This window comes from Hordeum vulgare, chromosome 3H (genome assembly GCF_904849725.1).
Source record: "Hordeum vulgare subsp. vulgare chromosome 3H, MorexV3_pseudomolecules_assembly, whole genome shotgun sequence".
Classification (NCBI taxonomy): Eukaryota; Viridiplantae; Streptophyta; class Magnoliopsida; order Poales; family Poaceae; genus Hordeum; species Hordeum vulgare.
Genome location: NC_058520.1, coordinates 379,176,897 through 379,321,075, shown reverse-complemented (window position 1 = coordinate 379,321,075; position 144,179 = coordinate 379,176,897).

Sequence of the window (144,179 nt, the reverse complement as noted above, 5' to 3'; positions counted from 1 at the left end):
TTCGTTTCCGGACCATTCCGGAAACCCTCGTGACGTTCGTTATCTCATCCGGGACTCTGAACAACATTCTATAACCACACATATAACTCAACTATACTAAAACATCATCGAACCTTAAGTGTGCACACCTTGCGGGTTTGAGAACTATGTAGACATGACCTGAGACACTCCTCGATCAATATCCAATAGCGGGACCTCGATGCCCATATTGGATCCTACATGTTCTCCGAAGATCTTATCGGTTGAACCTTAGTGCCAAGGATTCATATAATCCCGTATGTTATTCCCTTTCTCCTTCGGTATGTTACTTGCCCGAGATTCGGTCGTCGGTATCCGCATACCTATTTCAATCTTGTTACCGGAAAGTCTCTTTACTCGTTCTGTAATACAAGATCCCGTGACTTACACTTAGTCACATTGCTTGCAAGGCTTGTGTGTGATGTTGTATTACCGAGTGAGCCCCGAGATACATCTTCGTCACACGGAGTGACAAATCCCAGTCTTGATCCATACTAACTCAACGGACACCTTGGGAGATGCTTGTAGAACACCTTTATAGTCACCCAGTTACGTTGTGACGTTTGATACACACAAGGTATTCCTTCGGTGCGAGTGAGTTATATGATCTCATGGTCATAGGAATAAATACTTGACACGCAGAAAACAATAGCAACAAAATGACACAATCGCATGCTACGTTCATAGTTTGGGTCTAGTCCATCACATGATTTTCCTAATGATGTGATCCAGTGATCAAGTGACAACACTTGCATATAGTCAGAAAACCTTGACTATCCTTGATCAACTGGCTAACCAACTAGTGGCTTGCTAGGGACATTGTTTTGTCTATGTATCCGCACATGTATCTATGTTTTCATTTCAATACAATTATAACATGGATAATAAACGATTATCTTGAAATAGGAAATATAATAATAACTATTTTATCATTGCCTCTAGGGCATATTTCCAACAGTCTCCCACTTGCACTAGAGTCAATAATCTAGTCCTCACATCGCCATGCGATTTACATTGTAATAAATCTAACACCCATAGAAATCTGGTGTTGATCATGTTTCACCCGTGGAAGAGGTTTAGTCAGCGGATCTGCTACATTCAGATCTGCTACTATTTACGTCCTCTCCTTCGACGTAGTCGCGGATGAGGTTGAAGCGTCGTTTGATGTGCCTGGTCTTCTTGTGAAACCTCGGTTCCTTTGCTAAAGCAATGGAACTAGTGTTGTCACAGTACAGAGTTATGCGATTTAGTGCACTCGGCACAACTCCAAGATCCGTCATGAACTGCTTCATCCAGACACCCTCCTTAGCTGCCTCCGAGGCAGCCATGTACTCCGCTTCACATGTAGAATCTTCTACGACGCTTTGCTTAGAGCTGCACCAACTTACCACACCCCCATTAAGAATAAATACGTATCCGGTTTGAGACTTAGAATCATCCGAATCAGTGTCAAAGCTTGCGTCAATGTAACCCTTTACGACGAGCTCTTCGTCACCTCCATAAACGAGAAACATTTCCTTAGTCCTTTTCAGGTACTTCAGAATATTCTTGACCGCCGTCTAGTGATCCACTCCTGGATTAGTTTAAAACCTGCCTTCCATACTTATGGCCAAGCTGACGTCTGGTCTAGTGCACAACATTGCATACATGATAGAACCTATGGCTGAAGCATAGGGGACGGAACTCATTTGTTCTCTATCTTCCGCAGTTGCTGGGCACTGAGTCTTACTCAATTTTATACCTTTTAACACTCGCAAGAATCCCTTCTTGGACTGTTCCATTTTGAACTTCTTCAAAACTTTATCAAGGTATGTGCTTTGTGAAAGTCCTATCAAGCGTCTCGATCTATCCCTATAGATCTTAATGCCTAGAATGTAAGCAGCTTCTCCTAGGTCCTTCATAGAGAAACTTTTATTCAAGTAATCCTTTACGCTCTCCAAAAACTCCACGTTGTTTCCAATCAACAATATGTCATCCACATATAATATTAGAAACACCATAGAGCTCCCACTCAGTTTCTTGTAAATACAAGATTCTCCAACCACTTGTATAAACTCAAATGCTTTGATCACCTCATGAAAGCGCTTATTCCAACTCTGAGATGCTTGCACCAGTCCATAAATGGATCGCTCGAGCTTGCATACTTTGTTAGCATTCTTTGGATCGACAAAACCTTCGCGTTGCATCATATACAACTCTTCCTTAAGAAAACCGTTAAGGAACGCCGTTTTGACATCCATCTTTGAGATTTCATAATCGAAAAATGCAGCTATTGCTAACATGATTCGGACGGACTTAAGCATCGCTACCGGTGAGAATGTCTCATCGTAGTCAACTCCTTGAACTTGTGAAAAACCCTTTGCCACAAGTCGAGCTTTATAAACGGTCACATTACCGTCCCCGTCTGTCTTCTTCTTAAAGATCCGTTTGTTCTGAATAGCCTTGCGGACTTTAGGTAATACTTCCAAAGTCCACATTTTGTTTTCATACATAGATCCTATCTCGGACTTCATGGCCTCCGGCCATTTGTTGGAACCCGGGCCCACCATTGCCTCTTCATTATTCGCAGGTTCATTGTTGTCTAACAACATGATTGATAAGACAGGATTACCGTACCACTCAGGAGTAGTACGTGATCTTGTCGACCTGCAAGGTCCGATAGGAACTTGATCCTAAGTTTCATGATCATCATCATTAACTTCCTCCTCAATCGGCGCCGCTTCGATAGATGTTTCCCCTTGCCCTGCGCCACCATCTAGAGGGATTAGAGGTTTGACAACCTCATCAAGTTCTATCTTCCTCCCACTCAATTCTTTTGAGAGAAACTCCTTCTCAAGAAAAGCTCCGTTCTTAGCAACAAACAATTTGCCCTCAGATTTGAGATAGAAGGTGTACCCAACTGTCTCCTTTGGGTAACCTATGAAGACGCACTTTTCTTCTTTGGGTTCCAGCTTTTCAGGCTGAAGCTTTTTGACATAAGCATCACATCCCCAAACTTTAAGAAACAACAAATTTGGTCTTTTGCCATACCACAACTCGTATGGTGTCATCTCAACGGATTTTGATGGTGCCCTATTTAAAGTGAATGCGGCTGTCTCTAATGCATAACCCCAAAACGATAACGGCAAATGGGTAAGAGACATCATAGATCGCACCATTTCTAACAAAGTACGATTATGACATTCGGACACACCATTACGCTGTGGTGTTCCAGGCGGTGTCAACTATGAAACAATTCCACATTGTATTAAGTGAGCACCAAACTCGAAACTCAGATACTCACCCCCATTATCAGAACGTAGGAACTTGATTTTGTTTTTACGATGATTTTCAACTTCACTCTGAAATTGCTTGAATTTCTTAAACGTTTCAGACTTGTGCATCATCAAGTAGATATATCCATACCTACTCAAATCGTCACTGAAGGTGAGAAAATAATGATATCCTCCACGTGCCTCCACACTCATCGGACCGCACACATCGGTATGTATGATTTCCAACAAGTCACTTGCACGCTCCATTGTTCCGGAGAATGGAGTCTTAGTAATCTTGCCCATGAGGCATGGTTCGCACGTGTCAAGTGATTCAAAATCAAGTGACTCCAAAAAGCCCATCGAAATGGAGTTTCTTCATGCGCTTTACACCAATATGACCTAAGCGGCAGTGCCACAAAAACATGGCACTATCATTGTTAACTCTACATCTTTTGGTCTCAATGTTTTGTATATGTGTATCATTGCTATCAAAATTCAATATGAACAATCCTCTCACATTGGGTGCATGACCATAAAAGATATTACTCATAGAAATAGAACAACAATTATTCTCTGACTTAAATGAGTAACCATCTCGCAATAAACAAAATCCAGATATAATGTTCATGCTTAACGCATGCACTAAATAACAATTAATTAAGTTCATAACTAATCCTGATGGTAACTGAAGTGAGACTGTGCCGACGGCGATTGCATCAACCTTGGAACCATTTCCCACGCGCATCATCACTTCATCCTTCGCCAGCCTTCGTTTATTCCGTAGTTCCTGCTTCGAGTTGCAAATATGAGCAACAGCACCGGTATCGAATACCCATGCACTACTACGAGAGTTGGTTTAGTACACATCAATAACATGTATATCAAATATACCTGATTTTTTCCTTGGCCACCTTCTTATCAGCCAAATACTTGGGGCAGTTGCGCTTCCAGTGAGCCAGTCCCTTGCAATAATAACACTCTGTTTCAGGCTTAGGTCCAGCATTGGGTTTCTTCGTTGGATTGGCAATAGGCTTGTCGCTCTTCTTGGAGTTACCCTTCTTGCCTTTGACGTTCTCTTGAAACCAGTGGTCTTATTGACCATCAACACTTGATGCTCTTTCCGGAGTTCTAACTCTGTGGCTTTCAGCATCGCGAATAACTTGCCGGGTGACTTGTTCATCCCTTGCATGTTATAGTTCAACACAAAGCTCTTATAGCTAGGTGGTAGTGATTGAAGAATTATGTTAGTGATATCCTCTTGTGGGAGTTCAATCCCCAGCCCAGCTAGACAGTTTGAGTACCCAGACATTTTGAGCACATGTTCACTAACAAACGAATTCTCCTTCATCTTGCAAGCATATAATTTATTGGAGGTCTCATACCTCTCAATCCGGGCGTTCTTTTGAAAGATAAACTTCAACTCCTGGAACATCTCATATGCTCCATGGCGCTCAAAGCGACGTTGAAGTCCCGGATCTAAGCCATACAAGACTGCACATTAAACTACTGAGTAGTCCTCCTTACATGTTAACCAAGCGTTTAAAACATCTTGCCTAGATGTAGCGGGTGGTTCATCACCTAGCGCGGCATTAAGGACATAATCCTTCTTCCCAGCTTGCAGGAGCAACTTTAGATTACAAGCCGAGTCTACAAAGTTGCTTCCATTATCTTTCAACTTATCTTTCTCTAGGAACATATTAAAATTCAGGGTTGCTACTGCGTGAGCCATTGACCTACAACACAAATATTGCAAAGTGGACTTAGACAATGTTTAAGATAATTAGAGTTTAACTAATCAAATTACTCATAAAATCCCACTCAAAAAGTATATCTCTCTAGTCATTTGAGTGGTACATGATCCAAATTCACTAACTCAAGTCCGGTCATCACGTGAGTTGAGAATAGTTTCAGTGGTCAGCATCTCTATGCTAATCATATCAACTATACGATTCATGCTCGACCTTTCGGTCTCATGTGTTCCAAGGCCATGTCTGCACATGCTAGGCTCGTCAAGTTTAACCCGTGTGTTCTGCGTGTGCAACTGTTTTGCACCCGTTGTATCTGAACGTTGAGTCCATCACACCCGATCATCACGCGGTGTCTCGAAACAACGAACTTTCGCAAGGTGCGCAGTCGGGGAGAACACAATTTCATCTTGAAATTTTAGTGAGAGATCACCTTATAATGTTACCGTCGTTCTAAGCAAAATAAGGTGCATAAAAGGATTAACATCACATGCAATTCATAAGTGACATGATATGGCCATCATCTTGTGCTTCTTGATCTCCCTGACCAAAGCACCGGCATGATCTTCTTGTCACCGGCTCCACACCATGATATCCATCATCATGATCTCCATCATCGTGCCACCATCGGGGTTGTCGTGCTATCTATGCTATTACTACTAAACCTACAACCTAGCAATATAGTAAACACATCTGCAAACACAAACGTTAGTTTAAAGACAACCCTATGGCTCCTCCCGGTTGCTGTAGCATCGATGTGCAAGTCGATATTAACTATTACAACATGATCATCTCATACATCCAATATATCACATCACGTCATTGGCCATATCATATCACAAGCATACCCTACAAAAACAAGTTAGACGTCCTCTAATTTGTTGTTGCATGTTTTACATGGCTGCTATGGGTATCTAGTATGATCGCATCTTACTTATGAAAAAACTACAACGGAGATGTGCAAATTGCTATTTAACCTCTCTCCAAGGACCACCTCGGTCAAAACCAATTCAACTAAAGTTGAAGAAACTGACACCCGCCAGTCATCTTTATGCAACGAGTGGCATGTCAGTCGATGAAACCAGTCTCTCGTAAGCGTACGAGTAATGTCGGTCTGGGCCGCTTCAATCCAACAATACCGCCGAATGGAGAAAGTACTAAGGTGGGCAGCAAATCGAACATAAAAATCCAAAAAACCTTTTGTGTTCTACTCGAGATAACATCTACGCATGAAACTAGCTCATGTTGCCACTGTTGGGGAACGTTGCATGGGAAACAAAAAATTTCCTACGCACTCGAAGACCTATCATGGTGATGTCCATCTACGAGAGAAGATTAGATCTATGTACCCTTGTAGATCGCTAAGCGGGAAGCGTTAAGAAACGCGGTTGATGTAGTGGTACAGCTTCGTGATTCAAATCACTGTCGTCCCACGGTCCGTCCCACGATCCGTTCCGATCTAGCGCCGAATGGGGCACCTCCGCGTTCAGCACACGTACAACTCGATGACGATCTCGCAAGAGAGACATAGAAGTAGATGAGTTCTCCGGCAGCGTGACGGTGCTCTGGTGGTGGTGATGATCTACTCCTGCAGGGCTCCGCCCGAGCTCTGCAGAAATCCGATCTAGAGGTTAAACTACGTGGTATAGGTTTGAGTTGCACGTGCCAAAGTTTTATCTCAAAAACCCTAAAACCACCAATATATATAGGAGGAGGGGAGGGGATAGCCTTGGGTCTCAAGGATCCCCTTGGTGCACTGGCCGAAGTGGAGAGAAGGACTCCTACTCCAATTCGGTTCGGGGAAGGAGGAGTCCTCCTCTCCCTTCCCACCCCCCTCTTTCCTTTTTTTCCTCTTTCCTTTGGTGTTTTTCCATTTGTGGCGCCATGGCCCTATTGGGCTGGCCTCACCATCCCACTAAGTGCTGGTGCGCCACCCTAGGGTCACTGGGCTAACTCCCGGGTGGGTGGGCCCCACCCGATTAACACCGGAAACCCATTCGTCACTCCTCGTACACTGCCGGAAATGCCCAAAACATTCCGGTAACCAAATGAAACCATCCTATATATCAATCTTCGTTTCCGAACCATTCCCGAAACCCTCGTGACGTCCGTGATGTCATCCGGGACTCTAAACAACATTAGGTAAACACACATATAACTCAACTATACTAAAACATCATCGAACCTTAAGTGTGCACACCCTGCGGGTTCAAGAACTATGTAGACATGACCCGAGACACTCCTCGATCAATATCCAATAGCGGGACCTGGATGCCCATATTGGATCCTACATATTCTTCGAAGATCTTATCGGTTGAACCTTAGTGCCAAGGATTCATATAATCCCGTATGTCATTCCCTTTGTCCTTAGGTATGTTACTTTCCCGAGATTCGATCATCGGTATCCGCATACATATTTCGATCTCGTTACCGGCAAGTCTCTTTACTCGTTCTTTAATACTAGATCCCGTGACTTACACTTAGTCACATTGCTTGCAAGGCTTTTGTGTGATGTTGTATTACCGAGTGGGCCTCGAGATACCTCTTCATCACACGGAGTGACAAATCCCAGTCTTGATCCATACTAACTCAACGGACACCTTCGGAGATACCTGTAGAGCACCTTTATAGTCATCCAGTTACGCTGCGATGTTTGATAGACACAAGGTATTCCTCCGGTGCTAGTGAGTTATATGATCTCATGGTCATATGAATAAATACCTGACACGCAGAAAACAATAGCAACAAAATGACACGATCACATGCTACGTTCATAGTTTGGGTTAGTCCATCACATGATTCTCCTAATGATGTGATCCAGTTATCAAGTGACTACACTTTCATATAGTCAGAAAACCTTGACTATCCTTGATCAACTGGCTAGCCAACTAGAGGCTTGCTAGGGACATTGTTTTGTCTATGTATCCACACATGTATCTATGTTTTCATTTCAATACAATTATAGCATGGATAATAGACAATTATCTTGAAACAGGAAATATAATAATAACTATTTTATCATTGCCTCTAGGGCATATTTCCAACAGGAAGCTGTGGTGGAATGGAAAAGGCCGCTTCTTCGTGGACCCTTAGTGGGTGGAGCCCTCCGTGGACTCTCGCAGCCGTTACCCTCTGTGGGTTGAAGTCTCCACTAACATGGATGTACGATAGCGCCACCTATCGGAACCATGCCAAAAATCACCATGTCAACCTCATGCATTTGATATCCCGACCTTACTCCTTTACTTTACCCTTGCATGTTTTACTTTCCGCTGCTACACTCTTAGAACTGCATGTGTAGGATGTACTTGACTTGCCTTAACTGCCAAAACTGCCCCTCATCTAAAATTGGGGAAATGCTAAATTTTTATCTTGTCAAGTGGTCTAATCACCCCCCTCTAGACATACTTTCGATCCTACAAGTGGTATCAGAGCTTTGGTCTCCGTTGCATTGGTTTCACAACCTAGGAGAGTATGGTGTCTAGTGATGGAAATTATCACCGTAGAGGTCTATACTTCGTTGTCACTAATTTTTCTAGTTGGAAGCATAAGATGAATATGCATATTCTTGGATTTAATCCTCACGTTTGGGTTGTTATTCGTGTTGGTGTGCAAGGTGATTTCTTTGGAGAAGGGCATGAATCGGATCGTGATGCAACAGCCGGTGAACTAAAGATGTTGCAACTCAATGCAGAAGCCCGCGACACCATCTTCAACTGTCTACGCCCCGAAGAATTCAACAAAACTAGCTGCCTTGAGGATGCAAAAGAAATTTGGGATACTTTGATCGATAAGCACGAAGGTACTGACTATGTCAAAGAATCTAAGTTGGATGTGCTTCAAAGTCAGCTTGACAAGTTCAAGATGAAGGATGGTGAAGGTGTCGCTGAAATGTACTCTAGGCTAGCTCTCATCACCAATGAGATTGCGTGCTTAGGAAGCAAAAAGATGACCAACAAATTCATCATCAAGAAGATACTTAGATCTCTTGATGGAAAGTATGACACCGTGTGGACATTGATCCAAATGATGCCAAACTATAAAGATCTCAGGCCAACTGAAGTCATTGGTAGGATTGTTGCTCATGAGATGTCAGTCAAGGTCAAAGATGAGTTGCACAACAAGTCAAGCGGTGCTTACAAAGCTTCATGCGATGCCCCTGCTACTTTAAATGACAATGTTGTCACTAATGAAGAGCTAAGCCTCATGGTCAGAATATTTAACAAGTTCTACAAGAGTAGAGGCAAAGAGAGAAGCTCAAGCTCAAGACACGATGAGAAGCGTTCGTCCAGTCGTGATCGAAACTGCTACAACTGTGGGAAGCCGAGACACTACTCCAATGAGTGCTCAGCTCCCTACAAATGAAGAGAAGAGTCACCTCGAAGACGAAGCTCAAGAGACGAGTCACCTCACAGGGAGATAAGGAGTAGAGAAGATCATTATGAACGAAGACACTCACGGAGAGGGAAGGAATCGGAGAAGAAGGACAAATACACCAAGAGCAACTCAAGAATAAGACATCAAGCTCATGTTGGTGAATGGGTCTCTCGCTCCAAGTTTCACAACCAATCCGAGAGAAGCTACCACTCCAACTCCGACTATAGTCAAGATGAAGCTCTTGCCAGCATTGCACTTGTTTCCTCCAACTCCTATGACCTATTTGATTCACCAAATGAAGGAGTCGTAAACTGCTTCATGGCTAAAGTCCCCAAGGTATCACACCCCGAGTATCTTGATTTCAATAGTGATGAATATGACTTGTTAGGAGAAGATGACTTGCTCTTTGATAAAACTAGTGATTGCACTAAAAATGAACTTACTAATTACCATGCTAGTCAAGAGATATTGAATGATGGTGATAAGAAAGAGATTGAACGACTAACTAAAGAATTAAACACTCTTAAGTTAGCTCATGAAACTAATCTACAATATCATAGAGATCTTGCAAGAACTCATGAGAAGCTACGCTTCGAGAAGCTCAATTTGGAGCAAGAGTATGAATTCCTAAAAGCTATCAATGATGATCTTAGAAAGAAGAGTTCTTCTTATCTAGACAAACGATTACTCTTGTCTACTTTTGTTCCACAAGTTAAATGTAAGAACACTAGTAACAAAGGGAAGAAAGTTTATTCATCTAGTAAAAACCATGCTAAAGCTAAATCTAATGATGTTGTTGCTAGTAGTTCTCTTGATTCCACTAATGATTCTCTTAGCCAAGTTACACTTGAGCAAGAAAACAATTTATTAAAAGGGATTATAGAGAGATGTGTCTTCAAAAGTCTTGCCGGAAGTAAGAAATTTGAGGAAATTGTGCGCAAGCAAGGATGACATCGGAAGAAACAAGGTGTTGGGTATTTCAACGTCAACGGAGATGATTGGGAAGAAGGTCCATATCCCATTCCTAAATTTGTTCCTCGAGAGGAGAAGTATGATTCTACTCCTCCCAAGGGAACAAGCTCACAAGATGACCTTCTACCACAAGACCATAAGGGGAAGGGAAAGGTTCAAGAAGACATTGACTTATTTTCAGAGGAACCTCAAGTCAAGGTCAAGTGGATTCCCAAGGACACTTCTAGCACTACCTCATCTAGTGCTACCACAACTCCAAGGATCCCCATCAAGTTGATGTTGATTCCCAAGAGGAGCAACTAGAAAGTTCTTGAGGTGTGACTTCGCCAATGAAATTCACTCACATTCATTTTGGCAAGAACTATTTGCAATCAACCTCAACCATATGCACTAGTTCAAGGAGTCACACATTCCCTCAAAGGTAAGCAATGAACAAGGTAATTAATGCATCTTTGGACATCATCCAATTTGTGTTTCACTCCATGTCCATAAATATTCTTGCATATGTTCCTCATGCTTTGGGACTAACCCATGTAGGTGAGAAGAGTAAGAAAAAACAAGGACTGCTCCCAACTCACGATGATCTTCATCAACATCGAGCATCCACCACTACTTCACCTACTTGAAGTCTTCTATGACAAAACCAAAGGTTAGTTTGTCCCTCTTTGGGGGGATGTCATATCAAGGGGGAGCTTTACTCTAAATCTTGAGTATAAGCATCTCCTAAGGATATGAACACATTAATGCATATGTAAAAGTGGTAACCCCACTTGTGCTTAACAATGAGTATGACCTATGATCAATTATTCTTACTTGGCTCCTATGTCAATATACTCATATATAGATGACTTTGTCATCGCCCAAGTGCTTGATAGATGCTAGAATGTTTGTGCATGTTCACCATATTTTATCTATCATTTTATTGTGTGCGCATGTTGGTCTGCATATTCTTTCTCATTCGTTGACATCCAATTGTTGTTATTTGGATCTTGATTTATCTTCTGCCAATTGGATGTACAAGAAGGCCTAGGACCCTCCTCGAGCTATCTATGCATTCTCATCTCAAGTTCTATTCGTGCCGCATCACAAAACTTGAACAATCACTTGTCGATCCTTGCGTGTGAAGGAGCACTCATAGTTCCGTATCGTTAAAGGCTGCCTTCCAAACCTCTTTGTGAATCTCGGTGAAACCAACTCCACAAACTCGGTTCCACCAAATTTCCAAAGTTGCTCTGTGTTTTTAATCTCGATACCACCGAAATCACCAACTTGGTTACACTAGGTTTCCCTGTCAACTGACAGCAGAGGAACTCGGTGACACCGATTTTGTAATCTCGGTGACACCGACAGCCACGAGTATAAAGTCTTGCAGACCAGAGTTTTCAAATTCACTCTTCAAACGCTTCGTTCCTAAACCCTAAGCTGTCGCCAATGGACCCCTGGTCAATGCCTTTGCTTCCCAGAGCACCTTCGCCATTGGGATTCGCCGCCGTCGACAGAATCTTCACCGCCGTCGCCGCCATAGTCAGACCCCCACCAAGTTAGTGTATGGATCCGTTTTTCTCTTGCACTCGCTCGATCAATCTCATGTGCACTAGAAATTATATCTATATGCCATCGTGTCCAAACCCCTCCTTCCACCACAAGTTCCCATAGAGTTAGCAAACGAGAAATTTTTAGGTTTAGCCGTCCGCAGAACTCATCTTGGTGAGACCGAGTCGCAAATGTCGGTTCCACCGGTTGTGGATATAGCGTTCTTGAGAATGAACTCGGTGAGACCGAGTTATCACTTTCAGTTCCACTGAAGTGATGACCAAGTTTCTGCGAAGAAATTCATTTTTCTCGGTGACTCTGAAAGTTCAAAAATGGTGCTACCGAAATGTGATCTGTAGAAAGTCAAAACTAAGGATTTCTTTGTTCATTTTTAAAAAAAACTTCTATATTTTGTGATGCTCAACCCTTCTACTCCTGTATATATGCTTCACAAGTCTGCTTGTGTGCTGGTCTGCTGGTTGCTTGTTTTGTCTGTCAGGATGTCAGGATCTGATGATAGCCAGAATGATTACAAAGTAAACAGTGTTGAGATGGACTTAGGCACAAGTGCCGAGAAGACAACTTCTGACCCAAGTTCTCCTAACTCCCATGGCTTGCGCAAAGCAACCACTAGGCAGAGAAAGAAGCTTGTGTGAGATGAAGAGGAATTGGATTTTGCGCTAGAGGAAACTTCAGCTCCTCCAAAGGCTCCAAGGAAGAGTGTCAGAAAGGAGTATGATAATCCTACTGATCTTAGAGCAGCTCGTTCTGCAAGGAAAAGTACATCACTTTCCATTGAACATCCTCCTAAGAAGGCAGGTGCAAAGAGATCCAGGAAGAGGGTGATTCATGTTGTTGGAAGACCTACTTCCATTTATGAGACCCAGAAGATGCTGTTGGAGAACATGAGATCCCAACTTACACCCCTCCTCCTCCTAGTAAGAAGAAGAAGCTCAAGGTTGATGCCATGCCCAAGAAGTCTGCTTCTAGGCCTCCTTCTAAGGCTGAGAAGATTGTAGCTCATAAAAATACTACGAAGGACGGTCTTGCAGCTGCCAAGGAGAAAGGCCATGCTTCCAGAGCCTTTGTTGTCGAGGAAGAAGATGAGAATGCACTCATTCTCAGAAAGCTCCGACCAAATCTACCACTTCATAATGATGCTCATCGAGTAGTTGAAGACACGAGGAAGAGGAAAATGCAGGTTTGAGAAAATGGAGAGCTGCAGATCCATATGTCATAAGGAGAAGGACTGCTGTTGATCCAAGGTTTCACACCAAGGAACAACAAGATTTCTATGAGATTGTCTTGTATGACAATCGTCCAGCTGTTAGTGACATGAGATATGTTGTCTGGGCTTACATCAAAGCCAATGAATATTTATTTCCCGTCTGAAAGACAACTTCAAGTCTATGGATAATGAAGATTTTGTTGGAAAAGAGATGACCCCATGGAACGATGAATTGATCTTGCAATTCTACTTGATTGTTCATTTCTATGGAGATGGTTCTATTGTCTGGATGACTAATGGACACAAATATGAGTCAACAATTGATGAGTGGGCCACTATAATTTTTCCCTTAAGAAGAAATAGAGTGATGTTGATGTGTATTCTGAAGCAAAGAAGAGTCACAACTCTATGACCAACATGTACAAGCCAATTCCTCACAAATATTTGGCAACTCACAATACGGGCTCTGTGTGCTTCTTGCAAGCAGTAATACCCACCACTAACACCATTCTGAGACACACCTTCATGCCTAAATCAGGTGATGGTATGATGATCACAGGTCACTCCATCAACTTGCGGCACCTTTTGGACACTCACACCAGATTCTGAGTGACGGACTTGATAGTAGAGACTATCCGGAGGACTGCTGGTGATCAGAAAATATCATGTGGATATGCATCGTACATTCATATGCTTATCCATGCCAAGCTAGGCAAGCATGTATATCTCCTTGATCGTCCCCATTTACCACTTCAGCAAGAATTTGAAGACAATGAAGTGGTGATGGATGACAATGACCGTAGCTCAGCTATAGCCAGAATGGCAGCACAGGCGGCAGAAGCTATGGCTGCTAGGAATGTGCCACCACCAGTTCCACAGCTCAGAACTCAAGCTGAGGAAATGGAATTTCTAGTTAGCTCTGTCCAAGGTATGGAGAAGAACATCGTGGAGATTCTGAAAAATCAGAAAAGCCTAGAGCGGGTCGTGGAAACTAAATTCCATGACATGTATGTGAAGGTTACAGAATTGACCACTATAGTCAAACAACTTCAATATGTAGTTGACTCAATGCAAATTCCACGCTGAGATAATGATGATGATGATGAAGAGTCGCCTCCTCGCACTACTACTCAGTTCAACACCAGGCCTAGGTCAGCTCTTGTACCTGATCCGGAGATAAGACATACTTCATCAGCTCAAGCATTTGCACCTGCACATTTAGTTCGAGCTCCACTCAATCACCTCCACTATCCACTCCTCCAACTCTAGGACATTCAATAGAAGACTTCGTGGATGCTCTCCCGTCGACTCCATCACCAGCTGTCCAGAGAGACGATTAGCTCTATACTTTTGAACTATTTGGTAGCTTGTTGCCAAAGGGGGAGAAATGTATAGATCATAGGGCTTCGAGCGAGAGAGAGCTTTTGACTTTATTTTCTCTCATTTGGTTTTAGAAACTTTGATCTTTTGGATGACTTTATCCAGTTCCTGTGTTTGATCATACGCTTTATCTTGTTTGATGATAAACTATTATCTCTTAGCTATCCATGTGATGATCATTCACTTATCTTGTTGGTGTCATGTGCATTACTATTCATTCTTATCTTGTTTGCGCAACCCCAAGATGTATGTGACATGGAAGAGTGACTCATGATCCTAATTGATTATGCATTTGCATTCAAACGGAAATTTTAAATAATGCACAAATTTAGGGGGAGCTCTTGCTTTTCACGTACTTCTCAAAGCGTCGATGCTAATCATTGGTTATATCTTTTGTCTAAGCTTTGATCTATATATTGTCATCAATTGCAAAAAAGGGGGAGATTGAAAACATAATTGGTCCCTTGGTTGGTTTTGATAATTGATCACAACATATGCATCATTGGACTAATATGTTTATCCAAGTATATTTCAGAAAAATTCAAAAGATGCTTTGGCTAAAGGCTTATATGGAGATGCCCCTTTGATGCAAGAAATGAATAGGATTGGCTCAAGCTTCAAGCTAGAAGACTCTTCATTTTACATTTGTGAGAAATCACTTTTGAGTCCATAGGAAAGCCAATAGTATTAAAAGGGGGTGAGGTAGTAAAATGATCTGGTTGCTCAAATTCTCTAAGTTAGCCACCAAAATACTCACTCATTTTCCGCACATAACCATTCTGTCCAAAACCACACACTCAAAATCGGTGCCACCAACTTTTCCATTTCGGCCTCATCGAGTTTGATCTTTGACAGAACCCTAGCCATGCGCATCAAATCGGTGCATCCGAAACAATATCGGTGCTACCGAGTTTGGGTGACCAACTTTTTGTTGCCTCGGTACAAAAAATCGGAATTTCTGAATTTGAGTATCGGTGTCACCGAGTTTGCTCATCTGACTATTAGTCACTCTTTCGGTACCACCGAATTGTGTATATCGGTCTCACCGAGATTCAAAAGTTTTTGCCTTTAGTACAAGTCGGTACCACTGAGTTTATGACTTCGGTGTCACCGAGTTTGCAACTTTAGGTGTAACGGTTGGATTTTGTGTGCTGCCTTTATATACCCCTTCACCCACCTCTCATTCATGGGAGAAGCACTCAGAACACGCACTTCATTGCCACATTTATTTTTCTGAGAGAGAGCCACCTACTCATTTGTTGAGACCAAGATAATCCAATCCAATCATTTGAAACTTGATCTTTAGCCTCCCAAGTTGCTTTCCACAAAATCAATCCCTCCTACCCATGCCTATTATGTGAGAGAGTGATTTTGTGTTGAAGAGACTGTATTTAGAAGCACAAGAGCAAGTAGTTCATTGTTCTACCACATATATTACCTTTTGGACGGTCGTGCCTCCTAGATTGGTTAGGTATCGCTTGGGAGCCACCTACTTCGTGTTGTGGAGTTGAACCAAGATGTTTGTAAGGTCAAGGAGATCGCCTACTTCGTGAAGATCTACCATGAGTAAGGCTAGTCCTTCGTGGACGGAAGCCGTGATGGAATAGACAAGACTGCTTCTTTGTGGACCCTTCGTGGGTGGAGCCCTGTGTGGACTCTCGCAGCCGTTACCATCCATGGGTTGAAGTGTCCACTAACATGGACGTACGATAGCACCACCTATCGGAACCATGCCAAAAAAGCAGCGTCAACCTCATGCGTTTGATCTCCCTACCTTACTCCTTTACTTTACACTTGCATGTTTTACTTTTTGCTGCTACAATCTTAGAACTGTATGTGTAGGGTGTACTTGACTTGCCTTAACCGCGAAAAATGTCCCTCACCTGAAATCAGGAAAAGGCTAAATTTTTTATCCTGTCAAGTAGTCTAATCACCCCCCTCTAGCCATACAGTCTCGGTGAAGGTTGGGGGCGAATTCCTCATGAACTCCGACAGAGTGGAACGACATTGCCGTTCATGCCTTCCTACTGGTTGTTCACAAGGACTTCGGCCATGTGTGGGATAGCAGCAGTGTTGGCTTGGCATTCCTCCCGGAGAAGTTAGAGAAATTGAGCTATGGTCATGTTCTCCAGTGGAGGTGGTGGCGGGGGAGTGTCGCCTCATGGCTCCTCTTGGTGATCTCCATCCCGTGCAGGCCCATTACACGTATGGTTTCATATGAACCATTACACGAACCATGGTTTCATATGAACCATTACACGAACTCGACTTTGCATGAGGGATACATGACTTATGCTACCATAGGGGTTTTCGGACTCAAGGGGTAGAGTGCTCGGTCTTGTAATCATGCTCCTTTGGGTCTTCCTCCTAATCATCTCCCATACAGGCATCGTCTATGGTCGAGGGGGTCGGAGAACGAGGAGGTCCATTCCGGTGACGTTTCGCCAGTTGGTCAGCGTAGATTGCACGAAACTCCTTTGCACTCGTGCGCCATCATTGAGATGCTCCCAGAGTTGGGGCACCTCTGGCTGGGGTACTTCTCCTATGTAAGCGATAGCTGGCCGTCCGGCTTGGGCTCCATCCTTCTTGATCATGTGTGGTTTCGTCTTAGCTAGTCGGAGTAGCTCACGATTGTGGTGAAGTTACTTGTGGAGCTTCATGGACTCCTTAATCAGGTTGTGAGCCATACTGTCGGCCAAAAGGCCAAAGTAGGTCTAGAATCTAAGTGGTGTTCCATCCTCCTTGGATGGGATCAACGTCCAACTTTCACCAATATCATCCTTCCTGAAAGGAAAGTGGCGAGTAACCGACTCATCAGCCATCTTAGAGATGATGTCTCGAAGGTGGATGAGTGCCTTCCGTGCAGCCGTCTTGACTATGATCACCGAGGTCTCCATTTGTGGTCCTTCGAAGAACCAACTTGTCCGGGAGTTATTTGACTTCATGACCACATCAACGTTGTACTCCTTCGTGGTGGCATTGACCCAGTGCTCGTGGCAGAGGAAAACAGACGATTGTCGGATCTCGCACTTCTCCAAGCTCTCCTCTAGGAGTAGGGGAAAGCCATATGCTAGGAGGTCTTCAGTTATGATGGCCGTCTACAAAGGTTTGAAAGGGAGGTGTGCCAGTAAGGTTTTGAAGTAGAGTAGAAGAAGTAAGAAGTGGAGAAACTCCTAATTATAGGTTCTAGGTATAGTTTTGCAAGGGGTTATATCCTAACTAACTACATGCTAACTAAGGCTTCCTACAGTTAGGATGGCTCTAATACCATCTTTATGGGGACCCCGACTCATGAGTTGTGATCACCGAATGCACGTGTACACTGATCCTAGAGAACAATGCTCACTGAACACACATAAGCTGAATAACAAGAGGCTTACATCCAGACATACCGTTTGATACAAATAAAGACCATCAAGGTCAAGTCTTACATCGATAGGGCCATGAAGGCCAAATACAAAACACAAACTAGGAGCGGAAATCTTGAATGAAAGCGTGAACCCATGCCATCTGCCTTAACTCTACATGCATTCTGACTAGGAAGCGTCCTAGTTCGCATGTTCGTCTCCAACAATTTCTTCGTCAAACTCTTGCTCTTCCATGCGTGACCAATGAAATAACCAGTGGCAAGCCAATGAGTACTTTGAATGTACTCGCAAGCAACCCATGTTTGGAACAAGGCAATAACAATGCATGATATAGCTGTTGGGGAACGTTGCATGGGAAACAAAAATTTCCTATGCACACGAAGACCTATCATGGTGATGATCATCTATGAGAGGGACATCGGATCCACATACCCTTCTAGATCGCTAAGCGGAAGCGTTTAATAAATGCGTTTGATGTAGTGGTACGTCTTCATGATCCGTCCCACGAACCGTCTCATGATCCGTCCCGATCAAGTGCCGAACGGACAGCACCTCCGCGTTCCGCACACGTACAGCTCGATAACGATCTCCACCTTCTTGATCTAGAAAGAGAGACGGGGATGTAGATGAGTTCCCCGGCAGCTTGACGGAGCTCCGGTGGTGGTGGTGATCTATTCCTGTAGGGCTACGCCCGAGCTCCGTAGAAAACCGATCTAGAGGAAGAACTACGATCTAGAGGAGAGGGCCGCACATGGCAAAGTTGTGTTTCAAAAAGCCCTAAACCTCTATTATATATAGGAGGAGAGAGGGAGGAGGCTTGGCCTCCAAGGGAAGCCTCTAGGGCTTCGGCCGAACCAAGGAGGAGGATTCCACCTCCCTTGTGGGAGGTGGAATCCTATTAGGACACTTTCCTAATTGGAAACTCATTCCACCTTTTGATATTTTTGCCTTGTTTCTTTATTCCAGCCACATGGGCCTCTAGGAGAGGCTTTTCCCAGCCCACCAAGGGTTGGTCTGCCTCCTCACACAGCCCATGAACCCTTTTGGGTTGTCACACCCCTCCCGGCAGTCCCGGTACACTACCAATTAGCCCGAAACTTTTCCGGTGACCAAAACAGGATTTCGTATATATCAATCTTTACCTCCAGACCATTCAGGAGCTCCTTGTGACGTCCTGGATCTCATCCGGGACTCTGAACAACCTTCGGTCACCAACACATATAACTCAACTATACGGAAACGTCACCGAACCTTAAGTGTGCAGACCATGCGGGTTCGAGAACTATGCAGACATGACCTGAGACACTCTCCGGTCCATAAAAAATAGCGGAACCTGGATGTCCATATTGGCTCCCACATATTCTATGAAGATCTCTCTTGGTTGAACCTCCATGTCAAGGATTCAGTTAATCTCGTATGTTGTTCCCTTTGTCCTTCGGTATGTTACTTGCCCGAGATTCGATCGTCGGTATCCCCATACCTAATTCAATCTCGTTACCGACAAGTCTCTTTACTCGTTTCGTAATACAAGATCCCATAACTAACTCCTTAGTAACATTGCTTGCAAGGCTTGTTGTGATGTTGTATTACCGAGTGGGCTCTGAGATACCTCTCCGTCACATGGAGTGACAAATCCCAGTCTTGATCCATGCCAACCCAACACACACCTTTGGAGATACCTGCAGAGCACCTTTATAGTCACCCAGTTACGTTGCGATGTTTGATAACCCACAAGGTATTCCTCTGGTGTTTGGGAGTTGCATGATCTCATGGTCATAGGAACAGATACATTGACATGCAGAAAAGAGTAGCAATAAACTGACACGATCATATGCTATGTTTATAGTTTGGGTCTTCTCCATCACATCATTCTGCTAATGATGTGATCACGTTATCAAGTGACAACACTTGCCTATGGCCAGGAAACCATGGCCATCTTTGATCAATGAGCTAGTCAACTAGAGGCTCACTAGGGACAGTGTGTTGTCTTTGTATCCACACATGTATCTGAGTTTCCAATCAATACAATTATAGCATGGATAATAAACGATTATCATGAACAAGGAAAATATAATAATAACCTATTTATTATTGCCTCTAGGGCATATTTCCAATAGTCTCCCACTTGCACTACAGTCAATAATCTAGTTCACATCACTGTGTGATTGTAATGAATCTAACACCCATGGGGTTTGACCATATCTTGCTTGTGAGAGAGGTTTGAGTCAATGGGTCTGAACTTTTTTAGATCCGTGTGTGCTTTACAAATCTCTATGTCATCCTATAGATGCTGCTACCATGCACCATTTGGAACTATTCCAAATGACTGCTCCACTATACGAATCCGGTTTACTACTCATAGTTATTCGGATTAGTGTCAAAGCTTGCATCGACGTAACCCTTTACGACGAACTCTTTAATCACCTCCATAATTGAGAAAAAAAATCCTTATTCCACTAGTTACTAAGGATAACTTTGACCGCTGTTGAGTGATTCAATCATGGATCACTCTTTGTACCCCTTGACAGACTCGTGGCAAGGCACACATCAGGTGCGGTACACAACATGACATACTTTAAAGCCTACGACTAAGGCATAGGGGAGGACCTTCATCCTTTCTCTTTCTTCTGCCATGGTCAGGTTTGGAGTCTTGCTCAAATTCACACCTTACAACACATCCAAAAACTCCTTCTTTGCTGATCTATTTTGAACTCCTTCGAAAACTTGTCGAGGCATGCATTTCACTGAAAGTTCTATTTAGCGTTTTGATCTATCTCTATAGATCTTGATGCTCAATGTTCAAGTAGCTCTATCCAGGTTTTCCTTTGAAAAAACCCTTTCAAACAACCCTTTATGCTTTCCAGAAATTCTACATTACTTCCGATCAACAATATGTCAACCACATATACTTATCATAAATTCTATAGTGCTCCACTCACTTCTTTGGAAATACAAGTTTCTCATAAACCTTGTATAAACCCAAAAGCTTTGATCATCTCATGAAAGCGTATATTCCAACTCTGAGATGCTTTTACCAGTCCATAGAAGGATCACTGGAGCTTGCATACTTGTTAGCATCCTTAGGGTCGACAAAACCTTCTGGTTGTATCACATACAACCTTTCCTCAAGGAAACTGTCGAGGAAACAATGTTTTGACATCCATCTGCAAGATGCAACAACTTCTAACATAATTCAAATAGCCTTTTAGCATCGCTACGAGTGAGAGAGTCTCATCGTAGTCAACTCCTCGAACTTGTTGGAAACCTCTTTGCAACAAGTCAAGCTTTCTTAAATGGTGACTTTCACCATCATTGTCTGTCTTCTTTTAAAGATTCATCTATACTTAACAGTCTTACGACTATCAAATAGTTCTTTCAAAGTCCACACTTTGTTTTCATACATGGATCCTCTCTCGGATTTTATGGCCTCCAGCCATTTGTCAGAATCCGGGCCCACCATCGCTTCTCCATAGCTCGTAGGTTCATTGTTGTTCAACAACATGACCTCCAAGACAGGGTTACCGTACCATGCTGGAGCAGTACGTGACCTTGCTGACCTACGAGTTTTGTAGTAACTTGATCCGAAGCTTCACGATTACTATCATTAGCTTCCACTTCAATTGGTGTAGGCGCCATAGGAACAACTTCATGTGCCCTACTACACACTGGTTGAAGTGATGGTTCAATAACCTCATCAAGTTCCACCACCCTCCCACTCAATTCTTTCGAGAGAAACTTTTCCTCGAGAAAGGACCCGTTTCTAGAAACAAACACTTTGCTTTCGGATCTGAGATAGGAGGTATACCCAACTGTTTTGGTGTCCTATGAAGATGCATTTATCCGCTTTGGGTTCGAGCTCATCATGCTGAAACTTTTCCACATAAGCATCGCAGCCCCAAACTTTTAAGAAACGACATATTAGGTTTTTCAAACCATAGTTCATATGGTGGCATCTCAACGGAAATCCGTGGTGCCCTATTTAAAGTGAATGCGGTTGTCTCTAATCCATAACCCATAAACGATAGTGGTAATTCGATAAGAGACATCATAGTATGCACCATATCAAATATGGCGCGTCTATGACGTTCGGACACACCATCACACTATGGTGTTCTAGGTGGCATGAGATGTGAAACAATTTTCACGTTTGTCTTAATTGTGTACCAAACTCGCAACTCAGATGTTCATCTCTATGATCATATCTAGACATGTTACCCTCTTGTCACGACGATCTTCAACTTCACTCTGAAACTACTTTAACCTTCCAATAATTCAGACGTGTGTTTCATCAAGCAAATACACTAGTATCTACTCAAATCATCTGTGAAGTAAGAACATAACGATATCCATTGCGTGCCTCAACACTCATTGGACTGCATACATCCAAATGCATTACTCCCAATAAGTTACATTCTAGTCCCATCACTGGAAAACGAGGCCTTCAGTCTTCTTGCCCATGTGGTATGATTTGCATGTCTCAAGTGATTCGAAATCAAGTGAGTCCAAACGATCCATCTGCATGGAGTTTCTTCATGCGTTTATACCAATAGGTATGGTTTGCAAACCTCAAACGTTTCAAAAATGAGTGAGTACAAAGATCCATCAACATAGAGCTTCTTCATGCATTTTATACGAACATGACTCAAGCGGCAGTGCCACAAGTAAGTGGTACTATCATTACTATTTTGTATCTTTTGGCATCAATATTTATGAACATGTGTAGCACTATGATCAAGATTCAATAAACCATTGAAGGTATTCATTCATGCAAATAGAATAACCATTATTCTCTTTAAATGAATAATCGTATTGCAATAAACACGATCTAATCATGTTCATGCTCAATGAAAACACCAAATAACAATTATTTAGGTTTAACACTGATCCTGATGGTAGAGGGAGCGTGCGATGTTTGTTCATATCAATCTTGGAACCACTTCCAACACATATCGTGACCTCACCTTTAGCTAGTCTTCGTTTATTCCGCAACTTTTATTTTGAGTTACTAACACTTAGCAATCGAACCGGTATCTAATACCCTTGTGCTACTAGGAGTACTAGTAAAGTACATATCAATATCATGTATATCAAATATTCTTCTGTCGTCTTTGCCAGTTTTCTCATGTACCAAGTATCTAGGGTAGCTCCTCTTCAGTGACTATTCCCCTCATTATAGAAGCACTTAGTCTCGGGTTTGGGTTCAACCTTGGGTCTCTTCACTAGAGCAACAACTAGTTTGTCGTTTCATGAACCATCCCTTCTTGCCCTTCTTGAAACTAGTGGTTTTGGTAACCATCAACAACTGATGCTCCTTTTTGATTTCTACTTTCACGGTGTCAAACATCGCGAATAGCTCAAGGATCATCATATCTATCCCTGACATATTATAGTTGATCAAGAAACTCTAGTAGCTTGGTGGAAGTGACTTTGGAGAACCATCACTATCTTATCTGGAAGATTAACTCCCACTCGATTCAAGCGATTGTAGCACTCAGACAATCTGAGCACATGCTCAACGATTGAGTTTTTCTCCTTTACTTTGTAGACAAAGAATCTTCTCTTGGAACATCTCAATTTCTTCTCTTGGAACATCTCATATGTTCCATGATGTTCAAAACATCTTTGGTACCTCAATTCTAAGCCGTTAAGCATTACGCACTGAACTATCACGTAGTCATAAAAACGTGTATGTCAGACGTTCGCAACATCTACGGACGACGCTTGAGGTTCAGCACAACGAGTGGTGCATTAAGGACATAAGCCTTCTGTGCAGCAATGAGGACAATCCTCAGTCTACGGACCCAGTCCGCCTAATTGCTACTATCATCTTTCAACTAAATTTTTCTAGTAACATATCTAAAAATAGTAGAGCTACAACGCAAGCTACAACATAATTTGCAAAGACCTTTTGACTATGTTCATGATAATTGAGTTTAGCTAATCATATTACTAATAATTCCCACTCAAAATAGACATCCCTCTAGTCATTTGAGTGGCGCATGATCCAAATCCACTAACTCAAGTCCGATCATCACGTGAGTTGAGTTTAGCTTCAATGGTGAACATGTCCATGTTGATCATATCAACTATATGATTCAGGATCAACCTTTCGGTCTCTTGTGTTCCGAGGCCATGTGTGTACATGCTAGGCTCGTCAAGTTTAACCTGAGTGTTCCGCGTGTGCAACTGTTTTGCACCCGTTGTATGTGAACACTGAGTCTATCACACCCGATCATCACGTGGTGTCTCGAAACGACGAACTGTCGCAACAGTGCATAGTGGGGGAGAACACAATTTTATCTTGAAATTTTAGTGAGGGATCACCTTATAATGCTACCGTCGTACTAAGCAAAATAAGGTGCTTAAAAGGATTAACATCACATGCAAATCATAAGTGACATGATATGGCCATGATTTGGTGCTTCTTGATCTCCATCACCAAAGCACCGACATGATCTTCATCGTCACTAGCACCGCACCTAATCTCCATCATTGTGCTGCCATCGAGGTTGTCGTGCTATCTATGCTATTACTACTAAAGCTACTACCTAGCAATATAGTAAACGCATCTGCAAGCACAAACATTAGTTTAAAGACAACCCTATGGCTCCTGTCGGTTGCCGTAGCATCGACATGCAAGTTGATATTTAACTATTGCAACATGATCATCTCATACATCCAATATATAATATCTTGTCTTTGACCATATCACATCAGATGCACACCCTGCAAAAACAAGTTAGACGACCTCTAATTTGTTGTTGCATGTTTTACGTGGCTGCTATGGGTATCTAGCATAGTTTTAAATAGCCCGCTATAGCCTTGCTATAGCCTTTTCAGCAGGGTGCCGCTAAGTGGTATCATGTACAAATGAGCCGCTATAGCCTGCTGGATAGCTGATTTAGTGGCCCGTCGCTATTTTTCATAGCCCGCTATTTAAAACATTGGTATCTAGTATGATCGCATCTTACTTACGCAAATCCACAACGGTGATATGCAAATTTCTATTTAACCTTCTCCAAGGACCGCTTCGGTCCAATCCGATTCAACTAAAGTTGAAGAAATAGACACCCGCCAGTCATATTTATGCAACAAGTTGCATGTCTGTCGATGAAACCAGTCTCTCATAAGCGTACGAGTAAGGTTGGTCTGGGCCACTTCAATCCAACAATACCGCCGAATCAATAAAAGACTAAGGAGGGCAGCAAATTGAACATCAACGCCCACAAACTCTTTTGTGTTCTACTCGAGATATCATCGACACATGAACCTAGCTCATGATGCCACTTTTGGGGAACGTTGCATGGGAAACAAAAATTTCCTACGCACACGAAGACCTATCATGGTGATAATCATCTACAAGAGGGAGATCGGATCCACATACCCTTGTAGATCGCTAAGCAGAAGCGTTTAATAAACGCGGTTGATGTATTGGTATGTCTTCACGATCCGTCCCATGAACCGTCTCATGATCCGTCCCACGATCTGTCCCGATCAAGTGCCGAACGGATGACACCTCCGTGTTCCGCACACGTACAACTCGATGACGATCTCCGCCTTCTTGATCCAGCAAGAGAGACGGGGATGTAAATGAGTTCCTTGGCAGGGTGACGGCACTCCGCTGGTGGTGGTGATCTATGCCTGCAGGGCTCCGCCCGAGCTCCGCAGAAAACTGATCTAGAGGAAGAACTATGATCTAGAGGAGAGGGCAGCACATGGCGAAGTTTTGTCTCAAAAATCCCTAAACCTCTAGTATATATAGGAGGAGAGAGGGAGGAGACTTGGCCTCCAAGGCAAGCCCCTAGGGCTTCGGCCGAACCAAGGAGGAGGATTCCATCTCCCTTGTGGGAGGTGGAATCTTATTAGGATACTTTCCTACTTGGAAACTCTTTCGACCTTTTGATCTTTTTGCCTTGTTTCTTTATTCCAGCCACATGGGCCTTTAATGGAGGCCTTGGCAAGCCCACCAAGGGCTGGTCTACCTCCTCTCACAGCCCATGAATCCTTTTGGGTCGTCACACCCCTCCCGGTGGTCTCCGGTACCCTCCCGGCACTCCCGGTACACTATCGATGAGCCCGAAACTTTTCCAGTGACCAAAACAGGACTTCCTATATATCAATCTTTACCTCGGGACCATTTCGGAGCTCCTCGTGACGTCCTGGATCTCATCCGGGACTCCGAATAACCTTCGGTCACCAACACATATAAATCAACTATACCAAAACGTCACCAAACCCAGTCACACGGAGATACCTGTCCGTCACACGGAGTGACAAATCCCAGTCTTGATCCATGCCAACCCAACAGACACCTTTGGAGATACCTATATAGCACCTTTATAGCCACCCAGTTACGTTATGAAGTTTGATAACCCACAAGGTATTCCTCCGGTGTCCGGGAGTTGCATGACCTCATGGTCATAGGAACAGATACATTGACATGTAGAAAAAAGTAGCAATAAACTGACACGATCATATGCTATGTTTATAGTTTGGGTCTTGTCCATCACATCATTCTCCTAATGATGTGATCACATTATCAAGTGACAACACTTGCCTATGGCCAGGAAACCTTGACCATCTTTGATCAACGAGCTAGTCAACTAGAGGCTCAATAGGGACAATGTGTTGTCTATGTATCCACACATGTATTTGAGTTTCCAATCAATACAATTCTAGCATGGATAATAAACAATTATCATGAACAAGGAAATATAATAATAACCAATTTATTATTGCCTCTAGGTCATATTTCTAACAATAGCACTAATAGGTAAGTTAGAGAAAGCTAATTTTAATTGCAATGACATGATCAATATCGCATGAAGGAATGCATTATGAGGGGCCGTATGAACAACTTACAAATATCAATATAACAGGGGTGAACATCTCATTTTCGAACATCTTGTCAAGTCTTCCAACTTGGCTCAAATACCATTTTTCTCACACACACGCCAAGTTTTGTGAAAACATGTGGACATAGTCTAAGAAGGACCACCAATTATCCCTGAATATGGACATGGCTATTCGAATAGATTTACACACTGCAGAGGTTGCTTACTTTACCTACAAGACTCGGGGAACTTCCATGTCAATCCATGACTCGCGGTATTTCTCATACCCGAGGTAAGTACTTGAACAATGCCTTTCCCATGACGATACAAACAAAAAGTCCACTCATTGGTGACGTCCCTCGTGATGTACATCACAAGTATCATCCACGAGGGCACACAACAGTGTGCCCGGTGTCTATAAAAACATTCCATGGTCGTCCTTTCTTGGAATGACCCCATCTCGAGAGTGATCACGTCACTCCCGCCACTAGTAATGCGGGCTCTCTGCTAGTACCAACCATAGTAATCAACAAAGCCCCGCCCCACAAGGGGTATCGTGGTTGCGCTTGTAAGGTTGGGACAGTCACCACATCTTAAAGCAAATCCGTTTTTGAGAAAACACACACACCTGCCTCGGTACCCCACTTCTTCCTCAAGTGGTTACCTATCTCACACCATCTCCTTTGGGCATTAGTGGCACCCGACGTGGTTTTCGAAAGGTATTTCAAAACACCGTTGTTTCCAACACATGCATAATCCCATCCCATTTTCTTAGCAACTACATAACAACCTATACACTTCCCATCCACACAACTCTAAGCACAAGTAAAGTCATGTCATGCAAGTATCAATGAGCAAGTAATGGAGGCAACCCATAAAGGTGGTTACCATAGCCATCATGATTCAATGCAACAAAGTAAGTGCTATATGCCATGCGAAAAGGTTTTCAAGTCATGGACAAGGAGCTGCTTCCCGAGCTCAACAAAGTTTTCGGGATCTTCAAAGTCTTCTGGTCCAACTCCTTCATCAGCAACACAAACTATCGTCACAATTATAACACGAAGAATAAGTTAATGGAAAAAACAGAGAAATTAAAGTCTTCCACAAAAATGGCACACCATTTTTGCAAAATAGTAGGGTGAATATAAGTTTTGTAAAAATTAGAAGATTTTGGTTTTGTAGTGCAAAAACATTTTAACAGATGGTTAAAATAATTCAAACAAGGTATTAAACAAAATACCGTATAAAACTTTTTGTAAAAATTCCATAAGTGATACTATTAAATAGTGTGGAATATTTAATTTTTTTAGAAATTGGAATCATTAAATTTGGGCTTATTTTGCAACCCGAGGGATTTTTGCAAAACTGCTAGAAAAATAAAAAGGGAAAAGGCACTATGCCCCTTGGGCGAAATTAGCCTAGCCGAGCCAAGCCCAACCAGCGAGCCGGCCCAGGCGAGCCAGGCACGCGCCTGCATGGGTTCAAATCTGACAGGCGGGACCCTAGTGCAAGCGAGAGAGCTAGGGAGCGGTCAAGAGGGGAGGATGATAGGTGAAGCCCACGTGTCATCTCCTTCCTCGCGACATGGTGGGGGCGGTTCTCACCGATGGCAGAGGAGGGCACGACGAGGCATGGGAGTTGTGGGGATGGGCTTAGGGTCGAGTCGCAGGTTGAGGGGAGGTGGAGATGGATGGGGAGGTGCAGCTGCTCGCCGACGACAAGGAACATGAGTGAGGAAGCTTCAGGAGAAGTCCATCGGGGCTGTTTCTCGTTGTGAACAAGGCGGTGAGGAGGGGGAAAGGGTCAGAAACACCCTATGGCTCCACATCAAAGAAGAACGAGGGCTGAGGGGATCTTTACCATGTGAACGCCGGTGACCCAAGGAGGCAAGCTTCTGCTTGATCCTGAGCATTGCAGCTCCAAATCAAAGGGAACAGATGCGGGAGTGCCATTGGGAGTGTGAGAAGGCGAGGAATGGAGAGGGGGGCTTGGGGCTGGCTTATATAGCCTAGTCGGGGTCCAGCGCACGTTGGTACGCCGGTGAGGATGCAGCCCACTCCAGAGGGCAGAAGGGCAAGCGGGAGTGAGTCGAAGGTGTTCCTAGGGTTGGTCCACGACATGAGGGAGTGAGAGAAGAGGTGGGGGAGCTCGCGCGTGTGGTGCTGCGTGTTCACCGAACCGGTTACGCTCGGCAGACGCTGGAGGGGATAGAAGGAGGAGGAGAGATCAGGGGGACAAGGACGCTGCATGTCCCAAACATCGAGGCGAGTCTGCAAGCGAGAGGGGGGAGCTCGAGGTTGTTGGGAGCATCAGAATGGGTGCAGCTATAGTGCGGGAGCGCACTGTAGCATTTTCCAGAGCGTGATCATTGCATGCTATGGCATGCTACACAAGTTATGGGCATGTCCCTTTTGTCCACTAGCTGCTGGTGCATGTGGAGATGCCCTTTGGATGCCTTGGAGCTAGATAGAGTAGAGGTAAGAATGAGGGGGAGGTAAAATGGATTCTGACTTGCTGTCCAGCGGGGTAGAAATGGGGTTTTCATCCTCCTCCATGATTGTGCCTTGGCCCAAAATTCTTACTCGGGGTAGAAGATGACTGGTAGGGGTTGTGGTTAAAAGATGGCTTGAAGGAGAATGGAGAATGGGGTGAAAATGTAGCTTTTACCAAATCACCAGAAGGTGTTTGATGTTGTTTTGAGCAAGGAAACTTTACCCTCTTACTGTGAGACTTAACATGATTGAATGGTGGGTAAAAACAAGGGTGATCACAAGGTTTGAGTCTGTTTGAGCAAAGTTGACAATGTAAACATGAAAACACCCTAGAAATGGACATAATCTGATTTCTGTAGATCTAACCATGCAAAACCTTTCCTCCTAATGCACAACTTATTATGGATGCATTATTTGGTGATTACATGGTTTAGGAATCCAATGGGGGAATGTTTGCAATGTAGAGTTGCTTAAATTTGATTCTTGGTAGAGAGGGTTTTGGAATATTTTGGTGAACCAAATCAACTTGTATTAGGATGAAACTTGGCCAAATCATCATAGATACCATGTGTGACTTGCTAGAATGTTCTTATAATTTATTGAGAATATTTCTTATAGAAATATATCAAAATCTTGAAATAGGTAGAAAGGGTTTCGTCCAGTATTTTGAATATGACCATGTGTTAAAAGTCTTATATATGGAAAATATATGTCCACTGAGTTTCCCTAAATTCTCTCAAATATTTTGAAAGCATTAAAATATTTTTTCCCTATAAAAGACCATTTGTGGACTTAGAAAAAGGTATTTAACTAAAATATAAAAATAATTTTTCAAATAATTATTTGGTGGTTTTGGGAAGTATTATTTATGGTAGGTTCCAAATAAAGTCTTTGTGCAAAATAATCCACCCAATTTGTGGACTTGTAGTACAAACCTCACTTCAAGGGTTTTGGAAAAACCTAAATTGAATAAATGCTTTTTGGACAAAATAATTTTTTGTAAAAATATCTTTCGGTCCTATACACATGACATGGTCACTGGGCAAAGATTTTGATCAAGAATATGAGTCTTGAAAGAAGGATAATTTTTGCAAATAGAAACACAATTAAGGAAGCAAGCAAATATCAATCAATTCGGGATTCACAAGCACACCCAAAAGTTTTAACTAGTAAAATTTATAAAATTCATTGCATAACAAAGTGGTACAAACAAAGGGTGTGACACACACACACTTTCTCTCTCTCTTGATATTTTATACAATGATCATCACATCTTCGCTTTGATCTATCCGATGTAATTCTTTTGTGCGGTGTGTTTGTTGGGATCCAATGAATTGTGGGTTTATGTTCAGAGTATTCATGATAAAAGATTTGAGTCTTCTTTGAATTCTATATTTGATTTTTATTTGCATGATTATATAGCTTCATAAATCTCTTTGATCTATTGATTTGGTTTGGCCAACTAGATTAATGGCTATAAAAGAAAGAGCTTGTTGGGAGACAACCCAATAGTTATCATTTAATTTTGTTTGTGTGTGATAACATGATTATTGCCTCTATAATCATTGTATTTTCATGCTCTAATTAGTGTTTGTGCTAAGTAAAGCCTTTGGGATGACTTGCATGATAAGTAGAATTAATGTAGTGCAAAACAACAACTTTAGCGTCCACTTCAGAATTCTCTGATTTTACTGGAACATCTTTTTGATCTGAATTTTTTACACAGTATTGTTATAGAAATTCCTCAGGTTGTACTAATGTTTCAGAATTTTTCAAGTTATATAAGTATGGTAGTTAATTATATCATTACAGACTCTTCTGTTTTAGACATATTCTGTATTTTGCTTGCATGCTTTGCTTGTTTTGATGATGCTAAAATATTAATCAATATATAATAGTACCTAAAGTATTTTATATGTTTATTATACTATCGGATCTCACGAAGTTTCTGTTGAGTTTTGTGTGCTGAAAAATCAAAGAAAGCTAATAAAGTCTTGCAATAAGTATGTGAGTTCTTTATGACTAATTTTAATCCATGGATATACGCACTATCACCTCCACATATTTGTTAGCCTCCTTAGTACCATGCATTGCCCATTCTCACCTCAAGGATGAGTGCAACCTTCGCCGATGCATCCAAACCCCGTGACATGATATGCTCTGTTGCACATAAGGCTCAGTATATCTTCCTCAAAACAGGCACCATACCTACCTACCATGTCATTTCCATAGCCATTCCGAGATATATTGCCATGCAACTTTCACCGCCACATTATATGACTAGTACTTTCACTGTCATGTTGCATTGCATGATCATATAATCTAACATAGTATTTGTGGCAAAGCCACCGTTCATTTGATACATGTTATGCTTGATCATCGCACATCCTGGTACATTGCCAGAGGCATTCATATAGATTCATACTATAGTTTCTCATATTGAGTTGTAAGTAAATAAAAGTGTGATGATCATCGTTATTAGGGCACTGTATCAGTGAGGAAAGGATGATGGATAAGATGATACCCCCAAAAGTCGGGATGAGACTCGGACAAAAAATGAAAGAAAAAAAAGGCGAGAAAGAAAAAAAAGAAAAAAAGAAAAAAGAGAAAAAAGAAATAAATGAAAAAAAAGAAATAAATGAGAGAAAATAAAGAAGGGACGGTGCTACTATCTCTTTTTCCACACTTGTGCCTCAAAGTGGCACCATGTTCATAACATAGAGAGTCTCTTGTTTTGTCACTTCCATATGATAGTGGGAATTTTTAATTATAGAACCTGGCTTGTATATTTTTATGATGGGTTTCCTCAAATTTCCCAAGTCTTCATGAGCAAGCAAGTTGGATGCATACCAACTTATCTTCAATTGAGATTTCATACACATATAGCTCTAGTGCATCCGTTGCATGACAATCCCTACTCCTCGCATCGATATCGATTGGTGTGCATCTCCATAGTCCATTGATATGCCTTGTTGATGCAAGACTTTTTTCTCCACTTTCTCCCCTTTGAAACTTACCACCATATCCATAGTTCACGCTCATATATTACATGAGTAATAAAAAGCTGAAGTGCGTTAAAAAGTATGATCCAGTTGCCCGACTTGACACCCTCGTGCTTAACATTTGTATTATGTAGTTCACCATAGACCTACGGGTCCATAGCTAGTAAATAGATGGCTTCTTCTCTCTCTTGGATCTTCAATACAAAGTTCTCCATGATCTTCATGGAGATCTATCCGATGTAATCTTCTTTTGCGGTGTGTTTGTCGAGATCCGATGAATTGTGGATTTATGATCAGATTATCTATGAATCTTATTTGAGTTTCTTCTGATCTCTCTTATGCATGATTTCATATCCTTGTAATTCTCTTCGAGTTGTGGGTTTTGTCTGGCCAACTATATCTATGATTCCTGCAATGGGAGAAGTGCTTGGTTTTGGGTTCATACCGTACGGTGACCTCACCCAGTGACAGAAGGGGTAGCGAAGCACGCATCGTGTTGTTGCCATCAAGGGTAAAAAGATGGGGTTTTCATCATTGGTTTGAGATTATCGCTCTACATCATGTCATCTTGCTTAAGGCGTTACTCTGTTCGTCATGAACTCAATACACTAGATGCATGTTGGATAGCGGTCGATGTGTGGAGTAATAGGAGTAGATGCAGAAAGCATCGGTCTACTTGTCTCGAACGTGATGCCTATATGTCTGATCATTGCCTTAGATATCGGCATGACTTTGTGCGGTTCTATCAATTGCTCGACAGTAATTTCTTTACCCACCGTGATATTTTCTATTTTGAGAGAAGCCTCTGGTGAACACTATGCCCCCGGGTCTACTCCACACCATATTTTCAGCCTTACACTTTTTACTTCGTTGCACTTTCTGCCTTCAGATCTCACTTTGCAAACAATCTTGAAGGGATTGACAACCCCTTTGAAGCGTTGGGTGCAAGCTTGTTTGTCTTTATGCAGGTACTCTGGACTTGACGAGACCCTCCTTCTGGATCGATACCTTGGTTCTCAAACTGAGGGAAATACTTACTGCTCCTGTGTTGCATCACCCTTTCCTCTTCAAGGGAAAAACCAATGCAAGCCCAGTATCCGTCAACGTGTCAATTTTTGGCGCTGTTGTTTGAGAAGTAGCAGAAGGATCTCTGGCGCCGTTGCCGGGGAAGGACTTTTGTTGCCGGAGCAGAAGGATTTCTGGTGCCGTTGCCGGGGAGGAAGATCAAGTCAAGAACTCATCCAAGTAGGTGTCGCAAACTCATCTCTTGCATTTACTTTGTTTGCCAGTTGCCTCTCGTTTTCCTCTCCCCCACTTCACCAATTTGCCTTTCTTGTTTGCCTTTTTTTCGTTCGCCTTTTCGTTCGCCCTTTTTTCTCGCTTGCCTTCTGTTTGCTTGTGTGCCCGCTTGCTTGCTTGCCGAAGTCACCATCAATGAAAACACCAAACTTTGTGACTTCTCGAATACTAATAATAATGATTTTATTAGTACTCCGATTGCTCCCGCCACTAGTGCGGAGTTATACGAAATAAATGCCGCTTTGCTGAATCTTTTTATGAAAGAGCAATTCTCTGGCCTTCCTAGTAAAGATGCCGCATCCCATCTCATAACTTCATTGAGCTTTGCAATTTACAAAAGAAGAAAGATGTGGATAATGACGTGATTAAATTGAAGCTTGTTCCTTTCTCGTTGCGAGATCGCGCAAAAACTTGGTTTTCTTCTTTGCCCAAAAATAGTATGGATTCTTGGGATAAGTGCAAAGATGCTTATATATCCAAGTATTTTCCGACGGCTAAGATCATCTCTCTCCGGAATGATATCATGAATTTCAAGCAACTTGGACGATTATTCAAATCTATTACGCTCATGGCTTGAGCCTTTGGATGATTATTCAAATCTTTTACGCTGGCTTGAATTTCTCTTCTAGAAATATCTTGGACTCCGCCTCAGGTGGAACGTTCATGGAAATCACGTTAGGAGAAGCCACAAAGCTCTTAGACAACATCATGATTAACTACTCTTAGTGGCACACTGAAAGGTCACCTACTAGTAAGAAGGTACATGCTATAGAGGAAATTAACTTGTTGAGTGCTAAGATGGACGAGTTAATGAATTTGGTTGCTAGTAGAAGTGCTCCTTTGGATCCTGATGATATGCCTTTGTCTTCTTCGATTGAGAGTAGCAACGCTAGCTTGGACGTTAATTTTGTTGGTAGGAATGACTTTGGCAACAACAATGCTTTTAGAGGAAACTGTGTTCCTAGGCCTTTTCCTGGTAACTCCTCTAATAACTTTGGCAACTCCTACAACAATACCCATGGAAATTAAAATAGATTACCCTCTGATCTAGAGAGTGATATCAAAGAGTTCATCAACTCTCAAAAGATTTTCAATGCGTCCATAGAGGAAAAGCTACTCAAAATTGATGATTTGGCTAAGAGCGTTGATAGAATGTCTAGTGATGTTGATGTTTTGAAAGTTAGATGTGCTCCTCCCAAAATCAACATGGATGAAACTTTGAAAGCTATGCGTGTTTCCATGATTGAGGGCCAAGAAAGAACCGCCAAAATTCGTGCTAGACATGAATGGCTTAAAAAGGCGTGTTCTCGTGATGAGAATCACGAAGATCTTAAAGTGCTTGCTGTGATTCCCATTGAATCTTTGTTTTCTTGTGTCAAACCTAATGATTATGGGGCTGGATATGAATCCACTTTGGTTGAAAAGTGCCCTAATGATTCAGAGTCCATCTATCTTGATGCTAAAAGCATTGAAAGTGGAGTAAAAGATGTTAAAACTTTGAGTAGTAATGAAATTACTACCGTGGATTTCAAGGAATTCAATTGTGATAGTTGCTCCTTGATTGAATGCATTTCTTTGATGCAATCCATGTTAAACTCTCCACACGCTTATAACCAAAACAAGGCCTTTACCGATCATATCGTCGAAGCTATGATAAAATCTCTTGAAGAGAAACTTGAATTGGAAGTCTCTATCCCTAGAAAGCTTCATGATGAGTGGGAACCTACCATCAAAATCAAAATAAAAAACTACGAGTGCAATGCTTTGTGTGATTTGGGTTCTAGTGTTTCTGCGATTCCAAAGTCTTTATGTGATGTTTTGGGTTTTAATGAGATTGAAGAGTGTTCTCTTAATTAGCATCTTGCTGATTCTACTGTCAAGAAACCCATGAGAAGGATCAATGATGTTCTTATTATTGCAAATAGGAATTATGTACCCGTGGATTTCATTGTGCTTGACATTGATTGCAATCCTACTTGCCCTATTATTCTTGGTAGACCTTTCCTAAGGACTATCGGTGTTATCATCGAGATGAAGGAAGGGAATATTAGATTTCAATTTCCTTTAAGGAAGGGCATGGAACACTTTCCTAGAAAGAAAACAAGACTGCCTTATGAATCCATGATGAGGGCCACTTATGGTTTGAGCACCAAAGACGACGACACATGATTCTATCGCTTTTATGCCTAGCTAAGGGCTTTAAACAATAGCACTTGTTGGGAGGCAACCCAATGAATTTATCTTTTTTCTTTCTGTTTTGTTGCGTCCATACCATCACAATTCTGTTGTGGTTGTGTTTTTTGTGTTTCTTTTTGTGTTTATGCCAAGCAAAACCTTTATGACTAGTCTTGGCAATGGTTGTTTGATCCTGCTGGAAAAAGACAGAAACTTTGCGCTTATGAGATGATTTTTCATTTTTATTCAGAAAGAGATTTTGAGTTTATTCTTTTTGCTGATGCTTGATATGCTTTTTGCCCAGGCTGTCTTAATTTTTCAGAGTTTTTTGCGGTACCGTAAGTATACGAAGTATACAGATTGCTACAGACTGGTCTGTTTTTGACAGATTCTGTTTTTGTTGAGTTGGTTGCTTGTTTTGATGAAACTATGGTTAGTATCGGGGGTTACTAGCCATGGAAAAGTGAGAATACAGTAGCCCAACACCAATATAGATGGAATTCAAGTTTGCAGCAGTACCAAAGGAAGTGGTAGTTTGTTTTCTTGTACTAATGTTATCACGAGTTTCTGTTTAAGTTTTGTGTTGTGAAGTTTTCAAGTTTTGGGTGATGTTCTCATGGACGATGAGATAAGGAGTGGAAAGAGCTCAAGATTGGGGATGCCCAAGGCATCCCAAGCCAAATTCAAGGACACCAAAAAGCCTAAGCTTGGGGATGCCCCGGGAAGGCATCCCGTCTTTCGTCTTCAATCCATCGGTAACATTACTTGGAGCTATATTTTTATTCACCACTTTATATGTGTTTTGCTTGGAGCGTCTTGTATCGTAGGAGTCTTTTCTTTCTGTTGTGTCACAATCATCCTTGCTGCACACCTTATTGAGAGAGAGACATGCACTCATCGTGATTTTGCTAGAATGCTCATAGTCCTTCACTTATATCTTTTGAGCTAGATACTTTTGCTCTAGTGCTTCACTTATATCTTTTAGAGCACGGCAGTGCGCGATTTGGTAGTTGGCTTATGCTATGAAAGTAGTCCCAAATGTGATAGGTACCCAAAGAGGATGCAAAAACCTCCATCTTCATGTGCATTGAGTAGAAAGAGAAGTTTTGATTTCTCTCAATTAGTTTTGAGACGTGGATACGGTAATACTGAGAGCTATGTTAGTAGGGTGTTGTGAATCTAGAGATACTTGTGTTGAAGTTAGTGATTCCCGTAGCATGCACGTATGGTGAACCACTATGTTAGGAAGTCGGAGCATAATTTATCTATTGATTATCATCCTTTGTGTTGAGGTCGGGATCGCGCGATGGTTAACACCTACCAACCCTTCCGCTAGGAATATTCGTTTAGCACTTTGTTTCTATTACTAATAAAAACTTTCACAAGAAGTATGTGAGTTCTTCATGACTAATGTGAGTCCATGGTATAGATGCACTTCCACCTTCCACCATTTCTAGCCTCTTTAGTTCCGCGCAATTCTCGCCGGTACACAAACCCACCATATGCCTTCCTCAAAATAGCCACCATACCTACCTACTATGGCATTTTCATAGCCATTCCGAGATATATTGCCATGCAAATCCCACCGTTCCGTCTCATGACTTGTGTCATCACTCTCATATTGCCATTGCATGATCGTAAGATAGCTAGCGAGTTTCAACGTCATACGCCATGCTAGATCGCTGCACATCCCGGTATACTGCCGGAGGCATTTCCTTTAGAGTCATCATCATTTTGAGCTGTGAGTAAATAAAACTGTGATGATCATCATTATTAGAGCATTGTCCCTTGTGAGGAAAAAAAAGAGGCCAAAGAGCCCAAAAACAAAAAGAAAAAAGAGAAAACAAAAAAAGAGGCCTAAGAGCCCAAATGAAAAAAAGAGAAAACAGAGAAAAAGAGAGAAGGGATGCTACCTCAAAAAGATCCCCGGCAAAGGTGCCGGAAATACTTCTGATTGTTCTTCTGTGTATCCCTTGCAATTTCGCCAGGAAGTAGTTGTGTCGACGGCACCAGGAATCCTTTAGCTACAGCTACGCCTTAAGGGACTTCCTAGGAAAGTATGCAAAGGATTTCCCTCGTGGCCTTGGAGCCTTGTGTTGGTGTTCCCTCGAAGCGGAAAGGGTGATGTAGCACATCGATGGTAAGTATTTCCCTGAGTTTGAGAACCAAGGTATCAATCCGGCGAAAGAGTATCTCAAGACCCTGCACAAACACAAAAGCTTGCACCCAACGCTATGAAGGGGTTGTCAATCCCTTATAGATTGTTTGCCAAGTGAGAACTGAAAGCAACAAAGTAGCAAAGCAAAGTAAAAGCGGAGATGTAAACGATGAATGTGAATAGACCCGGAGGCCGTAGTGTTTACTAGTGCCTTCTCTCATGAAAGCAAGTAGACGGTGGGTGAACAAATTACTGTCGAGCAATTGATAGAACTGTGCAGAGTCGTGACGATATCTATGCAATGATTATTTCTATAGGCATCACGTACGAAACAAGTAGACCGATACTTTCTGCATCTACTACTATTACTCCACACGTCGACCGCTATCCAGCATGCATCTAGTGTATTAAGTCCATAAGAACAGAGTAACGCCTTAAGCAAGATGACATGATGTAGAGGGATAATCTCAAACCAATGATAAAAAAACCCATCTTTTTACCCTTGATGGCAACTGCTTGATGTGTGCCTTACTGCCCCTACTGTCAATGGGAAAGGTCACCACATGGAAGAACCCAAAACCAAGCACTTCTCCCATTGCAAGAATCAAAGATCTAGTTGGCCAAACAAAACCCAAGACTCGGAGAGACTTACAAGGATATCAAATCATGCATATAAGAAATCAGCAAAGACTCAAATATATATCATAGATAATATGATCACAAGTCCACAATTCATCGGATCTCGACAAACACACCGCCAAAGAGGATTACATCGGATAGATCTCCATGAAGATCATGGAGAACTTTGTATTGAAGATCCAAGAGAGAGAAGAAGCCATCTAGCCACTAACTACGGACCCATAGGTCTGAAGTGAACTACTCACGAGTCATTGGAGGGGCGATGATGATGATGAAGAAGCCCTCCAGCTCCAAAGTCCCCTCTGGCAGGGTTCCGGGAAGGGTCTACAGATGAGATCTCGTGGAAACGGAAGCTTGCGGCGGCGGAAAAGTATTTTCGAGGCTCCCTCGATTTTTTGCGGAATATTTAGGAATATATAGGCGCAAGACCTAGGTCAGGAGGCGGCCAGGGTGGCCACAAGCTTGCGTACCGCCGCCTCCCCCTGGTGGCGTGGTGGGAGCTCGTGGGCTCCCTGGAGCCCACCTGGCTTGGCCCAAAAGCTCCCTGGTCTTCTTTCGTTCAGAAAAAAATCATTTCAGGGTTTTTATTCCGTTTGGAATTCGTTCCAAAATCAGATCTGAAAAGAGTAAAAAACACGGAAAAACAAGAACTCGCACTTGGCACTGAATTAATAAGTTAGTCCGAAAAAGATATAAAAAGGTACATAAAACATAGAAAGAAGGCAAGATAACAACGTGAAACCATAAAAAATTATAGATATGTTTGAGACGTATCAAGCATCACCAAGCTTAACTCCTGCTCGTCCTCGAGTAGGGAAGTGATAAGAATGAATTTTTGATGCTTTCATGCTACCTAGCATAGGTGTCCTTTGTAATTCCTCTTATGTGACGTGAATGTTCAGATCCATTAGATTCAAAACAATAGTTTGCTATTGACGTGGAAACAATAATAATTCAAGCAAACTAGCAAAGTAATCATGAACTTTCAAAATAACAAGGCCAAAAGAAAGTTATCCCTACAAAAGCATATAGTCTGGCTATGCTCTATCATCATTGCACAACGAAATTAAATCATGCACAACCCCGGTATTGGCCAAGTAATTGTTTCACACCTTTAATTTCTCAAACATTTTCAACTCTCACGCAATACATGAGCGTGAGCCATGGTTATAGCACTATAGATGGTGTGGAATATGGTGGAGGTTCCAAGACAAAAAAGAGAAGATAGTCACATTAACTAGGCATATCAATGAGCTATGGAGATGCTCATCAATAGATATCAATGTGAATGACTAGGGATTGTCATACAAATGATGCACTAGAGCTACAAGTATGTGAAAGCTCTTAGAGAAAACTAGTGGGTGTGCATCCAACTTGCTTGCTCACGAAGACCTAAGGCAATTTTGAGGAAGCCTATCATTGGAATATACAAGCCAAGTTATATAATGAGAATTTCCCACTAGCTATATGGTGGTGACAAAACAAGAGACTCTCAATCATGAAGATCATGGTGCTCAAAATGCACATGTGTGGAAAAAGTGGTAGCATTGTCCCTTGTCTCTTTTTCTCTCATTTTTTTGGTGGGCTCTTTGGCCTATGTTTTATGGGCTTCTTTGGCCTCTTTTATTTCCTCACATGGGACACTGCTCCAATAATGATGATCATCACACTTTCAACTCAGAACTTAGAGCAATTATGACTCTATATGGAATGCCTTCGGTAGTGTACCGTGGAAATGATCTAGCATGGCATAGACATCAATGGAAACATCATGCTAGCTATCTTACGATTGTGCAAAGGCAATGTAGACGTGGTGGCACATATGATGGTGGTAGTTGCATGGCAATATATCTCGGAATGACTTTGAAAAAGCCATAGTAGGTAGGTATGGTGGCTGTTTTGAGGTAGACTAATGGTGGGTTTTGTGCACCGGCGAAAGTTGCGCGGCACTAAGAAGATAGTGATGGTGGAAGGTGAAAGTGCATCTAAACCATGGACTCAACATTAGTCATGAAGAACTCATATACTTGTTGAAAAGTTTTATTAGTAATCGAAACAAAGCATTCAATGCATACTCCTAGCGGAAGGGTTGGTAGGTATAAACCATCGCGTGATCCCGACGGCCACGCAAAGGATGACAATCAATATACTAATCATGCTCAGATTTCATCACATAGCGGTTCACCATACGTGCATGCTACGGGAATCACTAACTTAAACACAAGTATTTCTAGATCCACAACACCTTACTAGCATGACTTCAATATTACCATAACCACAACTCAAAACTTATTGAGATGAATCAAACTTCTCTAACTATTCAATGCACATGAAGGTGGAAGTTTTCGTATCCCTTTGGATAACTACCCCTTTTGAGACTACTTTAAAAGCATAGATCAACTACCAAGCCACGCACCACTGCGCTCTAAAAGATATAAGTGAAGCACATAGAGAAAAAGTATCTAGCTGAAAAGATATAAGTGAAGCACATGTGAGCTGAATTGTCTACCAAAAGATATAAGTGAAGCTCGACAAAATCACGGTGTGTGCATGTCTCTCTCTCTAGGTGTGCAGCAAGGATGATTGTGACACAACAAAAATAAAAGACTCCTATGATACAAGACGCTCCAAGCAAAAACACATAACATGTGGTGAATAAAAATATAGCCCCAAGTAACGTTACCGATGGATTGAAGACGAGAGAGGGGATGCCTTCCCGGGGCATCCCCAAGCTTAGGCTTTTACGACATCCTTGAATCTCTTGGGGTGCCTTGGGCATCCCCAAGCTTGAGCTCTTGCCACTCTTTATCTTTTTGTCCATAAGAACTTCACCCAAAACTTGAAAACTTCACAACACGAAACTTAAACAGAAACTCGTGATAACATTAGTACAATAAAGCAAACCACCACTTCCTTAGGTACTGTAGCAAACTCAAATTCTACTTGTGCTGATGTCGGGTTACTGTACTTTCAATCTTCCACGGCTAATACCCCCCGATACTATCCATAGTTTCATCAAAATAAGCAACCAACACAACAAAAATAGAATCTTTTAACAGCAGACCAGTCTGTAGCAATCTGTATGTTTCGTGTACCTCTGGTACTTCACAAATTCTGAATAATTATGATAGTGTGAAGAATTTGCGTAGCAATCAGCAGCAAAAATAATCAACTCCAAATCTCTTATAGAAAAAAAAAGAAAATTATTTTCGTGAGCAGAAAGTTTCTATCTTTCCGAGCATGACCAAACGATCATCCTCAAGACTAATCATAACGGTTTTGCTTGGCACAAACGCAAAAATAAAAAAAAACAATCATAACAGAATTATGAAAGTGTGGAAAACACAAAACAGAAATAAAAATGATAGATTTGTTGGGTTGCCTTCCAACAAGCGCTTTTGTTTAACGCCCTTAGCTAGGCATTCAATGATGCTCTCACAAAAGACAAGAATTGAAGCACAACGAGAGCATCCTAAAGCATGTGAAAACCACATCTAAGTCCAACATACTTCCTATGCATAGGCATTCTATAGGAAAACAGATTGTCAAGACAACCAATAGTTGCCATATGCAAGGAAGAAGAAAGAGACAAGAGCAATCTCAACATCACGAGAGGTGATTTGGTAACATGAAAGTTTCTACCAAAACATTTTCATCTCTCATAGCAATTACATGTGGGATCATATTCAAATTCAACAATATAGCTATCCCATAGGATATTCTTTTCATGACCCACATGCGTGCAAAGTTGACGCTCTTCAAAAATAGTGGGAATATCATCAAATAAAGTCATGACTTCTCCAATCCCACTTTCAGTATTGTTGCAAATATCATATTCATCATGAGGTTTGAACAAATTTTCAAGATCATAAGGAAGATCATCACACCAATCATGATTATTGCAACAACTAGGGGAAATAGCAAAACTAGCATCCCCAAGCTTAGGGTTTTGCATAATTTGGGCATGATTGTCACTAATAGAATTTATAGTGAAACCATTGCAATCATGCTTTTCATCCAAGGAGATCTCGTGAATCACTTCATGAATTTCTTCCTCACAATTTTCAGATTCACGCATGTTACGCAAAACTCCAAAGAAATAGTCAATTGCCCTCAACTCACTAGCAATTTGTTCCACATGAGTGGGTCTCTTAAAGAGATTAGCTAGTGGATGATGATCCATATCAATGGATTTTTAGCAAGCGAAGATGCAAGCTAAAAGAAGGCACATGGTAATACAAGCAAACAGAAAGCGAGCGGAAGAAGGGCGAATGGAAAAAGGCAAATGTGAAGTGAGGGAGACGAAAACGAGAGGCAACTAGCAACAAAAGTAAATGCAAGAGAAGAGTTTGTGAGACCTACTTGGATAGATCTTGATTTCTCCTCCCCAGCAACGGCGCCAGAAATACTTCTGCTACCTCAAAAATATCCCCGGCAAAGGTGCCGGAAATACTTCTGATTGTTCTGCTGTGTATCCCTTGCAAGGACACCAAGAAGTAGTTGTGTCGACGGCACAAGGAATCCTTCAGCTACGGCTACGCCTTAAGGGACTTCCTAGGCAAGTATGCAAAGGATTTCCCCCGTGGCCTTTGAGCCTTGCATTGCTGTTCCCTCGAAGCGGAAAGGGTGATGTAGCACAGCGATGGTAAGTATTTCCCTTAGTTTGAGAATCAAGGTATCAATGCGGCGGAAGAGTATCTCAAGATCATGCACAAACACAAAAGCTTGCACCCAACGCTATGAAGGGGTTGTCAATCCCTTATAGATTGTTTGTCAAGTGAGAACTGAAAGCAACACAGTAACAAAGCAAAGTAAAAGTGGAGATGTAAGCGATGGATGTGAATAGACCCGGGGGCCGTAGTGTTTACTAGTGGCTTCTCTCATAAAAGCAAGTAGACGGTGGGTGAACAAATTACTGTCGAGCAATTGATAGAACTGTGCAGAGTCGTGATGATATCTATGCAATGATTATTTCTATAGGCATCACGTCCGAAACAAGTAGATCGATACTTTCTGCATCTACTACTATTACTCCACACGTCGACCGCTATCCAGCATGCATCTAGTGTATTAAGTCCATAAGAACAAAGTAACGCCTTAAGCAAGATGACATGATGTAGAGGGATAATCTCAAACCAATGATAAAAACCCCATCTTTTTACCCTGGATGGAAAGTGCTTGATGTGTGCCTTGCTGCCCTACTGTCACTGAGAAAGGTCACCACATGGCAGAACCCAAAACCAAGCACTTCTCCCATTGCAAGAATCATAGATCTAGTTGGCCAAACAAAACCCAAGACTCGGAGAGAGTTACAAGGATATCAAATCATGCATATAAGAAATCAGCAAAGACTCAAATATATATCATAGATAATCTGATCACAAGTCCACAATTCACCGGATCTCGACAAACACACCGCCAAAGAAGATTACATGAGATAGATCTCCATGAAGATCATGGAGAACTTTGTATTGAAGATCCAAGAGAGAGAAGGAGCCATCTAGCTACTATGGACCCGTAGGTCTGAAGTGAACTACTCACGAGTCATTGGAGGGGCGATGATGATGATGAAGAAGCCCTCCAGCTCCAATGTCCCCTCTGGCAGGGTGCCGGGAAGGGTCTCCAGATGAGATCTCGCGGAAACGGAAGCTTGCGGCAGCGGAAAAGTATTTTCGAGGCTCCCCCGATTTTCTGCGGAATATTTGGGAATATATAGGCGCAAGACCTAGGTCAGGGGGCGACCAGGGTGGCATGGTGGGAGCTTCTGGGCTCCCTGGAGCCCACCTGGCTTGGCCCAAAAGCTCCCTGGTCTTCTTTCGTTCGGGAAAAAAATAATTTCAGGGTTTTTATTCCGTTTGGACTCCGTTCCAAAATCAGATCTGAAAAGAGTCAAAAACACGGAAAAAACAGGAACTGGCACTTGGCACTGAATTAATAAGTTAGTCCCAAAAAGATATAAAAAGGTACATAAAACATACAAAGATGGCAAGATAACAGCGTGAAACCATAAAAAATTATAGATACGTTTGAGACGTATCAAGGGACAATGCTACTATCTTTTTCCACACTTGTGCTACATAATAGCACCATGTTCTTCATGATTGAGAGCTTCTTGCTTCGTCACCACCATATGCTAGTGGGAATCTACATTATATAACTTGGCTTGTATATTCCAATGACGGGCTTCCTCAAAATTGCCCTAGGTCTTCATGAGCAATCAAGTTGGATGCACACCCACTAGTTTTCCTTTTGAGATTTCACATACTTATAGCTCTAGTACATCTCTTGTATGGCAATCCCTACTCATTCACATTCATATCTGTTAATGGGCATCTCCATAGCCCTTTGATATGCCGAGTCAATGTGACCATCTCCTCATTTTTGTCTCACAACCACCACCACACTCTATTCCACTTATAGTGCTATATCCATGGCTCACGCTCATGTATTGCGTGATAGTTATAAAAAGTTTGAGAAAGTAAGAGTGCGAAAACAATTACTTGGCCAATGCCGGGGTTGTGCATGATTTACATTAGTTGGTTGAGGATGATGGAGCATAGCCAGACTATATGATTTTGTAGGGATAACTTTCCTTGGCCTTGTTATTTTGAAAGTTCATGATTACCTTGCTAGTTTGCTTGAAGTATTATTGTTTTCATGTTAATAGCAAACTATTGTTTTGAATCTTACAAATCTGAACATTCATGTCACATGAAAGAAGTTGCAAAGGACAACTATGCTAGGTAGCATTCCACATCAAAAATTAATTCCTTATCACTTCCCTACTTAATACATCTCCAACGTATCTATAATTTTTGATGGTTTCATGCTATTATCTTGTCAAACTTTGGATGTTTTGCATGCATTTTATATTTTTTGGGACTAACTTATTGACTCAGTGCCAAGTGTCAGTTCCTGTTTTTTCCATGTTTTTGACCCCTTTCAGAGGAGATTTTGAAACGGAATCCATTCGGAACAAAATCCCCGAAAAGATTTTTTTCGTAACCGAAGAAGATCGGGAAGCTTGGGAGCCAAGGCAAGGGAGACTCAGGGGCCCCACAAGCCCCCACCCCGCAGCCACTGGGGTAGGCCATGACCCACACGCTTGTGGGCCCCCTGGGCGCCCTCTTCCCTAGGGGTTGCGCCTATATATTCCCTAAAAATCCCAAAAAAATCAGGAGATCATCGACATCACTTTTCCGCCACCGCAAGCTTCTGTCTCCGCAAGATCCCATCTGGGGCATGTTTTGGTGCCCTGCCGGAGGGGGGATTCGGACACGGAGGGCTTCTTCATCAACACCATGACCTCTCCGATGATGCGTGAGCAGTTCACCATAGACCTACGGGTCCATAGCTAGTAACTAGATGGCTTCTTCTCTCTCTTGGACCTTCAATACAAAGTTCTCCATGATCTTCATGGAGATCTATCCGACGTAATCTTCTTTTGCGGTGTGTTTGTCGAGATCTGATGAATTGTGGATTTATGATCAGATTATTTATGAATCTTATTTGAGTTTCTTCTGATCTCTCTTATGCATGATTTCATATCCTTGTAATTCTCTTCAAGTTGTGGGTTTTGTCTGGCCAACTAGATCTATGATTCTTGCAATGGGAGAAGTGCTTGGTTTTGGGTTCATACCGTGCAGTGACCTCACCCGGTGACAGAAGGGGTAGCGAGGCACGCATCGTGTTGTTGCCATCAAGGGTAAAAAGATGGGGTTTTCATCATTGGTTTGAGATTATCCCTCTACATCATGTCATCTTGCTTAAGGCGTTACTCTGTTCGTCATGAACTCAATACACTAGATGCATGTTGGATAGCGGTCGATGTGTGGAGTAATAGTAGTAGATGCAGAAAGTATCGGTCTACGTCTCGGACGTGATGCCTATATGTCTCATCATTGCCTTAGATATCGTCATGATTTTGCGCGGTTCTATCAATTGCTCGACAGTAATTTGTTTACCCACCGTGATATTTTCTATTTTGAGAGAAGCCTCTAGTGAACACTATGGCCCCCGGGTCTACTCCACACCATATTTTCAGACTTACACTGTTTACTTCGTTGCACTTTCCGCCTTCAGATCTCACTTTGCAAACAATCTTGAAGGGATTTACAACCCCTTTGAAGTGTTGGGTGCAAGCTTGTCTGTGCTTGTGCAGGTACTCTGGACTTGATGAGACCCTCCTTCTGGATCGATACCTTGGTTCTCAAACTGAGGGAAATACTTACTACTCCTGTGCTGCATCACCCTTTCCTCTTCAAGGGAACAAACCAACGCAAGCCCAGTCTCCGTCAATGTGTCAATTTTTGGCACTTTTGTTTGAGAAGTAGCAAGGCCACATGAGGAGGCCACCACACATTAGGGTGCTTAGGGGCATGGCTGCGCCCTATTGTGTGGTGGGCCCCCCTCGCGCCTGCTAATGTCCCTCTCCGTCCTATAAATTCTAATAAATGCCCAAAACCCTAAGGAGCCTCCCGAAACACTTTTTCCACCGTCGTAAGTCTCTATTGCGCCGTGTGCCCATATGGAGTCCTTTTCTGATGCCCTGCCAGAGGGTGGATCGATCATGGAGTGCCTCTACATCATCCTTGTTGCTCCCATGGTGTTGTGTGAGTAGTTTACCACTAACTTACGGGTCCGTAGTTAGAACCTATAGGGCTCTCTCTCTTTCTTTCTCTCTCCTAATATTCAACACAATGATCATCGCATCTTCGCTTTTATCTATCCGATGTAATTATTTTGCATGGTGTGTTTGTTGGGATCCGATGAATTGTGGGTTTATGTTCAGATTATTCGTGATAAAAGATTTTAGTCTTCTCTGAATTCAATTAATCTTTCCTCAGTCGGAGGTGTGCATTGTAGTGGGTTCAATCTGGCAGTGCTATATATCCGAGTGACATAGTAGGGGACGAGACTCGTAGTTGTATCGTTACCTCTAAGAATAATACGATGGGGTTAATACATATTGATTGAGTTCTCTTTTTCTACATCATGTCATTGTCCTCCAAGAATTTCTATGTTTTAAATAATACTCTAGATGCATGATGGATAGCTGTCGATGGATGAAGTAATAGTAATAGGTGCACGCAGGAGTCGGTCTATTTGCTGATGGACGTTATGCCTATATACACAAGATCATTGTCATGAATAGATATTGCATAACTATGCTCTTTTCTACCAATTTCCCAATAGTAATTTGTTTACCCACCGTATGCTTACTTTATGAGAGATGCCAGTAGGGAAAACTATGGCCCCGGGGTCTATTCACTAATTTAATTACAAATGATACAATTACCTCGATGCCTTCATTTTCTTTTTATCTATTTTTCAATTATCAACTATCATCTACACACTTTAATTGCTTGAAAATAATGAGTCCAAGGGGATTGACAACCCTCCTACCCGCGTTGGGTGCAAGTGTTTGCTTCTTTGTGTAGAGTCGCCGAAGAAGAGGGTTGCCCATTACTCCTATTGGTTCGATAACCTTGGTTCTCACTAAGGGAAATACTTATCTATAATGTGCTGCATCACCCGTTCCTCTTCACGGAAAACCCAACGCAGATCACAAGTATCACTCGCACGGGCATTAGTGGCACCCGTTGGAGTTTTTGTAAATTCTTTGTAAAATATCGTGTTTTCCATCTCGACGCATACCCCCATGATGTTCCTCGCAGGTGCTTTTGTTTCCCTCCAAGCTTAAAGGGTGATGTAGCACATCCACGACAAGTATTTACCTTAGTTAAGAAACCAAGGTATCAATCTAGTAGGAAGATCACAAGACTTTGTAAGCAACACCTCCACACAAATACAAATCCTCGCAACCCAACGCGTAGAGGGGTTGTCTATCCATCGTGGTTAAAGTAAGGATAGGTTGATAGATGCAAATAAGTGATAGCAAATAGAACGCAACGAGGTATTTTTGGTTTATTGGATAATATAGATCTAAAAATAAAAGAGCAAATAAAGTAGAAGCACAAATAGCAAAGTAGAGATTGCAAATAGTTGATGTGAAGTAGACCCGGGGGCCGTAGGTTTCGCTAGTGGCTTATCTTGAGAAAATAGCAAGCATGGGTAGACACCTTACTGTTGGGAAATTGATAGAAAGAAAATAATTATGACAATATTCAAGACAATGATCATGTATATAGGCATCACATCCAAGATAAGTAGACCGACTTCTGCATGCATCTACTTCTATTACTCCACACATCGACCGCTATCGAGCATGCATCTAGTGTATTGAGTTCATGAAGAAATGGAGTAATGCCTTAAGAATGATGACATGATGTAGACAAGATCTATTCATGTTGGAATAGACCCCATTGTTTTATCCTTGATATCAACGATACATGCGTATCATTTCTCTTTCTGTCACTGAGATTGAGCACCGCAAGATCGAACCCATCACAAAGCACCACTTCCCATTGCATGATAAAAGATCAATTTGGCCAGACAAAAAAAAGAAATATCGGAGAACAAATACGAGGCTATAACAATCAAGCATGAATATGTTTTCATAGATCTTATCATCAACTCACAATTCATCGGATCCCAACAAACACACCGCAAAAGAAAGAGTTACGTCATATGGATCTCCAAGAGACCATTGTCTTGAGAAACAAAACAAGAGAAAGCCATCTAGCTACTACCTACAGACCCATAGGTGTGATATGAACTACTCACGCATCATCGGAGGAGCACCAATGAGGATGGTGAACCCCTCAGTGATCGTGTTCCTCTCCGGAACGGGCTCTAGATTGGATTTCGGGGCTCTGGATCTGGCGCCGGCTGAAACGATTTTTCATCGACTCCTCTAGGGTTTTCTAAATATTGGGGGTATTTATAGAACTGACAGGCGGTTGAGGAGGTGCCCGAGGGCCCCACTAAACACGAGGCCGCGCTAGGGGCGTCTAGCGCCCCCTGGTGTCTAGTGCCCCCCCGGGCCTCGTCTGCTGCTCATTCTTTGCTCCCAAGTTTCCTTCTGGTCCAAAAAAATCTCCATCAAGTTTCGTGGCAAATGGACCTCATCTGATATGGATTTTCTGCGAAGGAAAAAAAGGGCAAAAAATAGCAACTGGCCTAGGCACTATGTGTCGGTGGACTAAAGACTCGGGTCTCCAGTGGCCCGGACTAGTCCACGGACACCGGTGGCCCCTTTGCAGCGGCAAGGCACGTTGCTGGAGCTTAGGGTGGAAGCAAGACTCAGAAGTCACCACGTACATATTGCAAGCCCCCGGCAAGCGCTCGCTTGGTGGGAAAGAAGAAGAAGAGACCCCGACAGGAGCTCCCTGCCGGGGTGATAGACGATGCCACGACGATACCCTCCTGCCGAGGAAGAAGGACTGAGCCCCGGCAAGCCATCCTTGTCGGGAAGGTCGACAAGGCCTCGGCAGGCCATCGCCTCCCTCCCGAGAGTAACAAGAAGAGCCCCGACAAGGTAACCCCGCCGGGAAGGAAGAGAAGGCCCGAGGAGAAGCACAGGCCCAGGGTGCCCTCGCGACCTGTGAACGCCTCCACCGACGAACATGCCACCGCCGATGCATGGACCGCACGTCCGCCCGCACGCCACCGCAACACCCCAAAGTTGCCACGTGTGGGTACATGTCCAACCCCCCTGACGAGGTCAGGGAAGTTTGTCGAAGCATTTAATGCACCGTAGTAACACTGTAACCGTCGGTCGGCGCTGTTCCACTCGTGAACCCACCGTTCACCCACCGAGCCACTATGGTGATCCCTTCGCCTATAAAAGGAGGACCGACACTGAGTAGTAAGTAATTTTGGCTTTTGGATCAATCGAAAGTCCGTAAACAGGGACAGATCTACAGTAACCCAAAACGAATAACTAAACGTATGCAGGAGTAGGGTTTTACGCGCGACCCGGCCCGAACCTGGGTAAAAAAATCTTGTCGGGCCCTGACTGTTGGTTCTGTTCTTGCCACGACCCCTCTCCCTGCCAAACCAGCAAAAAGGGAACCGTTGAGGCCCACATAGGTTTCGATACTTTCACCGACATCTTTGGCGCGCCAGGTAGGGGGATCGTCAGAAGCAGGCCGGCGTCAGCACGGCCCCGATCCGACGAGCCGCTCGTCGGCTCCAGGATCTCAGTTCGCCGCAACATCTTCCCTCAGATGGAGGAGGAAGTGGCTGCTTTGCCTGCGCAAGAGCTCGTAGCGCCTCCATAGGTGCTATACGAGCGCGGGTGGTAGGAGCGGAAGCCCCGAGCTGTACATCGCTCGGCCAGCACACCTCCTTGGAACACCGCGTTGCTGTCGAGGGCATGACGGGGGACTTCGGCCAGGCCTCCGACGCTTACTACGACCGTCGCACATCTCCGGAGTGCTGCATGGTCGTCGAGGATGCGTCTAAGGCCCCGAACCGCCCCTTTACGTGCCCTCCAGCTTGCATTTCTCCTTGGAGCCATGTGACACCAGAAAGATGCGCTCGGGGGCTCCGCCAGCTAATCTCTTGCAAAAGAGATGAGAAAGTGATACACCCGAGTGTGCCTTTTTCCTTTAGAGTGGCCAAAGGCCACCGGCGAAAACCTCATCGACAAGAAGGCCACTGGAGGCAACATCAGCTTGTCGGGGCACGGACATTACTCCCAGGTAGCACCTTCAGACGCTGCGGCTAGGAATCCCGCGATGCGCCAGATAAGTACAGAGGCAAACTTCTTGCCACACACTTGGTAGATTAGTTGTAACCTTTTGAAGCATCAACTTTTGTATGAGAATCCTGCACGCAGATGGACCTTGCTAGGATCAGTGCACTTCGACTTCATTTCAAGCGTGTTCAACGACTTGAGCGGCCACAGAGCACCCTCATCTCGTTTCGAACTCGTTCAACATTTCGGACGACTACGTAGCACCTTATTTCGCCTCGAGCTATGCTCGACGATTTGCATGGTTGCACTGAGTGCGACAAGGAGTCTTGCCGGTGACGACCTCCTCTGTTGAGTTTTCTGAGGATCCGCTCCGCTAAGTACTCGCGGCACGATAAGTCAAGTCGGCAAGCATCCGGAAAGTGCAAAGGAATAATCATACAAAATGAGAGTCGAATAAAGGATGCATCTATTCATTCATTTGTCTGGATACATTTGATACCAATTACAAAGCATTGTTGTCCTAACCTAAAGACTCTTTCTTTTAAACGAGGATCAACCTATGCGGAGGAATTGGAGTTCATGAAGACAAGACGCGACAATACCCACGGTACATCCATGCTGGCTCCTCGAGGACCAGCACTGCATCGACGAGAGCGGGTTCGGCCTCCTCAAGCCACGAGAAGGGCGACGGATCCGGTTGAGATCCCCTCTCGTTGCGCCAGTGACCAGGTTGCGCCAGTGCAGGAAGCACTCAGTCCGAGCCGGGAGAATCGTCCTCCGATTTGATTCCCCCAAGCTTGAGACTAGGCTCAGTACCATCATCACTGCCGCCCTCCCCGTCGTTGTCGCTCGAAGCGGAGCATTCGACGCCGCTCAAGCCTTCTTCACACCAGCCGAGGCGCTCACCGGAGCGCCCGTCGAACTTGACGACGAGCATACGGGCCTCCATCAGCTTCAAGCGGAGGACGTAGCCGTCCTTGAGTCCATGAGCCCGGGCGAAGGCCTTCCGGCCGCACCCAAGTAACATGGAATGGGGCTTCGGATACTCCCCGTGCACGTGCATGGTGCCATGGGAGCATCTGTGCGCTCATAGCCAGAAGACGGGAGGCCGGTCGACCTCCGTCACCATCAGAAAGCCGCGAGGGAGATGCAGGTGACCCCGAAGGGGGCCATGAAGCTCTGCGATGAACTCGAATGGCATTGCCAACGAGTGGCAACCCGAAGAAGAAGGCATGAGGAGGGAGATCAAGGCAACACTCCGCATCCCTTGACCACGGCCCCGACGTCATCGGCCCGTCGAACCTCTCCCGCCACGGTTGATGGGGCTGCCGCTAGCTGCGGCCCTGAAGCCGTGGCATGATCTGCGCGGGATCCACTTGCCTCCCTGGCGGCCGACGGAGGCCGGCCCCGTCCCCTAACCATGGTTAGGGGCGGGTGCCACCGGCAAGGCTGAAAGAAACAAGAGAAGACAAGGCGATAGGCGCGGAAGGCTTCGAGAGTGAGATGGGTGGGCAAAACCTCTGCGCAAACACCCTAATTTATAGGGCAAAGCTCGGAGGCCACCCTCCTTGCTCCAAAACCCACCACCCCTCTAGCCCGATCGCCCTCAAGTCACGAGCTGAACATGGAACCGCCCTGATGCACCAATGCATGCAGGTGCGGTTTCATCCATGCCTGCGGCTTTTTAGGCCACGATCACCACTTGCCCGACCACCGCTGCGCATGTCCTACATGTGGTATAGGCATTTTAAGGGAATAAAGAGCACATCACACGCACGCCGCACAGCCTCCCACTTCACGCGTTCAATGCGCGACATGGGAAAAAAGCCTGTAACGGCTCGATTCCGATAAGCGCGGCCCCGTGGGTCCGCTCACCGCTTTGGGCCTGGCCCAACAACGCCTCACATGCGTGTGTAGCCCAGGCCCGGGGGCTCCTGTTGGTGCACTAAATACTGGGGTCTCCAGTGCCCCGGGCTAGTGCGCAGACACCGGCGGCCCCTCCGCAGCGGCAAGGCGAGTTGCTGGAGCTTAGGGAAGAAGCAAGACTCAGAAGCCACCAAGTACAGATTGCAAGCCCCCGACAAGCGCTCGCTTGCTCGGAAAGAAGAAGAGACCCCGGCAGGAGCTCCCTGCCAGGGGGATAGAAGATGCCACGGGGAGACCCTCCCGCCGAGGAAGAATGACTGAGCCCTGGCCAGCCATCCTTGACGGGAAGGTCGACAAGGCCTCCGCACGCCATTGCCTCCCTGCTGAGAGGAAGAAGAAGAGCCCCGACAAGGTAACCCCATCGAGAAGGAAGAGAAGGCCCGAGGAGAGGTGCAGGCCCAGGGCGCCCTCGCGACCTGCGAACGCCTCCACCGACGAACACGCCACCGCCGATGCATGGACCACACGTCCACTCGCACGCCAACCTAACACCCCGAAGTTGCCACGTGTGGGTATGTGTCCACCCCCCCTCATGAGGTCAGGGAAGTCCGTCGAAGCATTTAATAAAGCACAGTAACACCGTAACTGTTGGTAGGCGCTGCTCCAGTCGTGAACCCACCGTTCACCCACCGAGCCACTGTGGTGACCCCTTCACCTATAAAAGGAGGTCCGAGGCTCAATAGTAAGGACTTTTGGCTTTTTGACCAATCGAAAGGCCATAAAGAGGGACAGATCTACAGTAACCCAAAACGAATAACTGAACATATGCAGGAGTAGGGTTTTATGCACCACGCGGCCCGAACCTGGGTAAAAAGATCTTACCGGGCCGTGACTGTTGGTTCTGCTCTTGCCGCAACCCCTCTCCCTGCCAAACCAGCAAAAAGGGGACCGTTGAGGCCCCCATAGGTCTCGATCCTTTCACCGACACTATGTTAGTAGGTTAGTCCAAAATAATGATATAAAATTGTTATAAAATGATCAAAAAAATCCAAGAATGATAATATAACAGCATGGAACAATAAAAAATTATAGATAAGTTGGAGACGTATTAGCATCGCCAACCTTAATTCCTACTCGTCCTCGAGTAGGTAAATGATAAAAACAGGATTTTTGATGTCGAATGTTGCCTCACATGTTCACCATATTCGGACTTAGAGATGATGCCAAGCAATAGTCTATAATCTGACATGAAGATCTCAATACTCAAGCATATCAACAAGCAACCATGTCTTTCAAAATATCATTGCTAAATAAAGTTATCCCTAGCCCATCATCCTCTATCATTGATCCATTCATGCAACACACTCAAATATTAACTACATCCAATGCTCAAATATGATAATGGTATTCCTTATTTGGTGCTTTATAAGAGAAAATGGAGACTCAAATTCAAAATAAAAATTGCATGAAGTAATTAGATAGGTTCTTCACAGAGCAAAGCAGGGATTTGTAGAGGTGCCAAAGCTCAAACTGAAAAACTTAGAGATAAATTTTATTAGGGTGGCATGTTTTTCCTGTCAACGAGAACGACTAGAATTTTCCAATATCCTCCATGCTGAACAAATTATAGGCGGTTCCCAAACTAAAAGTAAAGTTTATTCATATTTTTGCCATTCTTTCACATTCCACAGCTAGACGTATCGATGGGTACCGTCCATACAGACACTCCCCAAGGAATTTATTATTTGACAACATAAGATATTTTTTTTCTTTTTCGGATTGGGCATCCCTATTACTGCCATAATCTCGTGCAATGATAATTGAATAAATACCCATCTCGAGAATAACCTATTTAACATGGAAGGTACCGGCCACCCCTCGATGCTTCATGAGCGGTATGGGCACAAAATAGAATTTTATTTTAAACATTAGAGTTGGCACTTGCAAATTTACTTGAAATGTTGTTGAAATACCACATAGAGGTACGTATGGTGGACTCATTTGACACAACTTTGGGTTCAACATTTGGATGCACAAGCAGTATTCCCGCTTAGTACAAGTGAGGCTAGCAAATATATTGAGAAGCGACCAACCAAGGAACAAAAATCATCATAAGTGAACATTAAACATAACTAACACCGACTGATGCGACAGAAGTAGGATGTAATTTCATAGCATAATTATTGTCTACATGTGCATGCATAGGGGATCACAAAACTTAACACCAATATTCTTAGTAGAGCATAATTACTCATCAACATAACTCACATATTACTATCTTCATATCACAAAATTATTGCAAAGAATCAAGTTTAATATCCAATGATCTTCATGAAAGTTTTTATTATATATTTCCTGGACATTCATCACTTTGGGACTAAATTTTATTTAAAGCAAGGTGCCAATGCAAATAACAAGCTCTCAAACAAATATAAGTGAAGAACGATAGCACAAGTTTCTTTAAAATTTTCAACAAAATTATATAAGTAAAGCAAGAGAGGATTGCTTCAAAATTTCAGCAACTCTCAGAATAACCTAAGTGAAGCATGAGAGCAAATTTCTTTCAAATAACAGCACTACCATGCTACATGCTAAAAAAAGATATAAATGAATTACTTGAGCAATTCCATGGCTCAATTTATTTAAAGTGAAGCATAGACACGATTCTAACAAATCATAGCATAATTTAGCTCTCTCAAATGGGTGTGTCCAGCAAGGTTTGTTATGAAAAACTAACCAACAAATAAATTAAAGACACAAATGATACAATACGTTCCAAGAAAAATTCATGATATGTGACGAATAAAAATATAGCTCCAAGTAAGATTACCGATGGTTTTTAGAAGAAAGAGGGCATGTCTTCCTGGGCATACCCAAGCTTAGCTTCTTGGTAGTCCTTAGATATTTCCATGGGGTGCCATGGGGCATCCCCAAGCTTAGGCTTTTATCACTCCTTACTCCTTCACCCATCGTGATCTCACTCAAAACTTGAAAACTTCAATCACACAAAACTCAACAAAATTTTCGTGAGATCCATTAGTATAAGAAAACCAAACTTTACTATAGGTACTGTTGAAAACCTATTACATTTTTTGCGTTATACCTACTATATTGTAACTTTACCATGGCTTATGCCCCAGATATAAACCATAGAATTATTAAAATAAGCACATAACGCAAAGAAAACAGAATCTGTTAAAAACATAAAACTATGTAAAGGTTCGAAATTTAAATATACTTCTTTAACTCAAAATTCTGAAAAAATTAGGACAACGTAGGTAATTTGTATATTAATTGTGTGTAAAATATTCAAACACTTTTGACATTTTTGTTATTTTTAGGATTTTCTCTAGTGGACGTAAAAGTTTTTGTTTTACAACGGGATTAAAGAAACTAATACCCCACATGATCTCAAAGGCTTTTCTTGGTAAAAACACTAAATACAACACAGAAAACAGTAGCATAATCGTGCAAACACTCAAAAATAGAAAACAAAAGTGAAAACACTCAAAAAATTTATTCATCGGATTGCCTCCTAACAAGCAATATCGTTTTACGCCCCTAGCTAGTCACATAGCATAGATTTTAAGTGATGACGTCCTTAGCGATTGATCCATAGGTTGCCCTCGTAATTTATTCATATGGTAATTTAATTTTAGTTCTAGGGAAGTGTTACATGCCTTCTCTTATAGGAAACTGAAATTTAATATTCCCTTCTTTCATATCAATCACGACCCCTATAGTACGCAAGAACGGTCTACGAAGGATTATTGGACAAGACGGATTTCACTCAATAGCAAGAACAATAAAATCTATGGGCACATAATTCCTGTTTACAAGAATAAGAACATCATTAATTCTTCACATAGGTTTTTAATTGTAGAATCCGCCAACTGCAAATGGAGAGAACAATCTTCAATATTGGTGGGACCAAGCATATCACAAAGTGATTTCGGAACTGTGGAAACACTAGCACCCTAATCACATAAAGCATAGAAATCAAAATGCTTGATTTTGATATTAATGTTGGGTTCCCATTCATCACGTAATTTTATGGGGATTGAAATCTCTAGCTCTAACTTTTCCTCTAAAGATTCTATCAACGCATCTCAAATATGTTTAGTAAAATCTTCATTTTGTTCATAGGCATTGGGTGAATTTATCATAGATTGCAACATAGAAATACACTAAATCAAGAAGCATTATCAAATTAAAGTTTTTGCAATCCTAAGTAGTGGGTGAATCGCTAGCTGAAGTTTTTACCACTTCAACCCTCTTTTATCATTTTTTCAATAAGATTTTCAAACTCCAAATCATGGGAACACCCTCTAGCTAAAGTTGACACTTATTGATTTCCCTCATCATTAATTTTAACATTACTAAACATGGAACAAATAGAAGAAACACCAATCATATTAATTTCTTCATCATTTTTATGAAAGAAATCGGGAAACACTCTTTCTAAAAATTCTCTTTTAGCTCTAAGCATAACAGTTCTTTTCTTACTTTCATCTATGTAAAAATATAAAGATTTAATTCATTCATTAATATCAACCTTAGGAAATATTTTATTCTTGAGATTTTCTACATTATGTGATATTCTATCAATGCTTGTAGACATATCATCAACCTTATTCAAGTTTTATTCTATCGTGGTATTGAAAGCTTTTTGCGCATTGATAAATTCCTTAATGTTACTCTCAAGATCAGAGGGTATCCTAGCATTATTATTATGAAAATTACCATACGAATTACAATAATTATTAGAATAACTTCTAGGATACGACCTAGTATTAAAATTGTTCCTATAGGCATTATTATTAAAATTGTTTCGTGAGACAAAATTCATATCTAGGGGATCATTATTTTGCTCAATCAAAGTAGACAAAGGAACATCATTAGGATCAATAGTTGAGTGCTTACTAGCAACCAATTTCATAAGAGCATCAACTTTTTCACTCAATGCCTCAATTTCTTCAATAGAATTAACCTTTTTACTAGTAGGAGCTCTTTTGATATGCCATTGTGAATGATTAGCCATAATATCATCCAGCAATTTAGTAGCATCACCCAAAGTAATTTACATAAAATTACCACCCACAGTGGAATCTAAAAGATTTCTTGAAACAAAGTTCAACCCCTCATAAATGTTTTGTATGATCATCCACAAATTCAAACCATGAGTTGGGCAGTTTCTTATCATCGATTTCATCCTTTCCCAAGATTGGGCAACATGCTTATGCTCAGGTTGTTTAAAGTTCATAATCTGGTTTCTAGGAGAAATAATTTTCATGGGAGGAAAATAATTTGTGATAAAAGCATCCTTGCACTTGTTCCAAGAATCAATACTATTTCGTGGCAAAGATGAAAACTAGATTTTAGCACGATCACACAAAGAGAACGGAAATAATTTCAGCTTGACAATATCATTGTCCACATTTGTAGGTGTAGGTGTGCACACGCTGAGCTATGGGACCTTCGGGCCCCTTGTGATTCGACAAGGGGGTCATATCGCACGAAGAGCAGAGACTACGAAATAGCATGATGATGAGACTCGGGGGTTTTACCCAGGTTCGGGCCGTTGTGAAGCGTAAAACCCTACTCCTGCTTTGGTGGATTGATTGGGGAAGACAAAGTGTGCATGGAGCTATGCCCCTGCAAGGGTTGCCGGGAAGATCTAGCACGTGTGTATGCTTACGCTTGGCTCTAATCCCACAGGGACCTAATCTACCAAGTGTCGAATCTCTAAGTGGTTAAATGCCCAAAGATACGAATTGCCAAAGATTCGAATCCTTTGCTAGGTTGCCTTGGGCCTCCTTTTATAGCTCAAGGGGCATCCACAGTGGCAACTGACATGAGCACATAGCTAACAGTGCTATCATACCTAACTCTAGCACTTAAGCCAGAGCGCCATAAATGTGGCCCTAGGTGGTGAGCGGGGGTGCATTCCCGACAAGCCTCTACCACCTATGAGCTTGCCATTGCTTGAGGTCTTGACACGCTTCTGGACGGGTGTCAACAGGTTGCGACCTGCCTTTCAGCATGGCGCCACGTAGCTAACGAGAGCCACCTAGCCGTGTGGGATCTCGACACCTCATCGACAAGTGAGTGGTTTAGCGATGAGGTGGAGCTATGGCAGTCTGACTCACGCCTTTCGGGGAGGCGCCTTGCCGGGTCTTGGTGAGGATGACTGCGCCACCACCCCCGATAGGTTCCAGGGGTTCTTGGCGCGTCTTGGGCTGTTGGAGTTGGTAGTTGCTCTCGATATTGGGGATGTTCTCAACGCCCGTGCATAAGTCAGGGGCACTAGGTACCCCATTATTAGTGCATTGACAACATCTTTGTTCTTTGGCATATCACAGAATTCTACAAAACTGTGTAGATTGGACGCGACATCCTCATTAGGAGTACCCGAAAATTACTATTTCATAACAAGAATCAACAAAGAGACATTAATATCATAAGACACCGCACTAGTGGTGGGAGGAGAAATAGGAGTGCTAATAAAATCATTTTTATTGGTATTGGACAAATCACATAACTTAGTGTTCTCTTGAGTCATCATGACTAGGAAAACAAGAACATAAGCAAACAAGACATTCGGCAAGAATACGGTAAGGGAAAGAAGGCAAATAAAAAGGAAATTTTTTGTGAAGTGGGGGAGAGGAAAATGAGAGGCAAATGGAAAATAATGTAATTTCAAGGAGATGCGATTTATATGTAGGAACGTGATAGACCTTGATTTGATCTTCCCCGGCAATGGCGCCACAAAACTTGACGTTCCTTGCAGGTGCGTAGGTTTCGCTCCAAGCTTTAAGGGTGATGTAGCATAGCGATGACAAATATTTTGCTTAGTTAAGAAACCAAGGTATCAATCTAGTAGGAAGATCCACAAGACTATGTAAGTAACACCTGCACACAAATAGCAAATCCTCGCAATCCAACGGGTAGAGGGGTTGTCAATCCCTTGTGGGTAAAGTAAGGATAGATTGGTAGATGCAAATAAGAGTGATAGCAAACTGAATGCATCAAGGTATTTTTAGTTTTTTTGGATAATATAGATCTAAAAACAAAAGGTCAAATAAAGTAGAAACGCAAATAGTAAAGTAGAGATTGCAAATAGATGATGTGAAGTCGATCCGGGGGCCGTAGCTAGGTTCCACTAGTGGCTTCTCTCGAGAAAATAGCAAGCGGTGGGTAACCAAATTACTATTGGGAAATTGATAGAAAAGCAAATAGTTATGAAGATATTCAAGACAATGATCATGTATATAGACATCACATCCAAGATAAGTAGACCAACTTCTGCCTACATTTACTTCTATCCATCTTGCATCTAGTGTATTGAGTTCATGGAGAAACGGGGTAATGCCTTAAGAACGATGACAGGATGTAGAGAAGATCTATTCATGTAGGAATAGACCCCATCATTTTATCCTTGATAGCAATGATACATGTGTGTCATGTCTCTTTCTGTCACTGACATTGAGCACCGCAAGATCGAAACCATCACAAAGCATCTCTTTCCATTGCAATATAAAAGATCAAGTTGGCCAGACAAAAACCAAATATCAAAGAAGAAATACGAGGCTATAATAATCAAGCATGAATATATTTTCATAGATCTAATCATTAACTCATAGTTAATCGGATCCCAACATACACACCGCAAAAGTAAGAGTCATCGGATCCCAACAAACACACCGCAAAAGGAAGACTCACATCATATCGATCTCGAAGATACCATTGTATTGAGAAACAAAACGAGAGACAAAGGCATCTAGCTACTGTATATGGACCCGTAGGTATGATATGAACTACTCCCGCATCATTGGAGGAGCACCAATGAGGATGGTGAACCCCTCCATGATCGTGTTCCTCTCTGGAACGGGCTCTAGAGTGGATTTCATGGCTTTGGAACTTGCAGCAGCTGAAATGATTTTTCATCGACTCCTCTAGATTTTTTATTATTATTGGGGTATTTATATAGGTCAGTGGCGGTGGAGGAGGTGCCCGAGGGCCTCACTAGACACCAGGCCGTGCCAAGGGCCTCTTGTGTGCCTTGATGTCTAGTGCCCCCCTGGGCCTCGTCCGCTACTCATTGTTGGTACCCAAGTTTCCTTCTGGTCCAAAAAATGTTTGTAAAGTTTCGTGGCAATTGGACTTCGTTTGATATTGATTTTCTGCCAAGGAAAAAAACAAAAAATAGCAACTAGTACTAGGCACTATGTCAATGGGTTAATCCCAGAAAATGATATAAAGTTGCTATAAAATGATCGTAAAACATCCAAGAATGACAATATAACAACATGGAACAATCAAAAATTATAGATCCCTAGGATACGTATCACCCCACCCCTCTTGTGTAGCAACTACTTGCACCTATCTATTTCCCACCGACATAACTCTCACTGGAACTAGAGTCATGCACAATGCAAGTATCAACGAGAAATGCATCGGAGATAACCCAACAAGGGGGTCACCATATCATGCTTTTTATTCAACGAAGAAAGTGCTAAATGACATGCATAAAAAGGGGTTTCATCAACATGGTCAAAGGGTTGCTTGCATGGCTCAGCAAATTCTTCGGGGTCTTCGAAAGCTTTTGGTCTTCTCCAAATACTCCGTCTACTTCATCAACTAACATCCAAAACAACCATAATAAGCTACGTACACAATAAGGAAGAAAATATAGGTGTTCTAAAATACGAATCTCATTTATCTAGGACACCTATGTTTATATGAAAAAAACCAAGGTAATCCTACTAGATTTCAGCACTAAAGATTTTATTTGGATGGAATCAAAGGGGAATGGGGATCTGCAGGGAAACGCAGATTGATTTTCATGAAAATGTGTGACGACACTCATTAATTCAAGCATGACTTTACAAATAGGAGGGAGTTGGTTTCACTGAATTTCGACAACATATGATCACATTAGGATCTTTCCAAGTTGATTCATATGAATAAATGGATCATTTACTACGTCCACCAAAAATATATACTAAGGAAAAATGTTCCCCCATTTTACATAAATAGTGTATGATGTATAGAGCACAGAGAAATTTGAATCACATCATTTGCAATAAAAATGAATGTCGTGGGGATTTTCAAAGTGGCCTTAAGAGACACAAATTTGAATTTAAATTTAAATAGTACAAAAAAGAGTGGAGCAAAAATATGACAGTTGCACTATTAAATATTTTGGAATTTAAGAAGAATATAGGACTTGGAATTTTTGCATTTGGACAATTATTCTATTTCATGGAATTTTGCAAAGTTACTCCAAAAAAGAAAAATACTACTGTACAACTAGATGAGAAGGGCGTTAGCTGAGCCTGCCCAAAGGGAAAACATCCCGTGTGAGGCAGCCACCTGGAAGGCGTATTCGAGGAATACACCTCGACTAACGAAGTGAACTGGTACGCGCACGGTTCATTTAAACCTAGCAGGTGGGCCACCCAGACCGACATGCCACCGAGAGAGAGGAGGAGAGAGAGGATGAAAAGTGGGGCCCGCTTGTCATCTTATTCCTTGCGACAAAGAAGGCAGAGGGCTGACTGGCGTCTCTACGGGGCACATTGGGTTGACGTAAGGGCACCGCCATGCTCATGGGCTTTTTGTCGTGCCTGGCTCGCCGACGGTGAGGAGGTGGGGGCGGAAGTGATAGGGTCGATCTCGATGCCGATGCCCTAGGCTGCAAAAGAGGCAGGAGATAAAGGTGAACAGGTGAGGGAAATGCCATAGTCGCGGATCAATAGAGAAGAGGGGGGAGGATCCCCCTACCGTGCATACGCCAACGACCGGATGCGATGGTGCTCGCTTGATTCCGAGCACATGGAGCTCTGGTGGTTTCATGGGTGTGAGGGCGCTCGATTGGGACTCCGAAGAGGTGGGAGATCTCAAAAGGGATAGAGTGGGAGTGGGCGTTATGGAGTGGAGTAGGGAGTTGCGTAGTGCACGCGGGAGAACTCCGGGCCGAGCCCTTGGACCATTGCAGCTGGAAGTAATGGCGTGGGTGTCTCGAAGGACCCGTAGGGACAGCCGTGGAGGTAGAATACAAGCGGAGGGGGCTCGCGGTGTCGTACGTGTGAGCTCGCCCATTTGGACTCTCGGGCGACACATCACGCATGCGAGGTGGGGGGCAATAGTAGGAAGAGAGAGGAGGCGGGCATCCCACACTCGTGTTACATATGCCAAGGAGGGCCTCTTGGCATGCCCTCTCCGCTTGAGGTTGTTGGGAGCTTCAAGAAGAGGCCGACTATAGTCCTAGAGCGCATTGTAGCACACTGTGGAGCACCCATATGAGCGGCATAACATTGTCTATGAGAAGGGGTTTGTTTACATGTGTCCTTGGGTTTTCAAGGATGCTCCTCGATCCTCAAGCACTGGTGGGGCATTGGATATAGAAATGAGAGGGAGAGGGATGCTGTCCAAGGTGAAACATAGAGTAAAATGAGGGTTGTACCCCTCCAATCATTGAGGTGTGGTATTGAAAGTCTTATTGTGTCACATCCCTAGAATTACTACTTGGTGTTTAGCTAGATTGTGCATCATGTTTTATTTTGCATTAGAAATGAAATTGGGATGGAATAAACCCTAGCACCTCACCCTAACCAAACCAATCCATATGATGTGATTTTTCAATGAACCCAAAATGGCCTTCCTCAAAGCCCATCCCTTTTGATAAATATTGGAAACAATATTTAAGGGGTGGTTAATATTTTCCAAAGAGTTTTGGCATTCAAAACAATTCATGAAAAATCACTGAAAATAGCCAAAATATATATCTATAACTATTCAGGTTATTATAAAATGTTGAATCATTTTGTGGAGTTTGGAAATATTCCATCTAAACCCCCACAAATATATTCCATATTATAGGAAATAGTTTAGAGCCGAAAATAAATAAATAAAATGCTGGAATTGCAAAACAGAAAGAATAAAGGAAAAAGAGTGGAAAACCCTATCTGTCGCCCAGGCCCAACCCACTCCTCCTTCCCTATCATCTTCCTCCTTGCTAGTGGGCAAGCAGGAGGTGGCTGCCGCCTCCTCCGATGGCACCACGCAGCTGCGTGCCTGCCTGGCCACCCCATCGTGCTGGCGCAGGAGATAAGCACCCCCGGGAGCCAGTCCCGCGCTCCCCATCTCGCCATTCGCCCCCTCTCTCCTCTTCCTCTCTCTGCCGCCATGGCCGGAGATTGAGCTCACCATTGCCTGGCCGCTCCAGCCATCCATCCTTGCTTCTGAGCCGCACAAAAGCTCCTGCTGTTGTACGAGCGAAAAGAAGCTGCTAAGAGCCCTCGGATTGCTGTCATGCCGTCGTCTTCCTACTCGGGTTGCCGACGATCGTCGCCGTCGTTCTACATCTCCAGGCCGTCCCCGAGCTCGCTTTCAGTGCCCCTGCACCCATCGTGAGCTCTAGGATCCTTCCCTTCCCTTTCCCCTCGATTCCGAGCCATAGCCCTCGATTCCACCGGAGCCCGACGAGATCCACCGCGGGAGCTCGTCGTCGGTGAGGCTCCGGTGATAGGTTGGTCCTTCTGAGGCCACCAACTGCACCTTCTCGACGTGTAGATGCTCTAGGAGCCAAGCCCCGCACGTTTTGAGCCCTGGATCGATGATCCTGACGAGGCCCGAGCTCCGACAGCTGCCGAGCTCGTCGTCGACGTCGATTCCGACCACCCCAGCTCCCGGGGCTTGCTCCATTGTGCTCGCGGGCGAGTGGCCATTCGAATGAGCCACTCCGTCGTCCATGTGGTCGCCGGAGAAGGGATTCTGACGCCCTCCACCGTCTCTAGAGCCACCGGAGGCTCGCTGCCAGCGAGTTCGACCTCGCCGCACGCGAGTACGACCTCGCCGCCGGTCCCACTGGTCTATGACAATTGGGGCCAGCCCTTGAATAATTAGTTTAAGTTAAAAAATAATTATTTATTTAAATTCTAAACAGACACTGACCAATGGGTCCCACTGGTCAGGTTTGACCAGCAACGACCACTTTGACCTGCTGATGTCATGATGATGGAATAATTACTATTCTGGTTTTAAGACAATTCCAGATTTTGTTCAAAACTTCAAAAATTCATAGAAATTAATCTATAACTCAGATTAAAATAATTTATATATGAAAATTGATCAGAAAAATCAAAAGAATCGAATGGTGCTATTTTCATGCATGATAGAACTAGTTATGCTAAGCATCAGGTCAAATCAATTAAAAGGAGTATATGGAAATAACTATTTGAAGTGGCATTTGAAACTATGTTTCAAACCAGCTTCAAACCAAACCATTATAGATGCATTAGCTCATCCACCATATTATTGTCATGCCATGATCATACATCATATTACTGCACTTGTTGTGTATTGATTGTGATTGTTTGTTTCGGTAGGCTTCGCTCCACATGATACTCAGGAGAATCCGACTAAAGGAGTGTATCCTTCCGCTCATCCACAAGGCAAGCACCATTTTTGATCATCCCAATAAATCCCATGTTCTTGCTCCTACTCTCACTTATTGCATTGCGACAAAATGTTTCAAATGCTTTTACTTCGGTAGTTGAACCCATTCCTTTGCATGACCTGTCATTGTCACCGTAAATAGCTAAACCTTGCAACCTAGCATACTTGGTAGTTGCTTGAGCCATGATGTGCTTTATCCTGCTATGCTTGCTATTCTTAGAGTTGACTCTGGTCTGTTTCATCTGGGAGATGAACAATATTGAATGAATGTGTTCTGATGACTAAAAGTTAAGTGTTGAACCTGATTTGGTAAAGGTGCCGATGAGAGGCTATGTAGGAGTACATGGCGGGTTGTCTCATTGGAAACGCTCTTAGGAACTGAGTTCCTTGTGTGTAATCCAAGACTAGCTACTACCACACATTGGGATACTTAATTGACTGTCTCGGCTTATTAATCGCATAGTACTCGGTCCAGGAGTTGCAAGTAGTTTTTGGTGTTTATAGCATATGCTGGAAGCCGTGCATAGTGCTGACCTTAGAGGTGGGCTATGACGCGGTATGCAGTGGCACAGTGTACCAAGTGGCACCCGGATGGTGGGCTTGGGAACCCTGCACACATCGTTTGAGACTGTAGCGGAAACTTCGGCCGGACTTCCGTGCGGGTTCAGTCTCAAATAGGCGAGAAACCTGGACTAGGTATTAGCTTGGTTAACGGTCGTGGCCGACTCCCTCGCTGGGCTTCTTCTTGAAGGTTGCCGAGGTGCGTAAAGTGCACATGGCGATAAGTGGCGAGAGCGTGTGTGAACAAGTACACCCCTGCAGGGTTATGATCTATTCGAATAGCCGCGTCCGCGGATATGGACTACTTGGAGACATATGTTGTTCATAGATAACTTTAATGGCTACTCATAAAAGTATCAAGATAAGTGTGTGTATCAAGATAAGAGCATGAGCATCTCAGCCAGGAGAAGAAGGTTATCTTAGTGGAGTTTAGTTTGATTCTTCTTTGGAGGATTCATTGTTGCAGGTTACCACCCAGATGTTAAAGAATAGAGACCGAGATGCTCATGCTCTTCGCATGGAGCTTTATGCTACCCGTGCCCGTCTGTGGACAACTTTGACACATCTGGCACCTGTTGTTCATACATGCTATGGAGACATGGAGATGTTGAACCCAGTTAGGACTCATTTGCCAGCTCATGTTGATTGGCCTGCTATTGGAGGAGTCACCCCTCTTCGTCGACCTCTGTTGCCACCAGTCACGGGACCGAGGCCACATCCGTGTCCTTATGGTTTCCAGGGATCTCAGGCAAGGGTGTTTCCTGATCCGCACGTTCAGCTCCCAGGTCACGAAGGAAACCCGTATGAGATGTCCTATGCGGATGCTTGAGTTCGTGAGTGGAACAGTAGTATTGTAACAATTATATTTCCACACTCCTGTGTGTCATGTGGAATATGACTATGTTGTGAGATGAGTTCCTGAGGTATAGATAAATAATGTATAGGAAGCTTGGAAAGCCTCTGATGAGTAGTATCATTTTTTCAGTAGTTTGCTCTTTAGTTTGAGTTTGTACTGACTATGTTATGGTGTGTATGAACCATAGTGTATATATAGCAGTTTGCTTGTTGCCATGTTGTTCAGATGTTCATTTCCCCATTCCATATTGTTTAGTGCATTTCTTAATTCTTAGCTAGAGTTGATGACTATTTAGTCTAAGGTGTGAGTTTGTTTGTCAGGATGGTGCTCACCAGGATCAACCGTGCCCATGGCAATGCTCAGGGAGAAAGTAGCCAAGCTTCTCTGGAGAACCCACCTCAAGCGCCATCTTTGGAGGAGGTTATATTAGAGGCAACAAGAAATAAGAGCGAAACTAACCGTCTCTTAGAGCGTATTGAGCAGAATACGGCTCGTCAGCCACGAAATGACTTAGTGTCCCTCAATGTGTGAAGCTCAATCCACCCAAGTTTCATCATTCCATCGATCCCCTCGACGCTGATGATTGGCTATGCAGTATATGACGCAAGATACATTCTGCCAACGTTGCTGAGGTTGATAAGGTGACATTTTCTGCTTACTTTCTGGAAGGCCCTGCCAATATGTGGTGGGAGAATTATGAAGCTATGCGTCCTGCTGGACCAGCAGCCACCTGGGCTGATTTGAGTGCAGCTTTTCATCTGCATCACATTCCAGAAGGGTTAATGGATCACAAGAGAGAGGAGTTCTATGCACTCACTCAAGGGAAGCTGACTGTAGATGCATACAGTCGTGAGTTTGGAAACCTCGCCCTCTATGCAACTGAAGAGGTGTCAACTGACGCCAAGAAGCAAGCAAGGTTCCGCAAGGGACTCAACCCTGAACTTCATCGTGATATGCATCTTCGTGAATGTACGAGTTTCCAAGCTCTTGTCAACAAGGCGATCAGTGCTGAGATTGGTCATACCGACTATGAAGAAACAAAGAAGCACTATCGTGATTCTGACTGCTCATCCGGTTCAGCATTTCAGAAGCACCGGGTGTGGGCCCCGAATAGTTCTCTGCCGCCAAGATATACTCCGAGGCCATCCTATGTGGCGCCTCACGCAAATCAGACCAACCCTCCAGCGAAGACCTATGGTGGTCCAGCTACCAATGCTGCACCACGTGCCAATCAAGTGATTTGTTACAAGTGTGGAGAACCAGGTCACTATTCATGTAAGTGTCCTCAGAATAACGATGCCAAGCAACCTGGAAAGTCTATTGGGCATGGCAAGCCGGGCAAAGCATTTTATGTGAAGCCAACTCCTGCGCGTGGCCGTGTGACCTATGTTTCAGCAGAAGAAGCTACAGAGGATCCCAACGTCATTCTGGATACGCTCCTTGTGAATCGTTACCCAGCGTATGTTCTTTTTGACACTAGGTCATCTCATTCCTTCATTTCCGAAAGTTATGCGCACTTGCATAACATGTCCTTTTGTGATATGCCAATTCCATTAGTGGTTCAAACTCCTGGTAGTAAATGGTAGACTTCTAGGATAAGTTATGACAATGAAATTCTTGTGAACAGGCTAGTCTTCCTAGCGTCATTCATAGCTCTTAAGTCTTCAGATATCAATATCATCTTGGGTATGGACTGGATGCCAGCTCATTACGCCAAGATTGATACCCATTCTAGGAATGTTCAGCTCACACATCCATCGGGTGAGATAGTTAATGTATCAACTCGAGTTGCCAAATGCCAACTCTATTCCCTCAATGCTAGTCCTCTTCCAGAGCTAGAAAGCATTCCGGTAGTCCGTGACTTCCCGGATGTTTTCCCAGAAGAACTGCCAGGCATTCCACCTGACAGGGATGTGGAGTTTGTGATAGATCTTATTCCAGGAACTGTCCCAATAGCCAGAAGACCCTACAAGATCGCACCCTTAGAGCTAGCCGAACTTAAGAAACAACTAGATGAGGCCTTGAATAAAAGTTTCATTCGTCCTAGCTCTTCTCCTTGGGCTTGTCCCGTCCTCTTCGTCAAGGAGAAGGATGGAACGGATCAGATGGTTGTAGATTATCGACCAGTTAATCTGGTCACCATAAAGAACAAGTATCTGCTTACCAGGATCAACGACCTGTATGATCAGCTCGCTAGCTCCCCAGTCTTCTCCAAGATGGATTTGAGGTTGGGATACCATCAAATAAATATAAAGAACGTGGACATTCCAAAAACGGCCTTTGTCATTCGTTATGGCCAATACGAGTACACCGTCATGTCCTTCAGTTTAACCAATGCCCCAGCCAATTTCTCTCACCTGATGAATTCGATCTTCATGGAGTACTTAGATATATTCGTCGTGGTATACATCAACGATATTCTCATCTATTCTAAGAACGAACAAGAACATGCCGAGCATCTAAGGCTGGTATTGATGAAACTTCGAGAGCATCGTCTTTATGCCAAGTTCTCTAAATGTGAATTTTGGTTACCAGAAGTGAGCTATCTAGGCCACGTAGTCTCTAGTAAAGGTATTGTTGTCAATCCCGAGAGAGTTCAAGCCGTCCTTGATTGGACTCAACCTGAATCAGTTAAGAAAGTTAGGAGTTTTCTTGGTCTAGCGAGCTATTGTGGCTGCTTTGTTGAGAACTTCTCCAAGGTTGCAAAGCCTCTAACTTCACTCCTCAAGAAAGATAAAAAGTTCGAGTGGACACCATAGTGTGAGCATAGTTTTCAGGAACTGAAAAGATGCCTGACTTCCGCACCTGTGCTAGTACCACCAGATTTCTCCAAGGACTTTGTTATCTATTGCGATGCCTCGCGACAAGGATTAGGTTGCATTCTTATGCAGGATCGTCATGTGATTGCATACACATCTCAGCAGTTGCGTCCACATGAGGATAACTATACCACACATGATCTTGAGCTTGCAGCTGTACTCCAGGCACTAAAAACCTGGCGACATTACCTTCTGGGTGATCATTGCAAAATTTACACTGATCACCAAAGTCTGAAATATTTCTTCACCCAGCCGGATTTGATTCTCAGCCAAAGACAGTGGGTCGAGTTGATCACAGATTATGACTTAGGGATAACTTGCACCCCGGGGAAGGCCAATGTCATGGCTGATGCACTAACTCGTAAGTCTTATTGTAACAATCTGATGTTACAACAAAGTCAACCACGTCTCTATGAGGAATTTCCAAAGTTAAACCTCCACATTGTTCCTCAAGGATCCTTTCCACCTTGGTGGCAAAACCTACTCTTAGGGATCAAATCATAGTTGTGCAGGAATATGATAAGGGTATATCCTGGATCAAGGAGAATATTGCTAGCGGAAATGCTAAAGATTTCTCTATGGATGAGCAAGGGGTTGTGTTTTTTTAGAACCGTGTGGTGGTTCCTAAAAGAAAATGCCTACGACAGTTTATTCTTCAGGAGGATCATGAATCTCCTCTCACGATTCATCCCGGTAGTACCAAGATGTATCAGGACCTACGCCAGAGGTTCTGGTGGACTAGGATGAAGAGAGAAATTGCTCAGTTCGTTGCTAACTACGGCGTTTGTCGTCGAGTTAAAGCAGAACATCAAAGGTCTGCTGGCACCCTTCAACCTTTAGCTATTCCTGAATGGAAATGGGATAAAGTTAGTATGGATTTAATCACCAGATTTCCCGGGACCAAGAAAGGGAATAATGATATCTTTGTGGTCATTGACCGTCCTTCCAAAGTAGCTCATTTTCTTCCAGTTCGTGAGAGTATAACAGCTAGCCAGTTAGCAGAGTTATATATTTCTCGAATAGTGTCTCTTCATGGTGTTCCTTTGGAAATTAACTCAGATCGTGGGAGTATCTTTACTTCTCATTTCTGGGAAAGTTTTCAAAATGCCATGGGGACCCACCTCTCATTTAGCACTGCTTTCCATCCTCAATCAAGTGGTCAAGTAGAACGAGTCAATAAAATCCTAGAAGATATGCTTCGAGCTTGTGTTATATTGTTCGGCACGAATTGGGAGAAGTGTCTTCCATTCGCCGAATTTGCTTATAACTATAGTTATCAGTCAAGCTTGGGCAAAGCCCCTTTCGAAGTTCTCTATGGACGAAGATGTCGAAAACCTCTTAACTGGTCAGAAACCGGGGAGAAGCAACTCTTTGATCCGGATTTGATCCAGGAAGCAGAAGAGCAAGTTCACATTATTCGTGAAAAGTTGAAAACAGCTCTATCACGTCAAAAGAGCCAATATGATCATCATCATAAGGTTGTGACCTTTGAAGTTGACGAGAAGGCTTACCTTTGGGTTACACCTCTGAAGGGTACCCATCGATTCGGTATCAAAGGCAAATTGGCTCCTCGTTACATTGGTCCTCTTTGCATTCTTGCCAAACGAGGAGAAGTTGCCTACCAATTGGAACTTCCTCCGCATATTTCCAAGGTTTATGATGTCTTCCACGTCTCTCAACTCAGGCGTTGCTTCTCGGATCCTATCCGTGAAGTGGACCACGAAACGCTTGATCTCCAGGATAACATTTCATACCGAGAATACCCTATTCGTATTCTTGATCAAGCTGAGCGTACCACTCGACGTCGAAACCTAAAGTTTCTAAAAGTTCAATGGTCAAATCATTCTAAAAAAGAAGCAACATGTAAAAGCGAGGACCGTCTCCGACTTGAGTACCCCGCGCTCTTCCCGACGACTTCCAAATCTCGGGACGAGATTCTTTTGAGTGGGGGTGAGTTGTCACATCCCTAGAATTACTACTTGGTGTTTATCAAGATTGTGCATCATGTTTTATTTTGCATTAAAAATGAAATGGGGATGGAATAAACCCAAGCACCTCACCCTAACCAAACCAATCCATATGATGTGATTTTTCAATGAACCCAGAATGGCCTTCATAAAAGCCCATCCCTTTTGATAAATATTGGAAGCAATATTTAAGGGGTGGTTAATATTTTCCAAACAGTTTTGGCATTTAAAACAATTCATGAAAAATCACTGAAAATAGCCAAAATATATATCTATAACTATTCAGGTTATTATAAAATGTTGAATCATTTTGTGGAGTTTGGAAATATTCCATCTAAACCCCCACAAATATATTCCATATTTTAGGAAATAGTTTAGAGCCAAAAATAAATAAAAAAATTACTGGAATTGCAAAACAGAAAGAATAAAGGGAAAAAAGTGGAAAACCCTATTTGTCGCCCAGGCCCAGCCCACTCCTCCTTCCCTGTCGTCTTCCTCCTTGCGAGTAGGCAACCAGGAGGTGGCCGTCGCCTCCTCCAATGGCAGCATGCAGTTGTGTGCCTGCCTGGCCACCTCGTCGTGCTGGCACAGGGGATAAGCATCCCCGGGAGCCATTCCCGCGCTCCCCATCTCGCCATTCGTCCCCTATCTCCTCTTCCTCTCTCTGCCGCCATGGCCGGAGCTTGAGCTCACCGTTGTCAGGCCGCTCCATCCATCCATCCTCGCTTCTGAGCCACACAAAAGCTCCGTCGTGTCGTCCTGCTGCTGTACAGGAGAAGAGAAGCCGCCAAGAGCCCTCAAATTGCCGTCACGCCGTCGTCTTACTCCTCGGGTCGCCGACGATCACCGCCATCGTTCTCCGTCTCCAAGTCATCCCCGAGCTCGCTTTCAACGCCCCTGCACCCCTGATGACCCACAAGTATAGGGGATCAATCGTAGTCCTTTTGATAAGTAAGAGTGTTGAACCCAGCGAGGAGCAGAAGGATCTGACAAGTGGTTTTCAGCAAGGTAAAATCTGCAAGCACTGAAATTATCAGTAACAAGTGATTGTGTGATGAAATGATTCATAGCAAGCAACAAGTAACAAAAGTAGAAACTGTGCAGCAAAGTGGCCCAATCCCTTTTGTAGCAAGGGACAAGCATGGACAAAGTCTTATAGGAGGAAAAACGCTCCCGAGGACACACGGGAATTTCTGTCATGCTAGTTTTCATGATGTTCATATGATTCACGTTCGTTACTTTGATAGTTTGATATGTGGGTGGACCGGCGCTTGGGTACTGCCCTTACTTGGACAAGCATCCCACTTATGATTAACCCCTCTCGCAAGCACCCGCAACTACGAAATAAGAATTAAGACAAAGTCTAACCATAACATTAAACTAGTGGATCCGAATCAGCCCCTTACGAAGCAACGCATAAACTAGGGTTTAAGCTTTTGTCACTCTAGCAACCCATCATCTACTTACTACTTCCCAATACCTTCCTCTAGGCCCAAATAATGGTGAAGTGTTATGTAGTCGATGTTCACATAACACCACTAGAGGAAAAACAATATACAACACATCAAATGACCGAACGAATACCAAATTCACATGACTACTATTAGCATGGCTTATCCCATGTCCTCAGGAACAAAAGTAACTACTCATAAAGCATAATCATATTCATGACCAGTGAGGTAATGAGTAGCATCAAGGATCTGAACATAAACTCTTCCACCAAGTAATCCAACTAGCATCAACTACAAAGAGTAATTAACACTACTAGCAACCTTACAAGTACCAATCGGAGTCACAAGACGGAGATTGGTTACAAGTGATGAACTAGGGTTTGGAGATGAGATGGTGCTGATGAAGATGTTGATGGTGACGAGTCCCCTCCGATGAGAGGAGTGTTGGTGATGACGATTTCACCCTCCGGGAAGGAAGTTTCCCCGGCAGGATCATCCTGCCAGAGCTCTGGATTGGTTCTGCTCAAGTTCCGCCTCGTGGCGGTGGCAAATCCTCCGAAAAGCCTCCTTCTGATTTTTTTCCCGGACGAAACCCTTCTTGTAGTAAAAGGGGGAGCCAGAGGGCCAGCTGGGTGCCCACAAGCCCCTAGGCGCGGCCAGGGGGGTGGCCGCGCCTAGCAGGCTTGTGGCCACCTGCTCGCGCCCCTCTGGCACTTCTTCGGCCCAGTAATTTTTATAAATCCTGAAAAAAATCATCATTGATGTTCACGGCGTTTGGAGTTGCACAGAATAGGTATCTCAAAATTGAGGCCAGAATTCCAGCTGCAGGCATTCTCCCTCTTCATGTAAACCTTGCAAAATAAGAGAGAAAAGGCATAAGTATTGTACCGTGAAGTGAAATAACAGCCCAAGAAGCGATAAATATCAACATGAAAACATATCCTCAAGCTTAGACCTCGCTTGTCCTCAAGCGAAAGCCTAGCTCAATAAATATGTCCAGATGTTTATGGAGAGAGGTGTCGACAAAAAAAGATACGAACATGCAGGCATCATGATCATGATCAGAACAACAATACCAACATATAATCTCTCATGCTAAAGTGATAATTCCTTCACAAAGTAAAGCATGGATCAAGAACCTTACCGAGAAGTAACAACCGATAGCCTTTAGTCATTGAAGCAATTGCAATTTATCACAACATCATAAAGAGTCAAATAAGAGCTTGTAAAGCAAATCCACATACTCAATCATCCTTTCATTCTCTACAATTGCTACAACTCACGTGGTACTCATTAGATCAAAGTTTCAGCTGTACACAGAGAAAGATAGGGGCTTATAGGTTTGCCTCCCAACTGCGTACCTCAAGGGTAATGTCAACAATAATAATTCATGAATACTTACTTCCAAGTTGACATATGAATATAGATCTTTCCCAAGCATATGACGTTAGCCAAGATAAAGGCGAAACAAGGAATTGGTGAAGATCACCATGAATCTTTCAAGGGCAAAAAGTAAAGGTACAAGATAGGCCCTTCGCAGAGGGAAGCAGAGGTTGTCATGCGCTTTTGAGGTTTGGATGCGTGTCCTCTTAGTGCGGAGGAACGTCACTTTATATTGCCTCCTGTGATAAAGAACTTTATTATGCAGTCTGTCGCTTTTATGTCTTCCTCATCACAGGTTCGTACAAAGCTTATTTTCCATGCACTAATAGATCATACATATTAGGGAGAAATTTTTATTGCTTGCACCGATGACAACTTACTTGAGGGATCTTATTCCATCCATTGGTAGGTATGGTGGACTCTCATGGCAAAACTGGGTTGAAGGTTTATGGATGCACAAGTAGTATCTCTACTTGGTGCGGGAGTTTTGGCTAGTATGAGGTGGAAGCAATTGTCACATGCTAAGGGATCTCTAATCATATAACATTGTTCGAAACCAAGCAAACACAATTCATTATGTTGTCTTCCTTGTCCAACATCTACTTCTAGGCATGCAATAGTTTAGTGAGTATTCACAATCATAGATGGTGTCAAAGATGATATATTTATATGTGAACCTCTCCTTCTTTATCACTTCCTATTAATTGCAACGATGAACAAGGTCTACGTTTGCCGACCCTCAACAAGTTTCAATCATCATTCTTTTTATATGTGAAGCCATCACTTTCCATAAGATCATTACATGATCTTTCATGACTTTGTTCTTTTCTCACTCTTTTGATCATGGAAAGAGGCAAAGCCCTTCAACTAAGACACTCTTTATTATAAAGCTCATGAGCTCGAATACATCGGGGATGACACAAAGCAAAACTCAAGACTAAAACACTAAGACTTTAATCTACTAGAGAAAGAGAAAACTGAAAAGGAACAAACTAAAACAAAGGTAAAGGCAAAAGATGTGATGGTGATACGATACCGGGGCAACTCCCCCAAGCTTGGCACAAGCCAAGGGGATTGCCCATACCCATGCTTAGTCGTATTCCTTTGGAGGTGATGGTGGTGGAGTTGTTGCAACATGGGTTTGATCCTCCGTCTTCCAAGGCATAGGTGCTCCATCATGGAAAGATGAACGAGTCTCCGGAATCCTCGAATCTACAACCAACCGTATTGATTTAAATCTATACTCATACTCACAGTTTTGGTTCTGCAGGTTATAGATCTGGGCCTGGAGGTGATCAATCCTGTCATAGAGCCTTGAGAGGTGCTTCCCAATGTCATTGGCATCGATCCTGTGCTTGTTGGTCAACTTCGTGATCATCATGTGGTTGGCGTTGATTCCACGCTCCACCATCCCTTGGCACTTGAAAACTTGTTGCTCCATTGCTTCGAGCCTCATCTCCACGCTCCCGGTCTTCTTGGGCCCCTCAACATCACGGATGTGCAACCTCCCCTCACGCATCTCGATAGATTGAGGGTGTTGCAGCACTCCCGTGAGGTAGGGATTGATGACCTTCTCGAAGATCTTGTACTTCAGAGCTTTTGGGGACGTCATAGCGATCTAGATCTGCAACAGAAACAGGCTCGAAATGAAAACAGAGGAAATCTGCGTAATACAAGGGTCAGACCATACGGGAGAATATATAATAGTTTTTCAGACCAGAAGGAGTACTCCGCACGAAAACGGAGTCCGAGAGGCGCATGAGGTGGCCACAAGCCCCCCAGGTGCGGCCAGGGGGTGGGCCCGCGCCTGGCAGGCTTGTCGCCTCCTCGCGCGCTTTCCGGACTACTTCAAATTTTTCTATTTTTCCAAATCTTCCAAAACGGAGAAAAATTCCTACTAGAGAAGTTTTGGAGTCTGTTTTCTTACCGAAGCACATACCTCTTCTGTCGGGGGGATAACCCCGGGGTAGGCTCACCAAGTCTGCTCCTTCATTTCCGGCCCAATGGAGATAAAGGTAGGGAGATTCCCAAGGCCCAAGTCTTCTGACCGGCTGGGTATGGCCTGCCGGCTGGAAGACGAGGCAGCCACCTTTCTGGCCGGCCCGGCATCCCCTACCGGCTAGAGCGCAGATGGCCTCCCCTTCAGAGCCGGCCTGGTCCCGCCAGCCGGACTAGGGAGGAAGCGGCCACCCGCGAGCCGGCTAACCAAGCAGGCTAGCTGGCCGAGGATCACCAGTCACATCAGATCGTAGGTCAGGAAAGGATCTCACGATTAAAGGTAGCGACGCGTCAGCAAAGGTACTAGATGGGGGCGCCCGGCAGGTACGAGCGTCGGCGGCCACGCCACTGGCCTACCCCGGCTCTGATCCATCACCTAGCCTGATGTCGGACCGTCACACTCCCACACCATTACTGCACTCGGCGTGGGGAATAGTGGAGGCGGTCGTACTGCCTGCCCATGAAGAATCTCGCGGGGCGACGCTTGACGTACAGCGCGTGCTCAGCGTCAACCTTACGCAGGAGCCCCATTGGCCAGCCGGCGGGTCCCACAGGTAAACGAGACCATGCAGCCGGCGGGTCCCTCATCGACAACACAAGACCCTTGTGGGCCCCTGGCCAGCCGGCGAGGCAGCCAGCCGGGTCCCACACTTGTACCCTTTATCCATATTGTAGGCCGGCGGGTTCGTCTATAAAACCGCTCGGACGCCCCCCATGCAGGGGGACCGATCACTTGCCAGTCATTCAACACTACACACTCACCAACCAACAGAGAGAGAGGTAGAGACAAGCCGGCTGCTCCCCTCTTCCTCCTCCCAACACAGCTCCAGGAGCAACATTTTACTCTGTTCCCATACATCAAACACACAAGCAGGACTAGGGGTGTTATCTCTATGGAGAGCCCTGAACCTGGGTACATCGTGCGTCCCATGCGTGTACCAACCTCGTTCCCAGCGTCCACCTTTGTCCCTTCGGTTCTCACCGACTTTAGCCTACCTATGGCATATGTTGTGAGTATTCACCGACATTTGGCGCCCACCGTGGGGCCGATCGCGGCATCGGGTGGCTTCACGCGCTGGGTGGGGCCCTGCACCTACACCATCGGATGCATCGCGTCCGGATCAGTCTGCATGCCCATGGAGCTCGCTTTCGACGAGGCGACGCCCATGATGATCGACTTCCCCGTCCGCCATGCGGATTCGGACGAAGATTCTGATGACGAGGCGCTCCCTAGCGTCGTCGTCGCAGCTATGGAGAACCTCAGCGTTCTCTTCATCGACCTTCGCCTCAACGACGGCCCACGCTACTTCAGCGAGGACTACGACGTTGAGGCGCTCTGCGCCAGCTTTAGCAGGCTCTCTATCGCTGAGACGCCTGCCCATGATGTTTACCCCAGTAACCTCCTCATCTTCGACGGCCCTCCGCTGTCGGTGGGGTTCTTCACCCCATACCACGTCGCTGTCGTCTCCAACACCGTGGAGGTGATGGTTATCGGCGCCGGCACTAGCACGGCTCCCGGCAAGGCCTCTGCAGGCGCTGGCGAGCCTGCTGCGGCCGCCACCGACACTCTTCGGGACTCCATCGCCGGCCTGAAGACACCGGTCGCCGCTTCCGCCGACCCTGCAAACGCTCGGGCCTCGCTGGAGGAGGCTAGCAAGCGTATCTTGGAGGAGGGCATCGCCGTGGCCTCGGCAAAACGTCGGTGGAGGCTACACATCGTGAGTATAACTCCGCATATGGCCTTACTCCGATTTCTGAGGCCCCAGTCGGCTTGGATTGGTCTGCAGCCGCGGACGGTTCGTTGCCGAGGTCCTAGGCGGGGACCTGCCCACCTACGATAATCCTGCGGCCAGCATGCGGCCAGCATGCGGGCGGCGCATGCGGCCATGGAGGAGATGACCAGCCTGGAAGGCGAGGAGCGCGCCTTCCAGGAGAAGCGCGTCAAGGATCTCCTTGACGCCGCTAACCGGCAGCACGCTCGGTTCGACCCCGGCCAGGCTCATTCAGAGTCCCCGGGGCCGAACTCGGGGGCTCGCCACGACCCTAGCAGCCAACACCACGCCGAAGGATCTTCCTCGCATCGCCCTTCCGGCGGGAGGGGCGAGGGAACCCAAGGCCGGCGCTCGCAGCACCAGAGTGAGCACACTTCGGGCCTACGTCGTGGAGGTGACGAGGGCAACTCGGAGTACGGGGATCTTCCCCCGCGAAGAACTCATGCATCCAGCTCCCGAGGAGCCTCCCCTCTCGCCACCAGGGCTGGCACCCCCGCCTCCCAGGATGAGCGGGACGCCCGCCGGCGTATCATCGCCCTGGCCCATTCGGCCCTCCTAGAGGAAGACGGACCCGTCGGTCTGTCTTGCTTCGGCCCCCGGATCCGAGGGGAGTCGTTCCCCCGAAGATTCACCCTGCCTCGGGATACGCCGAAATACAACGGCACGGCCAAGCCAGAAGACTGGCTGATCGACTACACCACGGCCGTAGGCATCGCCAGGGGCAACAAGCGCGTAGCGGTTCACTACGTGCCACTCATGCTGGCCGGCTCGGCCCGGACGTGGCTTAACAGCCTCCCGGCCGGCAGTGTCAACTCCTGGGTGGACTTTGAGGAGGCGTTCGTCCGCAACTTCACCGGCACCTACAAGCGCCCTGGTCGGCCTCACGAGCTGGCCATGTGCGTCCAGAAGGCCGATGAACCCCTCCGCGACTACGTCACCCGGTGGACTGAGCTCCGCAACTCCTGTGAGGGGGTGCATGAGGTACAAGCCATACAGTACTTCATCGACGGATGCCGAGACGGCACCGTTCTCAAGCACAAGCTCATGTGCGCTGAGCCCACCTCCTTGGTGGTGCTCATGGCCAAGGCGGACAAGTACGCCATGGCCGAATCCGCGATGCGCATCAAGGTGACCGCCTCGGATAAGGTAGTGCCTGCGCCGGCTACTCCCAAGCCGGCTCGGGACAACCGAGGCGGCCAGAACAACTACAAGCGCAAGGCGGATCAGATGGCCAACAACAAGCTAGTGGCACACGTGGAGGGCGAGGCGTCGGCTTCCCAAGTCGGCCCTCCATGAAAGCGTCGCAATCAGGGAAACCCCAACTGGCTGCCCAAGCAGACTCTCGAGCAGCTGCTCGACACCCCTGCAAGATACATTCGGGTGCGGCGCCGTCTACCCATACCCTTCGACAGTGTAGCATCGCACTCCGGCTCTCGCAAGGGGAGGGAATGCCGGCTCCCCTGGGTGCGCAGGCGGCGCCCCGTGGACCGGCTCCCCATCACGCTCCGCTTCCGCCGCCGTCGCCTCGCGACGACGGCCCACACCCTGACGACTACCGACATCAAGACGGAGCGTTCATCGTCTTCACTAGTGAAGGCGACGACAAGCACAGCCTGCGCCAAAGGTGGCGCGAGGTAAATGCCACTGCCCCCCCCCCCCCCCAGTTCCCCTGTACATGCATTGGTCCAACAAATCAATTACATGGAGCCGGGTGGACCACCCTGCGGTGATGCCCAACCCGGGGTCATACGCACTCGTCCTCGACCCCACCTTCGCCTCCAAGAGGCTCACCTGCCGATTCTCCCGGGTGCTGGTCGATGGCGGCAGCAGCATCAACATCCTCTACCTCGACATCTCCGCAAGCTCGGGCTCAAGGAGACGGACGTCCTGCCAACCAACACTGTCTTCCACGACATCGTGCCTGGGCAGTCGTGCTCGCCCATCGGCAAGATCCAGCTGGACGTCCTCTTCGGCGACAAGGCCCACTTCCGGCATGAGTCCATATGGTTCGAGGTGGTGGACCTCAGTAACCCGTATCACGCGCTGCTGGGGAGACCGGCTCTGGCCAAGTTCATGGCTATTCCGCATTACGCCTACCTGAAGATGAAAATGCCGGGTCCCAAGGGCATCATCACTGTTGTTGGCGACTACAAGAAGTCGCTCGAGTGCGCCCAAGATAGCAACCGCATCGCTTATGCCTTGGTGATTGTCGAGGAGAAGCGGCAGATCGATCAGCTCGTGGCCCAGGCTACTGAGCAGCCGGTGATTCCTTCTCCTCCATCCCAATCGGCCGGCGAGGGCTCTTTCAAGCCGGCTAAAGAGACCAAGCAGGTCCCACTCGACCCTGCCAACCCGAAGCAGTGCATCACCATCGGGGCTGGCCTCAGCCCCAAATAGGAAGGCGAGCTCGTCGACTTCCTCCGTGAGAATCGGGACATCTTTGAATGGTCCCCCAAGGACATGTTGGGTGTCCCGAGGAAGTACGCCGAGCACAAACTTCACATGCGACCGGATGCAAAGTCGGTGAAACAACCTTTGCGCCGCTTCGCCGAGGGGAAGCGACGCACAATCGGAGAAGAGATCACCCGGCTCCTTGCAGCCGGCTTCATCATGGAGGTTTTCCACCCGGACTGGCTGGCGAACCCAGTCCTGGTGCTGAAGAAGAACAACACATGGCGAATGTGCATCGACTACACTAGCCTGAATAAGGCCTGTCCGAAAGACCCCTTCGTGTTGCCTAGGATACATCAAGTGATCGACTCCACTGCAGGCTGCAAACTACTGTCATTTCTGGATGCTTATTCAGGCTACCTTCAAATCAAGCTGGATCCAACTGATCGCCTGAAGACCTCCTTCATCACGCCCTTCGGGGCCTACTGCCACACCACCATGACGTTCGGTCTGAAGAACGCAGGTGCGACATTCCAACGCTGCATGCAGCAGTGCCTACTGCCACAGACTGGCAGAAACATCCACGTTTATGTGGATGACATCGTCGTCAAGACGAAGCAGCACTGCAGCCTCCTCGATGACCTACAAGACACATTCGCCAATCTGCGCGAATACAAGATCCGGCTCAATCCGGAGAAGTGTGTCTTCGAGGTCCCAGGCGGCAAACTCTTGGGGTTCTTCGTATCCGCCCACGGCATCGAAGCGAACCCTGAGAATATCAGCACCATCGAGCGGATGGTGCGGCCAGCTCGGATCCTCGACGTCCAGAAGTTCGCCGGATGCTTGGCGTCCCTCAGCCGGTTTGTCAGCCGGCTTGGCAAGAAGGCTCTTCCACTCTACCAGCTCATGAAGAAGACAACGAAGTTCGAGTCGAATGACCAGGCAGACGAAGCCTTCCGCGACGCCAAGCAACCCCACTCCAGTGAAAGGGAACCCGTACTCATATACATCGCGGCGACCACTCCAGTGGTCAGCGTAGTGTTGGTAGTTCAGCGCAAAGAGGAGGGCAAGGCCGTGCCAGTGCAGAGCCCTGTCAACTACCTTAGTGAGGTCTTGTCCGCCTCTAAGCAGAACTACCCTCATTATCACAAAATGTGTTATGTGTCTACCTTGCTGCTAAGAAATTAAAACAATACTTCCAAGAGCATGCCATCCCTGTGGTGAGCACTGCTCCGCTATCAGAGATCATGGGCAACCGTGATGCCACGGGCAGAATTGCCAAGTGGTCCATCGCCATGGCGGACCATGACATTCGGTACGAGCCTCGCACCGCCATCAAATCACAGGTGGTGGCCGACTTCTTAGTCGACTGGGCCAAGACCCAGTTCGAGCCACCGCCTCCAGACTCCATGCATTGGCGGATGCACTTCGATGGCTCGAAGATGCGGGCAGGGCTGGGAGCCGGCATCATCTTGACGTCCCCGAAAGGGGACCAACTCAAGTACGCTCTCCAGATCCATTTCGCCGCGTCCAACAACGTCGCCGAGTATGAAGCACTGGCTCACGGCCTCCGGCTTGCCAAGGAGATTGGCATCCGGCGGCTCATATGCTTCGGCGATTCGGACTTGGTGGTGCAGTAGGTCTCGGGCGAATGGGACGCCAGGGATGCCAACATGGCAAGCTACCGCTTCCTCATCCAGAAACTCAGCGGCCCCTTCGAGGGTTGTGAGTTCCACCATGTTCCGAGGGCAGAAAATGACGCAGCAGATACGCTGGCAAAGATCGGATCCACAAGGCAGGCCATCCCAGCCGGCGTCTCCCTCGAGCAACTCCACAAGCCGTCTATCAAGCCGTCTCCGGAGTCGGCATCAATCTTCGTACCGGCCGACTCCACGATACAAGCGTCGCCGGCTCCGCCAGTTATGCTGGCTGCGGACCCCACACCGGCTACACTAACGACACCGGCTCCAAATACGGCACCGACTCAGTCGGCGGTAAAAGCACCGTCGGCTCCACCAACTACGCCGGCTTCGGATCCTTATCCGGCTCCATTGGTCCACCCGACTCCAACAATGACAACCCTGGCTCTGCCCGGGCTCAAACCCTCCCAGTGGGTGGACGTCATGGAGATAGACGATGAGCCGGCTGCAGCAATAGCACCGGAGACACCATCAGGCTCGGGGGCTTCAGAAGCCCCCAACAGTCAAGACGAAGCAGAGGCGACCCTCGTGTCGGCTCCATCATGGGCTCAGGCCATTCTGGCCTTCCTTCTTCGCGGCGAACTTCCTCAGAACGAGGCGGAGGCGAGACAGACCCAGCGCAGGTCTGTCGCCTACGCCATCAACAATCGTGAGCTGGTACGACGTAGCACGATCGGCGTGTTCCAACACTGCGCCGAATCAGAAAAAGGGCAGGAGATCCTCAAAGACATCCACCAGGGGGAGTGCGGGCATCATGCCGCCTCCAGAACCCTAGTGGCCAAAGCATTCCGCCATGGATTCTACTGGCCCACGGCCCTCGAGGAGGTTGTGGATCTGGTGGACAAATGTGAAGGCTGGCAATGCTTGAGTGCGCAAAGCCATATGCCGCGTTCAGCGCTGAAAACCATTCCCCTGTCATGGCCATTCACCGTCTGGGGATTGGACATGGTTGGGCCCTTCAAGACGGCTCGTGGAGGAATGAAGCATCTTCTGGTAGCCGTCGACAAGTTCACCAAGTGGATCGAAGCCAGGCCTATCAAGAAGCTTGACGGCCCCACTATCGTCAGGTTTATCACAGACATCTCTGTCCGATATGGAGTTCCCCACAGCATCATCACCGACAATGGCACCAACTTCGCCAAGGGCGCCCTGGCGCTCTACTGTTCCAAGGTAGGCATCCGGCTCGACCTGGCCTCAGTGGCACACCCCCAGTCAAACGGCCAAGCGGAGAGGGCCAATGGCCTGATCCTAGCCGGCATCAAGCCAAGGCTGGTGGCACCACTGGTCAGGTCAGCCGACTGCTAGATCGAAGAACTACCAGTTGTACTATGGAGCCTCCGCACCACGCCCAACCGGTCGACCGGCTTCACTCCATTCTTTCTGGTATACGGGTCTGAGGCTATCATCCCCACGGATGTCGAATTCGACTCGCCTCGGGTCACCCTATACACAAAAACAGAGGCGAAGGAGGCCAGAGAAGACGGTGTGGATCTCCTCGAGGAAGCAATGGACTTGGCTTTGAGCCGGACGACCATCTACCAACAAAAGCTGAGATACTACCACAGCAAAAGGATCAGGCCCCTCTCTTTCAGGGAGGGACACTTGGTCCTCAGAAGAATCAAGCGCATAGCCGACCAGCACAAGCTCTCACCCCCTGGTAGGGACCCTTCATCATCAGTAGGGCGTTACACAACAACGCGTACTACTTGATTGACGCCCAGAAGCCAAGGAAGCGCAAGAGGGACGACTCCGGCCAAGAAACGGAGCGCCCATGGGACGCGGCGTTGCTTCGCCCGTTCTATTGCTAAAAGGCGGAAGACAAGCAAAGGAAAGAGCATACACATGTATCTTCCTCCCTCCTCGGGGAACAAAGAAGGCAATAAAAAGGACATGCTCCATGTTTCTTTTTTATCAAGAGTTCTCACTCACGTGTACGGGCTACACAGCGTACCACCTCTTGCCGGCTTGCTTAAGCCCGGAGGCTATGCAGCGCAGCCCCTTGCTAGCTTTGAACAAGCTCGGGCGCTCGCCAGCCGCTCGGATAGTCAAATCCTTGTAGTCGGGCACATAGTGTACCGGCTGAATCCCGGTCCATCGCTTGAACCTGCGGGCTCGCTCCGGTCGCTCGGTTCGAGATGTGACGCCGGGTCAGGTCGAATACATGCACAGTCCGACTATACTTGGAACGACCGGCTCGGGCCGGCTCGATCGTATATACGATCTTCTTCAAGACTCAACACGGCCTATGACTGCCGGGAACAACAAATATCGTGAAAAAAGCAGGCTCCATGCTTTCTCTTGCTAAAAGAATTTTCACTCAGTGTACGGGCTACACCTCGTACCACCTCTTGCTGGCTTGCTTAAGCTCGGAGGCTACGCAGAAATAAGCAGGCTCCATGCTTTCTCTTGCTAAAAGAGTTTTCACTCCATGTACGGGCTACACCGCGTACCACCTCTTGCTGGCTTGCTTAAGCCTGAGGCTACGCCGCGCGGCCCCTTGCTAGCTTCAAACAAGCTCGGGGGCTCGCCCGCCGCTCGGACGGTCAATCCTTGTAGTCGGGCACATAGTGTACCGGCTGAATCCCGGTCCATCGCTTGAACCTGCGGGCTGGCTCTGATCGCTCGGGTCGCGGTGTGACGCCCGGTCAAGTCGAATACATGCACAGTCCGGCTATACTAGTGACGACCGGCTCGCGTTGGTTCATTCTAGCCGGACTTTGATTGGCTTATGTCTTGTTATTTACGTCTTGATGGCTTCGGATAAGAGAACTCAACCAGGAATCAAAAGACGGGATCATAAGACAACACGCTTGGTGACGAATATAATGTTGAATATATACATTCATAAAAAAGCATTGGCCCACGGCCCACGTTCGATACATCCCTCCGGGGGTAGAACAAAAAACACCAAAGGACGCCAGTTACGGGACAGCGGCCTCACGGGTCGTCTCGGTTGCCTCTCCTGATGTGGTGGCATCGCCGCCTCCGGCTCCTCCCGAGGTGGATGCGTCGTCTCCCCCGTTGCGGCCCCCGGCTCCGCTGATCCCGGAGTCGGCATACGCCCCACCGCTGGAGGCGGCTGCAGATTCCGCAGCCCAGGTCGCTTCCTCGGCGCTGCCATCGACGTCGTACGGCTGAAGGCTGTGCAGATCCTCAGTGATCACGTCGCCGTTCTCACCCCGCTCCAAGACGAAGTCATCCCAGGCGGCGTACTCGGCGACGGCGCTGGCTCTCACCCGGAGCTCCTCCTTCATGCCTTGCAGCTCCGCCTCTGAGCCATCGCGCTGGGCAGCCAGCTTGCCCAAGTTCAGGTTGCGATACCATGACTTGGCCAAGCGCAGGGCCATAAAAGCCCCAGACCGCGCGACGGAGGCTCGCCAGGCGTGCAGGCGCTCTCCACCCGCTGCGAGCAACCGGGCAAGCCGGCTCATGGTCGTCGGCTCCACGCCCTCCGGCCACAGGGCCGCCACCATCGACGAACCTGCAACCTGGAGCTGAGTCACAGACTCGCTCAGGACGTGCAGGCGGGCCCGAAGGCCCACGCCGATCTCCTCGACGCTCCTGCCGGAGGTAGTATCTACCTCCTGCCCGGCCGCGCGGTGCTCCTCGGGGCACACCTCAACAGCGTTGTCGGCTGCGATCTGGCTCTCGGAGAAGAGATCTGGGGTAAAGATAGCCGGGACGTAAGAACACAGCAAGAGGAGGAGACGTCCAAAAAACCCAAGGCAAAAAAAGGAAAGGAAATCTACGCTGGAAGGCGCCGTCGGTCTCTTGAAAGACCTCGAGGACCTTGCGCTCCCGCACCTCACTCGCATGAGTGAGGTGGGCGATTTCCTCCTGGAGGGTCGCGGCGGACTCCAGCGCCTTTCCCAGCTGCGCTTGTTTCTGGGTAAGGGCTTCATCCTTCGCCCTCAAGGCGGTGTCCTTGAGGTTCGCCTCCTCAAGATGGAGCGATGTGAGGCGGTCCATGTCAGTAGAGTAGGAGGCCTCCTTCTCCTGCAACATGGCCTGCAGCCGCTCCAGCTCAACCCGGCCGGCCGCCTCGAGCTCCTTCTTCTCCGCCTGAAGAAGGTCCGGCCGCTCTTGGAGCCGGCCGCCGGCTTCGCGAGGGGCATCACGCTCCGCGGCAGCCTCGCCCAGGCGGACTTCAAGCTCGGTGATTCGGCTATCAACCCCCAGGTGCTCGTCCTGAAGCTCGTTGTACGCCTGTACCTGAGCATCGTATAGCGCCTGCCAAAGGGGAGAGAAAGGGAACAGTATTAAGATTCAACCTGGTTAAAAGCATAACCAGCCCGATTCTCGGGGGCTACACCCAGTGGGTGCGCTTGCGCGCCCCCACTGGAGAAAAATATGCAAAGAAAAAGGCCTCCAAGAGATTCGGACCGGTTGGCAATCAACCTGCCCGATTCTCGGGGGCTACACCTAGTGGGTGCGCTGCCGCGCCCCCACTGACGTCAAGAGGAGAGAAAAAAGCAAAGAAAAATCAAAACAGGCAAGGCCTACCTGGGTACGGGCTTCCAGGCGCTCCATGTCGCCGCATACCACGCGGGCCGCCTGCTCCACCTTCAACTGGCCGCTGTCAAACAGCGTCACCAGCTCCGGCACGCCGGAAAGAACGGTGCCGGCGGGCATTCGCAGGCGGGTTGCGTTCGCCGCCCACCATGACTTCATGGGCCGGCTCCCAAGCCGGCCTCCTGCCCTTGGCGCGACACGGCCCTGTTGGGGGACGACGATGGCGCCGGCTCCCGGTGCCGGCTCAACGGCCGGCTCGGGCGCCGCCCCAGCCGACGCTACTTCCTCCACAGGAGGCGGATGAGCCGCGTCCGGCGCATCCATGGTCGCCCCTGGGGCGTCAGGGGCCGCGTCCGGCGCGGCCAGATCCAGCACCGGCGCGTCAGGAGCTGCTTCGGCCCGGGGAGAAATCGGGATCGTCTCCAGGTCCACCCGCTCCGGGGCTACCGGCTAAGATGGCTGGGTCGCTTCGGTCCTCGGCGTTGGCCTAGAGGCGGCCTCGCTAGCTGGCTCCTCCACACGGGCGTGTGCGGAGGGGTCCTGTCTAGCCTTCGCACGCTTCTCCGCCGGCCTCTCGACCCGGCTAGGGCAAGGCTGATCCACGACGACCTTCCCCGCAGCCGTGCCCCACCGGCGCTTGGACTCTATCTCCAGCTCCCTGTCGGCAGCATCAGCCGCTGCCCAGCCGGCCTGCTCGGCCACGGAGGCAGTGTCTTCATCCGCATCCTCCACCTCCCTATCGAGCCAAGCTTCTCAAGAACAAAGTTCATCTCAATATACGGAAGAGAGAAAAGGAGGAAATCATACCCGACAACTACCGGGACCTGCTTCCGGCCACCGCCACGGCGCCTTTTGGCGCCGTCTGCCCGCTGCCCGGGTGGAGGACCTGGCGCCGGTCGCTTAGAGGCCAGCCGGGAAGGTATGGCACCCTTGCCCTTCCTCCCGGCTGCCTCGCCAGCAGTGGTCGCTCCGCCGTATTGACGCCGGCCGCGCAACGGTAGTGGGCCGGTGACCTCCTCCACCTCGTCAGAGTCTCCTTCGAAGGCTGCATTAGAGCAGAATGAGGCTTCCTCATCGTCGTCCGTCCAGTCTGCTAGGGCGTGCCGCGGGTACTCACTAGACGGCTCGGTCCCTTCTGACTCTAGGGGATCTCCCGTGCCGGCGAAGGAGTCCGACCGGGGCTCCATCGCATACTCATCCTCCATCTCGGAGGCGCCAGACGCCTCCACATCGGGAGCAGGCTGAGGGAGGGACCCCTACAGGGTCTGGAATATCTACAAAAAAGGAATTCAACCTGGCTCAGCAAACGCCACCGGCTTCAAAACAAAACGACAGAAAAGAAGGGAGAAAGCCTACCATGGGAGGCGAATGAGCCCGGTTGAACGGGGCCATCCCCCACGTCCATTCCCCGCCCTCGTCCATACGGGCGGTGGAGATCAGGTTCACCCTCCGCGCCACAGCGCCCGAGGTGAGCCTCTTGATGGAAAGCCGGCACGGATCAAGCCGGCCGCTCATCTAGCAGACCAGATGCGGCCGCCTCTGCAGAGGCAGAATCCGGCAGACCACCATGGCGGCGAGAAGGTCGCGACCGAGGAGGCCGCTCTCCCTCAAGATATCGAGGTGGGCGCGAATGGGTGCCACCTCAGGATGCGGCTTGGGTGTCTTCGTGTCCCAGTTCTACTGCGTCGTAGGGGCGATGGCGAACGGGGGCATGTTGAGGGCGTCCTGGGCCGGTTCGATGCTCCTCACATAGAAGAACCCCTTCTGCCAATGCTTGATGGAATCTTGCAAAGGCATCTGGGGGAAGCCGGACTTCGGGCAGTGATGCACCAACGCGGCCCCGCACGGCGTCATGGGGCGCAGCCCCTTGAGCTTCGCCACCTCGGATTTCTCCATGGCGATGGATTGCTGCTTGAAGAAGAACAAGTTGCACCACAGATCGACGCGAGGCTCGATCCCCACGAAGCCCTCGCACAGGAGCACAAAGGCAGCCAGCTGCAGTATGGTGTTCGGCGCTAGATGATGCGGCTGCAGGCCGAAGAACTGGAGCCATTCGGCGAAGAAAGAGCTAGCCGGGAGCCCGAAAACCCGGTAGAAATGCTCGGCGAAGACCACCACCTCTCCCGCGATAGGTGTGGCAGAGGCCTCTGAGCCAGGCAGGCGCACCGACACTTGGGAGGCCGGGGGTAGCAGCCGATGATGACGGAGCACGTCGATGAGCTCCGCGTCGACATAGCTGCCCAGCCAGGCCCCCTGCAAGGACGCCTGCTGCGTCGACGACCTCTTCGAAGAAGATCCCCCGTCCATGGCTATGTGTGGCGAGAGCTCGAAGCGGGTGGAGGAGGTCTCAGCAGTGAAGGAGAAGGAGATGAAGGGGCGAGCTCTTCTTCTCAGGACGTAAGGAGGAAGAAGGCACAGAGCGGGGCGAGAAGAGGGGGAGAATGGCCTCCTCGAAACCCTCGCGTACCATTTAAACCCCATGAAGCGTCGTGGGGAGGGGATCCGGTGCATGCCGGGCTCCATTAATTCCGCGTATTACGGGAAGTAACGCTCCCCTAAGCCAAACCGTCACGGAGTAAATCCGCAGAAGATCTCCCACGCGGAGGCCGATGGGGCGTCGTGGCGGGACCCAGGGCCCACGCCCGGTCCCGTCAAGCAGTAATCGCCATTATTACGCCAGGCGGGGCCTCGCACGTGGCTCTCCCCGGGCCAGTTACGACTGGACCGAAGCGTCGCTTCAAAGCTGCCCGGCTCCGAAGTCGGCGTCCTTCACCGCAAACAACAGCCAAAATATCAAGACAAGACAACAAGCCGGTGAGTTCGCCCGCCCGCAGGCGGCAGACCTCGCCAGCTTCGGGGACTACTGTCAGGGGGATAACCCCGGGGTAGGCTCATCAAGGCTGCTCCTTCATTTCTGGCCCAATGGACATGAAGGTAGGGAGATTCCCAAGGCACAAATCTTCTGACCGGCTGGGTATCGCCTGCCGGCTGGAAGACGAGGCGACCACCTTTCTGGCCGGCCCGACATCCCCTGCCGGCTAGAGCGCAGGCGGCCTCCCCGTCAGAGCCGGCCTGGTCTCGCCAGCCGGACTAGGGAGGAGGCGGCCACCCGCGAGCCGGCTAACCAAGCAGGCTAGCCGGCCGAGGATCACCAGTCACATCAGATCGTAGGTCAGGAAAGGACCTCACGATTAAAGGCAGCTACGCGTCAGCAAAGGTACTGGATTGCGGCGCCCGACAGGTACGAGCATGGGCGACGACGCCGCTGACCTACCCCGGTTCTGATCCATCACCTAGCCTGATGTCGGACCGTCACACTCCCACTCCATTACTGCACTCGGCGTGGGGAACAGTGGAGGCGGTCGTACTGCCTATCCATGAAGAATCTCACGGAGCGACGCTTGACGTACAGCGCCTGCTCAGCGTCAACCTTACGCAGGAGCCCCATTCGCGAGCCGGCGGGTCCCACAGGTAAACGAGACCATGCAGCCGGCGGGCCCCTCATCGACAAGACAAGACCCTTGTGGGCCCCTGGCCAGCCGGCGGGGCAGCCAGCCGGGTGCCACACTTGTACCCTTTATCCTTATTATAGGCTGGCGGGTTCGTCTATAAAACCCCCCGGCTGCCCCCCATGCAGGGGGACCGATCACTTGCCATTCATTCAACACTACACACTCACCAACCAACAGAGAGAGAGGTAGAGACGAGCCGGCTACTCCCCTCTTCCTCCTTCCAACACAGCTCCAGGAGCAACATTGTACTATGTTCCCATACATCAAACACACAAGCAGGATTAGGGGTGTTATCTCTACGGAGAGCCCTGAACCTGGGTACATAGTGTGTCCCATGCGTGTACCAACCTCGTTCCCAGCGCCCACCTTTGTCCCTTCGGTTCTCACCGACTTTAGCCTACCTATGGCATATGTTGTGAGTATTCACCGACATCTTCGTTTTCGGAGTCTGAAACAGGCTAATAAATATCCCTTAGGTATTCTTCTGGAGTTATGGTATTGATAATATTGCTTTCAACATTTATGGGAGTACGTGAGATATAATGCTTGATTCTCTGCCCATTTACCACTCTTGGACAATTACCTTCCGTGTTGTTGATCTTGATAGCACTGGAACGATATACTTCCTCAGCAACATAGGGACCTTCCCATTTAGAGAGAAGCTTTCCTGCAAAGAATCTTAGACGAGAATTATATAGCAAGACATAATCACCTACATTGAACTCACGCTTTTGTATCCTCTTATCATGCCACCTCTTAACCTTTTCTTTGAACAACTTGGCATTCTCATATGCCTGAGTTCTCCATTCATCAAGCGAGCTAATATCAAATAACCTCTTCTCACCAGCAAGTTTGAAATCAAAGTTGAGCTCTTTGATTGCCCAATAAGCCTTATGCTCTAGCTCAAGAGGTAAATGACATGCTTTACCGTACACCATTTTGTACAGAGACATGCCCATGGGATTCTTATAGGCAGTTCTATAAGCCCACAGTGCATCATCGAGCTTCTTAGACCAATTCTTTCTAGACCTGTTGACAGTCTTTTGCAGAATTAGTTTAATCTTTCTGTTGCTTAGCTCTACTTGACCACTGGACTGAGGGTGATAGGGATACGCAATTCTATAATTGACATCGTACTTAGCAAGCGTTTTACGGAAAGCACCATGAATGAAATGTGAACCACCGTCGATCATCAGGTATCTAGGGACTCCAAATCTAGGGAAAATAACTTCTTTAAGCATCCTGATAGAGGTGTTATGATCAGCACTACTAGTGGGGATAGCTTCTACCCACTTAGTGACGTAATCAATAACAACTAGGATATCAGTATACCCGTTGGATTTTGGAAAAGGTCCCATATAATCAAAGCCCCAGACATCAAATAGTTCAATGACAAGTGAATAGTTCATAGGCATTGCCTGACGTTTACCGATATTACCTATCCTTTGACATTCGTCACAAGACAAGACAAACTTACGGGCATCCTTGAAAAGAGTGGGCCAATAGAAACTTGATTGCAATACATTGTGTGAAGTTCTATCTCCCGCATGGTGTCCTCCGTAGGCCTCGGAGTGACACTTCTGTAGGATCTGTCCCTGTTCATGTTCAGGTACAGAACATCTAATAACACCATCCACTCCTTCCTTATAAAGGTGAGGATCATCCCAAAAGTAATGTCTCAAGTCAAACAAGAATTTCTTCTTTTGCTGGTATGTGAAACTAGGTGGTATATATTTGGCAACGATATAGTTTGCATAATCAGCATACCACGGTACACTACGTGAAGTATTGATGACATTCAGTTGCTCACCGGGAAAGCTATCATCAATAGGTTGTGGGTCATCAAGAACGTTCTCCAACCTAGACAAGTTATCTGCTACTGTGTTATCAGCACCCTTCCTGTCGACAACGTGCAAATCAAATTCTTGTAGCAAGAGAACCCATCGGATAAGTCTAGGTTTAGCGTTTTTCTTCTCCATGAGGTACTTAATAGCAGCATGATCAGTGTGAATAGTGACTTTGGAATCAACTATGTAAGACCTGAACTTTTCACATGCAAACACGAATGCTAAAAATTCCTTTTCCATAGTAGCATAGTTTCTTTGAGCACTGTCTAGAGTTTTACTAGCATAGTGAATAACATTCAACTTCTTATCAACTCTTTGCCCTAGGACAGCACCAACAACATAATCACTAGCGTCACACATGATTTCAAAAGCTAAGTTCCAATCACGTGGTTTAACAATAGGTGCAGTTATCAAAGCCTTCTTAAGTATTTTGAAGGCTTCCTCACAATCGTCGTCAAAAACAAAAGGAATATCCTTTTGCAAGAGATTGGTAAGAGGGCTAGAAATCTTAGAGAAGTCTTTAATGAACCTTCTATAGAAACCAGCATGACCAAGGAAACTTCGTATACCTTTGATATCTGTGGGGTATGGCATTTTCTCGATTGCATCAACCTTAGCCTTATAGACTTCAATACCTCTTGCGGAAATTTTATGTCCTAAGACGATGCCTTCATTAACCATAAAGTGGCACTTCTCCCAATCCAAGACAAGATTGGTGTCTTTACATCTCTGCAAGACTCGATCAAGGTTGCTGAGGCAATCATCAAAAGAAGACCCATAAACGGAGAAGTCATCCATGAAAACCTCAACAATCTTTTCACAAAAGTCGGAGAATATAGCCATCATACATCTTTGAAAGGTGGCAGGTGCATTACATAAGCCAAAAGGCATGCGTCTATAAGAAAAGGTACCGAAAGGGCTGGTGAAAGTGGTTTTCTCCTGATCAGATTGTGCAACTGGTATTTGGGAGAAACCAGAATAACCGTCTAGAAAGCAGAAGTGTGTGTGTTTAAACAGTATTTCTAGTATTTGGTCGATAAAAGGCAAAGGGTAATGATCTTTCCTAGTGGCCTTCAATTTCCTAAAATCGATCACCATCCTATAGCCAGTAATAATCCTCTGTGGGATCAGGTCATCCTAATCATTAGGGACAACGGTAATACCTCCCTTCTAGGGATGCAATGCACCGGACTCACCCAATCACTATGAGCAACAGGATAGATAATACCTGTTTCCAGGAGCTTTAGTATTTCTTTTCTTACTACCTCTTTCATCTTAGGATTTAATCTCCGTTGATGATCATCAACTAGCTTGGAATCAGGATCAGTTTCAATCTTGTGCTGGCATATAGTGGGACTTAAGAGTATCTGGCAACTGTTTAAGCTCGAACACAGGATCACCCTTAGGTGGGGGTGGATCCCCAAGCAGTTCACCAAGCAAGTTATTCTTAAGGATAGGATATTGTTCTAAGACAACTCTATCTATCTCATCCCTTTCATCCATATGCATATCATTTTCATGCTCAAGCAAGTATTGCTCTAAGGGATCAGTGGGAGGCACATCAATAGAAGCTAAGGCAATAGTTTCATCCTTACTAGGCTACCCTTTTTCATGAGGTTGTCTACCAAACTTGGAGAAATTGAACTCATGTGACACACCTTCAAAGCCAACAGTGACAGTTTGCTTCTCACAGTCAATATGAGCATTGACGGTATTGAGGAAGGGTTTGCCAAATATGATGGGACAAAAGATATCTTGAACGGTAGCAAGAACGAGGAAATCAGTAGGTTACTTTGTTTTACCACACAAGACTTCAACATCCCTAACAATTCCCACAGGGAAGATAGTATCTCTATTGGCAAGATGAATAGTGACATCAATAGGTTCTATCTCAATAGGTGCAATCTCGTCTTTGATTTCATCATATAAGGATTGAGGTATTGCACTAACACTAGCACCCAAATCACATAAACCATGATAGCAATGATCTCCTATCTTAACAGAAAAAATAGGCATGCCAACAACAAGCCTATGTTTGTCTTTAGCGTGAGGTTTAGCAATTCTAGCAGCATCTTCACAGAAGTGATTATTATGTCCCTCAACATCGTCGGACAGGAGATCTTTGATAATAGCAATGCTAGGTTAAAATCTAATTTGCTCAGGGGGTGTAGGTGTTCTAATGTAGCCTCTGCGTATGACAGTTGAAGCTTTAGAATGATCCTTATCCTAACAGGGAAAGGTGGTTTCTCAATGTAAGCACTGGGAACAACAGGATCATTATAGGCAATGACTCCCTCTTCAACTGGATAGGGTTTAACTACATTGACTTATAAAGGAGGATGACATGTAAACCACTTCTCTTTTGGGAGATCAACGTGAGCAGCAAATGATTCACACAGTGAAGCTACTATCTCAGAGTCAAGTCCATACTTAGCACTAAAGTCACAAAAAGTATTTGTTTCAACAAATGATTTAACGCAATCAAACTTGAAATTCATACCTGACTCCTTACCTTCTTCAAGCTCCCAATCTTCAGAGTTGCGTTTAATTCTCTCCAATAAATTCCATCTGAAGTCAATATCCCTCTTCATAAAAGAACCAGTACAAGAAGTGTCAAGCATGGTAAGATCATCATGAGAAAGTCGAGCATAGAAGTTCTGAATGATAATTTATCTCAAGAGCTCATGATTGGGGCATGAATATAACATTGATTTAAGCCTCCCCCAAGCTTGAGCGATTCTTTCTCTGTCACGAGGCCAACAATTATAAATATAATTTCGATCACGATGTACTAAATGCATAGGATAAAACTTTTGATGAAATTCCAATTTCAACCAATTGTAGTCCCATGATCCATTATCATTACATAGCCTATACCATGTCAACGCCTTATCCTTCAAAGATAAAGGAAAGACCTTCTTATTGACCTCATCCTCGGGCAAACCTGCAAGCTTAAGTAAACCACAAACTTCATCTACATAGATTAGATGCAAGTATGGATGTGATGTTCCATCTCCTGTAAAAGGATTAGCCAGCAGTTTCTCAAGCATACCCGAAGGAAATTCAAAGCAAATATTTTCAGTAGGTGCAGAAGGTTGAGGAGCAACTCTTTGTGCTTCCGTTCGAGGTGAAGATACCCCGAACAAGCCCCTCAAAGGATTAGTATCCATAGTGACAAGTGACAATAAATTTCAGCACACTATATGAATGTTTCCTTACCAATTTCCACTTACCAAAGGCGCTTCACTCCACGGCAACGGTGCCAGAAAAGAGTCTTGATGACCCACAAGTATAGTGGATCAATCGTAGTCCTTTCGATAAGTAAGAGTGTCAAACCCAATGAGGAGCAGAAGGATCTGACAAGTGGTTTTCAGCAAGGTAAAATCTGCAAGCACTGAAATAATCGGTAACAAGTGATTGTGTGATGAGATGATTCGTAGCAAGCAACAAGTAACAAAAGTAGAAAAGGTGCAGAAAAGTGGCCCAATCCCTTTTGTAGCAAGGGAAACGGCTGGACAAAGTCTTATAGGAGGAAAAACGCTCCCGAGGACACACGGGAATTTCTGTCATGCTAGTTTTCATCATGTTCATATGATTCGCGTTCGTTACTTTGATAGTTTGATATGTGGGTGAACTGGCGCTTGGGTACTGCCCTTACTTGGACAAGCGTACTACTTATGATTAACCCCTCTCACAAGCATCCGCAACTACGAAAGAAGAATTAAGACAAAGTCTAACCATAGCATAAAACTAGTGGATCCAAATCAACCCCTTACGAAGCAACGCATAAACTAGGGTTTAAGCTTCTGTCACTCTAGCAACCCATCATCTACTTACTACTTCCCAATGCCTTCCTAGAGGCCCAAATAATGGTGAAGTGTTATGTAGTCGACGTTCACATAACACCACTAGAGGAAAAACAACATACAACACATCAAATTACCGAACGAATACCAAATTCACATGACTACTATTAGCATGACTTATCCCATGTCCTCAGGAACAAAAGTAACTACTCACAAAGCATAATAATATTCATGACCAGAGAGGTAATGAGTAGCATCAAGGATATGAACATAAATTCTTCCACCAAGTAATCCAACTAGCATCAACTACAAAGAGTAATTAACACTACTAGCAACCTTACAAGTACCAATCGGAGTCGCGAGACAGAGATTGGTTACAAGTGATGAACTAGGGTTTGGAGATGAGATGGTGCTGATGAATATGTTGATGGTGACGAGTCCCCTTCGATGAGAGGAGTGTTGGTGATGACGATGGCGACGATTTCCCCCTTTAGGAGGGAAATTTCCCCAGCAGGATCGTCCTGCCGGAGCTCTAGATTGGCTCTGCTCAAGTTCCGCCCTGTGGCGGCGGCGAATCCTTCGAAAAGCCTCCTTCTGAATTTTTTTTCCAGACGAAACCCTTCTTGTAGCAAAAGGGGGGGAGCCAGAGGGCCAGCTGGGTGCCCACAAGCCCCCTAGGCGCGGCCAGGGGGGTGGCCGCGCCTAGCTGGCTTGTGGCCACCTGCTGGTGCCCCTCTGGCACTTCTTCGGCCCAGTAATTTTTATAAATCCCGAAAAAAAATCATCGTTGATTTTCACGGCGTTTGGAGTTGCGCAGAATAGTTATCTCAAACTTGCTCCACTTTCAGGCCAGAATTCCAGCTGCCGGCATTCTCCCTCTTCATGTAAACCTTGCAAAATAAGAGAGAAAAGTCATAAGTATTGTACCATGAAGTGAAATAACAGCCCAAGAAGCGATAAATATCAACATGAAAACATGATGCAAAATGGACGTATCAACCCCTCGTGAGCTCTAGGATCCATCCCTGCCCTTTTCCCCTCGATTCTGAGCCGTAGCCCTCGATTCCACCGGAGCCCGACGAGACTCGCCACGGGAGCAAATCGCGGTGAGGCTCTGGTGATCGGTTGGTCCTTCTGAGGCCACCAACATCACCGGCTCGACGTGTAGATGCTCTAGGAGCCAAGCCCCGTGCATTTTGAGCCCTGGATCGATCATCCCGACGAGGCCCGAGCTCCAGCACCCATCGAGCTTGTCGCCGGCATCGATTCCGACCACCCTAACCCCTAGGGCTTGCTCCATTGTGCTTGCGGGCGAGTGGCCGTTCGAGTGAGCCACTTCGCCGTCCATTTGCTCGCCGGAGAAGGGATTCCGATGCCCTCCGCCGTCTCTGGAGCCACCGGAGGCTTGCCGCCGGCGAGTTCTACCTCGCCCCCGGTGGGTTCGAACCCCCCTTAAGTCTATGACAAGTGGGGCCAGCCCCTGAATAATTAGTTTAAGTTAAACAAAAATAATTAATTATTTAGATTTTAAACAGACACTGACCAGTGGGTCCCACTGGTCAGGTTTTACCAGCAATGGCCACTTTGACCTGCTAATGTCATGATGATGTAGTAATTACAATTCTGGTTTTAAAACAATTCCAAATTTAGTTCAAAACTTCATAGAAATTAATCTGTAACTCAGATTAAAAGAATTTATATATGAAAATTGATGAGAAAAATACAAAGAATCCAATGATGCTATTTTCATGCCTGATAGAACAAGTTACGCTAAGCATCAGGTTAAATCAATTAAAAGAAGTATATGGAAATAATTATTTGAAGTGGCATTTGAAACTATGTTTCAAACCAGCTTCAAACCAAACAATTATAGATGCATTAGCTCATACACCATATTATTTTCATGCTATGATCTTGCATCATATTACTGCACTTGTTGTGTACTGATTGCGACTGTTTGTTTCGGTAGGCTTCGCTCCACGGGATATTCAGGAGTATCCGACTGAAGGAGTGTATCCTTCCGCTGATCCACAAGGCAAGCACCATTTTTGATCATCTCAATAAATCCCATGTGCTCGCTCCTGTTCTCACTTGTTGCATTAGGACAAAATGTTTCAAATGATTTTACTTCGGTAGCTGAACCCATCCGTTTGCATGACATGTCATTGTCATAGTAAATAGCTAAACCTTGCATACTTGGTAGTTGCTTGAGCCATGATGTGCTTTATCCTACTATGCTTGCTATGCTTAGAGTTGTGTCAGGTCTGTTTCATCTGGGTGATGAACAATATTGAATGAATGTGTTCTGATGACTAAAAGATAAGTGTTGAACCTAATTTGGTAAAGGTGCCAATGAGAGGCTATGTAGGAGTACATGGTGGGTTGTCTCATTGGAACCGCTCTTAGGAACTGAGTTCCGTGTGTGTAATCCGAGACTAGCTACTACCACACGTTGGGACAATTAATTGTTCCTCTCGGCTTATTAATCGCATAGTACTCGGTCCAGGAGTTGCAAGTAGTTTCTGGTGTTTATAGTATATGCTAGAGGCCGTGCATAATGCTGACCTTAGAGGTGGGCTATGACGCGGTAGGCAGTGGCATGGTGTACCAAGTGGTACCTGGATGATGGGCTTGGGAACCCTGCGCATATCGTTTGAGGCCTAGCAGGAACTTCGGCCGGACTTCCGTGCAGGTTTAGTCTCAAATAGGCGATAAACTTGGACTAGGTACTAGCTTGGTTAATGGTTGTGGCCGACTCCCTCGCTGGGCTTCCACTTGAAGGTTGCCGAGGTGCGTAAAGTGCACATGGCGATAAGTGGCGAGAGCGTGTGTGAAGAAGTACACCTTTGCAGGGTTATGATCTATTCGAATAGCCGCGTCCGCGGATATGGACTACTTGGATACATATGTTGTTCATAGATAACTTTAATGGCTACTCATAAAAGTATCAAGATAAGTGTGAGTATCATGTATGGCATTTCCGTAGGGAGACGGGAAAGAATCCATGATGGTGTATTGTTGTGGTGGTAGTGGACTCATGTACGACTTATCAATGTTTGTTCAAAAATAATTAAAGTTGTAGTATAGGCTAGCCAAGACTCAAATCTGGCTTGCTGCATGAAACCCCACAACCCCCTTTGTTGATACTCGTGCATGAGTAGATAGATCTGATTTAAAGTCTTGTTGAGTATCTTCGTACTCATGTTTGCTTAATATATGTTGCAGAAGACACCCACGAGCCATCGGGTGGGTTCTACCTAGACGTCAATGATGGCGAGTAGCTGGTGTCCTAGCTACGACCTGGCCCCTTTCAGAAGGGATCTATACATAGTCAGGCTTTATGCCTTTTCCTTTCATCTGTGTGTACTCAGACAGCTTTAATGCTTCCGCATGGCTTGTATGGCTTTTTTTGTATGACTTGAGTGTCGGGTCATGTGACCCCTACATGTATGAACTTATTATGCAAGGTTCTTCCGAGTCTTCTAAACAAATGTTGTGATGTTGTATGGTTATGTTGTGATGCCATTGTTGTATCTATGCGTATAGAGTATATCATGTGTACGAGTGATGTGTTGTGATATGTATGGGGTTCGACACCTAGTCGTGTGCCTTTAGTATATCTCTTTATAGAGAAATGCCCCTCTGTGCTTCCACTAAGCCTTGGTAGCTCGCTACTGCTCCGGACACATTGGTTGACCGACATGTATCCTTCTTAGCTGTTGTGTCTGTCCCTATGGGGAAATGTCAGGCGGTGTAGTGGAGTCCTTGTAGCTTGCTACGACTCGTCTACACACTCTGATGACCGATACCTACTTTGCTAGGTTACGTATGCCTGTCTTTGTATAGTTGTGCTACTTGGGTTTATGACTAGTTATTGTCGATTCGGGTTCTTTGACATTAGAATGCTAACGACACAATTGCATACGAGAGTCAAAAGACGAAAACAGTCCTGGCTAAGGTAAGGTGGCAGCCGTGGGGTTAACCGTTCTTGAGACCGCAAAGTAATTTGATGTGTTACAGGCTGGATTCCTATGACTTAGGATCGGGGTCCCGACAGCGTTGGTATCAGAGCCTGACTGACTGTAGGATTACCAAGCCAAACTGGTCGAAGTCGAGTCTAGAACTGCTTTAGTTATATATAAGGGAATTGTTTGTGGAAGGGAACGTAAGGATCTTGCTTCTCTTCTGAAGTCATTCTATTCTGGTCAATCTTATCTTATCTATGGGGTTTAAGAACTAGGCTTCTTATCTGTCTCATAGGTTCACGAGATACTATTCGGTAGGCTTATAAAAAAAATTGTTGACCATGGAATTTAAACTTGACAGTTGAGTGGTTATGCTATCCATTCTTTTGCAGGATCTCTCAAAACTGTTTTTGAGCATTTACAGCCGTTATGCTGCCCAATTTCATTCCCACAGCTCTAATGCCTTACATTATTCTCAAAGGTGGCAGCAGTGGGGTTAACAATGCATGAGACTGCAAAGTAATGCGATGTGTTACAAGCTGGATTCCTATGACTTAGGATTGGGGTCCCGACATACTGGGTTATAAGAGTACTAGTATATTATGTGGTAAGAAGTTGGGATTAAGGAGAATACTAGAAGAGGTCAAAACGGTGACTTTAAAAAAATCACTAGAAGGTGTGTGAGGATGATTTGAGCTAGATAAGTTGGTGTACTAGCCATGAGATTTAACAAGGCTATGAAATAAGATCAAATGGTTATTACTACGCATTTGTAGCTCATTTGGATAAAGTGGACAATGCAGAAGTTTCAAACCCTAAAAATGGGCAGAAATGGATTTGGGTAGATATAGATAAGCTGAACTATTTTCCTTAATGCACCAATTGGAGTAGTTGCATCATTAGGGGATTAGAACATGCCCACAAAGTTTGAGATGATTTGGAGACACTTGTCAATGCAAAGTTGATCCTAATTGGAAATGAACAAAAGGGATTTGGGGGCACTTTGGTGAAGCAAAACTATTTTGACTGAGCTCAAACTTGGCAAGATCACCATGTGAGGACCATGTGACTTGCTAGAATTTTCCTGGATTTATTTGACAAAATTTCTTATAGAAATATGTCAAATACTTGAAATATCAAGAAAGAGTTTTGGAGGGTTTTGTCCAATATTTTGAACATGGCCATGTGTTGAAACTCATATAGATGGAAAATACATGTCCATTGAATTTCCCTAAATTTCCTCAAATATTTTTGAAACATTAAATTATTTTTTCCCCTTAAAAGATCATTTCTGGCCTTAGAAAAAGGCATTTCAATAAAACACAAAAAAACTTCTAAAATTATATTTTTGTGGTTTTTGGAAGTCTTATAGATAATAGGTTCCAAATAAAACTTTGGGGCAAAACATTTACACTGATTTGAGGACTCGTCATACAAACCATAATTCAAGGGTTTTCAGAAACCTAAATCAAATAAATGATTTTTGGGAAAATTGTATTTTATCAAAATATTTTTATGTCCTATACACATGGGATGATCATTGGGCAAAGATTTTGATCAATACGATGAGTTTTGAGAGTAGGAGGATTTTTGTGAACTAAAGCACACTCAACCAAGCAAGCAAATAGCAAACAAGTCAAGCATCACAAGCACACAAAAGTATTAGTTGGTACCAATTTTTAAGATATATTAACATGGTGATGTGATAAAAACATAGTTTGTGACAGACCTACCCCCTTACAAGAATCTTGTCCCCAAGATTCCTAGGCTAGGCGTTAAAGAGATATGGAAATCCAGACGTGAGGAAGTCTTTACGCTCCCATGTTGCTTCTTCTTTGGTGTTATCGCTCCATTGGTCGTTGAAGTGCTCGATGATATGACTTCAAGTCCAATTATCAGCTTCATCCAAGATGTGAACGAGGTTCTTGCAAAAATATATGTCTGACTAACGGTTAGTAGCTTGATGAACAAGGTTCGAGCGGAGGTCTTGCTTGTTTATATGTTCCAATGCTTCAATATGTGGAAAAGTAGTGTGCATGTATGCTGGCCCTTGGGGTTACTGATATGTCTCCAACGTATCTATAATTTTTGATGGTTCCATGCTATTATCTTGTCAAACTTTGGATGTTTTGTATGCCTTTTATATCTTTTTTGGGACTAACTTATTTACTCAGTGCCAAGTGCCAGTTCCTGTTTTTCCGTGTTTTTGACCCTTTTCAGAGGAGGATTTTAAACGGTGTCCAAACGGAATAAAACTTCTGAAAAGATTTTTTCGGAACAAAAGATACACACGGGACGTGAGAACCAAGGCACGGGCCACCAGGGGACCCCAAAAGCCCCCTAGGCGAGGCCAGGGGGGCCCGTGCCTAGCAGGCTTGTGGACCCCCTATGGCTCGTCTACCCTACCTCTTCCGCCTATAAATTCCTGAAAAATCCAGAACTGCGCGAGAGATCCACGAAAATACTTTTCCGCCGCAGCAAGCTTCTGTCTCCGCAAGATCCCATCTGGGGAACATTCTGGTGCCTTGCCAGAGGGGGATTCGGATACGGAGGGCTTCTTCATCAACACCATGGCCTCTCCGATGATGCGTGAGTAGTTCACCATAGACCTTCGGGTCCATAGCTAGTAGCTAGATGGCTTCTTCTCTCTCTTGGATCTTCAATACAAAGTTCTCCATGATCTTCATGGAGATCTATCCGATGTAATCTTCTTTGCGGTGTGTTTGTCGAGATCCGAAGAATTGTGGATTTATGATCAGATTATCTATGAATCTTATTTGAGTTTCTTCTGATCTCTTATATGCATGATTTCATAACCTTGTAATTCTCTTCGAGTTGTGGGTTTTGTTTGGCCAACTTGATCTATGATTCTTGCAATGGGAGAAGTGCTTGGTTTTGGGTTCATACTGTGCGGTGACCTCACCCAGTGACAGAAGGGGTAGCGAGGCACGCATCGTGTTGTTGCCATCAAGGGTAAAAATATGGGGTTTACATCATTGGTTTTAATTTATCCCTCTACATCATGTCATCTTGCTTAAGGCGTTACTCTGTTCGTCTTGAACTCAATACACTAGATGCATGCTGGATAGCGGTTGATGTGTGGAGTAATAGTAGTAGATGCAGAAAGTATCGGTCTACTTGTCTCGGATGTGATGCCTATATGTATGATCATTGCCTTAGATATTGTCATGACTTTGCGCGGTTCTATCAATTGCTCGACAGTAATTTGTTCAACCACCGTATTATTTGCTATTTTGAGAGAACCCTCTAGTGAACACTATGGCCCCCGGGTCTACTTCACATCGTATTTTCAGCCTTACACTTTTACTTCATTGCACTTTTCGCCTTCAGATCTCACTTTGCAATCAATCTTGAAGGGATTGACAACCCCTTTATAGTGTTGGGTGCATGCTCGTTTGTGTTTGCGCGGGTACTCTGGACACTTGGCGCGATTCTCCCACTAAATTGATACCTTGGTTCTCAAACTGAGGGAAATACTTATTGCTCATGTGCTGCATCACCCTTTCCTCTTCAAGGGAAAAACCAACGCAAGCTCAAGAGGCAGCAGAAGGATTTCTGGCACCGTTATTGAGGAGGATCAAGTCTAGAATAGTCTCCCATCTACTTGCCAATTTCTGGCGCCGTTGCCGGGGAGGATCAAGTCAAGAACTCATCCAAGTAAGTATCGCAAACTCATCTCTTGCATTTCCTTTTTTGCCTCTCGTTTTCCTCTCCCCCACTTCTGAAAAACAAAAATTTACAAAAATATTTGCCTTTTTCGTTTGCCTTTCCTTTGCTTGTGTGTTATGTGCCTTCAATATGCTTCCATCTTCGCTTGCTGAAAATCTATTGATATGGATCCTCATCCACTTGCTAATCTCTTTAAGAGATCCAATTATGTTGAACCATTTGCTAGTGAGTTGAGTGCACTTGACTTCTCAATGGAGTTTTGCTTGAGATGCGTGAATCTGAAAATCGTGATGAAGAAATTTTTGAAGTGCTTCACGAGGGCTCCTTGAATGAAAAGCATGATTGCAATGATTTCAATATAAATTCTATTAATGACAATCATGCTAAAAATATGCAAAACCCTAAGCTTGGGGATGCTAGTTTTGCTATGTCCACTACTCGTTGCAATGATCGTGATTGGGGTGATAATTTTTCTTATGATCTTGAAAATTTGTTTAGCCCTCATGATGATTATGATGTTTGCAATAATATTGAAAGTGAGTTTGGAAAAGTCATGATTTTAGTTGATGATAATCCCACTATTTTTTAAGAGCGTCAACTTTGCATGCATGTGGATCATTAAAAGAATATCCTTTGTGATAGCTATATTGTTGAATTTGATTATGATCCCACATGTAATTGCTATGAGAGAGGAAATTATTATGGTAGAAACTTTCATGTTACCAAATTACCTCTCGTTATGTTGAGATTGCTATTGTCTCTTTCTTCTTCCTTGCATATGGTAACTATTGGTTGTCTTGACAATCAGTTTTCCTATAAAATGCCTACGCATAGGAAGTATGTTAGACTTAGATATGTTTGTCACATGTTTGATGATGTTCTCTTCGTGTCCGATTGCTATCTTTTATGTGAGCATCATTGAAATCCTTTTGCCTAGCTAAGGGCGTTAAACAATAGCGCTTGTTGGGAGGCAACCCAATGAATTTATCTTTTTCTTTCTGTTTTGTTGCGTCCACACTATCATATTTCTGTTATGATTGTGTTTTTTGTGTTTCTTTTTGTGTTTGAGCCAAGCAAAACCTTTATGACTAGTTTTGGTGATGGTTGTTTGATCCTGCTGGAAAAAAACAGAAACTTTTCGCTCACGAAATTATTTTTCATGTTTATTCAGAAAGAGATTTTGAGTTGATTTTTTTACAGCTGGTTGATATGCCTTTTGCCCACGCTGTCGTAAGTTTTCAGAATTGTTGAGGTACCAGAAGTATACGAAGTATACATATTGCTACAGACTGGTATGTTTTTGATAGATTCTGTTTTTTGTTGAGTTGGTTGCTTGTTTTGAAGAAACTATGGATAGTATCGGGGGGGGGGGGGGGGGTACAACCATAGAAAAGTGAGAATACAGTAATCTAACACCAATATAAATAGAAATCTAGATTGCTACACTACCTAAAGAGGTGCTAGTTTGTTTTCTTGTGCTAATGATATCACGAGTTTCTATTTAAGTTTTGTGTTGTGAAGTTTTCAAGTTTTGGGTGATGTTCTCATGGACAAATGGATAAAGAGTGGAAAGAGCTCAAGCTTGGGGATGCCCAAGGCATCCCAAGACAAATTCAAGGAAACAAAAAAGCCTAAGCTTGGGGATGCCCCGGGAAGGCATCCCCTCTTTCTTCTTCAATCCATCGGTAACATTACTTGGAGCTATATTTTTATTCACCACATGATATGTGTTTTTCTTGGAGCGTCTTGTATCGTAGGATTATGTTTTTTTTGTGTCACAATCATCCTTGCTGCACACCTTTTGATAGAGACATGCACTCATCATGAATTTGCTAGAATGCTCATAGTGCTTCACTTATATCTTTTGAGCTAGACAATTTTGCTCTATGTGCTTCACTTAGATCTTTTAGAGCATGGCGGTGCATAACTTGGTAGTTGGCTTATGCTATGAAAGTAGTCCCAAAGGTGATAGGTACCCAAAAGAGGATAAAATAAACTTCCATCTTCATGTGCATTGAGTAGAAAGAGAAGTTTGATTCCTCTCAATTAGTTTTGAGGCGTGGATTTGGTAATATTAAGAGTTATGTTAGTAGGGTGTTGTGAATCTAGAAATACTTATTTTGAAGTTAGTGATTCCCGTAACATGCACGTATGGTGAACCGCTATGTTAGGAAGTCGGATCTTAATTGATCTATTGATTTTCATCCTTTGTGTTGCGGTCGGGATCGCGCGATGGTTAACACCTACCAACCCTTCCCCTAGGAGTATGCATTTAGCACTTTGTTTCGATTACTAATAAAAACTTTCGCAATAAGTATGTGAGTTCTTCATGACTAATGTGAGTCCATGTTATAGATGCACTTTCACCTTCCACCATTCCTAGCCTCTCTAGTACCGCGCAAATTTCGCCGGTGCACAAACCCACCATATGCCTTCCTCAAAACAGCCACCATACCTACCTACTATGGCATTTTCATAGCCATTCCGAGATATATTCCCATGCAACTCCCACCGTTCCGTCTCATGACTTGTGTCGTCACTCTCATATTGTCATTGCATGATCATAAGATAGCTAGCGATATGTTTCAATGTCATACGCCAAGCTAGATCGTTGCACATCCCGGTACACTCTTGGAGGCATTTCCTATAGAGTCATCATCGTTCTAAGCTTTGAGCTGTGAGTAAATAAAAGTGTGATGATCATCATTATTAGAGCATTGTCCCATGTTAGGAAATAAAAAAAGAGGCCAAAGTTGCCATCACAAAAAGAAAAGAAAATAAAAAAAAAAAGAGATATGGAAAGAGGCCAAAGAGCCCAAACAATAAAAAAAGAAAAAAGAGAGAAGGGACAATGCTACTATCTTTTCCACACTTGTGCTTCATAATAGCGCCATGTCCTTCATGATTGAGAGCTTCTCGTTTTGTCACCACCATATACTAGTGGGAATCTTCATTATATAACTTGGCTTGTATATTCCAATCATGGGGTTCCTCAAAATTGCCCTAGGTCTTCGTGAGCAAGCAAGTTGGATGCACACCCACTAGTTCTCCTTTTGAGCTTTCACATACTTATAGCTCTAGTGCATCCTTTGTATGGCAATCCCTACTCATTCACATTGATATCTATTAATGGGCATCTCCATAGCCCTTCAATACGCCGAGTCAATGTGATCATCTCCTCCTTTTTGTCTCACAACCACCACCACACTCTATTCCACCATAGTGCTATATCCATGGCTCACGCTCATGTATTGCGTGAGAGTTGAAAAAGGTTTGAGAATGTAAGAGTGCGAAAACAATTACTTGGCCAATACCGGGGTTGTGCATGATTTAAATTAGTTGTGTGGGGATGATGGAGCATAGCCAGACTATATGATTTTGTAGGGATAACTTTCTTTGGCCTTGTTATTTCGAAAGCTCATGATTACCTTGCTAGTGTTCTTGAAGTATTATTGTTTTCATGTCAATAGCAAACTATTGTTTTGAATCTTACGGATCTGAATATTCATGTCACATGAAAGAAGTTACAAAGGACAACTATACTAGGTAGCATTCCACATCAAAAATTTAGTCTTTATCACTTCCCTACTCGAGGACGAGCAGGAGTTAATCTTGGGGATGCTTGATACGTCTCCAACGTATCTATAATTTTTTATGGTTGCATGCTATTATCTTGTCAAACTTTGGATTTTTTGTATGCCTTTTATATCTTTATTGGGACTAACTTACTAACTCAGTGCCAAGTGCCAGTTCCTGTTTTTTTCGGGTTTTTGACCCCTTTCAGAGGAGGATTTTAAACGGTGTCCAAACGGAATAAAACTTCCGAAAAGATTTTTTTTCCGGAACAGAAGATACGCACGGGACGTGAGAACCAAGGCATGGGCCACCAGGGGACCCCACAAGCCCCCTAGGCACGGCCAGGTGGGCCCATGCCTAGCAGGCTTGTGGCCCCCCTGTGGCTCGTCTGCCCTACCTCTTCCGCCTATAAATTCCTGAAAAAAATCCAAAACAGCACGAGAGATCCACGAAAATACTTTTCCGCCGCCGCAAGCTTCTGTCTCCGCAAGATCCCATCTGGGGCATGTTCTGGTGCCCTGTCGGAGGGGAGATTCAGATACGGAGGGCTTCTTCATCAACACCATGACCTCTCCGATGATGCGTGAGTAGTTCACCATAGACCTTCGGGTCCATAGCTAGTAGCTAGATGGCTTCTTCCCTCTCTTGGATCTTCAATACAAAGTTCTCCATGATCTTCATGGAGATCTATCCGATGTAATCTTCTTTGCATTGTGTTTGTCGAGATCCGATGAATTGTGGATTTATGATCAGATTATCTATGAATCTTATTCGAGTTTCTTCTGATCTCTTATATGCATGATTTCATATCCTTGTAATTCTCTTCAGTTGTGGGTTTTGTTTGGCCAACTTGATCTATGATTCTTGCAATGGGAGAAGTGCTTGGTTTTGGGTTCATACCGTGCGGTGACCTCACCCAGTGACAGAAGGGGTAGCGAGGCACGCATCGTGTTGTTTCCATCAAGGGTAAAAAGATGGGGTTTACATCATTGGTTTGAGTTTATCCCTCTACATCATGTCATCTTGCTTAAGGCGTTACTCTGTTCGTCATGAACTCAATACACTAGATGCATGCTGGATAGCGGTCGATGTGTCGAGTAATAGTAGTAGATGCAGAAAGTATCGGTCTACTTGTCTCAGAAGTGATGCCCATATGTATGCTCATTGCCTTAATAACGTCATGACTTTGCGCAGTTCTATCAATTGCTCGACAGTAATTTGTTCACCCACCGTATTATTTGCTATTTTGAGAGAAGCCTCTAGTGAACACTATAGCCCCCGGGTCTACTTCACATTATATTTTCAGCCTTACACTTTTACTTCGTTGCACTTTCCGCCTTCAGATCTCACTTTCCAATCAATCTTGAAGGGATTGACAACCCCTTTATAGCGTTGGGTGCAAGCTCGTTTGTGTTTGTGCAGGTACTCTGGACACTTGGCGCGATTCTCCTACTGGATTGATACCTTGGTTCTCAAACTAAGGGAAATAGTTACTGCTCCTGTGCTGCATCACCCTTTCCTCTTCAAGGGAAAAACCAACGCAAGCTCAAGAGGCAGAAATTACCCATGTTGGTTAGTGTCGTATGTCGTCTTGTGCTAGACTAGAAGGGTTAATGTCCTAGAGTAGATTCCCAATTATGTGGAATCATCGGTTTTGTCCTATTTCGGGCTCCGCAAGACCTTAAAGAGTCGAACTCAGGGGCGTGTATGAAGATGTCTCACGGCCTAACCTCGCCTAGCACGCTACTCGATGGGAATGGCGAAGATCTCACTCGATGATGAGGAAACACAGAACACAATAGTTTACCAGGTTCGGGCCGCTGTGAAGCGTAAAACCCTACTCCTGCTTTGGTGGATTGCCTCATGTGGAGGTTGGTGGATGAACTAGTACAGTGTTTGGGAGCCTCCGTAGGCTGGGTGGCTTTGCGTGGTGCTCGTGGGTGAATGAATGGTTCGGGTCAGATCCCCGACTATGAAGTAACCTACTCTTTACATATAGTGCCAACCCCGGTCCTCTTCCTTTATCGTTTTGGCGGGAAGGGATCCCACAACGGCAAATTTCGAAGGGGGACAGGGGAACATGCTTCCCCTGTCCAAAAGTGGTCTTCGCCTGCAAAGTAGCTCCCAGCGCTGTAGGGGCTGGTTCAGGGATGACGTCTCTCATGCTGGGAGGCGGCCATGGTCTTGTTGAAACAAAGTGGAAACCTTTTGGGGATGCCTTGGGAACCCCTGGTACGTCCTTGCCCCCTTTGCACTAAAGGGGAAACTGTATCGCCCCGCTGTCCGCTGCTCGCCTATACTTCTTCTGCGTCATCCTTGACTCTTGAGGTTGGACCTCGCCTTGGAATATCCGCCGCTCCGGAGGGGTCCTGAGGAGGCCCCGTGTGGGTCTTGATGCTGCTCCTACTCGTGAGGCTTGGCCCCTCGCGATGGCCTTGTCTTGGGTGGTGCCGGGCTCGTTGGTTTTAGGTCGATGAAGTGGGCCAGACCTGGGCCGCACGCAGGCAGGTCTAGGTACCCCCATTCCTAGAATGCCGACAGTAGCCCTTGGACCCAAGGCACGCCTGGGTTGGCTTCTGGGCGAAGCCTTGAGGGCGGCCTGAAGTGTCGCGGGCCCTATTCGCCTGTGGGCCAGGCGGCACACGTGTCCAACAACCATGTGGTGACACTATCGCTCCTCGAGGCTTCCGTGGTGCGCGACGCCATGACCACACAATCTCCAAGAACCGCGCAGGCCATCATTTCTCTCATTGAATGGCATAGGTGCGACCTGACCATGCCCAACGGCCCTTGCGGACGTGACCGCTCGGTGGACAGGTGAGGCGACGTGGGCGGCAGCCCACCTCGCGGCACCCCAAGGGCGCGCGATGCTTGTGCTCCCACGACTCTTGGCGACAGTGGCTCGCCTATAAACCTGCCCCACACCTGCCGAGGGGGAGGCACCACAACCTTGAGCTCCTTCTCTGCTTCCTCTGCTTTGCGGTGAAAAAATCTCTTCTCCCCTTCATTCCTCGTCTTCATGGCGTCTCCCGTAGATGATCTTAGCCGGGGGAAGCTCGCGGCACCTTGCGCGCCCTTGTCCGCCCCTGAGGGCAGCGACGGAGGGCCCTCTGGGTCGCCGTGCGTCCGCCACCATTCGGCCCTGAGCGACGACTAAGTCCCTCACCTGCATATCCTCTCCTTGGCTAAGAAGTCCAAGCATGGCGAGCTTCATGAGGAGGTGGAGGGGCTGTGAGCCCAGCTTGAGAGCGCCGAGGCCGCCCTCTAGGCCGCCCGCCAAGGCGAGGCGGAGGCCAAGTCGGAGCTAGCGTCGTTGCAGCGGAAGGTCCAGGAGGCGACCGACCCCGTCCAGGCCGCCCAGGACGAGCCGTCGTATGCCCGGCTGATGGCATCACAGTGCGCCAAGCAGTTCGCGAACATCGCCGGCCGGGCGGCTGACGCGACGCGCCGATTTGTGGGGGAGGCCCTAACGTTGCCAAATGTGAGGAGCGACGGGGCTACCTCGCCTTCTTCTAGAAGGTAGTGGAGGCGCTGGAGGTCGGCGTCTCCCGCACGGAGGAGGACAGTGCGTCTGGCATGCGCGAGCTTCTGGGCCTTGCCTTTACGCTCGTCTTCTCCAACCTGCGTCGCCTTCTCCCGGAGCTCGATCTCCAGCGCGTCGTCAAGCCGGTGCCTGTTGCGTCCCGGCGTCCTCTTCGGGACGAAGTCTGCCCGCGTGTGGACGCCCTCGTGGAGCGGTACATCTAGGTGCCTGCCTCGAGCGAGGAGGAGGGCCCCGACGCCAAGCCTGTAGGCGCCGCGGGTGATGTCGGCAGCCCGTCCCCTAAGGCGTCTCCAGCTTCCGTCTCCTTCTCCTGTAATAGCGGATCAAGAACTCTGCCCTCTTAGGCGTTAAACTTTTGTTCGATACCTTCGTCGTTCTCCATTTTTCCTTTCGCTCGTGGGTCCATTGCTCGCTTGTTGGTAGTCGTTGCAGCTCGGCTTCCTCGCATAGGGCTCGTTGTTGCCCCGTCCATCACTCGGGGTAACGGAGACCAGGGCCCTTAGGAGGTCCCGTCCTCCCGAGGTACCGCCCGTGTCGTCGCACGCTTGGTCGATGGCCTCCTTCCTCGCCGCAGCTGAATACTTAGGTTCTCCATCCCTTCGTCAGTACGTAATTCATTGTCAGTTTGAAGTGAGATGAGAGGGTCCTAGTCTGGGCCTACGGGATACTTAGCTCCTGGGTTTGCGTCGGTCTCTTGCGTAGCCCCTCCTCAGTAGCTCCTGTTTTGTAGATGGGACGGGGTGAAGACCCTTTCGGCACTATATGTCTGCAGGTCCCTGTCCCGCAAATTTACCTTCCTCCGTAAGGCACAACCCATTACCAATGTTGTTCCTCACGGGGCAAAGCCCCGACGCCTCGGGTGCCGATGTGATCGACACCAAGGTGGCCGAGTGGCCCTGCGACCAGTAAGGCCCTTGAGGCATGTTGCTCAGGAGCCCCCCCTTGACACTCAAGGCGCTCTACGCCGATAGGCCCCGGTCTTGCACATTTCCCCACCGCCGTTAGATTCGCACTTCACAGGGCGGGGGCCCTCCACTCCTGACGCCGACCGGAGCTCCGGGACGGCACCAACAGTGGCGAGTGGCATTATGACCGGTAAGGCTCCTGAGGCGGTGCCCAGGAGCCCCCCTTTTGGCGCTCGAGTGATTCCGCACTCCATTCGTTTGGTCATCGCGCCAGGGGGCCCTAAGGCCTCCTGAGACTCTTTGTGGTGGTATCAAGTTTCGGTCCGAACCCTAGGGCGGGGGTTGACCACTGAAAAATGTTTTCCCCTAGGGTGGCAAGTCCTTCCTTTCATGCTACTTGACTCCTAGGGGCGGAGCGGAGCGTTCATCTCCAAAAAATGTCATCCGAAAAAGGAGGCTTTAAAGCGAGCGAAACGAGAAAGCGCAAGAGAAAGTGTAAGAGAAAGTGCAAGAAAAAGCCCCCCCTTTCAACCATCGGGTGCTGAGAATTGAAAACCAACTTTTGAAAGTGGCAAGTTTAAGTTTAGGGCAAGATAGTTCAAGACCCAATAAGAAGCAAGCAAAACGCCGCGTCTGGCACCTAAGCTGGCACATCCATTGGTGGACTGAGTTGGTTCCTTTGCCAGCTAGGGGCATAGTCATTGGTGGACTGGATTGGGTGCCCCCATCCCCAGAGCTGAGCATAGGGCTTTCACTAGGCGTGTGGTGGACCCCTTCCGCATCCTCGGGGGGGCCTGGGCATATACAGCCTCGGCTCATTATTACGTGAGAGTGTCACAGTGGAGGTGTATATGGGAGGTCGCGAGGACGCTTTGGCTTCACGAGTGTACCTATCCCCGAGGCATAGGCGCCTGATTTTGGAAGTCATTGGGGGACTGTGTTGATTATCGTCGTCTTCTCCCCAGCTTTGAGCATAGGGCTACCACTAGGCATGGGGTGGACCCCTTCCGCGTCCTCGGGGGCCCTGGGCGTATACAGCCCCGGCTCGTTATTATGTGAGAGTGTCACGGGGTGAATTAGGTTCTGGAAGGATTGAAGGACGATGCAGAGTTGCCATGGGTTGATGCAGGTCCCGCGTCCTCGTTCTCCTCAGACCGGTTGAGGGCTTTTCTATTGCTCTACATCGGCAGGATCCAGTCCTGCACATTTCCTTGCCACCGTGAGGCGCCTCATGGGGCAAGGCCCTGACCCGGAAGCCAAGTGGCTTTGTGACCGGTAAGGCTCCTGAGGCGTGATGCTCAGAAGCCCCCTTTAACGTTCGAGTGGCTCCGCGTCCCCAAGATCCAATCCCGCACATTTCCCAACCGTCGTTGCGTGGGACCAAATGAACGGATGTAGCTACAGGGTCAAGCCCTGTCACCCTTGATAACGACCGAATGTCCATGGACGATATCAAGGGTGGCAGGTGGCCTTATAACCAGTAAGCCCCCTGAGGCACCAGGCTCAGGAGCCCCCCTTTGATGCTCAAGCGGCCCCCATCTCTTCCTGTTGATTGTGTCCTTGGGGAGCCGTGAGGCCTCCCCAGGTTCCGTGACGGGGCGTCGTGCTCCGGCTGGAGCCCCCAAGCGGGGGAGGGGGGATCGCCCAAAGATGCAAGCAAGGCAAGATGTCAGGTCGCCAAATGGATGCAGCAGTAGTAATGGAAGCTTGCGCAAATGATACGACGGGCAAAGACATGCCCTAAATATTGAAGTCCATGTGGTCAGCAGATGCTCCCTAAGGCTGTAAACCCAAAAAATTACCTCGAATACCTTCTTTGGGCCTGAGGAGCGCCTCGTGAGTCCTGGCCCTCGATGCTCACGCGTACGTCGTGGTTGCCATGGGCGGCCCATGCCACTTGTGTCTCGTGGCTGCATCTGACTCGCCCTCCTGAGGCTTGGGGTTCGGCCCTTCATAGTTCCTTCGCGGGGGAGGCGACTCGCGCCACGCCCCGCGGCTCGAGGGTGCCTCCCTACCTGTGCCTCTTGGACCTGGCTCAAGGAGTGGCCCCAAAGCGTTCCTCACTCCTGAGGAAGATAGACGCCCGGGGTGGACGCTTGAGGCTCTTCCTCGTCGAGAGGATCAGGTGATGCCGCATACTACGGTACGTACGACTCCATGTAGGCGTTTGATCGTCCTCTGAAGCCGTTCAGCAACGCGACGGTGGCGGTCCCTCTCGACGGTGGAGGGGGATCCCCTCGGCCGTGTTACTCGAGGATCTTCCTGCGATAAGCCTCCGCGGAAAGTCACTTGTTCCTGTTGCTGCCGTTGATTGGTCCCGGCACCGTCTGGTGCTGACTCCCTCCTTGGTGCCCCGGCGTGTCTCCGTTGTCATTGTTCGCCCGCGCCGACGCATCTGCCTTCTAATGGCTGCACTGGAGGGAGCGCTCCTGTCTGGCCGCCGCGGACTGTCGGGGGCCGACCTGGTCCTAGTGATGCGCACCAGTGCGTGCATCGATCATCCTGCCGTTCTCTTCGCGCCCCTGGTGGTTGTCAGGGTGATGCGCCTAGGGGCCGGCCGCCGGAATCTGGAGGAGGTGGAGGGCAGCGTTAGGCGCGTCTCTCTCGGCCCCGCACGGCGCAGGAGGGCCCCATTGCTTGCCGACCCGGGGGCCGGCATGAGGTCCGAGCCCCCGGCGCGCGGCGCCTGCGGTCTTGAAGAAGAGCGGGGTTGGATGGTATTCTGGGCGATGGTGATCAGCTCCATGATATGGACCACCTAGGTGTCGAAGCCCCCTTGCGTTGGTCATTGGCAGAGCATCTCACTTGCCATCTACAAGGCATCATGTGCGCCGAGGTCCCCCAACTTGATGCGGCGCGTCGTGGGTGCCGGGGAAGACGTCCAACCGCCGTGCGCCTGGGTGGCACGGGTGGCTGCAATAGTGGAGACAATGTTGACGATCTGTTACGAGCCGCCTGGTACCACAACGCCGGTATGCGCGCTTCCGGGCACTGTGATGTGGCGGCTGGAGGCCAGCTCGACGAGGATCGAAGAAGTTGGTTGGTCGCCGACCATCGGAGCAGCGGCCGAGGGAAGAGGAACCTCGGAGACGACCTTAGCACGCCCCCTACCTAGCACGCCAAATGTCGTATTTCGAGATCCGCAAGACCCTAAAGATTCGAATTCAGGGGCGTGTTCAAAGATCTCTCACGGCCTAATCTCGCCTAGCATGATACTCGATGGGAACGACGAAGAACTCACTTGATGCTGAGGGAAACACAGAACACAATAGTTTACCGAGGTTCAGGCCGCTGCGAAGCGTAAAACCCTGCTCCTGCTTTGGTGGGTTGCCTTTTGTGGAGGTTGGTGGATGAACTAGTACAGTGTTTGGGAGCCTCCGGCGGCTGGGTGGCTTTGCATGGTACTCGTGGGTGAATGAATGGTTCGGATCGGACCCCGCTCTACGAAGTAACCTACTCTCTATATATAGTGACGGCCCCGGTCCTCTTCCCTTATCGTTTCAGCGGGAAGGGATCCCACAATGGCCAATTTCAAAGGGGGGCAGGGAAACATGCTTCCCGTGTCCAAAAGTGGTCTTCGTGTGCAAAGTAGCTGCTGGCGCTGTAGGGTCTGGTTCTGGGATGACATCTGTCCTGACGACGGGCGGCCATGGTCTTGTTGCACCAGAGTGGAAACCTTTTGGGGATGCCTTGGGAACCCCTGATACGTACTTGCCCCTTTTGCACTAAAGGGGAAACTGCATCACCCCGTTGTTCGCTGCTCGCCTCTACTTCTTCCGCGTTATCCTTGACTCCTGAGGCTGGGCCTCGCCTTGGAATATCCACCGCTATGGAGGGGTCCTGATGAGGCCCCCTGCGGGTCTTGATGCTGCTCCTCCTCGTGAGGCTTTGCCCCTCATGAGGGCCTTGTCTTGGATGGTGCTGGGCCCTTTGGTTTTAGGTCGATGAAGTGGGCCAGCCCTTGGCCGCAAGCAGGCAGGTCTGGGTACCCCGATTCCCAGAACGCCGACAGGCTTTCCTGGAGTAGATGATCTTCTGGTGCACGTGGTATTCAATTGTTAGGGTGTCTAGGTTTGTTGGAGTAGGATTATCATTGAGATCTTTTGCTTGAGTAAGTAGTCCACGCACATTCCCTAGTTAACTGCACTTCCTTCTTGGCTATTTGTCTTTGAATTCACGGACACACACTCTCAGCATGTCTTGGAGTGTTTGGTTTACTCATCTCTCGTACCCAGTTGCGGTGAAGGTTTTGGATTAAGCTTGGTCCCTAAGGCTTACCTTAGAGATTCGGTAACAAAACGAGTTCTTTCATCCCAGATGGTTTTTCAGGGGTTCTAAATAATATGACTATCCAAAATCATAGAGCAACCATCTAGTCCCCAAGGTATGAGGTTTGGACAAGTGGGGAGGACTACCTGTGTTGGGGAAGTTGCATGGGAAACAAAAAATTCCTACGCACATGCAAGTTCTATCTAGGGAAATCCATAGCTATGAGAGGGAGAGTGCCTACAGACCCTTGTAGATTGCTAAGAGGAAGCATTAAAATGTGGTTGATGTAGTCTTACATCTTCACGATCCAACCATGATCCGTCTCGATCAAGCATCGAACAGACAACAACTCCGTGTTCAGCACATGCGTGACTCGATGACATATCCTCCTTCTTGATCCAGCAAGCAAGGGAAGATAATTATATGGGATCTCAACTAGCACGACATCATGGTGGAGATGGTGGTGGAGCAATCCCGGCAGGGCTTGGCCAAGCGCTACCGTAGATGCTATCTGAGGAGAAACGGAGTAACGGGAGGGATAGGGCTGCCACCAGGGCTTGGGAATTGTTGTTTGCAGCTCTCCCCTCTCCTCTACTACATATAGTAGGCAAGGGGCAGGGTCGGGGCATAGCCTTGGCACCTCCTCCAAGGAGGCCGGTGAATAGGGAGGAGCCCCCCTCCTCTAAGAACCTCCGGGGTGCCTTGTACCTTTGGGACCCTCACCCCAAGCCTTATGAGCCTCTAGGGGATGGTGCCCTTGTTCTAGGTTGGCCAGGGATCCACCCATACAGCCCTTCTGGGCCCACGGGGTAGGTGGACTCCTCGGAACCCTTCCAACACCCCGGTACATTATCGGTATTGCCCGAAACTTTTTGGGACACCAAAATACGGCTTCACATATATGAATCTTTACCTCCTGACCATTTCGAAACCCTGAACAACGTTAGTCACCAATGTGAATATCCCAATACTACTCTAGCGTCACCGAACGTTAAGTGCGCGGACCCTACGGGTTTGAGAATCATGTAGACATGAACGAGACACCTTCGAGTCAATAACCAATAGTGGGACCAGGATGCCCATATTGGTTCCTATGTATTCCACGAAGATCATTATTGGTTGAACACGATGTCAAGGATTCACTCAATCCCGTATGCAGTTCCCTTTGTCTACCCGTATGTTACTTGCTCGAGATTCAATCGTTGATATCTCTGATACGTCTCCAATGCATCTATAATTTTGATTGTTCCCTGCTGTTATATTAGCATCCTAGGATACTTTTTGGGTCATATTTCACTAATTTATATTATTTTTTAGCACTAACCTATTAAGCAAGTGCCTGTGTCAATTGTTGTTTTCTGCGTGTTTTTGTTTTCCACGTTTTCAGTACCAAATGAAGTATAATTGCCACGAAACTTTTTTATGTTTTTTATGGACCAACAGAAGACCATGGGGGTGGTCGCCCCCTCATGCATTGGAGCTCTCTTGTGGCCCCTCTTGCCCTATTTTATGGCCTATCAATTCACAAATATTCTAGAAATCCTAAATATCATAGCCAAACAATTTTTACGCCATCGCATTTCTCTCTTCCACAGCGACCCCAACTCGAGCTCCATTTTAGCACCCTGTCGGAGGGGGGTCATACATCTCCAATGTATCTATAATTTTTTATTGTTCGATATTGTTATATTGTCATTGCTGGATATTTTATGATCATTTTATACCAAGTTTATATCATTTTTTTGGAAAAACGTATTGACATAGTGCCTAGTGCGAGTTGCTTTATTTTGCTATTTTTTCTTTTGCAGAAATACCATATTAGATCAAGTCCAAATTCCATGAAACTTTACACAGATTTTTTTGGACCAGAAGGAAACTTGGGAGCCAAGAATGAGAAGTAGACGAGGCCCTGGGGGCACTATACACCACGGCACGCTCAGGGTCCCTAGCATGGTCTGGTATCTAGTGGGGCCCTCGGACACCTCCTCCACCACCTCTGAGCTCTAGAAATACCCTAACATTCAGAAAACCCTACACGAGTCGACGAAAAATCGTTTAAGTCACTGCAAGTTCGAGAGCCACTAAGTCCAACCTAGAGTACTTCCAGAGAGGAACACGATCACGGAGGGTTTCACCATCCTCATTGGTGCTCCTCTGGTGATGCGTTAGTAGTTCATATCACACCTACGGGTCCGTAGGCAATAGTAGCTGGCTTTCTCTCTTGTTTTGTTTCTCAATACAATGGTCTCTTGGAGATCCATATGATGTGACTCTTTATTTTGAAGTGAGTTTGTTGGGACCCAATGAATTGTGAGTTTATGATCAGATGAATGAAAACATATTCATGCTTGATCGTTATAGCCTCATATTACTTCTCTGATATTTGGTTTTGTGTGGCCAACTTGATCTTTTACCTTGCAATGGGAAGAGGTGCTTTGTGATGGGTTCGATCTTGCGGTGCTCAATCTCAATGACAGAATGAGTCATGATACGCATGTGTCATTCCTATCAAGGATAAAATGATGGGGTCTATTCCTACATGAATAGATCTTGTCTACATCATGTCAGCATTCTTAAGGCATTACTCCATTTCTCCATGAACTCAATACACTAGATGCATGCTAGATAGCGGTTGGTGTGTAGAGTAATACAAGTAGATGCAGGCAGAAGTCGGTCTACTTGTCTTGGACATGATGCCTATATACATGATCATTGTCTTGAATATCTTCATAATTATTCGCTCTTCTATCAATTGCCCAACAATAATTTGTCTACCCACCGTTTGTTATTTTCTCGAGATAAGCCACTAGTGAAACCTACAGCCCCCCGGGTCTACTTCACATCATCTATTTCAAACTCTACTTTGCTATTTCCGTTTCTATTTTATTTGCTCTTTTATTTGAAGATCTATATTATCAAAAAACCCAAAAATACCTTGCTGCATTCTATTTGCTACACTCCTATTTTGCATCTATCAGTCTATCCTTACTTTACCCTCGAGGGATTAACAACCCTTCCACGCGTTGGGTTGCAAGGATTTTCTATTTGTGTGCAAGTGCTGCTTACATAGTATTGTGGATCTTGCTACTGGATTGATACCTTGGTTTCACAACTAAAGGAAATACTTTTCGTCGCTGTGCTAGATCACCATTTAACCTTGGAGGGAAACCAACGCAATCAGCGAGAAGTGAGGGATAGATCACGGAGGGCCTCTTAATCAACCATGGTGCCCTCATGATAATGTGCGAGTAGTTCACCATAGACTTATGGGTTCATAGTTAGTATCTAGATGGTCATCTGTCTTTCTCTCTTGATCTTCAATACAATGATCATCGCATCTTCCCTTTGAACTATCCAATGTAATTCTTCTGTATGGTGTGTTTGCTGGGGTCCGATGAATTTTGGGTTTATGTTCAGATTATTCATGAAAAATATTTGAGTCTTATCTGAGTTTTATGATTCTTATTTGCATGATCATCATAGCATTGTAATTCTCTCCGATCTATTGAATTGCTTTGCCAAAGTAGTTTGATATTTCTTCAGTGAGAGGGGTGCGTTGTAGTGGGTTCAATTTGGTGATTTTATATATCACAGTGATAGAAGGGGACAAGTTGTGTGTTTGTGTAGCTGCGATTAAGGATAAAACGATGGGCTTTATTCGTATTGGTTGAGTTTACTTTGTCTACATCATGTCATTTTTCTCCAAGCATTACTCTTTTTTACTTAATACTCTAGATGAATGCTGGGTTGCGGTCGATGGGTGGATCAATATTAGTAGGTGTAGGCAGGAGTCGGCTTATTTGTTTATTGACGTGATGCCTATATACACTGTGACGCCCACAGTGTCGTGCTACAGTAACCCCTGTAATCAACTGATAGTAATCCTATGCTACTGATGCCACGTCGCCGTAATTACTGTTGTTAAACTTGAGTTGGTTCAAACCCCTTTCGAATTCAATTTAAAATAAAGTCAAAAGATAAAAAAATCAAATGCCAAAATAAAATGATCGGTATGTGTCAAATATTACTTAGGAAATTGCCATTTTTGGAATCATTATCTTTGGAGCTATTTAAGCTCACTAAAATTAAGTAAAGCTAGAACAAAAATTAAAAACAAAATAAAATAAAAATAGAAAACAAAAAAATAAAGAAAACAAATAAAAAGGGGCCCCGGCCCAGCTGGCCGTCCCACCCCCGGGGTATAAAGCCTCCCCCTAAAACCTAGCCCACACCGCCCCACTCCCCACTCCCTCCCTGCGCCGCCGAACCCCCTCTCCCCATCGCTCCCCTCGATCTCACCCTCGACTAAGCCCAGCGCTCGGCATCCCCCTCGCTTGATCCCAACCCCCCACGGAGCCTCTCCCCTCGTCAGCCTTTCCCTAGCGATCCCCTAGGCTCGCTCGCCCCGCCGGCCCTCTCCCCCATCAGCTCCCTCTCCTTCACCGGCCGACCTCGCCGCCGCCACCCACCAGCGTCGGTCCTCCCCGTCCATCTCGCCTCACCCCGCGCACCACGGCCGCCCCCGTTGATGGGCCCTCTCTGGACGCCCTCGCCGGCACCGGTGGATGTTGCCCTGCGGCGCCCCTACGACCCCCTTGCCGGATCCTCGGCGGCGGCGGCCTCCGTCGACCCTGCCTCCCCCTCGCTTCACCAGATCGCCCCGAGCGCCTCCCCTCACTCGGCTCTCCCTCCCTACTCGGTCTAGGAGGGGCTGGGGAGGCCGACCTCTCCTCCGGCCGAGTCCTTCGTCGGCCGCCACGCGTCGGCCCTCCTCCGAACGACTCCGTCGCCCCGGCCTCCCCGTGCAACCCCACCGTCGGTCGTCGCCTCCGGCCACCTCCAAGACAGAGCCCCTCCACCACCGGCCGCCTCCGTCACCGGAATCGCATCACCACCACCAGATCCGACCTCCCCACCACGACCACGCCACCTCCTCCGCCCCTTCACGGGAACTCCTGCTACACCGGGCCTTCCCATCATCGCCTGTGAGCCCTCCCTCGGGCTCCTCCCACCCCCTTCCTTCTTTGCCCCCTGCGGTTCCGTTTCGACGCCCCGCACCACGGCCTCTGGCGACCTCCACCTCACCCCAGTGCCATTTTTCCCTCCTGCTAACCAGGAGGAGGAGGAGGAGTTACCTCCTGTAAGTTGTGAGAGAGAGGATAGAACAAAAAAAGAAGGAAGAAACCTGTATGTATTTATGTAGATGCCTGTATGTATGTATATGTGTATATGTGTATAAATATGTGTGTATGTATATGTGCGACAGTATGTATAAAATGTGCATATGGGTGCACGTGTGTGTTTTTGTGTACAGGAGAGTGTGTGTGTTGTGCTGTGGTGAGGCCGATGTGGGGCCAACACCTCACTCCCACTCATAGGGAGGCCCCACAAACTGTGTTGAAATAAAAAGTTAAAAAATAATATTTAATAACTAGTTTAACTAATTAAATAATTAATTAGCGAATTAATTAATTAAATAATTAATTAGTTAATATATGATTAAGAGTAAATAAAAAATTTAGTAATCTGTTAATTTGATAATTAAATTATCCTAACGGTGTATGACAAGTGGGTGCCATCCCCTTTTAATTAATCGGGTCAATATTTAGTTAACACTAATAATAAATGTGCCTATGACAACGGGACCCACTCGTTAGTTTGACCAGTCAATCCCTGTTGACTGATGATGTCATGCTGACACCATCGCGATGTCATATTTAATTATCTCATATAATTAAAATCTGTTAATTCCTAATTAATTATTAAAACTTTAAAAAGTAATATAAAATAAACAGTAACGCAAATGAAAATACTATGAACATGGAAGTTCATCCGCAAATCGAGACGAACCCGGATACGCGGTCCTTTCGTCTATCACGCGTCCCTAGCATAGCAAACGTGGACTTTTCCATTGTTTTCCGTCTGATCGGTAGAAGTGAGAGACCCGGGAAATAACATCTGACCGGTAGAAGAGAGAGACCCGTCTATGATGGATGTTACCGCGTTAGTTCATGCCTAGAACTGCGTGTTACCTTGTTTCGCATCGTGTTGCACCTGTTGCTGTTATTTATTGTTTCTTCCCCCTCTTCTCTCCGGTTGAACCCGGCGCTCACGTTGCTGCCGGGTACGACTACGCCTATCACGAACATCCCTTTCCCGCAGAGCAACAATGCAAGAAAACCCCCTTGATCATCCCTATATCGCCTATGTCTTTCTTCCTCCTGCTTGCATTAGAATTTTGCTATTGTTGTAGTTAGCTCCTATATGTGATGCATAGCCTAATTTTGATGAACTGCAACTTTGAGTACCGTACTTTAAAACTGCTTAGTATAGGTGGAACAGTCATCCCCTCTGGCCCCTTAGTCTAGTTTCCCAGCTTTATTGTCGAGTCTCGATCCCTGATCGACGAGCCTAGAACCCGCACAACACTTGCACCCCCCTTAGTTGTGCGGCGCTACAGAGCTACTATCGGGTACCGAGGGTGACACTTTGCGAAGTACTCAGGATGATACCTGTAGTGTAGCTAGTCGGTCGTGGTTATCGAGGGTGATTCCTCCTTCACCACTCCCGACGATGTCTCTATCGTGCAACCCCTCAAATGTGAGACCCTCGAGGGTGATTCCTCTGAGTACACCTTGACGGATACATCGCTCGGAATCCAACGAGGGTGATACCTCGGATGCCCCCTGATGCTATAACCACACAGTTACTTGACCATCATATTGGGATCTTTGATGAATAGATGTTAGGCGGGTCGATTCCCGCGTGGATGTGTCGATGACTTAATTAAAATGATAATGGATTTGGGTATTTGATCTAGGTTGGTCGGAAGGCCTTATTACGCCCTAACCGTCTATGTGGGAACAATTATGGTTACTCGGCGTCGTAGTATCAGCCGAAGCTTTTCAGACGTTAGCACTCGAGCGACGCGCGCTCGAGTGATCCCGAGATGCATCGCGCTTGTATTAAGGGGTGCTAGGACTGACATCGGCCGCCCACGCATCATGCAGGAGCGCAGAGGGCAAGTGGGCTCACGAACCCTTTGTGCTTAGGAGTTAGACCGGCGGGCTTGCCTCTCTGTTGAGCTTAGGCGGGGCTGTGTAGTGTCAATATTAGGAGGTCGGGCATGATCCAGGAAAGTGTGTCCGGCCAGAGTGTTATCGAGCGTGACGGGGAATATGTTGTGCACCCCTGCAGGGAAGAAATGAACTATTCGGATAGTCGTGTCCACGGTTACAGGACGACTTGGAGTTGTGCCCTGATCTTATACAACTACAACTGTTACTTAACTAGAATAGTTGCTCCAGGATTGCACCCTAGCAGGGAGTCGAGGGAGGATCTCTGGGCATGACCTCATATGAATATCGCTGCAACAATATGACTATTATTATTTTTTCATGTTCTAGTCTCGGTTATTGCTGCAAGACCCGTGAAGATGCTAGTCTTCGATAGGACTTGGCCTTCTCTCTCTATTCTTGCATTGCTGCAGCCAGTCCACATATAAACCCCCTTCTTTGATACTGATGCATACTTAGCATAGTTCTTATATAAGTATTGCGAGTACTTTGGATGAGTACTCACCGTTGCTTTGCTCCCCCCTTTGTCCCCTTGAACCGTTGCTGTGACCAGATGATGGAGCGTAGGAGATGGAGTATCCCGCCGACAATGACTACTACCCCGACGGTGCCTACTACTACGTGGAGGCCGCTGAAGACCAGGAGTAGTTAGGAGGTTCCCACGCTGGAGTGTCACATCCCTGACACCTTAATCAAGTTAGCTTTGTGCTCATGTCTTCTTTGCATTGCATCTAGGAAATTTTCAACAAGAACAAAGTAAGTGGTGAAGGAAAACTCAAAAACCCTAGCCACTTCTCAAATTAAAGGAAATTTCAAACTAGTTAAAATCATTGAACCCAAAATGGCCTCAAGAAAAGTCCAAATTTTCTGATAATTCTTGGAAACAAATAAGCAATGAAGGAAGCCATTTCTTTTATACTCTTGGCATTTTAAATAAATGCAAAAAGCTACTAGTTTCAAGTTTTAATTTTGAATTCAAAAACTTTAAGTTTTCAAAAATGTTGAAAACTTTAGGAAGGGTTGGATACATCCCAACTAATATTCTGGTGTGTTCAAAGTATTTTTATAAACTATTTTGGAGCTGAAATAAAAAGAAAATCAAAATAGTTAGCAAATCAGAAAAACAAAACAGAAAGAAAAGAGAAAGAAAAGAGGAAAAACTTACCTGTCGCCTGAGGAGGCCCAGCCCACCAGGGGCAGGGTCATCTTCTTCCTCTGCCTTCTGGCAGAGGGGAGATCGACCACGGCGGCCCCCTCCACCTCCTGCTTCGCCGTGGCGACCTCTAGTGCCCCCAGGACAGTGCGACAGTGGGGATATCCACCCCGAGCCCGTCTCTATCCGTTCCCCAGCTCTAGTTTCCCCCTCCTCTTGGGATCTCGCCTCCCTCCTTCTGCCGCCATTGCCAAGAGCTCGAGCTCGAGCCACCGCGCCTCTAGCCACAGGACCTCCCTTCTGAGTAGTCCAGTAGCTTCGCCTTGTCGAGCTGGTTCTCTCTGCAAAGGCTGAAGACTCCCCGAGCTCTGCAACGTCCCCAACGCCATCGTCTTCAACCTTCGGTCGCCGGCAAATCGACGGTGAAACGTCGGCTACAGCCCCTCCCCGAGCAGTCTGAGCCTAGCTTCACCTCCATCGTGAGCCTGCGATCATTTCCCCTCTCCTTCCCCTCGGATCCGTGCCCCCTAGCCACCGGACCAGCGAACCTGTACTCCGGCAGCCGCCTCGGCTCGTCGCCGGCTTGCTCCGGCCACCTATAGCCCTCCCTGAGGTCAGCGCTGGATGAGGTCGAGCCTGGGGATCATCCTAGTGCTCTCGGCATCCTTTTCCGAGCACCGCAGCACGATATAGCGTGTCTCCGGCGAGGTTCTGCTGCGGATCTGGTCGCCGTCGGCCAGGCTCCGGCGGGGAACGACGTGGCCAGCTTATCCCTTTAGTTTAAACCCTAATCTCTCGCTGATAGTGGGCCCAAGGCCAAGTCAAACCCACTTAGGGGCTGGTCAGCATGGGATTAGCCCCTGAGACGCTGACCAGTGGGTCCCCCCTATCAGGTTTGACCTGATCAGGTCAGTTGACCTGCTCACGCCATGATGATGCAGTTATGACGCAATAAGTGAATTTCTGATTTAAAAGAATTCCAAAAAAATGCCAAAACTTCTAAAAATCAAAGAAATTAATCTGTAACTCCAATGAAAATAATTTATATATGAAAAAGTATCAGAAAAATTCAAGGAATCTGAATATGTCATTTTCAGACATGTTTGAAAATGTTACTGAACCCAAAAATATGGATTAATGAATAAGCTAACTTTCATAAATACTTTGGAGATGGAATTTGGAAAATATTAAATTTTCACTACAAATGATGTGATCAAACAATTTCAAATCACAAACCAGCAACCTAACATGTTTTTTCCATGCATGTTAAAAGCAAGTGATCTGGGCATCAGGTCGAATCAATTAAAATGGTATTCAAGAATACCTCGTTTGAAGTGATATTTGAATTTGATTCAAATCAACTTCAAACCTAATAAATGTTAGCTATAATATTATACCACTTTGCATCTTCATGCCATGCTCATGCATCATCTTGTTGCATATGTTTGTTATTGATTGTTGTCATTCCTTTCGGTAGGCTCCACTCCCCCGGATTCCACCGAATATCCGTCTGACGGATATCGTCCCTCCTCTGAGCAACAAGGCAAGCAACCATTTTGATCATTCCGATAATTCCCATGTTCTCGCTCCTGCACTTATTTATTGCATTAGGATCAAATGCTTCAAATGCTTTTGCCACGTTATTTGAACCCACTTCCTTTGCATAACCTATCCTTGTCACAGTAAATAGCTGAACCTTGCAACCTAGCATACCTGGTAGTTGCTTGAGCCATGATGTGCCTTATCCTGCTATGCATGCTATGCTTAGAGTTGTGTATGGTATGTCATCTGGGAGATGAACAGAATTGTGATAATGTGTTCAGTAAGTAAAGGTTGTGAGTTGAACCTGATTTGGTAAAGGTACCGGTGAAAGGCTGTGTAGGAGTACATGGCGGGTTGTTTCATTGGAACCGTCCTTAGGAACTGAGTTCCGTGTATGTAATCCAAGGCTAGATACTACCACACGTTGGGATACTTAATTGACCCTCTCGACTTATTAATCGCTTAGTACTCGGTCCAGGCGTTGCAAGTAGTTTCTGGTGTTTATAGTCATGTTAGAGGCCGTGCATAGTGCTGACCTGAGAGGTGGGTTGTGTTGCGGTAGGCAGTGGCACGGTGTACCAAGTGGCACCCGGATGGTGGGCTTGGGAACCCTGCGCACATCGTTTGGGGCCGTGGCGGAAACCTCGGCCGGACTTCCGTGCGGGTTACTCTCAGATAGGCGATAAACCTGGACTAGGTACTAGTGTGGTTAACGGTCGTGGCCGACTCCCTCGTTGGGCTTCCACTTGAAGGTTGCCGAGGTGCATGACGTGCACATGGCGATAAGTGGCGAGAGCGTGTGTGACGAAGTACACCCCTGCAGGGTTATGATCTATTCGAATAGCCGTGTCCGTGGATATGGACTACTTGGAGACATATGTTGTTCATAGATAACTTAAATGGCTACTCATAAAATTGTCAAGATAAGCGTGAGTGTCGTGGACGACATTTCCGTATGGAGACGGAATGACTCCACGATGGAGTATTGTAGTGGTGTTAGTGGACTCGTGTGCGAGAAATCAAGTTGTCAAAATTATTTAAAAATGCAAGTTGTCTAGCCACGAGTCAAATGCTGGCTTTCCACATGAAACCTCACAATACCTTATTTATACATTGCATGAGTAGATAGTTATCCTAAAGTCTTGCTGAGTACCTCCGTACTCATGTTTGTTTAATAAATATTGCAGAGGTTGCTAATGACCCTAATGGAGGGTTCTTCATAGACATCGACGACGACGAGTAGCTGGTGTCCCAGCTACCATCTAGCCCTAGGTTGGGTCTGTAGTATAGTCAGGCCATGTGCCTTCTAGTTTCACCTGTCTGTACTCAGACAGTTTTAAACACTTCCGCTGGCTTGTAACTGAATGACTGCTATTATGGGTCGTGAGACCCTTACTGTGTAATATTATGTGTGTGGCTCTTCCGAGCCTCTTAAATAAAGCTTGTATGTTTATGGTTATGTTGTGATGCCATCGATGTATCTATACATATCGGTATGCCATGCGTACGTGTGTCATACTTGATATGTATGGGGTTTGATTACCTAGCCGTAAGCTTTAGTAGCACTCCTTATAGGGAAATGCCCCTTTGTGATCCAACGAGCCATGGTAGCTCGCTACTGCTCCGGACACATTGGTTGACCGGCGTGTGTCCTTCTTAGCTGATGTGTCTGTCCCCTTTGGGGAAATGTCACGCGATGTAATGGAGTCCTTGTAGCTTGCTACGACTCGTCTACATTCGCTGGTGACCGACACCTACTTTGTTGGGTCAGGTATGCCTGTCCTTGTGCGGTACTGCCACTTTGGTTTATGACTAGACTTGTCGATCCGGTTTCTTTGACATTGGAATGCTAGCGACACAATTGCATACGTGAGTCAAAAGGCGCAAACGGTCCCGGCTAAGGTAAGGTTGCAGCCGTGGGGTTAACCGTGCGTGAGACCGCAAAGGGATGCGATGTGTTACAGGCTGGATTCCTATGGCTTAGGATCGGGGTCCCGACATGGAGGCCTCGCCTCGTTCGATCGTGTTTATTTTTTGCTAGCCTTCTCTAAGGCACCTCATGTTTTATGTCTATACTGAAATATTTCTTGCTTCCGCTGACTCGTGTGTTTATCGAGCTTCTGTATTCTATCCCTCGAGGCCCCTGGCTTGTTATCTGAAGCTTGTATGTTTTATTTGTGTCTAGAGTTGTGTTGTGATATCTTCCCGTGAGTCCTCGAGTTTGATCATACGCATTTGCGTGTATGATTAGTGTATAATTAAATCGAGGGCTTCACAAGTTGGTATTAGAGCCGACTGCCTGTAGGTAGCCCCCTTTCCAACTCCTTGGCCGAAGTTGAGTCTAGTGTTTGAAAAACTTTACTAATAGTGATGATGTGGCTTGCGGGCCCACATCTCAATTGGGTCGTATTAGTATCTTTTACTCCTTGTCTATACTCTGGGTTCTACTCTCTCTTCTCTTTTGGGTTAAATATTTTGCTAACTCTAACTCTAGGTTCTCATAAATACTTCCTCCAGGAGAACACCGTATTCCACGCGGTGGCTTGATTCGTCAGAATACTCCGAAGATACTCTCTGATGTTCTCTCGGAAGCTGGTGCTCATCGCTTCGGCGATTTCCCTTCCTCTGTTAACCCTTATGGATGACGATATATAAACATCGTTCATACTTTATTTTCCAATTGCTCTTGTTTTATGAGATATAACGAATTATCTTATCGGGGATTCGTCCATCATCAGTTTTCATGTGTTTCGAAAGTTCTTTGAATTGCTATTCGATCTTTCGAAATCCCGAGTAGCCTATTGCTCTTGACCTTTCTCACATGCTTGTATTATGGTTAAATCCATTATGTCTAGCCGCAATCATTAAAGTCCTTTGTGATTTTCATGTGATCTTATTGATTCTACCTTTGTGTGAATGCACCCAATCATCCGTTGATACTCATAAATTATCTTTCCGGCTTAGACGTCCTTCCAGACAGAGCTGGTTCTCGACAAATCAACTTTGGTTTATTGTCCATCTAAGTCCTCTCAACTTGCTTGTATTGGATCGGAGCATCTGATTCTGATACACAACCGGGAATCATAAATTCCTTTGGTATTTAGGTATCGATATTTTTCAGATGTTCTATAACTCGATGCATTGCATCCTATCTCCCTCTGATTGAGTACCGATACTCACATCAGATCCTTTGTGGACTGCCAAACTCATTCTGGGTTATTATCCCACGACGTCTTTTGCTTTCGAAAATTCTTGTGATTGCTTCCCCTGACACATGATGCCATTGGTAAATTCTGTTTTCTCCCTCTAATAAATTGTATCGTATGCTTTTGTCAGGCCATGCTTTGTTGTCAAGCTTGTGTTGATTACTCTTGAAGTTTGTGGTATATGTTCCTAAGATGCCCCGACGGGTTGAACCTATGCCTTCCTAAATCAATGTGCCCCGAAGAGTTTTCGTGAGTCTTACTCCTCTAGTGTTTTGCCGGATATTATTTCAAAGCTACAACCTCATGAAAGGAGAGGAGTAAATGGAAGGTGATGCATTGATGAAGTGGGAGTCGACCTTGAACTTTGTGTTCATGCCCATGGAAACAACGTTGATCTTACCATAGGAACTCCTCGTATCAATAATCATTCATTCTGTGATTTGATCTCGTATCGGTGGTTTGGTACCGTGCAACCGTGATTCCGACCATGATTGTTCTTCTTTGATCCCATATGTAGATAAGTTAAAGTGCTTGTCTTCCACAAATCAATACATTAGTCTAACCTCTACTCTGATATACCTCTGAGTATTGTCCCTGGTATCTCAAGAATATCGCGGAGCTATATAACTTCTTGTGAGCTCCTCATCAAGTATGGTATTTTCTTTGATTCAAGTTTTTCTCGTGTTTTGAGTTGTTGGACACTCAAGGACAGTGATATATGAATTGAGTACGCATTGCGATCCAACAACTCTTAGTAATCTTCTTTGCTTACGAGTTTGTACTCGATCATGTCATTCCAAGCTGTTAAGCTACATCATCATCGTCATGTTGGAGCTTGAGCATGCTATTTGTGTCCTCCATCTCTGGAACACATTTTCAACTGTGTGTTAAGCTCACATCGAGCTTTTCCACATCATATTGTTTGTTTCGAAAGGCAATTTTGATTCTGAGCTAGCAGTCTTAACTATGTTTCTGACAACCTTTAGCTTCACCTTTTCATTGCTTGATGTCGTCACTAATCGATTACATCTTCGTGAAGGTTCTCAACAAATGTGTTGTGATCATCATCAGCATTCTGAGCTCTTCCAGAGTATCGACCGAATGCATGATGAGAAATACCATCCTTGCCCCTCGATGATCTGTGTTATCGTGGGCAACCTTGTTGCCTTCCCTCTAACACAGATGTGTTCATGTTTTGTGTTGTCCCTTAAGTTTCCTGCTATTCAGCTTATGTTGTCTTCTACCTTGGAGTATTACTATTTTTTATGTCAAGAATGTCGTGAGAATTGCACACATCTTAAGAATACTTGATATAGTAATACCTATCGCCATCACCATTCATTTCTTGGTCCCGTGTTGTTTCAAACCAGAATACCAACAAGTGAACCTTGATATGTGATCCCAATACTTGTGGCAACCCTATTGCCTTGAGGATAACAACTAATTGTTTCATTCTTGGTGTGTTGGCTGTTGACTCATTATTTTTAGCATTGGTCGTGATACCCAATCTATATTTCTGAGTGCACCCTTAGACCAATGTTTAATTGTTGTTGTTCCCTTGAGCATACGACATTGTACCATTTGACTTAACAAATGATATCTCCTTGATCTTGTAAAATTTGAAAATTCATCCCTATCAAAATCTTGTGGGTTTGTTGTCGAGCCCATCGGCCACACCCTCAACTTATTCATGATGCGACGGTGAAGCTCCTGAAAGCATTAGCCTTGTGCCTAGCTCATGAAGGATATGTTGATAAAAGAAGTGTTTTCCCAAAGTTCACGTGCACTCTTGTTGTCGTGAATATGTGAAAGTTTTGTTTCGCTTCCTCTCGAGAAATACCAAATCATTCACGCATGTGCGAAGTGTCATATGTTTTGATGATTTTCTATCCTCGATGCATATAACTTGCTTAGCACGCCAAGCCAATGACTGATTTGATCAAGGGAAAAGAAGTTCCTTCATAAGAGCTAATCGAGGCTCACACAAGGGCCTTGATCCTCGATGATGGTTCTCAAATCATAAATCACTTGCATTTCATTGTAAGTATTCCACGTGGGCACGAATGTCTTTGACATGGTGTTCATGTGTCTTACAATCTAACTCGTGATCCAAAGATTCCTTGTGTAGTTCATATCCTGAGAATCTTGCATCATGATCTCGTCTGTTTTTGGTGGTCCCCTTTTCGTCTCAATCACCCTGAGACTCAGGTATCCTGACATCAATCAGATCTGAATCTCAGACAGATATAATGGTTGCAATATTTTCCAATAATTATAACTTTGGTGTTATGTAACCCGGTACTGTGATGTCTTGTTTGGCACACCGGTCCACGGGACCTATTGTTATAAATTCTTCAGTATGTAAGATTCTCCATATTCCATGCGGAAACTATATGACTTATTTTATGGATTAATTTTGATGGATCCTTCGGGTACCCAAATTCTAACCTTTATCTGATGACCATGTCGATGCTACCTCGAAGCACGAATGTGGTACTTCAATTGTCAATAGGAACATTGAAAGCACAATGCTAAATTGTTCTTGATCAATTATCCAAATCGTATGGTATGGGTAAACATCATGATTCTCCTTGCCCTTTTATCAAAATGGTTATGTACTTGATGACCTATCATGTATACCATACTCTATATTTTCCTCGGGAATGGTATACTCTAAAACTTGTGTGTGTGAACACATTTTCCTTTCCATTGGTTTGTTTGACTTTTCTTGTGGCATAACTTATCTAAGTAGTGTTAATTCCCTGCATAGGTAAAAACCTCGGTGTACAACTCTGTTAGTAAGACCGTGTTACTATTGTGGATATCATTCTCGTAGCCGCCGGTGGATGAGAACTTTGCCTATTTGTCCGCCTCGTTTCAGTGAGTAGGAAAATGGTTCTATTCGTCCCCCGCCCTTGGTACCGATGTTTTTGCCAACATAACTGGCAGGTTATCCTGTGACATGTATTATTAGCAAGAGCGTATAAGATGTCACCCCTCTGCCTACTCTCGGCCCACATGATGGACCTATAACCCAAAGTTCCACATGATAGAAACCTGACTCTCCTGTACAACTTTGACTTCAAAGTATCCTCTACACTTGGCTTCGTATGAAATTCTAGAGCCACCGTTCAATAGACTGATCACTCTTCGGTCCGGATATTATCCAACATGCCGAAGACAAAGTCCAAATTATTCATGACAATCTGAAGGCTGGTCAGTCTCGTCAGAAGAGTCAGTATGACCGTCATGATCAAGATAAGGACTATCAACGTGGCGTAAAGGCTTATCTTCGTGTCACACCAATGAGAGGCACACACTGTTTCGGGATCAAGGGCAAGTTAGCTCCTCGCTATATTGGTCCTTTCACTTTTCTCGAAAGGCGTGGAAGGGTCGCTTATCAATTGGAACTACCAGCGAACCTTTCTCAGGTTCACGATGTCTTCCATGTGTCTCAGCTCTGCCGCTGCTTCAAGGGTCCTATTCGAGCAGTGGATCATGATATGCTTGAGCTACAACAGGACCTCTCTTATAAAGAGCATCCGGTCCGCATTCTCGATCAGGCTGAACATCAGACTCATCGCAAAGTCACCAACTTAATTAAACTGCAGTGGTCAAATCATTCTGAAGATGAAGCCACTTGGGAACGCGATGATCATGTTCGTGATGAATACCCCGAGCTCTTTCCTTCTACCTCTTAATTCTCGGGACGAGTATTCTTGTTAGTAGGGGAGAGTTGTGACGCCCACAATGTCATGCTACAGTAACCCCTGTAATCAAGCGACAATAATCCTATGCTACTGATGCCACGTCACCGTGATTACTGTTTTTAAACTTGCGTTGGTTCATACCCCGTTCGAATTCAATTTAAAATAAAGTCAAAAGAAAAATAAAATCGAATCCAAAATAAAAATGATCGGTATGTGTGAAATATTACATAGGAAATTGTCATTTTTGGAATCATTATCTTTGGAGCTATTTAAGTTCATTAAAATTAAGTAAAGCTAAAACAAAAATTGAAAAAGAAATGAAATAAAAATAAAATAAAATAGAAAATAGAAAATAAAAAAAAGAGGCCCCGGCCTAGCTGGCCGGCCCAACCGCCCCAACCGCCCCAATCGGCCGGCCCACCACCGGGGTATAAAGCCTCCACCTAAAACCTAGCTGACACCACCCCACTGCCCACTCCCTCCCTGCGCCGCTGAACCCCCTCTCCCCATCGCTCCCCTCGATCTCACCCTCGACTGAGCCCAGCGCTCAGCCTCCCCCTCGCTCGATCCCAACCCCCCCCCCCCCCCACCGAGCCTCTCCCATCGTCAGCCTCTCCCCACCGATCCCCCACGCTCGCTCGCCCGGTTGACCTGTCCCCCATCGGCTCCCTCTCCTCCACCGGCCGACCTCGCCGCCGCCACCCACCAGCGCTAGCCCTCCGCTTCGATCTCGCCTCACCCCGCGCACCACGGCCGCCCCCGTCGACTGGCCCTCTCCGTCCGCCCTCGCCGGCACCTGCTAGTGTTGCCCTATGGCTCCCCTGCGACCCCCTCGCCGGATCCTCGCCAGCGCCGGCCTCCCTCCACCCTGCCTCCCCCTCGCTCCACCAGATCGCCTCGAGTGCCTCCCTCGCTCGGATCTCCCTCCCCACTCGGTCTAGGAGGGGCTGGGAAGGCCGACCTCTCCTCCGGCCGAGTCCTTCGTCGGCCACCACGCGTCGGCCCTCCTCCGGTCGACTCCATCGCCCCCGGCCTCCCCGTGCAACCCTACCGCCGGCCGTCGCCTCCGGCCACCTGCACGCTGGAGCCCCTCCACCACCGGCCGCCTCCATCACCGGAATGGCATCACCACCACCGGATCCGTCCTCCCCACCACGACCACGCCGCCTCCTCCGCCCCTTCACAGGAACTCCGGCTACATCGGGCCTTCCCATCATTGCCGGTGAGCCCTCCCTCGGGCTCCTCCCACCCCCTTCCTCCTTTCCCCCCTGCGGTTCCATTTCGATGCCCCGCACCACGGCCTCCAGCGACCTCCACCTCACCCCGGCGCCATTTTTCCCTCCTGCTAACCACGAGGAGCAAGAGTTACCTCCTATAAGTTGAGAGTGAGAGGATAGAACAAAAAAAAGAAGAAAATTGTATGTATTTATGTATAAGCATGTATGTATGTATATATGTATATGTGTATAAATATGTGTGTATGTATATGTGCGAATGTATCTATAAAAATGTGCATATGGGTGCACGTGTATGTTCTTGTGTACACGAGAGTGTGTGTGTTGTGTTGTAGTGAGGCCGATGGGCCACTGCCATGTGGGGCCAATCCCCCACTCCCACTGAGAGGGAGGCCCCACACTCTTTGTTCAAATATAAATATATAAAAATAATATTTAATAACTACTTTAATTAATTAGCGAATTAATTAATTAATTAATTAATATATGATTAAGAGTAAATAGATAAATTAGTAATATGTTAATTTGATAATTAAATTATCCTAACGGCGTATGACAAGTGGGTCCCATCCCCTTTAATTAATCGGGTTAATATTTACTTAACACTGATAATAAATGTGGCTATGACAATGGGACCCACTGGTCAGTTTGACCAGTCAATCCCTGTTGACTGATGATGTCATGCTGACACCACCGCGATGTCATATTTAATTATCAAATATAATTAAAATCTGTTATTTCCTAAATAATTATTAACACTTTAAAAATTAATATAAAATAAACCGTAACTCAGATGAAAATACTTTGAACATGAAATTTCATCTGCAAAACGGGACGAACCCGGATACGCGGTCCGTTCGTTTGTGATGCGTCCCTAGCATAGCAAATATGGACTTTTCCATCATTTTCTGTTGGACCGTTAGTAGCCACAAACCCGGGAAATATCATCTAATAATTTCCCGACCCGTCTATGACGGATGTTACCGCGTTAGCCCATGCCTAGAATTGTGTGTTACCATGTTTTGCATCGTGTTGCACTTGTTGTTGTTATTTATTGTTTCTTCCCCTCTTCTCCCCGGTAGACCCCAGCGCTGATGCTGCTCCCCGGTACGACTACGCCTATGACGACCAGCCCTTTGCCCCAGAGCAACAAGGCAAGCAAACCCCCTTGATCATCCCTACATCGCCTATGTCTTTCTTCCTCCTGCTTGCATTAGAATTTTGCTACTGTTGTAGTTATCTCCTATATATGATGCATAGCCTAATTTTGATGAACTGCTACTTTCAGTACCGCACTTTAAAACTGTTTAGTATAGGTGGAACAGTGATCCCCTCTGGCCCCTTAGTCCAGTTACCCCGCTTTATTGTCGAGTCTCGATCCCTGATCGACGAGCCAAGAACCGGCACAACACTTACACCCCCCACACTTGTGTGGCGCTACGCATCTACTATCGAGTACCGAGGGTGACACCCTGCGAAGTACTCAGGATGATACCTCTGTAGTTTAGCTAGCCGGTTGTGGTTATCGAGAATGATTCCTCCTTCACCACTCCCGACGATGTCTCTGTCGTGCAACACCTCAAGTGTGAGATCCTGGAGGGTGACTCCTCTAAGTCCACCTTGACAGATACATCAATCGGAATCCAACGAGGGTGGTACCTCGGATTCCCCCTAATGCTATAACCACACATTTACTTGACCATGATACTGGGATCTTCGATGAATAGATGTTAGGCGGGTGGATTCCTGTGTGGATATGTCGATGACTTAATTAAAATGATAATGGATTTGGGTATTTGATCTGGGTTGGTCAGAAGGCCTTATTACGCACAAACCGTCTGCGTGGGAAGAATTATGGGTACTCGGCATCGTAGTATCATCCGAAGCTTTTTAGATGTCAGCAATGGAGCGGTGCGTGCCCAAGTGGTCCCGAGATGCATCACGCTTGTATTAAGGGGTGCTAGGACTGACATCGTCCGCCCACGCATCATGCAGGAGCGTAGAGGGAAAGTGGGCCCATGAACCCTTTGTGCTTAGGAGTTAGACCGGCGGGCTGGCCTCTGTGTTGAGCTTAGGTGGGGCTGCGACGTGTCGATATTCCGAGGCCGAGCATGACCCAGAAAAGTGTGTCTGGCCAGAGTGTTATCGAACGTGACGAGAAATATGTTGTCCACCCCTGCAGGGAAGAAATGAACTATTCAGATAGTTGTGTCCACGGTTACAGGACGACTTGGAGTTGTGCCCTGATCTTATACAACTACAACTGTTACTTAACTGGAATAGTTACTCCGGGATTGCTTCCTCGCAGGGAGTCGGCGGAGGATCTCTGGGCATGACCTCATATTAATATTGCTGCAACAATATGACTATTATTTGTGTTTCCTGTTATACCCTCGTCTATTGCTGCAAGACCCTTGAAGATGCTAGTCTTCGATAGGACTAGGCCTTATGTCTTTGTTCTTGCATTGCTGCAGTCAATCCACATATAAACCCCCTTCTTTGATACTGATGCATACTTAGCATAGTTCTGATATAAGTCTTACGAGTACTTTGGATGAGTACTCACCGTTGCTTTGCTCCCCCCTTTGTCCCCTTCACCCATTGCTGCAACCAGATGATGGAGCCCAGGAGATGGGTTATCCTGTCGACGATGACTGCTACCCCGACGGTGCCTACTAGTACGTGGAGGCCGCTGAAGACCAGCAGTAGTTAGGAGGTTCCTAGGCAGGATGCCTCGCCTCGTTCGATCGTGTTTCTTTTATGTTAGCCTTCTCTAAGGCACCTCATGTTTTATGTGTGTACTCAGATATTTGTTGCTTCCGTTGACTCATGTGTTTATCGAGCTTCTGTATTCTTGCCCTCGAGGCCCGTGGCTTGTAATATGAAGCTTGTATGTTTTATTTGTGTCTAGAGTTGTGCTGTGATATCTTCCCGTGAGTCCTTGAGTTTGATCGTACGCATTTGCGTGTATGATTAGTGTACGATTAAAATGAGGGTGTCACATACACATGATCATTGCCGTGAAAATTGTATAACTATCTGATGTTCTATTAACTACCCAACAGTAATTTGTTTACCCACCATATGTTGCTTTCATGGGAAATGACACTAGAGAACACTATGGCCCCTGGGTCTATTCACTTATATATTCAAAAAACATTTAAATTCCTTCTATTATTATTGTCTTTTATTTTATTATGCAAGTCACGAATATCTACAATTATCTACTAAAAGCACATATGCTCCCTTGGTTGTTTCGATAGTTCAAGACAACATACGTTGTCTCTTGGACTAACACTTTTACCTAGTATATTTCAGGTTCAGTCCACAGAGAGATTTGGCTATAGGATTGTGTGGAGAAGCCCCTTGACGAAGGAAGGAATAGGATTGTCTAAAGCTTCAAGCAAGAAGACTCTTCATTTTACACTTTGTGAGAAATCACTTTGAGTCCATAGGAAACCCAATAGTATTTATAGGGGATGGGGAATTATGATGAATTGGTTGCTCAAGTGCTTAGAAATAGCCACCAAAAATATTCAGCCACTTACCCACAAAATATATCTATCCCAAGCCAAATATGGAAAATCGGTGTCACCAACATTTCCCACTCGGCTATACTGATTTTACAGTTAGACAGATCCTATGCCAAACCCACCATCTCGGTACAACCAACATTCCTATGAGTGCCACCATGTTTGGGTGACCAACTTTCGGTTAAGATAATTTCAAGTTTCGGAAATTCTGAGTTTGAATTCGGTCTCACCGAGTTTGGAAATCCAGTCTAGGTCATCGTATCGATCCCACCGAGATTCATATATTGGTCTCACCGAGAATTCAAAGTGGCCACATTTAGTGTACTCGGTACCATAGAGATTAACATTTCGGTTTCATCAAGTTTGCCAATAATGCTGTAATGGTTGGATTTTAGGAGATGCCTATATATACCCCTCCACCTACCTCTCATTCCTAGAGGAAGCAGTCAGAACACACTTACACTTGCCAGATCCATTTTTCTAAGAGAGAGCTACCTACTCATGTGTTGAGATCAAGACATCCCATTCCAATCATTTGAACCTTGATTTCTAGCCACCCCAAATTGCTCTCCACAAGATCAATCTCTCCTACCCCTGTCAAATCTGAGAGAGAGAGAGAGAGAGAGAGTGATTGAGTGTTAAGGAGACCATCTTTAGAAGCACAAGAGCAATGAGTTCATCGTTCTACCACATCTATTACCTTTTGGAGAGTGGTGCCTCCTAGATTGGTTAGGTTTCGCTTAGGAGCCTCATACTTCGTGTTGTGGAGTTGAACCAATCTGTTTGTAAGGGTAAGGAGATCTCCTACTTTGTGAAGATCTACCTTGAGTGAGGCTACTCCTGTGTGGACGAAAGCCGTGGTGGAATAGACAAGGCCGCTTCTTCGTGGACCCCTTGTGGGTGGAGCCCTCCGTGGACTCTCACAGTTGTTACCCTCCCTGGGTTGAAGTCTCCGCTAACATGGACGTACGATAGTGCCACCTATTAGAACCATGCCAAAAATCGTCGTGTCAACTTCTTCGCATTTGATCTTCCAAAACACTACTCCTTACTACATGTGCAAAGTCTTTACTTTCAACTTCCATATTTGTTGACTAGCATGTGTAGGGTGCACTAGACTTGTTAGAATTGCTAAAATCTGTCAACCATTAAATTGGGAAAAGGCTAGGATTTTAAGTTATGCAAGTAGTCTATTCACCCCCCTAGACACCTCTTCTATCGATCTCTCAATTGGTATCAGAGCATGTTCTCCATAACCTTGGTTTAAACAGCATTGGAGAAAGATGGATGTGCCTAGTTTGGGGAATATTAGTTTTAGAGTGCCTATTCTTGATGGGTAATATTTTAGACAATGGAAAGTTGAAATTCTTGATATATTTGATAAATTCCATTTGCGCAAGTATGTTAACTATCGCTATGAGCCTCCCATTGATCATTTGCATCCTTCTCATGATGAAGAACTTGATATGCTTGGTAATCCTAAAACTGTAAATCTAATTATTAGAGGACTGCCAAGAAATGTGCTTAATCAATTGCAAAATTTTGAGTGTTTTCACACTTTGTGGAAAGACTTAGAGCACACATATCCCGACTATTCACTAAAAAATCTTGAGATCATTTTCCATAAATGCATTGCCTTTCACAAAATGAAGCCAACCGATCCTAATTTTGATAAATGCCTTTTTGTGCTTCGTGACCTCATGTGCGCTAAACGAGATGTCATTACCATTAACAATGTCATTGTTGAAGCCATTCACATGCATAAATATGAACATTGTCATAGTCAAAATTTTGATGAAACTCTTGTTTCTTATGATGAGGGTATTTTGTACGACGACGACAATGTGGAGCATGGCTACTACTATGAGGATGAAGAGTTTGACATCGAGTATGAGAAGACCGTGAGGAACCTTAGTCTTATGGAGAACCTTAGATACTACATGGTCGGTGAAAAGGAGTGGGTTCTCGTGAGCGGATGCACCGAACACATGACCGGAGATAAAGACACGTTCCATGAGATCACACCAAACCATGGACCTCAAAGGTATGTAACCTTTGGAGAAAAATCCAAGGGTAAGGTACTTGGTCTTGGTAAGGTGTACATATCTTATGATAGTTCCATTCAAAATGTCATGCTTGCTGAATCCCATGGCTACAATCATCTTTCCGTATCTAGACTAGCAGACTTTGGTTTCAATGTGTTATTTACGAAAGTTGACTGCCAAGTATTTCATAGTGACAATTATAACATGGTCTTTACTAGTTTTCGTAGAGGTGATCTATACACTGTTGATTTCACTAAAAAAATCGAAACCCCATACATGTCTTATTACAAAATCTTTTAAAGGTTGGTTACGACATAGAAGGTTAGGACATGTAGGTATGCGTAACCTTGACAAGCTTATCAAAGGTGATCATATTATTGGTGTTAGAGATGTTATCTTTGACAAAGATAGACTTTGTAGTGCTTCTCAAACAGGAAAGCAAGTTGGTGGAAGTCATCCCATGAAGAACATCATGACTACAAGAAGGCCACTCGAGCTGCTACACATGGATCTTTTTGGTCCCAATGCTTACAAGAGCCTCGGTGGAAATTCTTATGGATTAGTCATTTTTGATGATTTTTCTAGATTTACGTGGGTGTTCTTTCTTGATGATAAGTCAGAGGTACAAATGTTCTTCAAGAATTTTTCTCGAAAAAGCTCAAAATCAATTCGAAGTGAAGATCAAGAAAGTTCGGAGCGATAAAGGATCGGAATTCAAGAACACTAAAGTGGATACTTCTCTTGACGAAGAAGGTATCTCACATGAGTTCTCGATGACGTACACACCTCAACAAAATGGAGTTGTTGAGAGGAAGAACCAGACTCTCATAGAGATGGCATGAACGATGCTTGAGGAATACAATACGCCAAGACACTTTTGGTCACAAGCCATGGAAACAGCCTGCCATGTGATAAACCGACTCTACTTACACAAGCTTCTCGGTAAAACGGCATACGGGCTACTCACCGATAACAAACCCCAAGTTGGATACATTCGAGTATTCGGCTCTAAGTGCTACATTCTTGATAAGCATTCTCGCAATGAATTTGCTCCTAAATCTTATGAAGGTTTCCTACTTGGTTATGGATCCAACCCTCAAACTTATCATCTCTACAATAGGTTCACTCAAAAAGTTGAAGAGACGGTAGATGTGAAGTTTCATGAATCTAATGGTTCGCAAGTCGAACAATTTCCCAATGATGTAAGAGATAAGGAAACTTCGGAAGCCATCCAAGATCTACCTATTGGCAAGATTCGTCCCATGGAGGTGAAGGAAAGTACTTCATCCAGTCAAGTGGAAGCTTCTACTTCACATCAAGGCGAACCCCAAAACGACATGGAGGCATCCATAAGCGGTACATGACATGATGACGAAGAGGAAGAAGTACATCGTGATGATCCATCTCAACCTTCCTCACCACCACCTCAAAGAGATGACACCGTCAATGACAACGTGAAAGATGATGATGATGATGATGAAGCTCCACCATCCAACAAGAAAAAGATGTCACAAGTTCGAGCAAGAGTGGACAAATATCATCCGCTAAATCAAATCTTCGGTGACATACAAACCTGGAGAATCACTTGCTCTAAATCTCGTTTAGCTAACTTTTGTGAGCATTATTCTTTCATCTCTAGCATTTAGCCTTTGAAGTTAGAAGAAGCCCTTCAAGACCCGGATTGGGTGAATGTCCTGCATGCGGAGCTACACAACTCCGAGAGGAATCAAGTGTGGATACTAGTTGAAAAGCCAGAAGGGGAGCAAAACATCATTGCTACAAGATGGGTGTTTCAAAAGAAGCAAGATGAAGATGGTCAAGTTGTACACAACAAGGCGCGTCTCGTAGCCCAAGGATACACGCAAGTCGAAGGTATGGACTATGGTGGGACTTATGCCCCCATTGCTAGACTTGAAGCTATTCGCATTCTTCTCGCTTATGCCAATCACCATGATATTACTATTTACCAAATGGATATCAAAAGTGCTTTTCTAAATTGTGAAATTGAGGAGGAGGTTTATGTCAAACAACCTCCTGAATTTGTGAACCCTAAGAAAGCTAATCATGTTTACAAACTTCGTGAAGATTTATATGGTCTTAAACAAGCCCCTAGAGCTTGGTATAAATGCCTAACGAAGTTTCTCATTGAAAAGGGTTTTGAAATTGGTAAAATTGACGCAACCTTATTCACTAAAAGATTTAATGGAGACCTATTTTTGTGCCAAATATATGTGGATGATATTATCTTTGGTTCTACTAACCCGCATTTTAGTGAGAAATTTGGAAAGTTGATGTCAGAGAAATATGAGATGTCAATGATGTGTGAGCTAAAATTCTTCCTTGGATTGCAAATCAAACAATAGAGAGAAGGTACATTTATCACTCAACCAAGTACACCAAGGACTGAATTAGGAAGTTCAATATGCAAGAGTGCAAAGGTATGAGAACCCCCATGCCTACTACTGGACATATTGACCTCACTAAGGAGGACAAATTGGTTTACCAAAGAGTTTATCGATCAATGATTGGTTCATTGCCATATCTATGTGCCTCCTGTCCTGATATCTTCTTCAGTGTTTGCATGTGTGCCCGATACTAAGTGGCACCTAAAGAGTGTCATATATTGGCTGTTAAAATAATAATGAGATACTTAATAGACACACCAAACTTTGGCATATGGTATCCCAAGGGATTTATTCTAATCTTGTTGGCTATTCTGACTCGGACTATGCTGGAGACAAGGTTGATAGAAAATCCGCCTCGGGTACATGTCAATTTCTTGGGAGATCTATTGTGTCTTGGTCATCCAAGAAACAAAACTCGGTATCTTTACTTACTGCCGAAGATGAATATATAGCCGTCGGATCATGTTGTGCACAATTACTATGGATGACTCAATCTCTTATGGATTATAGCATTCATGTTAGAAACGTTCCATTATTGTGTGAAAATGAAAGTGCTATTAAAATTGCCTATAATCCTGTGCAACATTCTCGAACAAAACATATTCAAGTGCGACATCATTTCATTCATGATCACGTTGGTAAAGGAGATATTGATCTTAAGCAGGTTCGTACCGACAAACAATTAGCTGATATATTTACCAAACCAATTGATGAGAAAGTATTTTGTCATTTGAGGAGTGAGTTGAACATCATTGATTCTTCAAACTTGATCTAGACTCACTCGGATGCATGCAAGGGCATGAGCTTCATTGTCTATTCCTTGATGCCATTGATATGACACTATCTTATATCTTGGAAAACTATGCTCCCTTGTATTGCGTCTAACCTTTTGTAGGTACTTGGAAGAACAACACACCATAAGATTGCTATCAACTCACATCAAAAGCAATCTTGACATAGCCAAGTATCAACAATCCCTTCTTCGAGGATGGAGGAAGAAGACAACAAAATCATATCCTTGACAATTATGTGATGATGAAATTCACTCATGTCGTTTGGATATTTTATGTTCTTCCTTCCATGACTAATCATTGTAGGTGAAAGGTAAACCAAAACGACAAGGATAGCTCCCAGCTCAAGATGATCTTCATCAACTTGGAGCATCCACAACAAGTTCACCTACATGCCACGTCATCAACATCATTCGAAGGTATGTACTCATATCCTTGATAAAGCTTTGCACCAAGTCATGGGGTAAAGAAACTCAAGTGATATGAAGACATTAAAATGCTTAATCAAAAAATGCTAACTCCATTTTTGTGCTTAACAATGAGTATGACATATGATCAAGCATTCTTGCTTGACTCCTCAAGTCAAATACTCTAATATAGGTGACCTAGTCACCGCCCCACATCTAGATAGAGATTCTTGTATGGTTCACATTTGTCATTGCATACTTTCTTGGAACCATTCAAATCTCGTCTATATGTATGTATATATTTTCAAACAAATGTTTCTCTTATTTACTTTTAATGTGTGATTATTTTCTATCTACTTTTAGTTAAGAAACTGATTCTCAATGCAACTAGGTTTCACTAATCTAAGAAACTCGGTCCAACTGATTTCTCTCAGAAGCCTGATTTTTATTATCGGTTCTACCGAGTCACATTGCCTCGGTGACTCCGATATTATCACTGCCTTTTTTTCTGATATTTTCCGGACTTTTACCTTAGGGGGAGAAATATTATCAGTAATCCCATATTTAATTGCCTTCTAAGATTTTATTGAACATTTTGGCAAACAAAATGAGTTTTATCATTATTTTTCGAGGGGGAGAAAACTTCTCTAGGGGTAGAAAACCTCAATGAACCGTAATATAAGAGGGAGAATCATCCAGGATCCCTATCATAGGGGGAGATAGTTAAACGAACTCTTATGCATAGTAAAAGGGGGAGAATAATCAATGAACCCTTACCTACTATATAAGGGGGAGAAATTTAAATGAACTCTTATTTCATGTTCAAGGAACCCTTATCAAAGAGAGAAGTATCAAGGATCCCTTTCTCTCAATGAGCTCTTACCCTCCGACCTTTTTGGAAATTAATTCCAAAGGGGGGAATATCAAAGCTTTCAATGAACCTATATAAAGGGGAGAAATATCACTAATAAGCTTACACAAAAGGGGGAGAAATATCAATAGGGGGAGATATATGTTCCTAAAGGAAGGTCTACCTAAGGGGAGAATTACTTCAGGGGAGACTACCAAAGGGGGATCTACCTCAGGGGAGATGTATCAAACCTTACATATTAAGAGGGAGAGAGAGATAAAATTGTTTCAGTTATC